General features: G+C 40.4%; 3 protein-coding genes and 2 pseudogenes across 12 annotated transcripts; 3 read left to right on the top strand and 2 right to left on the bottom strand.

Annotated features, from left to right (window-relative positions):
• Positions 1–20,434: 20,434 nt before the first annotated feature.
• ZNF235 (zinc finger protein 235) lies at positions 20,435–48,033 on the top strand. Of its 3 annotated transcripts, none has more exons than XM_057712030.1 (5): positions 20,435–20,543; positions 22,614–22,681; positions 25,848–25,974; positions 26,741–26,836; positions 45,181–48,033. In XM_057712030.1, exons 2-5 carry the CDS (start codon positions 22,667–22,669, stop codon positions 47,145–47,147), a joined length of 2,205 nt encoding a protein of 734 aa, XP_057568013.1. In that variant the 5' UTR covers positions 20,435–20,543; positions 22,614–22,666; the 3' UTR covers positions 47,148–48,033. The 3 variants fall into 3 exon arrangements, with proteins under 3 accessions (XP_057568013.1, XP_057568012.1, XP_057568015.1); XM_057712029.1 differs by lacking the exon at positions 20,435–20,543 and adding an exon at positions 21,067–21,118; XM_057712032.1 differs by lacking the exon at positions 20,435–20,543 and adding an exon at positions 21,084–21,118 and having other exon boundaries at positions 22,521–22,681.
• Positions 36,637–111,686, bottom strand: ZNF233 (zinc finger protein 233). Of its 5 annotated transcripts, none has more exons than XM_057712033.1 (10): positions 109,591–109,628; positions 105,827–106,190; positions 102,539–102,600; positions 99,461–99,587; positions 98,829–98,924; positions 94,175–96,721; positions 92,720–92,807; positions 84,070–84,126; positions 36,948–37,130; positions 36,637–36,829 (listed from the first exon to the last, which is right to left on the bottom strand). In XM_057712033.1, exons 3-6 carry the CDS (start codon positions 102,551–102,553, stop codon positions 94,854–94,856), a joined length of 2,106 nt encoding a protein of 701 aa, XP_057568016.1. In that variant the 5' UTR covers positions 102,554–102,600; positions 105,827–106,190; positions 109,591–109,628; the 3' UTR covers positions 36,637–36,829; positions 36,948–37,130; positions 84,070–84,126; positions 92,720–92,807; positions 94,175–94,853. The 5 variants fall into 5 exon arrangements, with proteins under 5 accessions (XP_057568016.1, XP_057568017.1, XP_057568020.1 ...); XM_057712034.1 differs by lacking the exon at positions 109,591–109,628 and adding an exon at positions 109,532–109,561; XM_057712037.1 differs by lacking the exons at positions 105,827–106,190; positions 109,591–109,628 and adding an exon at positions 111,524–111,686.
• Positions 60,637–61,319, top strand: LOC130838118 (cytochrome c oxidase subunit 2-like; annotated as a pseudogene).
• LOC130838638 (ATP synthase subunit a-like) lies at positions 61,568–62,602 on the top strand (annotated as a pseudogene).
• Positions 111,687–112,924: 1,238 nt separating the features above from the next.
• ZNF227 (zinc finger protein 227) lies at positions 112,925–128,465 on the bottom strand. 4 transcript variants are annotated; one of them, XM_057712022.1, is made up of 8 exons: positions 128,221–128,406; positions 127,771–127,932; positions 126,000–126,168; positions 123,990–124,062; positions 121,966–122,027; positions 120,243–120,369; positions 119,213–119,335; positions 112,925–115,400 (listed from the first exon to the last, which is right to left on the bottom strand). In XM_057712022.1, the coding sequence occupies exons 5-8, from the start codon at positions 122,023–122,025 to the stop codon at positions 113,344–113,346; spliced, it is 2,367 nt and encodes a 788-aa protein (XP_057568005.1). In that variant the 5' UTR covers positions 122,026–122,027; positions 123,990–124,062; positions 126,000–126,168; positions 127,771–127,932; positions 128,221–128,406; the 3' UTR covers positions 112,925–113,343. The 4 variants fall into 4 exon arrangements, with proteins under 4 accessions (XP_057568005.1, XP_057568003.1, XP_057568002.1 ...); XM_057712020.1 differs by lacking the exons at positions 126,000–126,168; positions 128,221–128,406 and adding an exon at positions 128,413–128,465; XM_057712019.1 differs by lacking the exon at positions 126,000–126,168.
• Positions 128,466–140,053: the final 11,588 nt, after the last annotated feature.

Raw genomic sequence — 140,053 nt, 5'->3', positions numbered from 1 at the left:
CTGGGTTACTCAGGTGGACTTCATATTGCTTTTCTTTAATTCTCTTACCTCCGTCCTTTTATGTGAACTCTTGTCTTCAGTTTGCTGACAAAATGGAAGTACACCTGCTTTTTTGTTCACAGCCTAGAGAAGAGAGTTTGTCTCATTTTTAGTGTTATGTAGTCCTAGCTCCCCAAGATGCATAAGGTCTCTGACCTCTCCAGTCTCCACTCAAGACTAAGACTAAACCAAGACAATAAAGAAGAGCCCTGGTCTCCATAAACGGGCTAGGTTTCTCCTGGTGACAAGCAATAGCAGGCTACATTTGGAAAAAGGCAAGAACGTGGACAGAGAATCCTTCTGTGGCACAGGTTTTGCATAGGGATAGCCAAAAGGTAAAGGTGGAGAAAGGACATTGAGGAAAATCCTCCAGCACTCCAGCCCCACCCTAAGCACAAGGTAACATTAGAAAAATTTGAAGCATTGTACTGAAGATAACTATTGGAACAACACAATCCAATTTCAACTTAATTCCTGACCAGACTGATTCAACACCCCACCCTAACATCCTAGCAGGTGTGGCCAGTTCCAGGCAAAAATACTATTTACTTCATTCTCTACTATTTGATACATGGTATCTGGTGTTCAGTAAAAAATTACAAGATTTAAAAAAAAAAAAGTACAATCCTCTGCTAAGAGACAGCAGACCAAAGAATAAAACCACACTTAGAGATGATTATATTTTGGAAATGTGAGAGAATTTTGTATGCCTGGTTGATGTGTTAAATGCTGTCATGAAAAGGGCAGACAATATACATGAACAGTTGGGGGGATTTCAGTGGAAATTAGTAAAGAATCAAATGGGAAATGCTAGGTAAAGAAAATGTATAACAAAGGATGATTTTTGAAGGACTTGTAAATAGGCTAAACACAGCTGAGATGTCAAAGAACTTGAATAAAGGCCAATCAGAATCATCCAAACTGAAACACAAAATGTGTGAAGAAAAAAAGAGTAGAGTATCCAAGAACTGTGGAGAAACTTTTTGTGGTCTAACTTATGTATAATTGGAAACCCAAGGGGGAAAGGAGGGAGAGAATGAGAAGAAAAATATTTGAAGAGACAGTGGCTGCAAATTCTTTAAAAATAATAAAAGACTTCACCCAATCCAAGAACTCAAGAATACATAAACAGAATTTAAAAACAAAACCCCAAAAACTAAGCATGTTATTGCCAAACAGCTGCAAATGAAGAGTGCAGAGGAAATATTGACAGAGAAAAAAGGTCACATTACATAGAAAGAGCAGAGATGAGGAAGAATGGGCTTCTCATCAAAAACCAGGTAAGCCAGAAGACATTGGAGTAATGTCTTTAACATTGTGAAACAAAATACTGTGAATCAAAAATTCCAAGCCCGATGAAAACAATCTTCCAAAACTATGTAAAATAAGGACATTTTCATATGAACAAAAGTTAATAGAATATACTGCCCGCAGATCTGCACTATGAGAAGTATTAAAGGAATTTTCCAAAGGCTGGAAGGATACCATACCAGAAACAGACTTGGATCTAATAAAGAAGTTTTAAAATGGTTAAAAAGGAAGTAAAATATAAAATAATTTTTCTTATTTCTAATCACTGGAAAATATAACTTACTAAAGCAAAAACAGGAGCAAAGTTTTGTGAGTTTATAGCATATATAAAAGTAAAATGTGTTATAATGATACCACAAAACAGGGCAGAGAAATTGGAAGTAGCTGTGAATGGGCATATTATTAGAAGGTAGACTGAAAAATAATAGATGCATATTATAAGGCCTTGAGCAACCATTTAAAAAAATTTTAAGTGGCATATAACTAATAAGCCAGTAGTAGAGATAAAATGGAATTCTAAAAGATAGTCCAAAAGCACACAGGAAAATTGAACAGATAACACGTGGTACAAATAGGAGACAATTAACATGATGGTAGGTTCAAATCTAGTGATATCAATAATTACATTAAATATAAATGTTGTAAACACACCACTTAAAACAGAGATTTTCAGACTGGATTAAAGAGCAAGACCCAACTATATGCTTCATGTTTTATAAAAGAAACCCTTCTTAAATATAAAGAGATAAGTAGATGAAAAGACTAGGATGGAAAAAGGTATGCCATGCTAAAATTAGATAAAAGAAGGCTGGACTAGCTATATTAATATCAGCAAAGAATCGTACAAGGAATATTATCAAGGATATACCAGGAAGATGTGCAATGCTAAATGTGTAAGCATCTAACAACAGAGCTTCAAGATTCATGAAGCAAAACCTGATAGAAAATCACAAGTATAGTTGGAGACCTCAGTAGTTATCTTAGTATTGATAAAAACAAGATGACAGAACATCAGTAAAGATAGAGAAGACTTGAACCACACTACTACCCAACTTGACTTATTTGCCAGTTAGAGAAGACCTCATCCAACAGTGATCAAATACGCATTCCTTTCAAGTGTGTTTGGAATATTCACCGAGGTAAGTCATATTCTGGGCCATAAAACAAGCCACACCGAGTTTAAAAGAAGTTAAACTATACAGTGTTCTCTAACCCAAAAGGGATTGAACTGTATTGAGCAAGTGATACCTGTTGCCTCCCACCAGGAGCAGAAGTCCCAGAGTGTCCACCCACTGCATGGTTTCTAGGCGTTGAGGTCCCCATGAATATTAGGAACACCTTTGTGCCTATAAATTTGACAATTTAAGCAAAATGTACAAGTTCCTTGAAAGATACAAATTACCCATGCATCCACAAGAAGTAGACAAGCTGAATAGCCCTGCATCTCCTAAAGAAGTTGAATTTACAGATTAAAAACCTTCCAACAAAGACAATTTAGGGACAGATGGTTTTACTGGCAAATTCTAGCCAAACATATAAGGAAAAAAAATGGTTCTAATTCTACCAAGAAAGCTTCAAAAGAAAAAATAGAAGTGAAACTTTTCTGAGTTATTTTACAAAGCTAGCATTACCCTGATAACAAAATCCAACAGTAACATTATAAGAACAGACAACTGGTGACTAATATTCTTCATGAACAAAGTCATAAAAAGTCCTCAATGAAAAATTATCATATCATATTCAGCAATTTATAAACAGCAAATGCATCATGAAAATGGTGCAGTTCTGGAAATGCAGATTGTTTCAATATATGAAAATCAAACTGCCTAATTCACTGTATCTACAGAAAAAAAGAAGTAGATGCAGGCAAAGTGTTTGACAAATTTGCACATCCCTTTATGACTTAAAAAACAAAACCCCCTAGGAATCAAAGGGAACCTTCCTTAAGCTGATAAAGGATGTTGACAAAATACTGCTAACATCATTTTTAATGGTGAAAGATTGAATGCTTTCACCCAAAGTTTGGAAACAAGTCAAAGATTTCTACTTTCATTACTATGTCAACATCATACAGGAGCTTAATAGCCAGTGCACTCAAGTGAGAAAAAGCAAAGATATACAGATAGGAAAGGAAGAAATAAAACTCTATTTGCAGGAGACAAGATTATGTAGAAAAGTCCAAAGAATCAACAGGAAAGATAGTAGAAATGGTGAGTTTAGCAAAGTCATAGGAACAAGGTCAATATACAAAATCACTGTCAGTCTTGAGCATTGAAACTGAGATTAAGAAAAATGCAGTACCAGTTCAGTAGCCCCAAATATATAATTTGTATGTGTGTTGGTAGGAGAGGTGGGGGTGAGTGTGTGTGATCTCTATGCTGCATGCTACAAAATACTGATGAAAGATTTAAAAGACAGAGATGTGACCTGTTCCATGGAATGGAAGACTCAATATTGTTAAGCCATTTATCCTAAATTGATCTATAAATGCAACATAGTCCCACTTAATATCCCAGCAGGAGTTATTACAGAAATTGACAAGCTATTTCTAAAATCTATGCAAAAAGCAATGAAATAAGAATAGCTTTAATGGGAGGGGGCGGGGGGTGAAGGAAACTGAGACGAAGCGAGAGAGTAGCACAGACATATATATACTACCAACTGTAAAATAGATAGTCAGTGGGAAGTTGTTGTATAACAAAGGGAGTCCAACTCGAGGATGGAAGATGCCTTAGAGGACTGGGGCGGGGGGGGGGACTCGAGGGGGGGAGTCAAGGAAGGGAGGGAATACAGGAATATGTGTATAAAAACAGTTGATTGAACCTGGTGTACCCCCCCCCAAAAAAAAAAACAGATGATTGAACTTGGTGTACCCCCCCCCCAAAAAAAAGAATAGCTTTAAAAATATAAAAAAGGAAGAACAATGTTGGAAGACTGATACTATCTGATCTCAAGACTTACATAAATTTACCATAAATCAAGACAATGTGTCACTGGTAAAAGGATAAACACACAGAACAGTAGAACATAATAGAGTCCAGAAATAGACCCACATGTGTGGTCAATTGTTTTTTGAAAAACGTGCCAAGGCAATTCAATGAGAGAAATAGTATTTCATTAAAGTGTGCAGGAACAATTAAATGTCAATGTGCAAAAGAATGAGTCTCAACCTATACATCACACCATATAAAAAATTAACTCAGGAACCTCCTACGTGGTACAGTGGTTAAGAATCTGCCTGCCAATGCAGGGAACATGGGTTCAATCCCTACCCCAGGAAGATACCACATGCTGCGGAGCAACTAAGCCCGTGCACCACAATGAAGAGTAACCCCCGCTCTCGGCAAATAGAGAAAGCCTGTGTGCAGAAACAAAGACCCAACACAGCCAATAAAAAATAAATTTATTTAAAAAAATTAACTCAAAATGGATCTTAGTTCTTGAAGTTCTTGAAGAAAACATGGGACAGTTTTCTTTGTCACCTTGAGTAGGCAAGGAGTTTTTATGTATGATCCATAAAAGAAAATTTGATAAATTGGACTTAATCAAAATTTAAATCCTCTGCTTTTTCTGCCTTTTTTTTTTCTGTCTGCACTGTGCAGCATGTGGGATCTTAATTCCCTGACCAGGGATCAAATCCAGATCCCCTGCAGTGGAAGCATGAAGTCTTAACCACTGGACCACCAGGGAAGTCCCATCTGCCACATCCTTTTAAGGGCTGCATACATAGTGTTCTACTATGTTTATGTATTATTACTGATGAATGTTTGTTACTCTTTAAAAAAAAAAAGCTTAGACAACCTGAGTATCAAATTTTTTGGTGGAGATTTTTGAAAGCCAAGATTTAAGCATTCAGCTAATTTAAAGCTTCTCCTCAGGCTACAGGACTAACAGAGCAATAGTAGAGTTCTAGAAAATGAAAGGAGGGAAAGACACCATTGCTTGTTAACAGGAATTTTCCCTAAGATGTCTAAAAAAAACACAATTCTGTAGCCTCCTGTCATGGCATTTAGGAAATTAAGAAAAGGGAAAGAACATGACCCAAAGGCTTCCCTGGTTGCGCAGTGGTTAAGAATCCGCCTGCCAATGCAGGGGACACGGGTTCGATTTCTGCTCCAGGAAGAGCCCACATGCCGCGGAGCAACTAAACCTGTGCACCACGACTACTGAGCCTGCACTCTAGAGTCTGTGAGCCACAACTATTGAGCCCACGTGTGACAGCTACTGACACCCGCATGCCTGGAGCCTCAGCTCAGCTCTGCAGCAAGAGAAGCCACTGCAATGAGAAGCCCGCACAGCACAGTGAAGAGTAGGCCCTGCTCACCGCAACTAGAAAAAGCCTGTGCACAGCAATGAAGACCCAACGCAGCCAATAAATAAATAAATAAATAAATAAATAATTAAATAAATAACATGACCCAAAATCCTCAGTAGCAAGTGAGAGTTATGTAAGAGTCCAGGATAGGGGCATGAGGTAGCTGGAAGGTGAGAAAAGAGGAAAGGGAAACTGGGGAAGAAGGATGTGTGAAGAAATTATACAGGTGAGAGAGGCCAAATAGGCCCAGCTAGTTAAATGTTATCATACCTGTGTAGATCCTACCTAACTAACCTGGGTGAGGCAGGCAACAGTGATGTCATGGGATTTTCCTTTTCCCTCAAGTATGCTTTTCTTCAAAAATAGGATATGTTACCAAGTTCCAGGTAACTTGGGATTTGCTTTATTTTTCCTAAATATAGTGTTCCTATTCTCATGAAGTGGACACATCCTGATTGCAGAAGTGAAAAACAAACAAACAAACAATCAGGCTGAGGGAGTTAATCTCTCTGATGTCTGCTTTATTTCACAAAAGTAGCAGAATTTGAACTAATTGGGCTCTGATTACTTTTTGAGTTTTTGCTGTAAAATTTTCCCACACTCAAAGAGTAGTAAAGTGGACTCCATTCAGATTCCACAAGAATAAGTATTTTTGCCACATTTGCTTAATTTATCCTTCTTTTCCTTTCTTCCTTTATTTTCTTTCTTTAGCTTTTCTTTATTTTTTTCTGAGGTCAAGTCCCTTTTTCCAGCTCCATGCTCTCTGAAATCCTTCTCCTTTTCTAGTGGGGATGGGGTAGATGCTGCCTCTTTGCTGACTTTCACCCAGTGCATGTGCAGGGTGTGGAGATAGTCAACAGGGCTCCATCTCACAGTCTCCAAAATTCCTGGTAGGAAAGGGATGGTGGCCCCCCTATTGCTGCAGGGCAGGACTGAACAAGGCTCCACCCACAGTCTGCAGGACAGTAGGGCTGAGTAAAGAGGAGAAGAAGTACAGCTTTTTGTAGTATTACCTGAAGGAGAATGGACTTAGTCAAAAGGATTCTGTGCACACTGACACACACCAGGGAACTCACCTTCAGATTGTTCCTCAAGTCCTGATGTCCCTAGCCAGTCTGAATCTTCTTTCCACCTTTCAGAATTTAATTAGTCTTCCTATGGTTTTTGTGTAGGGGTTTTACTTGTAAACAGCAGGAGGAATAGGGTATAATATGCTTAGTCCATCTTGTTCAGAAACAGAAATCCACCGCTCTCCTTTTTAAACTTTATGAGATGGATATGTCTCTTATCGGTTTTCAGCATTTATTCTTTTCCAGTGTGTGTATTTAATAATTTATATTTCCCTTGAAGTATGGCTTTGGTTGCATCTAATAAGTGTTGATATGTGTTTTTATTACCTCCAACTTCAAATATATTCCAGATTCCACTGAGCCCATCCACTGAGCTTTCATGGATCAAGAATTCATGGTTAAGATTGATTTTTTTTTCTTTTTTTTATTTTTATTTTTTTTTTGGGGGGGTACACCAGGTTCAATCATCTGTTTTTATATACATATCCCCGTATTCCCTCCCTTCCTTGACTCCCCCCCCTCGAGTCCCCCCCCACCCTCCCTGCCCCAGTCCTCTAAGGCATCTTCCATCCTCGAGTTGGACTCCCTTTGTTATACAACAACTTCCCACTGACTATTTTACAGTTGGTAGTATATATATGTCTGTGCTACTCTCTCACTTCGTCTCAGTTTCCCCTTCACCCCCCGCCCCCTCCCATACCTCGAGTTCTCCAGTCCATTCTCTGTATCTGCATCCTTATTCTTGTCACTGAGTTCATCAGTACCATTTTTAGATTCCATATATGTGAGTTAGCATACAATATTTGTCCTTCTCTTTCTGACTTACTTCACTCTGTATGACAGATTGTAGTTCTATCCACCTCATTACATATAGCTCCATCTCATCCCTTTTTATAGCTGAGTAATATTCCATTGTATATATATGCCACATCTTCTGTATCCATTCATTTGTTGATGGGCATTTCGGTTGCTTCCATGTCCTGGCTATTGTAAATAGTGCTGCAATAAACATTATGGTACAAGTTTCTTTTGGGATTATGGTTTTCTTTGGGTATATGCCCAGGAGTGGGATTACTGGATCATATGGTAGTTCTATTTGTAGTTTTTTAAGGAAGATTGATTTTCTTAATTTACAGACATGCTACAATTGTCTTGTAAGGATTTCATTACTGATTTCTAGCTTTATTGCATCTTATCCAGAGAATATATATTATTAAAGTGTTTTGAAATCTTCTAGTTATGCTCTGTGGTCCAGCATATGGTCAAATTTTGTAAACATTCTATATGTACCTGAATAGATGTGTGTTCTACATATAATTAGATCAAATTTCCTAATAGTGTCAGTTTTTCCATATACTTACTATTTTGTTTTACTGTTTTCCTGTGTGTGTTTGTGTTCTATTAGGTAATCAGAGAGTATTTCTCCTTTTAGTTTTGCCAGTTTAAAAAATATATTTGAGGATATTTATTACATGTGTTATGTTCTTGGATAATTTAATCTTTTATCACTATGATGTATCCTTTGTAGTTCCAGCACAGTTTTTTTAATATAAATTTATTTATTTGTTTATTTGTTTATTTATTTATTTATTTATTGGCTGCATTGGATCTTTGTTGCTGCATGCGAGCTTTCTCTAGTTGCGGTGAGCAGGGGCTACTCTTCATTGTGGTGCATGGGCTTCTCATTGCGGTGGCTTCTCTTGTTGCAGAGCAGGGGCTCTAGGCTCACGGGCCTCGGTAGTTGTGGCACATGGACTCAATAGTTGTGGCTCACAGGCTCTAGAGCGCAGGTTCAGTAGTTGTGGTGCTTCGGCTTAGTTGCTCCATGTCATGTGGTATCTTCCTGCACCAGGGCTCGAATTCATGTCCCCTGCATTGGCAGGCAGATTCTTAACCACTGCGCCACCAGGGAAGTCCCCCAGCATAGTTTTTTGGTGTTAATTTACTTTGTCCAGTATTTAAGTTGTAGGGTTTTTTTTGCTTTTTTTTGGTTTTTTTATTTTTGTTTTTTGTTTGTTTGCATGCAGGATCTTAGTTCCCTGACCAGGGATCAAACCTCAGCTCCCTGCAGTGGAAGCATGGAATCTTAACCACTGGACCACCAGGGAAATCCCTATGTTGTAGTTTTTAATGTAGTGATCATCTGTAGCCAAGGATGATAAAGTCTTTATTCCACAGAAAATGTCATTTTCTTCTGACAGTTAGCTGTGAGGCCCTCAGCAATCCAGGATTTCCTTAATACACTCTCAGGGGATAGAGATGACTCAAAGTTGAGCTGAAAGTCTACTTCCCTTTTCACTGTTACTCTCAGTGTGCCTTGCTTTGGAGTCCTCCTGTAAACAATTGAGGAAGAAGTTAAATGACAGATCCAGGAAGCTGTCAGACAGATCCAGTATATGGGACTCCTACATGACAACTGTTATAATTTCTTCAGTAGGTCACGGAGATGCAGGAGAGTCATGAGACAACAATCATGCAATGAATGGACATGTTTTGATACTGATTCAAAACAACCAAGTGTAAAAGACTTTTGAAAGAATTTGGAACTTCAAATAAGGATCGAATAAATTAATATTGAGGTATTTTTAATTTTGTTCAGTGTGATAATGGTGTTTATGCAAATAAATGTCCTTATGTTTTTGAGAAGTATATGAAAATATTTTGGGGAGAAATTACAAGATATCATGGATTTGTACTTAATTATTTCAGTAATAAAAAAGGAAGAAGAAAGTTAGATGAAGCATGTAGGGGAACAGGTCAATAATGTTTAATCTGCAAGATGAGTTTATGCACATTTAACTTTTTTCTCTAGTGGTGTTTTTTTACAGTTTTCATAATAGAATATTTCTTATCTGAGAGAAAAGTAGACAGGACAACCTTTCTGGGTTTTGGGTTTTGTGTTTTTTGTTTGTTTATTTGTTTTGGCTTGGTTTGGTTTTGGCTTTGGTGGTGGTAGTTTTTGTTGTTCTACAGTTTTCTGGATTTGAGCCCATATGTTATGGGATAAATCATGGCCTCTGATTTCAACTGGCTTGTGGAATATAAGGCATGTTATTCATTTATTGGATTTACTGTGTAAAGAGCAGGTTGGTAGTAGGTAATGTAATATCTGAAGATAAACTTTAAAAAAGAAACATTCTGAAAATTTTGTATAGGATTTGCCCCTTTCAGTAGTGCAATGTTAACTCCAGTTCCCTGCCAGTGCAGCTTTCATTCACTTTTAAAGTGAGAAATTAAAACCAAGGAAACGCTGGAAGTTTTTAAAGTTCTGCCTTATGACCTGATGAATATTTGCCTTTTTGTGATTTCTTGGTACTTCGGAATCAACAGCCCACCCCAGCTGGCACTGTTTAGAGATCCAGATGCATCCAGGTACACATGGAACAAGGAAGGCAATCCAGTCAAGGTAAGACTGAGATCTTGTGTTCCTTAAATTTGTTGTCCAGTGCAGTTCAGGCCAATCCTCTTTCAAGATCTCCATTTTTAACCCACACATTCCTCCCCCTCTATGATGATTTTTATTTTCTTTCCATATTTTAAGCTTTACTTTTCTCTCCTATTCAGGATATTTCCTTGACAATCACTTATTTGTATAGTTACATGAGAAAGGGGGGAAAGTGAGAAAAAGGAAAGGGAAAATTGGGCTCAGCCAGCGGCACAGAATTTATCCCAACTGAACCCAATTATTCATAACACCAAAGGGCTGCATGGCAGGAAGCACCACCATGCGGCCACTCTGGAAACTAGCCTAGAAGATCCATAAGATCTAGAAGAAACTTCTGGCCAGGCAAGCATGTCAGTGGCACTCAGTCCACTAGAGCTCTGGTTTTCTTTTGGAGACACTTGGGCTCCAGAACAACACGTCTGTAGAGCATTTTGCCCTCCAGGACTCTGGGAAGTTTAATCCAGCTACTCAGTGTAGCAATCCACATTTCCACCCAGGAAGTCAGGGCTGTAGTCATTGTTGCCCTAGGGCACTGTAGGAAGTGTTGTCTAGGCGCTCCCCGTGACCGCAAGCACTTTTGCCCCAGGTAGGCAGGACCGTGGACAGCGCTCTCCCTCGGCATTCTGGGAAACACGGCTCAGGAGCTCTGAGTACTCTCAGGCACTTCCGCCCCGAGGGGTGGGGCTGTGGATGCTGTCCTCCTCGGGCATTCTGGGAAGTGTAGTCCAGGGACTCCGTGAAGTCCCAGGCACTTCCGTTCCCAAATGGCTGTAATGGGGAATTCTGGGAAATGTTGATCTAGGGCTCCAGGTGGTTGCAGACACTTCCGGCCCAGATGGGCGAGGCTGTGACCGTCTTTTCTCTTGTAGTAATTGTCAGTCTTTCATCACGCGAAACTTCCTTGGGAACTTCCTCGAGTTGCTCTGGAAGCAATAACGACCCGGTTGTGGGTTTAAGGGGGAAAGCGCATGTTTGAGGTGTAAGGAGCACAGTTTTAGTTCACTTAGGCGGAGTGGTCTCGAGTTTGGGGAGATTCTCCTTTCCTGGGGTTGGGCGCGGACCGGGTTGCAGTCTTTCCCGCGCTCAGCTCCCCCAACTCGGCTTCCCCACCTATCAGCCACTTTCTGGCAGTGTAACATTGGACAAGTTATTTAATCTCGCTATGCCTCTGTTCGCTCATCTGTAAAATGAGTTGATAGCAGTACCTTCCTCGTAGCGTTGGAATGCCCTCTGTAGTTCATTTGGGCAATGGTGTTATTTCACAGCCTCCTTTCCTTCCCCAGCCGTGACTTTACAAGAAGGACTTGCACCAAAGTGGAGGCAGTAAGTGACTCCTTGGCTCCTGGCCCAGGGCCCCACCTAAGTTGGACTCGGCATTCTTCTTCTGTAAAGATATTCACATAAATCGGAGAAAAGGCAGATTGTGTATTTATTTGGTTGTGAGCGATGCCAGCAATTAAGCCTTAGTTGTTAAGTTCCAGTCTAAGAGCTTTATACAAATTACATTTAGAGTGGCCCAATGAAAAGCGTATTTACTGTTTAGGAATAGTAATACTTATTTTTTTAAATTCCTTTAAAAATTTTATTAACCTATTTTTTAAAATAAACCTATAGCAGAACTAGCTTTTATGAGAAGACTGTATTTCCAAATACAAATTTAATGAGAAGAGTAGCAATGTTTTACATTTTTCCAAATCTCTTTAATTCTTGACTTTTTATAAGAAAAATAGCTAAGAAAAAGAAAAAGTAGCTGCATTTTCATATCTTCTTCTGTGTTATCTGTTGTGAGATATTGTTTTGGTTGAAGTAATGAAGAAAATCCAGCCTCCCACAGTTATAGTTAGGAAAGAAAGGATTACTTTAATATACTTTACAGATAATATTCTCCTTTGATACTGCACCCAGGAGCCACAAGTGATCGTGTCTTAAGGTTATTGCAGTGTAGAATCTGAAACCATATCAGAGTACTTTTTGTACTCCATTACATTAAAACCCTTTGGTCTGTCTTGTATTTTGTGTACTTTGAGTCTTTTATCCACTAATGGTTTTATGAAATTATGCATCGCTCATTTGGAAAATACTAATGGTGGAGTTTTGCAGATCTTTCAAACACTGACATATCTGGTTTTACAATATTTAAAAGAAATCACATTCATCAGTACCATCACCCATCTCATCAGAAAAATCCTATCTCTAAAGACCTTAAGTGTTCAAGCACTGGGAACCTGTCAAACTCTCAGTGATACAAATTTTCCAAAATTCTCATACTTTGCTGCCAGTAATTTTCTTTGAAGTGACAGGCTTGTTTTGCTTATTTCCAGAAGTTCTGCCAAATACCTAGATCTGAGCAACCGTAGTTTGTCAGTTCTTTCAAGGAAGGGATGTTCTCTAGAAAGAAATGCCTAGTAACTCCAAGAATGGCCACAACTGCCTTTTCTAAGACAACCATTGTATCAGCAGTAACTAAGCGTAAATTTTATCACAAGGACATATACTCAAGGATTGAGATGCAATAAAATTAATAACTTTTACTCTTTCATCAAGAACTTTAAGTGAAACTATCACCATTTTTACTGTGACTGAAAAGCAATAAAGAATACAGCAACTGCCTACATTTTTGGTATCACTGCTTTGATTTATGCCAAGGTGCTAGTGATTTTCAACATTCTTTTGCACCACTGTTGTGATTAAAGGCATAGCAAAAAAGACAACCAGTGCCTTGGTATTATTATGGAAATAGTTTTGACCTTATGGACTCTCCAGAGGGGTCTCAACTTGTGTATTCCTCACATGACCCTGTTATTGTACAGATGAGGGAACAGAGGCACAGAGAGGTTCCTTGAACAGTGGCTTATGTTGAGGGTCACGCAGCCAGGAAATGGCAGAGCCAGGGATAAGTCTCAGCAGCCTGGTTCCATTTCCTGGGCTCTTGGGCCAGCATATTCTGCTTTCATTAGGATGTAAAGTAGGCTTAGAAGTTTATGAGGATGAGGCCAAAACCAGGATAAAACATCTTGAAGCAGAGGACATTTAAACTGAGAATAATTAAAGTCTAAAAGCTAGATGAGGGAATTCCCTGGCCATCCAGTGGTTAGGACACCATGCTTTCACTGCTGAGGGCCTGTGTTCAATCCCTGCTTGGGGAACTAAGATCCCACAAGCTGCAAGGTGCGGTCAAAAAAAAAAATGTCAGATGAGCTGGGAAGGGGGTCATAGTAAAAGTGGAACAGCCTATGCAGAGGCCTGGAGGTTTTTGTGGGAAAGCAGTTGGTATACTAGGGCCAGAGATGTAGTGTGGTGAGAGGGAGAGAAAAGGTCTGACCTGCACAGTTTCTGTGAATTGTGTGTTTATTCTAAAGGTGCGGGGAAGCCAGAGAGGTATGTCATACAAGAGCGTAACTACATTTCCATCTTAGTCAGAACCCTGATGACAAGGAGAGTTAGTTGATGGGGGATAAATATTCTGAGCACTTTAGGCTCAGGCTCTGGATCCAGATCTGCTAGTTTTGTTTTTGTTTTTTGGTTTTGGTTTTTAATTTATTTATTTTTATTTATTGGCTGCGTTTGGTCTTCTTTGCTGCATGCGGGCTTTCTGTAGTTGTGGAGAGCGGGAGCTACTCTTTGTTGTGGTGCACTGGCTTCTCATGGCTGTGGCTTCTCTTGTGCGGAGCATGGGCTCTGGGCACACAGGCTTCAGTAGTTGTAGCACACAGGCTTAGTTGCTCCAGGGTATGTGAGATCTTCCCAGACCAGGGATCAAACCCGTGTTCCCCACATTGGCAGGCAGACTCTTAACCACTACGACACTAGGGAAGTCCAGACCTGCCAGTTTTGAAACTGAGCTCTAATACTTACTCAGTGACCTTGGGCAAGTTACTTAATCTCTCTGTGCCTCAGGGTCAAGGATGTAAAATACAGACAATATCATTACGTACTTCATGAGGTTATTGTGTGGGTTAAAAGATGTGTAAGTGGTAGAGTGTGGCGAAAACTAAATATATGTAAGACATTTTATTTTGTCATATCGAGCGTGACAAAAGTAAGAAGTTATGGGAAGGAGTATGTGGAATACATTTGAAACTTTGATGCTATCTTACCTTTGAGCAAACATAAATATTCTATGTGAAGGCTTCTTTTATTTTTTTAATTGAACTATAGTTGATTTACAATGTTGTGTTAGTTTCTGCTGTGCAGCAAAGTGATTCAGTTATACATACATATGCATATACTTTCTCATTCTTTTCCATTATGGTTGATCACAGGATATTGAATATAGTTCCCTGTGCTATACAGTAGGACTTTGTTGTTTATCCATCCTATATATAATAGTTTGCATCTGCTAATCCCAAACTCCCAATCCATCCCCCCCCTTGCCAGCAACTACAAGTCTGTTTGTGAGTGTTTCTGTTTCATAGATAAGTTCATGTGTGTCATATTTTAGATTCCACATATAAGTGGTATAATATGGTAATTGTCTTTCTCTGTCTGACTTCACTTAGTATAATAATCTCTAAGTCCATCCATGTTGCTGCAAATGGCATTATTTCATTTTTTTATGGCCAAGTAATATTCCATTGTATATATGTACCACATTTTCTTTATCCAGTCATCTTTTTTTAATATAAATTTATTTATTTATTTATTTATTGTATTGGCTGTGTTGGGTCTTCATTGCTGCACACGGGCTTTCTCTAGTTGCGGCGAGCGGGAACTACTCTTCATTGTGGTGTGTGGGCTTCTCATTGCAGTGGCCTCTCTTGTAGAGCATGGGCTCTAGGCACGTGGGCTTCAGTAGTTGCGGCACATGGGCTCAATAGTTGTGGCACACGGACTTAGTTGCTCCGTGGCATGTGGTATCTTCCTGGGGCAGGGATCAAACCCATGTCCCCTGCATTGGCAGGCGGATTCTTACCCACTGTGCCACCTAGGAAGTCCTCCATTCATCTTTTGGTGGATATTTAGGTTGTTTCCATGTCTTGGCTCTTGAAGACTACTTAAAAAATATCTGCTTGGAAATTCCCTGGTGATCCAGGGGTTAGGACTCCGCGCTTTCACTGCCGGGGGGCAGGGTTCAATCCCTGGTTGGGGAACTAAGATCCCACAAGCTGCACAGCATGGCCAAGAAAAAAAAATATCTCCTTAACATGATGTCTTTATCCTTTGAATTCAGAAAGTTTTGGCACAGGGAGGGGCATATAAGAATTACCTCTATTTTTTTTTAAAAAGAAGTTAATCTGGTAGATCTAAAATCAAGTCTGCATTTCTACTCTGGGTATCTGCCTCCAGGGGCACTTACAAATCATGAAGTTTCTCTTTCTTCTTAGAGATTGCTACACTGGTATCTATAATGGAGAGAAGAGGAAGGTGGAAATCAGGAGGCCTGGGTGCTGGGCTCAGCTCCCTTCCTGGCTGGCTGGGAGCCCTCGGGCAGTTCCCTTACTCCTAGTGAGGCAGGTTGTGTGGGGGCTGGGAGCAAGGCCTCAGGCCACAAATCATGTGGGGCTCATCACCTAGTGCGGTGGTTCTCAGCCCTGACTGCATCCTGAAATCACCTGGGAAGCTTTCCAAAATTACAGATGCCTTGACAGATTTTAATTTAGTTTTAGCAGGGCCTAAGCATTTTTTAAGCTCCCCTGCAATGTTAACTTGCTGCCAGGGTTAAGTGCTACTGTCTTGGAAGTTAAGGATCTGCATGAAAATCCTGGCTTTTCTGTTGGCTACTGGGTTATCAAAAGCAAGCTACTTAATTCTTTCTGTGCCTTAATTTCCTTATTGTCCCTATCTCTATCTTACTGCTGTGAAGATTAAATCAGATATAACATGTAAAGCACTTAAATTAGTGCCTTGATATGCAAAAGTGCTCAATAGATGTCAGCTGCTGTAATTATTACTGGCAGAATTTTATGAATGCCTTTATGGGATGGAGACCCCCAGGAGTCAGTTGGGCATGGGGAGGATCTCTTATTTTGCACTGAATGGTAAATATGGCCATCCAATGTAATATAACCTATTTATTTATTTACTTACCTGGCTGCTCCGGATCTTAGTTGCAGCACGCGGTATCTTTAGTTGCAGCATGCGTGCGGAGTCTAGTTCCCTGACCAGGGATCGAACCTGGGCCTCCTGCATTGGGAGCATGCAGTCTTAACCACTGGACCACCAGAGAAGTCCCTAAAATAACCAATTTTATATTGATGGGCTGACATTTGAGCGGGGACCTAAAGGAAGGGAGGAGTCATCTATGGGAGGGTTCCAGGGACATTATAAGTCCATTTCTAGGGTTGGCTTTCAGAGTTTGCACCATGCCCTGTTCTTTTCATTCTCCCAGGCTGTGTCTCCGTTGTAAAAGATTAGCTTCCAGTTTTTCACTCCCCACCCGCCCACCCCCAGAATTTATGGAGCTCTGAATTACCGCTAGGTTTTAAAACCATGTGTGTTTACCCCTTCAGCTTTCTTGCCCCTTCATTCTCATGGAAGAAACATCCTAGCAAGAGCTGAAGGACCACTTTGCTTTTACAGTGCATTCCAGGCAGTGGGTGATAAGGTATTTTCTCCCAAACTTGCAAGTCATCCCAACTATTCCAAGGCCTCACAGCCCCTTAGACATTAAGGTAACTTTCCAATATGCTGTTCTAAGACAAAAATGACTTTAAACTCTGTCTGAAAACATCCCCTGCTAATCCATCTGTGAACATTTTGTTAAATATTTCAAGCAGGGCCCTGATGTCCAGATATGTAGGTTGTGCGGTGTGGCCCTGATTCTGAAACATTCCAATGGACAGTTATATAGAGCCTGTTCATTAAGCCCTGCCACGGCAACAGAAGAGACAACTTTTTTTGTTGAAGTATAGTTGATTTACAATGTTATGTTAACTACTGCTGCACAGTAGTACGTATATAGACATTCTTTTTTAAAGTATTTTTTCCATTATGGTTTATCGTAGGATGTTGAATATAGTTCTCTGTGCTATACAGTAGGACCTTGTTTATCCATTCTGTATATAAAAGCTTACATCTGCTAACCCCAAACTCCCACTCCATCCCTCTCCCAAACCCTTCCCCCTTGGCAACCACCAGTCTCTTCCAGAAGAGACAACTTTTGACCATTTTTACAAGGGAGGGAAGTGAGGTTCTCGAAACAATTCCTCTGAAGTCATGTAACACTGAATTGAAAAACTAATCTCAAACGTTTAGATAAATTTCAAAACTTAGGAATCATAGTAAAGATAAACATTTTAGAAAACAAATTTTTAAACGTAAAACTATTTTGGAGGTTATCAAGAGTTCACAATAGTTATTAGACAACTCGTAGTCAGTATCAATCTAGAAAAACAAGATTAGGTGTCCAGAAATCTAGGTTGTGCAGTTATTTCCAGACATGTTTTAAATATCTGGATTTAAACACTTCTATTTTTTTTAGATTTATTATTTATTTATTTATTTTTGGCTGCGTTGGGTCTTTGTTGCTGCATGCAGGCTTTCTCTAGGTGTGGCGAGTGGGGGCTACTCTTCGTTGTGGTGCTTGGGCTTCTCATTGCAGTGGCTTCTCTTGTTGCGGAGCACAGGCTCTAGGCACGTGGGCTTCAGTAGTTGTGGCCTGCGGGCTCTAGAGCGCAGGCTCAGTAGTTGTAGCACATGGCTTAGTTGTTCCGCAGCATGTGGGATCTTCCTGGACCAGGGATGGAACCCGTGTCCCTTGCACTGGCAGGCAGATTTTTAACCACTGCTCCACCAGGGAAGTCCAAGATTTCCAGTTTTAAATATTGAATATTTAGGATCTAAAACAGAAGCCCAGATATGCTAAAGTATTGATTATATTATTGGTTTTCCTTAAAATTTCCACTTCATGCAACTACATAATTTATTATCTAAGATTCTACACTGACTTTAGTGAAACAGTAGAAAAAAAACAACAGGTTATTGGTATGTATCATACCTGAAACCTCTCTCCATCTAAAACTGACACTATACATAACACTTAATTCTCCCTTGTAACTTAATCTTTTCTATAGCACAAACCCTTCTAAGCTCTCCCTCAAAATATTCTCCATGAAGGAGCACAACCTCTAAACACATGGCATTTCCATCTGCTTTTCTCATAGTAATTCTATTACCATAAGGAGTGAATTCTTTTGCCAAAACGTGTGAAGTTTCAATCTTCACTGAGATGGGCTCTAGAGAGCAGGCTCCGTAGTTGTTGCGCACGACTTAGTTGCTCCACTGTATGTGGGATCTTCCCAGACCAGGGATTGAATGTGTGTCCCCTGCATTGGCAGGCGGATTCTTAACTACTCCACCACCAGGGAAGTCCCAAGATTTTCACTTTAATCTTAGAATTCCAGAATTCTGCCAAGGTGGGAATTTTTTTTTTCTTTTCTCCTCAATCCAGGCATGACCTTTGCTAGCCTTATCAGTCTGCAGGTTGTTTCTTTCTTCAGATCAAGAAAATGTTCGTTCATTATCTAGTTAATTTTCTCTCCTCTGTTGTTTTCTTCTTCAATTTTTGGAATTCCTTTTACTCACATGATAGATTTCCGGGATATGTCTTTCAAATAGCCTCTCTTCCCATCATGATTTCCAACTGATTGTATTTCTACGCTGTATTTCGAGAAATTTCTTTCACTTCCTCTTCGAGATTACTATCTTTGCCCTCATCATTGGGAATCCTCCCCTTAAATTCATCTACTGAGATTTTTAATTGGTACATTGGGGCTGTGGACGTCCGTGCTCATGCACTTATGCACACGGACATGCTGACCTTCAGTTTCCTTAAATAATCCTATTATCATTTTTTAAAAATCCAAGTTTCATCACTCTCCTTTTGCAGCTCAGTTTCTGCAGGTGTGTATTATTTGTTCCAGCTGGCCTTCTCTCTTGGTTATTGGGATGTCCTAGGTGGCAGCAGACATCTAGGTACTAGAAAATAGAATTATATCAATCCCCATGAGTGTGGTGACCCTATTTTCCAGTTGTCTATAATAGTCCTGAATTATATCTGTTGCCTTAGCTTAATTAGAAACTAAACCCACTTTCACTTTCAAAAATGTCTCAATATAGGGAATTCCCTGGCAGCCCAGTGTTTAGGACTGAGCACGTTCACTGCTGGTAACTAAGATCCCACAAGTTGCATGGCCAAAATAATAAAATAAAATAAAATAAAGTCACTATTTTTCATGTATTTACTATTTTTTCTTCCTATTCAAAGGTGTTTTGCCCAGGATTTGTATTGGCTTCAGATGTTTCCAGTTCTACCTATGAAGTGATCTTTTTGTCAAAAGAGATGAACTTAAATCTAATCAGGCCTTTAGATTTAAATTTTACTTGATAGGAAACAGGCTAGAAGAAGAAATTATTTAATGATATGAAAAACAAACAATGGGAGTGAAACTGAGCAGGATCCTGTGGGGCCCTCCTGGGCACAAATGCCTTTCTGTCGTCCCCGTCTCCTCCCAGCCCCCCCCCCCCCAATACACTTTTGTCAAGTTTTGAAAATTTTCATAATAAAAAGCTACAAAATATATTCCCTGCCTAGGAGAAAAACCATGGTTTCCTGGCTCACTTGTCTTATTCACTCACCAGACACTTTATCTCAGGAGCAGAATAGAAATATGTACTGAAGCCAAATGAATTAGAAAACAATTCAGGGTTTTATATATGCACACATCACAATATTTTCTTAAATTTCCTGCAGTGGAGCTGCTTTCGTTTGCCATAACAACCACTATAATTTTTTAAAATGAAGTTCAAGATATTTATCTTTTACAGCCTAATCAATCTGTGCCTAGACTTTTTGTAAATTCTTAGCATATTGGAATGAACTGCTCATTCCACAAAACCCTATCAAGAGCCCTTAGGTGCCTCGCTGAATAAAGGAAACAAAGGAGTGAAAACACTTTATTCCAACCTCTCCCCTTCCCCACCCCCACCCCGCCCCAAGACAGGCACCTTGGAATCTGAAGACGGAGACTTCCTATCCACCTTCCTTCCCTCCCACAATTTACTGTGTACATCAACATAACTAGTCAGTTTTATTAGCCTGCCTTTACTATTCCGGAAGATTCCTGCCCAAGCGAATTGCTTGATTGTTCACTAAAGAACTTCCACAAGCGTTTCCATCTCTTTAAAGGAAAGCATCAACAACTTCCACCTGTAGGTTCCTCGCCGACAAAAATCCTTGCTCTTCCCACCAATCCTGGACTGCATCATCAAGAACGTCATGCAATCCCATCCGTCTTTTGCATCGAAAGACCCCGCCTTAAACCAAACTTTCCAATTGTCAGTGAATTCCAACCGCGCCTTCCTGGCTCCGCTGGCGCTGTCAAGGTGCGGAAGCTCTGTGGAGGTCGTGTTCTCCCTTACCTCGGTAAGCAATAAACTACGTTTTTGTCTCATTAGCAAGTTTTATTGCTGATATTTGGGGAGCCGGCATTCGGAATACGTTTGAAATCCAGTGTTCCTTAAGTTCTATGTAGGCAGCTCAGTTTTTACGTTTCCCACTTTTTAACCTACCTTTTTGCCCCCGCTAAAAATGTTGGGTTTTAAGTTATTTTCGTAGTGCAAGCCTCGCTTTTCTCTCTCATACGGCCGCATTTTTTAAAAATTCGAAATTATTGTTGCCCCCAAAACTGTCCGTTCACATTATTTTCTCATGAAATTTAAGAAATGAGTAAAACGGAAAGGAATCTTGATAGTTCCAGCAACAGTGACTTTAAATCCGAACCCGCTCTACAGTCAAAACCCAAGACAGCTGGTGGGAAGCGCGGTCCTGCGAACTTCATTCTGGGAAATGTAGTTCTTGGAATGGGGGGCGGAATGCGTGAAATCTGAGGCGCTTCCGCCTGGGGATTCTGGGAAGTGTAGTCCGGGAGCTGTGTGTAGCCCGAGGCACTTCCGCTCCGGGAAGGCGAGGTCGGGGCCGAGATTACTCCCAGGGAGGAGGTGAGTTAACCCAGCGTCCCTGCGATCCCACCGAGCCTTCTCGGCCTCTGCGTGGGGCCACCCGGTCCTCGCTCCTGGGGCAGGGAAGCCGCGGCGAGCAGCTGAGGGAGGGAGGGAGGGGGCGGCGGCGGTGTGCATCCCCTCGACGGACCTTCCCGCGTCTGGGGCGGGCTCGCGTCCTGCATTGAGTTTGAGGGTCTCCCGCGCTCTCTGCTCCGCCAGCCCTCCTCCCGGATTTACCGACCAGCTCTGTCTCTCTTGCGGTAAATTATTGAGCGGGTTGCTTAATCTCTCCCTGCCTCAGTTTCCTCGAGTTAGTTCCTTCCCACTGTGTTCTTTTGAGGATTAAGTGAGATTGTACTTGAAAAGCTTAAAAACAGTGCCTAGTGCATGGTAAAATGTTGGGTGTTACCATAGATTCCATTATAATACTCAGGCGCCCGGGATGGGGTCGGAGCTCCAGCTGCAGCCCCACTGTCCCTTCCCCGATCACTGACGTGGGTTTGTTCCTGGATTCCTGGACTCTTTCTGGACACTTGTTGAGGAAGGAGAGTCATCTTCAGCTGGATCCTGGGAAAAGTCCTCTGTGGTCTATCCCAGACAGAGAAATGATCGTGATCACGGCTTTGCACACAAGTTCCTGCGGTGTACCGAAGTCTTAACTAAAAACGTTCAGTGTTGTGTAACACCTCCGTGTTGTTAATTTAAATGTAACACGATTTCTTAGTCTCAGGTTTTTATTAGTCGTTGATTACCTCCATGGATATGCCTTCAGCTTCGTTGAACGCCTCCAGTTTAATAACAGGTGCAAGTAGTCACACCTATTAAGGGGGCAAAAAATTCCGTGGCAATTTAACATTCATTAACAACAGCACAAATCATCTGTGAGACCACCAGTCAGAATTACGCTTTTTTCTGAGCGTCACGGTAACTCAAAGAGACAGAGCCATCATCTCTGAATTCTGTTTCCTAAGATTCATTTCCTGTAAAGCAAATTCGCAAAGGCAGTTTTATAAATCTTAAGAGCATCTCGTTGTCTGAAGCTGCAGGAAATAGGAAACACCGGCATTATTATACCCATTTACAGGTAGACAGGATCGAGGCACAGAGAGATTAATGACTTGCTCAAGATTTATGCAGCTCGGAAGTAGAAAGTGATCAGTAGAAATACCAGAATTTGAACCTAGGTATTTTGGCCCCATTAAGTAGTTGGTACTGACTGTCTGCCTCTCATTTCCTCTGATAGCCAGCCTCAAGAATACTCTGGGAGCTACAACAGGCCCTTGGGTTGGGGCGCTTTACAGATTGTTCATGAACTAAGGCAGCTGGCCAGGGAGGCCCAGGGGAAGCTGGAATCCAGCCCCTGTTCTCACTGGGTTATGTTGTCACTGCATTTGCCTAGAGAAAGAGGCCTCTCTTCCTGATCACATGAAGTACCCTGTGGACTAGCACTGTTCCCGGCATCTCTCATGATGGCTTTCTTTCCCTTCCCCAGTTTTGCCTTCCCGGAACTCAACCTTTTCCCCAGAAGGAAGAGGGGAAAAAAAAATGACCAAATTCCAGGTAAGTCGGGTTTGCTTTTCTTTTTCTGTTTCTTAAAATCACATCTTGTTTCACAAACACTGGACACGTTTCTCTCCTGCTCAGGAAGGGTAAAGAGAATCAAAGGCACCTGAGAAATTGTTGTATGGTGGCCCCTTGCTTTTTGTTTATTTCCAAATAATGGTGTGGAAATTAATATTTTTAAAAATAAAAAACAGTTCCCACATTTTAAACATGTTTACAAATCAGCAGTTTTTATTTTCTCACATTCCTTTTTATTTGCGTTTACATATGTTAATTTGTAAGCAGTTTCAGCACCATTTTAGATTTTTAAAATTTAATCGTATAGCTCCTACAACTTAAATGGTCACATCATTTTCCTTAATTTACGTACTGTTTTTTTTTCTGTTGTCCAGATTTATGTGGTTTATGAGTTTTACCATTTTAAGATGTTTGCAGTGACAGTTTTCCTGCATGTAACCTTTCTTCCCAAACAGGAATTCTGAGAGCTCTGCCGTTTTCTTCTTAATATTTTAGGAACTCAGTTGTTTTCTCATGGAGGCTCAAGTTTTGTGGCTAGAACGTCTAAAGTATGGTTTGGTGCAACAGGCCAACTGATAACTGACCTCAGAAAATAATTTTAGTTGTTTTCAAACAGGAAAAACTAGATTCTTTCATTCCAAGTTAAGCTATGTATGTTTTACAGTTAAGTATCTGTTTTATTCATTGCCACGTTAGTATATTTTAAAGGGATACACACCGAGTTTGAAAAGTCTAGTAGCAGCAGGGACTTGCCAGGCAATTATTCCATGTAGCAGCTGTGTAAGGATATAGATGGTCTTATCTGCATTTTAACAGAAACAGATTCATGAACTTTCAGATACCTATTAAAATCCACTCAGTCCCCAGCTGACACTAAAGTTTCCATTGCCCGAGCCAGGACTTCCAGGTGTCCAACAAGGATAAGTGAAAAGACCCAGAGGTAGAGACTGCTCCATTCGGGGCCCTGAGGCCATGTCGTGTGTATGCCTGGCATGGCCAGGGGCAGGAGGACTCCAAAAATAACACTGCCCCTCATCTTGTTCCTTTTCTTAGTGCCTGTCTCTTCTTTGCCAGATGTGTCAACTAGTTGTTTAATATATAGACACTCAGGACTCCAGTCAAAACAAATGCAGAGATGAGCTGTCTCATGAGAAATAATTTTTTTTGGCCACACAGGATCTTAGTTCCCCTACCAGGGATCGAACCCAGGGCCCTGGCAGTGGACGCACCGAGTCCTAACCACTAGACTGCCAGGGAATTCCCTAGAGAAATCATTTTAATTGTCATAAAGGAAAATAGCATATGCTGAGGCATGAGACACAGGAAACAGGAGTGGGAGGTGAGGGTGGGACTTTGTACGTGCTAGAAAAAGCTTAATATTCTTCATAGGAATTGTGAGCAAGGGAAATGAACAGGCAATAAGGGGGGCGGGGTGGACATCGAGAGATGTTTCGATGAAGTTAAATGAAGAGAAATTTTTAAAAAGGACTGTTTGTTTTTTTTTTTTTCCTTCCCTCCCCAAAAAGGACTGTTTTTAATCACTTACCAAATTACCCAAGATCTAAGAAGTAAGATAGTGTCCAGTTTGGGCCAGAGTATGAAGAATCAGGAACACTTTTGATCTGTGACAGGAAGAGTTAATTGCAAAAATTGCCATTTTACTGGCAAAGGTGTATGGTTTTTTTTTTTTTAATTTATTTTATTGGCTGTGTTGGGTCTTCGTTGCTGCACACGGGCTTTCTCTAGTTGTGGCGAGCGGGGGCTACTCTTCCTTGTGGTGCGCAGGCTTCTCACTGCGGTGGCCTCTCTTGTTGCAGAGCACAGGCTCCAGGCGCATGGGCTTTAGTAGTTGTGGCACATGGGCTCAACAGTTGTGGCTCATGGGCTCTAGAGCACAGGCTCAATAGTTGTGGCGCACAGGCTTAGTTGCTCCGCGGCATGTGGTATCTTCCTGTGGCAGGGATCGAACCCGTGTCCCTTGCATTGGCAGGCAGATTCTTACCCACTGCGCCACCTAGGAAGTCCAAGGTGTATGTTTTTTTGACAGTGTACTTGCCACTTTCTTGGAACTTACCTTAAGGAAATAACCAGACAGGTTGGCTGAGATGTATGTGAAAATGTGTTTTTGTAGCTTTATTGACTAAATTACGGAATTGTTGTTTATTTGGAATAGTTAAGTGTATATCTTCTCACTTTTATGAAATACCATGCAGCCATGAATAACGATAATAGTAGTAATAGTGATGGCTGATGCTTGCTGAGTGTTGAACATGTGTCAGGGACTTCCCTGGTGGTCCGGTGGTTAAGACTCTGTGCTTCCACTGCAGGGGCCACGGGTTCCATCCCTGGTCAGAGAACTAAGATCCTGCATGCTGTGCAGAATGGCCAAAAAAATAAATAAGTAATGAATAAATAGAACATGTGTCAGATGCTATCCTACATCCTTCGCGTATTCTCGTTTAATCCCATCAAGGACCCTGTGATGGTGGACCCTTGTGCAGACGGGGAAATTGAAACATTGAGAAGTTACATGACTTGTCCAAGGTCATAAAGCTAGAAGTGGACAGAGCCTTAGTGTGCGAACTGAGGCAGGCAGTCTCCGAAGCCTGTGCTCTTAACCTTGACACTTAATGCTGCCGCAGTTGACACGTACAGTGTGTTCCTGAGACAGAATGAACTGCAAACTTGCCCCACGGAGGTACTGAAGGCTGGTTAGATTGGCAAGCACTGACAAAATAGTGGTACTGCCCAGTGAGAGTAGGAGATAGGCATTATTATTGTAAATACTTCGGGGAGTAAATTAACTCAACATTTCTTACAAAATTTGGCACTTTCAGTCAAATTGTAAAATGTGTGTATCCCTTGATTTAACAGTGATAGTTCTAGAGACACAGCTATATAAAGGGCACCACGGTGCATGTATATAAAGTTTTAAAATGTTTTCATTCCTTCCTCCACCATCCCCCGCCACCCTGGCATCTTTGGTGTGATTGTGGAAGGGGAAGAGGAGACAGCCTCCTAAAGAGTGGTTCAGGTTGCTTAGAATCTAGAACAGCTTCCCATGTGTCTCCTCCACCTTCTCAGCGCTGCCTTTCTCCCGGGGGGCTTGGGTGAAGATTGAGGCTAAATGTGTTTGGTGTCGTAGGAGGCAGTGACCTTCAAGGACGTGGCCGTGGTCTTCACAGAGGAGGAACTGGGGCTGCTGGACTCCACCCAGAGGAAGCTGTACCGAGACGTGATGCTGGAGAACTTCCGGAACCTGCTCTCAGTGGGTGAGGACAGGCGCCCTGTGACTTGGCATCATCCCCATGGTCAGGGTTTCCCAACCTCGGGAAACCTTTTGGGGCCGGATGGTTTCTTTGTCGTGGGGACTCTCCTGTGCATCTTAGGATGTTGGGTAGCATCCGTGGCCTCCGCCTCCTTAGAGACCAGAATTTTCCAGTCCCTTTGGAGCAAAGAGACAAGATGTTTCTAGCCTCTGTTCCAAGGCAAACGTTTGTCTTTTGTAAATGAACTATAAGTGAACAGTTGAGCCTGACTGCACCTGGCTCCTTATTTCATATTATATCTTTTTTTTTAATCCTGAATTCCTAATTTATCCCTCTCTCCCCTACTTTCATGTTATATCTTTATTTTTTTAATTTTTGCTGGAGTGTAGTTGCTTTACATATTATATCTTATTTAAATTGGTGGGTCACGATTCATTGGTGGGTCATGAAATTAATTTAGTTCAGTTGTAATAATGTAGAACAAAGTAGCAATGTCAGAGCTCCTTAGCAAGGATGGTACACATGGTAGAGATAACTGCAGCATTTGCAGTAAAGATAGACTCTGCAAAGGATGTGATGACACAGGTCATTTAGTCTTTTCAGTAATTTACATGAGGGAGTCATGTGTTTCCAATGAGACTAAATGTATTTCTCATGATGGGTCTGATTAAAAATGTTCAGTACACTTCGGGGGAGGGATGGAGCCTTACATTCATGGGATTGGAACCAAAATTGTTCAGTACTTTTTCTCTCTCTAATGTTTTCTCAGGGCACCAGTCCTCCAAGCCAGATATGATATCCCAGTTGGAGAGGGAGGAAAAGCTTTGGATGACGGAGCTCCAGACCCAGAGGGATGGGCATTCAGGTGAGAACTGTGCAGCCAGAGCCCTGTCACCCTGCCTCTGTTCTGGATAATCTGTCTCTTCTCCACACAGCAGGCAAAGAGGCCCTTTGAAAACCTCAGTCACATCACACTCCTCTACTTCAGGTCCTCCACCAGCTCCCCGTTTCACTCAGAATAAAAGTCCAATGTATTTAAGGCACCCGGGAGGCCCTGTAGTGGTGCCTGTTCACCCAGCCTTACCGTTCTGCGTTTTTCTCCAGTCATTTCCTGTCCCTTGTCCTCTGCCAGCTTCATTTGTTCCTCAAATATGAGGATTATGCTTCTGCATGAGGACCTGGTCCTCTTTTCTCTGGCTGGAAGGCTGCTACCACACTAACCCCAGCCCCTCTCTCTTATTCATTCATGGCTCTGCTCAGAAGTTCATCTCACCCACGACCTTCTCTGACCACTCCTTTTAAAATACCATCTTCACTCCGTCACCTTCATTTGTGTCTAAGTACTACACCTCCAGACTTATTAGCATGTATTTATTTTTTAATTGTGGAAAAATATATGTAACATGAAACTTATCATTTTAACCATCTTTAAGTGTACAGTACAGTGGGGTTAAGTACGTTCACATTGTTGTGCAACCATCACCACTGTTCATCTCCAGAACTTTTTCACCTTCCTAAACGGAAACTGTCCCTATTAAACAAGTCCTGGTTCCCCTCTACCCCCAGGCCCTACTAACCGCTGTTCTACCTTCTGTCTCTATGACTCACACAATATTTGTCCTTTTGTGTCTGGCTTATCTCACTTAGCATAGTATCTTCGAGATTTGTCCATGTTGTAACGTATGTCAGAATTTCCTCTTCTAAGGCTGAATAATACCACATTGTGTGTATATAGCACGTTTTCTTCATCTGTCGATGGACATTTGGGTTGTTTACACCTTTGGTTATTGTGAATAATGCTTCTGTGAACATGGGTGTACAGATATCTGTTTAAGTCTCTGCTTTGCATTCTTTTGTGTATATACTCAGGGTAGGATCATGTGGTAATTCTTTTTAATTTTTTGAGGCACTGCCATACTTTTTTCCATGGTAGCTGCAGCATTTTACATTCCCACCAGGAAGGCAGAAGGGTTCCAATTCGTAGCATCCTCGCTAATGCTTGTTATTTTTTGTTTTTTTTATAGTAGCCATCCGAATGGGTGTCAGGTGGTATCCTATTGTTTTTCGTGTGTTTTTTTTTTTTATTTGTTTATGGACTACATGAAGGATATACATGATTTTTTTTTTGGCTGCTTCGGGTCTTTGTTGCTGCATGCAGGCTTATTCTAGCTGCGGTGAGCCGGGGCTACTCTTTGTTGCAGTGCACTGGCTTCTCATTGCAGTGGCTTCTCGTTGCAGAGCACAAGCTCTAGGTTCATGGGCTTCAGTAGTTGCAGCACACAGACTCAGTAGGTGTGGCTTGAGGGCCCTAGAGCACAGGCTCAGTAGTTGTGGCCCAGGGGTTAGTTGCTCCATGGCATGTGGGATCTTCCTGGGCCAGGGATCGAACCTGTGTCCCCTGCATTGGCAGGCGGATTCTTAACCACTGTGTCACCAGGGATGTCCAGTATCCCACTGTTTTTGATTTGCATTTTTCTAATGGTTAGTGATGTTTAGCATCTTTTCATGTGCTTGGCCATGTGTTTATATTCTTTGGAGAAATGTCTATACAAGTCTTTTGCTCGTTTTTGAATCAGGGTGTTTGTTTTTGTTGTTTTTAGGAGTTCTTTGTGTATTTTGAATATTAATCCCTTATCAGAAGTATGATTTACAAGTATTTTCTCTGATTCTGTGTCTGGCCTTTTTACTTTGTCAAGAGGGTCTTTTGATGCACAAAAGTTTTTAATTTTCATGAAGTGAAATTTGTCTTTGTTGTTGTTGCCTGTGCCTTTAGTGTCATTTCTAAGAAATCATTGCCAAATCCAGTGTCGTGCAGCTTTTACTGTGTTTTCTTCCAGGAGTTTTATAGTTTTAGGTCTTATATTTAGGTCTTCGATGCATCTTGAATTGATTTTTGTATATGGTATAAGGAAGGGTCCAACTTCATTCTTTTGCGTGTGAATATCCAGCTTTCCCAGAACCATTTGTTGAAAAAACAGTCCTTTCACCATTGAATGGTCTTGGCCCCCTTGTCCAGAATCATTTGACTTTCTATTCAGTGGTTTATTTCTGGGCTCTCTGGTCAGTTCCCTTGGTCTATGTGTATGTCTGTCTCGATGCCAGTACCACACTGTTTTGATTAGCTTTATAGTAAGTTTTAAAATCAGGGTGTGAGTCCATCAACCTTTTTCTAATTTTGTAAGATTGTTTTGGCTATTTGGGTTCCCTTGGGATTCCATGTGATGTTTAGGATGAGTTTTCCTATTTCTGTGTTGAGATTTTGACAGGGATTGCGTTGAATCTGTAGATCCCTTTAGGTAGCATTGACAAAGCGATATTAAATCTCCCCATCCGTGAATATGAGATGTCACTCCATTTTTTAAAGTCTTTCATTTCTTTTACCAGTGTTTTGTAGCTTTCAGTGTACAAGCCTTTTACCTCCTTGGTTCATTCCTAAGTATTTTATTCTTTCTGATGCTATTGTAAATGGAATTGTTTTATTTCATTTTCAAATTGTTCATTGTGTACAGAAATGCAACTAATTTTTGTTTTTTTAAATTGAAGTATAGTTGATTTACATTGTGTTAATTACTGCTGTAGAGCAACGTGATTCAGTTATACATACATATATACATTTTCATATTCTTTTCCATTATGGTTTATCATAGAATATTGAATATATTTCCCTGTGCTCTACAGGAGGACCTTGTTGTTTATCCAATCTGTATATAATAGTTTTCTGCTAACCTCAGCTCCCACCATATCCCTTCCCCATCCCCGCCCCTCAGCAACCACCAGTCTGTTCTCTATGTCTGTGATTGTTTCAACTTCATAGATAGGTTCATTTGTGTCACATTTATATTCCACAAGTAAGTGATATCACATGGTATTTGTCTTTCTCTTTCTGCCTTTGCTTAGTGTGATAATCTCTAGTTGCATCCATGTTGCTGCAAATGGCATTATTTCATTCTTTTTTATGGCTGATTAGTATTCCATTGTGTCCACATCTTTATCCATTCATCCATTGATGGACATTTAGGTTGTTTCCATGTTTTGGCTGTTGTGACTAGTGCTGCTATAAACATTGGCGTGCATGTATCTTTTTGAATTATAGTTTTTTCCAGATGTATGCCCGGGAGTGAGATTGCTGGATCGTATGGCAACTCTATTTTTAGTTTTCTGAGGAACCGCCTTACTGTTTTCCACAGTGACTAGAAATGCAACTAATTTTTGTATGTTGACATTTTATCTTGCTACTTTGATTCACTTATTGGTTTTAACAATTTTGTGTGGAATCCATATTCCCAGCCAGGCAGTCATCTTCTCCCTCATTCATCTTTTTTTTTTTTATTTACATAATACACATCTTTATAACTTCACATTAATTCCAGAGGAGGGGTAGCAATGCCAGATTGCTCATCCAGGGACTTGTCACCATCATCAGGATTCTTTTACCCTCCATAGGTCAGCTTTGGTCCTCAGACTTGTCTCCTTGAGGCACAAGAGGGCTGCACCTGCTCCAACCATCACATCCTCACCAGCTGCATCCAGATGCAGAGAAGAAAGGTTTCCATCTAATGTCTCTTTTTAAGATTAAAGAAACCTATTCCCAGAACATCCTCTCAGGGTTTGTGGGCCAGAACCATAGCCCAAGCCCTTTCCTGACAACACTTGGCAAAGGGGATTGATTGCCCTGATTGTTTTTTGTTTTTTGTTTTTTTTTAATATTTATTTTTTTGGCTGCGCTGGGTCTTCATTGCTGCACGTGGACTTTCTCTAATTGGGGCAAGCAGGGGCTACTCTTCCTTGCAGTATGCAGGCTTCTCAGTGTGGTGGTTTTCTTGTGGAGCACTGGCCCTAGGCACTCAGGCTTCAGTAGTTGTGGTGTATGGGCTTAGTGGCTCCACGGCATGTGGGATCTTCCTGGACCAGGGATTTAACCTGTGTCCCTTGCACTGGCAGGCGGATTCTAAACCATGGCACTACCAGGGAAGTCCCTGCCCACATTGTTTAAGGCACAGCTTAGGGCCAAATCCATCCATCACCTGCTTGTGTAGATGGCCACACCTGTTCACTTACGTATTGCCTATGGCTGTTCCCATCCTACATCAGAGATCACATGCCTAAAATATTTACTAGATGGTCCTTTATAGAAAATGTTTTCTGCCCCCTGGTTTATTATTTTTTTTATTGGAGTATAATTGCTTTATAGTGCTGTTAGTTTCCCTCACACAATGAAGTGAATCAGCTATGTGTATACCTATATCCCCTACCTCGTGGACCTCGCTCCCATCTCCCACCATCCCACCCGTCTAGGTTGTCACAGAGCACCGAGCTGAGCTTTCTGTGCAGGTTCCCGCTAGCTGTCTGTTCTCCACAGGGCATATATGTCAATCCCAATCTCCTAATTTGTCCCACCCTCCCCTTCCCCTCCTCCACGTCCACATGTTCATTCTCTACATTTATGTCTCTATTCCTGCCCTGCAAATAGGTTCATCTGTACCATTTTTCTAGATTCCACATATATGTGTTAATATACGATATCTATTTTTCTCTTTCTGACTTATTTCACTCTGTATGACAGACTCTAGGTCCGTCCACATCTCTATAAATGACCCAGTTTCATTCCTGGAGTAATATTCCATTGTATATTTTTACCACATCTTCTTTATCCATTCAGCTGTCGATGGACGTTTAGGTTATTTCCATGTGCTGGCTATTGTACATAGTGCTGCAGTGAACGTTGGGGTACATGTGTCCTTTTGAATTATGGTTTTCTCAGGGTATATGCCCAATAGTGGGATTGCTGGGTCATATGGCAATTCTGTTTTTAGTTTTTTAAGGAACTTCCATACTGTTCTCCATAGTGGCTATATCAATTTACATTCCTACCAGTAGTGCGAAAGGGTTCCCTTTTCTCCACACCCTCTCCAGCATTTATTCTTTGTAGATTTTTTGGTGATGGCCATTCTGACTGGTGTGAGGTGATAACTCATTGTATTTTGATTTGCATTTCTCTAATTAGTGATGTTGAGCATCTTTTCATGTGCCTCTTGGCCATCTGTACGTCATCTTTGGTGAAATGTCTACTTAGGTCTTCTCCCATTTTTTAATTGGGTTGTTTTTGATATTGAGCTCCGTGAGCTGTTTGTATATTTTGGAGATCCATCCTTTGTTGCTTTGTTTGCAAATATTTTCTCCCATTCTGAGGGTTGTCTTCTCATCTTATGGTTTCCTTTGCTGTACAAAAGCCTTTAAGTTTAATTAGGTCGCATTTATTTGTTTTTATTTCCATTACTCTAGGAGGTGGGTCATAAAGGATCTTGCTGTGGTTTATGTGAAAGAGTGCTTTTCCTATGTTTTCCTCTAAGAGTTTTATAGTGTCCAGTCTTGCATTTAGGTCTTTAATACATTTTGAGTTTATTTTTGTGTATGGTGTTAGGTAGTGTTCTAATCTCATTCTTTTACATATAGCTGTCCAGTTTTCTCAGCACCACTTACTGAAGAGGCTGTCTTTCTCCATTGTAAGTTCTTGCCTCCTTTGTCATAAATTAGGTGACATATGTGCATGGGTTTTTCTCTGGGCTTTCTATCCTGTACCACTGATCTATATTTCTGTTTTTGTGCCAGTACCATACTGTCTTGATCACTGTAGCCTTGTAGTATAGCCTGAAGTCGGGAAGCCTGATTCCACCAACTCCATCTTCCCTTCTCAAGATTGCTTTGGCTATTTGGGGTCTTTTGCGTTTCCATACAAATCGTAACATTTCTTGTTCTAGTTCTGTGAAAAATGCCATCAGTAATTTGATAGGGATTGCATTGAATCTGTCAGTTGCTTTCGGTATTATAGTCATTTTCACAGTGTTGATTCTTCCAATCCAAGAATATGGTATGTTCCTCCATCTGTTTGTGTCGTCTTTGATTTCTTTCATTAGTGTCTTATAGTTTTCTGAGTTACAGGTCTTTTCCCTCCTTGGTTAGGTTTGTTCCTAGGTATTTTATTCTTTTTGTTGCAATGGTGAATGGGATTGTTTCTTTAATTTCTCTTTCTGATCTTTTATTGTTAGTGTATAGAAATGCAAGAGATTTCTGTGTGTTAATTTTGTATCCTACAGCTTTACCAAATTCATTGATTAGCTCAAGTAGTTTTCTGGTGGCATCTTTAGGATTTTCTATGTATAATATGTCATCTGGGAACAGTGACAGTTTTACTTCTTTTCCAATTTGGACTCCTTTTATTTCGTTTTCTTCTCTGATTGCTGTGGCAAGGACTTCCAAAACTATGTTGAATAGTAGCGGCGAGAGTGGACATCCTTGTCTTGTTCCTGATCTTAGAGGGAATGCTTTCAGTTTTTCACCATTGAGAATGATGTTTGCTGTGGGTTTGTCATATATGGCCTTTATTATGTTGAGGTGGGTTCCCTCTTTGCTCACCTTCTGGAGAGTTTTTATCATAAATGGGTGTTGAATTTTGTCAAAAGCTTTTTCTGCATCTATTGAGATGATCATGTGGTTTTTATCCTTCAGTTTGTTAATATGGTGTATCACATTGATTGATTTGCGTATACTGAAGAATCGTTGCATTCCAAGGATAAACCCCACTTGATCATGGTGTATGATCCTTTTAATGTGTTGTTGGATTCTGTTGGCTAGTATTTTGTTGAGGATTTTTGCCTCTATGTTCATCAGTGATATTGGTCTGTAATTTTCTTTTTTTGTGACATCTTTGGTTTTGGTATCAGGGTGATGGTGACCTTGTAGAACAAATTTGGGGGTGTTCCTCCCTCTGCAGTTTTTTGGAAGTGTTTGAGGATGGGTGTTAGCTCTTCTCTAAATGTTTGATAGAATTCACCTGTGAATCTATCAGGTCCTGGACTTTTGTTTGTTGGAAGATTTTAAATTACAGTTTCAATTTCATTACTTGTGATAGGTCTGTTTATATTTTCTAATTCTTCCTGGTTCAGTCTTGGAAAATTGTACCTTTCCAAGAATTTGTCCATTTCTTCAAGGTTGTCCATTTTATTGGCATATAGTTGTTTGTAGTCTCTTGTGATCCTTTTTATTTCTGTGGTGTCAGTTGTGATTTCTCCTTTTTCATTTCTAATTTTATTGATTTGCATCCTCTCCCTTTTTTTCTTGATGAGTCTGGTTAAAGGTTTATCAATTTTGTTTATCTTCTCAAAGAACCAACTTTTAGTTTTATTGGTCTTCGCTGTAGTTTTCGTTTCTATTTCACGTATTTCTGCTTTGATCTTTATGATTTCTTTCCTTGTACTGACTTTGGGTTTTCTTTGTTCTTCTTTCTCTAGTTGCTTTAGGTGTAAGGTTTGATTGAGATTTTTCTTCCCCCATTCATCTTATCCTCTCTGCCCCTCTCTCCTGATACTTAAACAATCACATGACCTAGGTGACGTTTTCTGGTAGACATTTCAAATGTGACATTTATAGAAGTCACAGATGTAGCTGTGTAGACAAGGAGAATCTGTGTAGGAAAAGAGAAACTACTGAAATGAACCTTTTGCAATTCTGAGTAAGTTTATAATTTTTTTAATTTGGTATTACTCTTTTTAAAAAATATATATTTTTTGGCTGCATTGGGTCTTCATTGCTGCGCATGGGCTTTCTCTGGTTGGCGTGAGCAGGGGCTACTCTTGGCAGCAGTGTGCGGGCTTCTCATTGTGGAGCACAGGCTCTAGGCACATGGGCTTCAGTAGTTGTGGCACACAGGCTTAGCTGCTCCACAGCATGTGGGATCTTCCCAGACCAGGGGTTGAACCTGTGTCCCCTGCATTGGCAGGTGGATTCTTAACCACAGTGCCACCAGGGAAATCCCAATTTGGTATTACTCTTACCTAATTTATCATAAGTATTATAAGAAGCACCTTGGGAACTGCCTGGCTGTCCAGTGGTTAGGACTTTGCACTTTCACTGCTGAGGGCCCGGGTTCAGGTTCAGTCCCTGGTCAGGGAACTAGGATCCTGCAAACCACATGGTGTGGCCAAAAAAAGAAGCACCTTATGCATTTGATCCTTACAATAGTCCTGACCACCTGGGCGATTATCTGTTTTTCATGGGGTGAAACTTATGCCATAGAAAACGTCACATAGCTTGTAAGTATATGACTCAGCATTTAAAGCCTGTTTGCTCTTAGTAGAGGTGCTGATTTAAACCTGTTAACATTTTTGTGGACTCCTGAACTGCCAACTTGCCATTTTCCTGCAAGTGTGGAATCTACTACAGAAGAGAAAGAATTTCAAAAACATATAAAACATAGAAAGTTGATACTAAAATTGTGTGTGGGCTTCATTAAGATAATCATATACTAAAGCACCAACCTGGGGGCATACATAATAAAAAATGATTTAATGGGATCCCATCTGTAATCCCACAGTTGAGCTCAGTTTTAGTACTCACCATCACGTCCTTGATTGAAAATTGAACTGATGATTTATACAGTTAATTCTCTGCTTCTGCGCCCTCCTCACATATCCTCTGCATGATCTGATTTTTCTCCTTTCCATGGCTTTAAACGTTTTATTTTGGATTTTTTTTTCCTTTTTTTTTGATGGTGGGAGAGTGTGCCGTAGAGCATGCAGTTTTTTAGTTTCCTGACCCGGGATCGAACCTGTGCCCCTTGCAGTAGAAGCAGTGTCCTAACCACTGGACTGCCAGGGAAGTCCCAAATTTGGAAATATTAAAATACAAAAGTAATGAAAATATAACATAGTCTGTATATTCATACTGTCTCAACAGGCGTCAGCATTCTGCCATTCCCGTTTTATTTATCCTCCCACTTCTGTTTCTTCTGGAGTATGTCATATCACCATCGATACATCCATGTCTGTCCACAGCCAAGAACTCACCTCATGCCTATTCTGTGATCAGTATGGACACGTCTATTTTTACTTTGGGTTATATCTAACATGGCGTTGTTTATTTTGCTGTCAGATTGTTTCTGCTTTAACTTTTGGGAGCTCTTTCAGGTTGGCTCCTGTACCCCTGTGACCCACCGCATCCTTTTGTTTTTGGAGCATTTCCTTTCCTTCTGACTCTGCAAGGTGTCTGTGTCCCCCCCAACCCCAGATACTGTGTAGTTTTCTTGCCCAGCCTTAGAATCAGCCATTTGCCCAAGGACTCTTGGTTCCTTTTAGTGGAGAATGGTATAAGATTTGTACTCTAGTCAAAATGCTTTTTAATCAAAGTTATCGAGAAACAACTTACATACAGTAAGATCTACCCTTTTTGAAAATATATAATTTGAGAGTTACAGATGTGGTGCATTGATAGTGTAGACAGTTCCCATAAAATCCTCCCCTGGTTCCCCCATTACCCATTGTTAACACCGTACATAACCACAGTAAACTTGTCAAAACTACACATTTCATGTTGGTACAGTACTTTTTAAAATCTTATCGGCCCTATCAGGCAATTCTTTTGAAATTTTTAAATTTTATTGAAGTATAGTTGATTTACAATGTTGTGTTAGTTTCTGCTGTACAGCAAAGTGATTCAGTTATACATATATATACATCCTTTTTCATATTCTTTTCCATTGTGGTTTATCACAGGATATTGAATATAGTTCCCTGTGCTGCACAGTAGGACCTTGTTTATCCAGCCTATATATAATAGTTTGCAAACAGTTCTTGAAAAGAGCAGCATTCTACCTAGTAACTAGAAGGGCACCCCAAGGAGTTGTACAAAATGGGAGGTTTTTTATAGGCAGAAGGAGGGGTGGGGCAAGAAGGTTGTTAGCAAAAGAAAAGGAATAATTGTTTCAGGCCAGGTCATCTTTTTAGGGAGGCAGGGGTCTTCTTATGCAGGTTACCTCACTGGTGCTGATTTGAGATTTCAGATTGTCTGTTTCACGGTCACCTTCCTGAGAGGGATTGAAAATGCAATTATATCTTGGTTTGCTTTCGTGGGGGCAAATGACCCCATTTGGGGCTTTGTCATTTCTTAACATTTCCCCCCTTTTCATCAAAGTCTCAACTTACCTGAGAGATGTGATCAAAATGTAAGGCGTTAGCGCCACTCTCAGCTACTGCTCCGTGATTCTGCAGCTTTGTTGATCCCTGTTACATGCTCAGGTCGTGATTCCAGGTACATAACCCTAAGTCAGTCACTCTTCTTTTCTGATGTTCTCATCGTAGGGAAATCATTTGCTTGGCAGTCAGCAGCTGTGAACACACATTTAAAGCTTTTGAGGGAATCCCACAAGCCAGGGGGATTTTTTTTTTTTTTTAATAACTACATGAAGGATAATTCCCTGTGTTTAGGTATGGTTGGAACCATGGTCCCCAAGACCCAAACCAGTCAAAATTGAGTAAGTCAAAGAAACCCCATTGCAAGAGTCTTTTTTTTTTTTTTAATTTAATTTTATTGGACTATGGTTGGTTCACAATGTTATTAGTTTCAGGTGTACAGCAAAGTGATTCTGTTATACATATATTCATTCTTTCAGACTCTTTACCCATATAGCTTATTACAGAATAATGAGTAGAGTTCCCTGTGCTATACAATAGGTCGTTGTTGGTTATCTATTTTATATATAGTAGTGTGTGTGTGTTAATCTCAAGCTCCTAATTTGTCCCTCTTCCCCCCATGTTTCCCTTGTGGCAACCATAGGTTTGTTTTCGAGATCTGTGAGTCTGTTTCTGTTTTGTAAATAAGTTTATTGTACTATTTCTTTTTATTAATTTATGTAGTTATTTTATTGGCTGTGTTGGGTCTTCGTTGCTGCACACGGGCTTTCTCTAGTTGCGGCAAGCGGGGGCTACTCTTTGTTGTGGTGTGCGGGCTTCTCATTGCAGTGGCCTCCGTTGTTGCAGAGCATAGGCTCTAGGCGCGTGGGCTTCAGTAGTTGCGGCCCATGGGCTCAATAGTTGTGGCACATGGGCTTAGTTGCTCCACAGCATGTGGTATCTTCCTGGGGCAGGGATCAAACCTGTGTCCCCTGCATTGGCAGGTGGATTCTTACCCACTGCACCACCTAGGAAGTCCTATTTGTATTATTTCTTAAAATTAGATTCCACATATAAGTGATATTTGTCTTTCTTTGACTTACTTCACATAGTATGATAATCTCTGGGTCCATCCATGTTGCTGCAAATGGCATTATTTTGGTTTTTTTAATGGCTGAGTAATATTCCATTGTGTATATGTACCATATTTTCTTTTTCCATTCATCTGTCAATGGACATTTAGGTTGCTTCCATATCTTGGTTATTGTAAATAGTGCTTCAGTGAACACTGGGGTGCATGTATCTTTTCAAATTATGGTTTTCTCCAGATATATGCCCAGGAGTGGGATTGCTAGATCATATGGTAGTTCTACTTCTAGCTTTTAAAGGAACCTCCATACTGTTCTCTATACTGGTTGTACCAATTTACATATCCCACCAACAGTGTAGGAAAATTCCCTTTTCCCTAACCCTCTCTAGCATTTATTCTTTGTAGACTTTTTAATGATGGCCATTCTGATTGGTGTGGGGTGATACCTCATTGTAGTTTTGATTTGCATTTCCCTGATAATTAGTGATGTTGAGCAGCTTTTCATGTGCCTCTTGGCCATCGGTATGTCTTCTTTGGAGAAATGTCTATTTAGATCTTCTGCCCATTTTTTTAATTTGGTTGTTTGTTTTTTTGATATTGAGCTGTTTGAACTGTTCGTATATTTTGGAGATTAATCCCTTATTGGTCACTTCGTTTGCAAATATTTTCTCCCATTCTGTGGGTTGTCTTTTTGTTTTGGTTTGGTTTTCTTTGCTGTGCAGAAGCTTTTAAGCTTAATTAGGTCCGATTTGCTTATTTTTGTTTCTATTTTCATTACTCTAGGAGGTGGACTCAAAAAAGTATTGCTGCGATTCATGTCATACCTATGTTTTCCTCTCAGTTTTATAGTGTCCAGCCTTACATTTAGGTCTTTGATCCATTTCAAGTTTATTTTTGTGTATGGTGTTAGCAGCTGTTCTAATTTCATTCTTTTACATGTAGCTGGTTTTCTCAGCACCACTTATTGAAACAACTTTTTATTATTTTTTTTATTTTGGCTGCATTGGGTCTTTGTTGCTATGCACAGGCTTTCTCTAGTTGTGGCAAGTGGGGGTTACTCTTCGTTGTGGTGCTTGGGCTTCTCATTGCAGTGGCTTCTCTTGTTGCAGAGCATGGGCTCTAGGCATCCAAGTTCTAGGACGCAGGCTCAGTAGTTGTGGCGCACGGGCTTAGTTGCTCTGCAGCATGTGGGATCTTCCCAGACCAGGGATTGAACCCGTTTCCTCTATGTTAGCAGGCAGATTCTTTTTTTTTTTTTTTTTTTTTTACAAATATTTGAGTGCCTATTTTCATTAGGCTGTATTTAATTTAATTTATTTATTTATTTTTGGCACACGGGCTTAGTTGCTCCGCGGCATGTGGGATCTTCCTGAAGCTGGGATCGAACCCGTGACCTCTGCATTGGCAGGCGGACTCGCAACCACTGCGCCACCTAGGAAGCCCAGCAGGCAGATTCTTAACCAGTGCACCACTAGGGAAGTCGTCGTCGTCCCCGCCCCCCCCCCCCCAGCACCACTTGTTCAACAGACTGTCTTTTCTCCATTGTATGAGGATGAGTCAAAAATTATCCTCACTCTGGTTATATTAAAACTTCTATAAATTCTTTGGCCAGGGTGTGGATAATTTTTGACTCACCCTTGTATGTGTTTGTCTCCTTTGTCATAGATTCCTTAACCACAGGTATGTGGGTTTATTGCTGGGCTTTCTATCCAGTTCCATTGATCTGTATTTCTGTTTTTGCACCTCTACCATACTGTCTTGATTACTGGAGCTTTGTAGTGGAATCTGAAGTCAGGTAGCCTGATTCCTTCAGTCTGTTTTTCTTTCTCGGGGTTGCTTTGGCTATTAGGGGTCTTTTGTGTTTCCATACAGATTTTTAAATTTTTTGTTTTAGTTCTGTGAACATGGTTTATCTCTCCATCTGTTTGTGTTATCTTCCATTTCTTTCAAAAGTGTCTTACAGTTTTCAGAGTCCAGGTCTTTTCCCTCCTTGGTTAGGTTTATTCCTAGGTATTTTATTCTTTTTGATGTGATGGTAAATGGGATTGTTTCCTTAATTTCTCTTTCTGATACTTCATTGTTAGTTTATAGGAATGGAAGAGATTTCTGTGTATTAATTTTGTATCCTGCAACTTTACTGAATTCATTGATGAGTTCTAATAGTTTTCTGGTAACATCTTTAGGATTTTCTATGTATAGAATCAAAAGAATCATCTTCTTAAACCAGGTGGCCTCCTCAGTGAACTTCTGTACCTGAGTTTCAGCTTCCACAGAAGTATCAGCCCAGACACCTCCTCGCTTACCTAAAAGATAATCAAGGGCTATCCTGTTATTGGGAACAGTCTTGGCCAGAAGGTCCACATATTTCTACTGGGCAGCTAATGTCTTAGCTATGGAATCTGCAGTCTCTTCAAGCGTTAAGGAGAGGTTTCTGATGACAGTCTCCTTTATACCTACTCCTAGTCAGGGAAGTAGGGCCCTACCAAAGGAAGCGAACCCTGAATCAGGAAAAGCCTCCTGGTAGGTCCTTTCTAGAACAGGTAGGGGCACAGTTAGGTAACCAAGAGGCATTGCCCAGCTGTGTACCAGTCATCTAGGCATTCATAGGCCCAAGGAGAAGCATGACCACCACAGGCAAAGCTAAGTCCTGTCAGAGCACAAACTATTTCCACAGAGATGGTACTGTTAAAGGATTCACTTGTAAGAATTGTTACCTGTGCCTGTTCAAGCCAAGGGTCAGTTAACTTTTAGTTCAGGTTAGGAGAAAATCTAAATTCCAGAGCTTGCTCCCCTTTAGCAGTCACCTGGGGGATGCAGACGAGGGCATAATCTCTCCAGGCCAATGCCAGGGTAAAGGAAAGAAAGGGTTTCATGTTTAGTGGAAATCTCTCTCTGGCATCTTGGTTAGAAGCAGTCTACCTTGGTTGTCAGCTACTTCTCACCCCTGTCACTTTGATTTTGAGGTCCCCAGCATCTGTACGGGACCAAGTGTCAGGTGGGGTGTCCTTTTAGCTGCGGGGTTTACATCCAGGGTTCAATACTGTCTGGTTTCCCTGCAGTGCCAGTGGGCAGGAGCAGTTGCTGAGATCCCTTCTGATGGGGCTCGAGGGCTGTCTTCCTGATCCCAAATCAGAAGGGCGGGAGAAAATTGCAAGTATTAGGTTGGTGAGTCAGAGCCAGATATTTGAGGAAACGAGAAAAATTCAGGATTCAGTCTAGTTTACAGATATGTAACAAAACCTCCAAGATGATTAGCAGGACTAAAATCTAATATCTGCAAAAGTGGAGACATAATTTTTTTCTATACAATTACTCCCTCTCCCCCCTTTTTTAAACCAAAGATAGCAGTAAAACTCATTTGTTTGTATTAAACTTGGCCTGATTACTTATCTAAGTATTGCAAGAAAGATGATCATATAAACTTTAAGACTGCTCTCCTGGAACCTTATAAGCAAGGTACCAGCTCAGTTTTTCCAAGCAGTTCCTTAAAGCTGTGTGGTCATATCTGAGTCTACACACATCTCAACTATGGCATTTCAGTCAAAGCCTGGGTAATACAGCCAGTGTTTCTAACTACGTCCTGTCACAAGGAGAACAGATTGTTATTGAACTTATGTGAGCAGATATACTGTCAAGAAAATAAGGATACTCACTGAGACTGTTTTGAACTTTAGAAAGATCAGGTAGGGAGAAAAAGTACATGTTTCATCTTTGCTTACAAAGGTGTATTTTACCAGATGGCTGTAAGTCATAGATAACTTAAGAGAAAAGGTCTCCTTAAATCTGGAAAACGAAAACATCAGAGCCTCCTCCCCACTTTATGTCGTCCCACATAATTAACACTTGTTCTGCTTGAATCTGTTTTTTCTGTCTGTTCTGTTGACCTTCCCTGATGATTGAGGCCGACAGGCTGTGATCATTCCAAGAAGTTCACAAGGTTTTCGTGCGATTTGCCCAGTGAAGCTGGTGCCTCAATCACTTTAGATTGTAGAAGGTGTACCCCAAGCAGGAAATACCTTAACAGTTTCTTTGCCACCGTGAGGGCATTGGTCTTACTAATTTCCGGTATACAACATAATGAATCGACATTTTGCATATGTGGTAAAAAGCTCACCACAGTGAGTCTAGTTAACATCCATTGCCACATAGTTATTTTTTTCCTTGTGATGAGAACTTTTAAGGTCACTCTCGTAGCAATTTTCAAATATGCAGTACAGTATTGTTAAGTACGGAGAGCTTTGACTTTAGAAAAAACAGTTTTTCTTAACGGTACTGTGGTGGGTGAAGGAACGCAAAGACCAAAAATGGGGTTTGCCAGGGAGCTGGGAAGAACCAAGTGGCCATATCTCGAGTTTCCGAGAGCCCCAAATGTTAGTTGAACTTACAGCCATTGTTTACCCATCTCAACTTATCTGATTCAGGAGCAGACTGTTACCTAGATGACAAGGACATTAGGGTGGCAGAAGTCTGGCATTGAGGGGTCATTCTTTGCAGACGCAGAATGCACTTCATCCACACGCCCCACAGTCTGTAGATTTCTGCTGCTGCTCTTTGCATGAAAGTCAGTGAGGGGACTTCCCTGATACCCCAGTTCAGTCCTTTTGGTGTGAGCCTCAGTTTTGGTCACAGACAACATTTTATGCCAGGAGATATTCCACAGTTTCTGAAACACATAGCAGCAGCCCTCAGAAATGGCAAGACTGCACTCAGGATGGTTCTCCAGGTGCCCTGCCTTTGTTTCTTTTTCTCCCTGAATGTGCTGGGAAGTTCCACTTGGGATCTTGTTACTGCCGCCAGTCTGATAAAAAAACAAGAGGGGAAGCGTGTCTGTTGATGCCTGGGGTTGAGTTCCCACTGTTGGTTGTTTAGCCTGAGGCGACCCAGCACTGGAGCCCTGAAGGCTGTTGGGTGGGGCCAGCTATTGGTATCAACATAGTGACCTCCAGGAGAGCTCACACTGAGGAATATTCCCTGGGAGCACCCCCCACCCAGCGTCCTTGCCCCCGCAGTGGATCACAGCTGACCCCTTCCTCCTCAGGAGACCCTCCAAGACCCGCAGGTAGATCTGGCCCAGGCCCCTGTGGAGTCACTGCTTTACCCTGGGTCCCCGTGCACATGAGACCTTGGGTGCACCCTCCAAGAGTGCAGTCTCTGTTCCCCCCAGTCCTGTGGCGCTGCTGAAATCCAGCCCCACGGGCCTTCAAAGCCTAATGCTCTGGAGGCTCCTCTTCCTGATGCGAGACCCTCAGGCTGAGGAGCCTGACGCCAGGATCAGAACTTGCACTCCTGTGGGAGAACCTCTGCCATATAATTAGTTTCCAGTCTGTGAGTCACCACCCAGTGGGTATGGATTTGGTTATATCACAGAAACGCCCCTCCTACCACCTCATTGTGCCTTTTTCTTTGTACACAGAATATCTTTTTGTGATAGGTTCCAGTCTTTTTTGTCAATGGTTGTGGAGCAGTAATTGTAATTTTTGGTGTTTTCGTGAGAGGAGGTGAGCTCAAGTCCTTCTCCTCCTCTATCCTGTTAATATGATAAAGAGCATTGATGATTTCACGTGTTAAAACCACCTTGCATTCCGGGGCTTAATCCCACTTACTCATTACGTAGTCGTAGTCATAGTGAAGTGTTCTGGTCCTTTTGTGAGAATGTTTTTATTTCTGATTTCAACTCATGAACTACTTACATTTTTTGCTTTTCAGATTGTAAAAGATTTGTATGTTTCAGAGAATTAGTATATTTTATCTAAGTTGCTGAACATATCCCCTTATTCTAATGCCTCTAAGATCTTTAGTAATATCCCATCTTTTATGCCTGATGTTGGTAATTTTTGTCTTTTCTGTTTTTTTTTTCTTGATTCAGTTTTTGCTTTCCTTGATTCCCCCCCCTTGTTTGTTTAATTGCTTTTCACAATTTCTTTCCTTCTTAATTTCCTCTTCTTATCACTTCTTGAGGTGGAACCTTAGGTTATTGATTTTAGACCTTTCTTGCTTTCTAATAGAAATATTTAAAGCTATAAATAATGAGTGCTGTTTAACTGCATGCCAGAAATTGTGATACTGTTTTCTTTCATTTCAAAATATTTTCTAATTTCCCATGTGATTTTCTTATAGGAGTTTTCTGGGTATTGGTTTCGAATTTAATTCTACTGTGGTCTTTAACTTTCCAGTCTTGTAAAGCTTGTTTTATAGCCCTGGATGTGGTTTATCCTGATGGATGTTGCATGTGTACTTGAAAAAAAAATGTACATTCTGCAGTTGGGTGCAGTGACCTGTAAGTTTCGTTTTGGTTATGGTGGTTCAGATCTTGTGTGGCTTTACTGATTTTTTTTTAATGGTCTAATAAGTATGTTAAAAACCTTCAAGTCTGTAGATTTGTCCATTTCTCATTTTCCCTCTATTTCTGTTTCATGTATTTTGGAGCCTTTATTAGACACAGACACATTTGTAATCATTACACCTGCTAACCCTTCTGTCATGAGATGTCTTTGTATCACATAGTGTTCTATTTTGTAAAGCCTTTTGTCTGATATTCATTTAGCCAGTCCAGCTTTCTTAGGCTCTGCATGATATATTTGTATGATGTGTCTCTTCCTACCCTTTTTCTTTGAATTACTTATACTTATATATTTTCCTTGTTGACAGCATGTAGTTGAATCTTTTTATATTCCCTGCCACTCTCTGCCTTTCGATTTTAGGGGAGTCTGCTTCCACATAATATACTTACTGAAACAGGCATATTTGCAGTCACTTTTGGTGGCGGGGGGAGGGTGGGCTCACCTATTTTGTGCATCTCTTTATCCTTTTCTGCATGCTTTTGTGTAGATCAAATACGTTCTGGTGTCACACTTCCATTTCTCTGTTGGCTTTTAGCTGCTGCTTTTCAGTCCAGGCCCTTGGTCTTTCCTGTGTCTGCATCTGCCAAGATATGGGCAGACATTCTGGATTGATTCCAAATATCACACCTTGCTAAATTCAGCTTTTCCTTGATTGGATGTTCTCTTGGTTGCTGTAGACCTTTGTTTCTCAGAACTCTTAGGAAGTCATTTTCACTAGCCTCTGGTTGCTCATTTAATGTTGCCACGCGGGGAGCAAGGGGCTCGGCGTGTCCTGGTCCACCATCTGCGGGAGGTCACTCTCTCCGTCCTTAATTCTTTACTGTTTTCCTTTCAGGAGGCAGGAATCACAGTGAGATGGAGGCTCTTTGTGAAACGGGAATAAGGTGCCTTGCACTGGGAGAGCTTTCGTGCTGGCAAATCAAGAGACGTGTTGTGAGCAAGTTAACCACAAGTCAGGGCTCCACGATAGACATTCAAGGAAAGAATTCTCAGTCCCCCAAACAACATAATCCCCCTGCAAGAGTGCCAGTGCAGGTGCCTATGGAAGACAGCTGTTTAATGACTCTGATAGAGGATCATTCTAATGTTACTGAAAATCAAGAATTTCCATCTGGGAGAGCTCAGAATTCCTGGAGTAAACTCTATCTGAACGGGACACAGAATTATCAGAGGAGTTGTAAGCTGACTCCAATGAATAACAAGTTCTGTATGTTTGCTCCGTGTGCTGACATTTTCAGTTGTATCTCCCCCCACCACAATGATGACACAATGCACAAAAGAGAGAAAGCTCACAGCAACAGAGAGTGTGGTAAAGATCTCTTAAAGGCATCACCTCTTGCCCCGCGAAGTATCCAAAGTGGACCAAAAACCTACCAGTGTAATGAACATGAGAAAGGATTCAGTGACCACACCAGCCTTGAACTTCATCAGCAGGTACACTTGGGCACGAAGTCCCCTCCATACAGGACACATGAGAAGGACAGCGGTTATAGCTCAGCTAGTCTCCTTCAACAGAATGTCCTCCCAGGGAAGAAACGCTACTGGTGTCACGAGTGCGGGAAGGGCTTCAGTCAGAGCTCAAACCTGCAAACTCACCAGAGAGTCCACACCGGGGAGAAGCCCTATTCATGCCACGAGTGTGGGAAGAGCTTTAATCAGACCTCACATCTGTATGCCCATTTGCCCATTCATACCGGAGAGAAGCCCTACAGATGTGAGAGCTGCGGGAAGGGCTTCAGTCGTAGCACAGACCTCAATATCCACTGCAGAGTCCACACGGGGGAGAAACCGTATAAGTGTGAGGTGTGCGGGAAGGGCTTCACTCAGAGATCCCACCTTCAGGCCCACGAAAGAATCCACACTGGAGAGAAACCATATAAGTGTGCAGATTGTGGGAAACGCTTCAGCTGTAGCTCAAATCTTCACACCCATCAGAGAGTCCACACTGAGGAGAAGCCTTACAGATGTGGGGAGTGTGGCAAGTGCTTCAGCCTGAGCTTTAACCTTCACAGTCACCAGCGTGTGCACACAGGAGAGAAGCCCTACAAATGTGAGGAGTGTGGGAAGGGTTTTAGTTCTGCCTCAAGCTTCCAGAGCCACCAGAGGGTTCACACAGGAGAGAAGCCATTTCGATGCAACGTGTGTGGGAAGGGCTTCAGTCAGAGTTCCTATTTCCAAGCCCATCAGCGAGTCCACACTGGAGAAAAACCCTACAAGTGTGAGGTGTGTGGGAAGCGCTTCAACTGGAGCCTGAATCTTCACAACCACCAGAGGGTCCACACGGGAGAGAAACCCTATAAATGTGAGGAGTGTGGGAAGGGCTTCAGTCAGGCCTCGAATCTTCAAGCTCATCAGAGTGTCCACACCGGGGAAAAGCCATTCAAATGTGATGCATGTCAGAAGCGATTCAGTCAGGCCTCCCATCTTCAAGCCCATCAGAGAGTCCACACCGGAGAGAAACCGTATAAATGTGATACGTGTGGTAAGGCCTTCAGCCAGAGGTCGAATCTTCAAGTCCATCAGATAATTCACACTGGAGAGAAACCGTTCAAATGCGAGGAGTGTGGGAAAGAGTTCAGCTGGAGTGCCGGGCTCAGTGCTCATCAGAGGGTCCACACAGGAGAGAAACCCTACACGTGTCAGCAGTGCGGTAAGGGCTTCAGCCAGGCCTCACATTTCCACACCCATCAGAGGGTCCACACTGGGGAGAGGCCTTACATATGTGATATATGTTGTAAGGGCTTCAGCCAGAGGTCACATCTCGTTTACCATCAGAGGGTCCACACTGGAGGGAACCTGTAGAGGTGGGAGGTGTGGAGTGGCCTCCTGTGAGAGTCCACGTCTCCATCTTCATTGGAAAATCCATGCTGGTAGTGGTGGGATGTTCCTGCAGAATTTGGAAACTTCAAGTAATCTTCATGGGAAAGAAGTTCTATAAAATGCTGTGTTTTTAAAGACTCAGTTGGGAGGTGAACTCTACAAACATCAGGTTTCACAGAGGAGAGAAAATGTATTCTATAAATATGGTCAGTGGTTATTCCAGAGCTCTCAATGCCCCGATTCTCAGGATGCAGCACGAGAAGAATCACTGGCATCTACCTGGGAGAGAAGGCTTATACATGAAGGTTATGGGCAGGACTTTAACAAAAGTATAATGATGGACAAGCAATTGATGTCAACTGCGTGTACCGTCCACATAGGGAGGGCTGCTGCTCACCGCTGTCTCTACCGTGTAGAACCGTGCTTGGTTCCTGATAGGTGCCTGGCAATTACTGAACCAAGGGGAGAAAATCCCTCTAACTAGGACCAATGTTTGAAAATTCTAGTCAGTTTCCTGTCCTAAATTCATAACATACTCAAGAGGAATCCTGCAAAGTCGCCTTAATAAGATTGTACTTCAGTTAATATTTCCTGAAATCATAGAATCATGTAACACCGCCATCCACAATAGTACAGATCTGGACAAGGCTTGTGAGTGGCTGCCAGCCTCCATCCAACTTCAGTTACATGTACAGAATCACCCACTGTGTGCAGTGTAATATTTAGTATCATTAGTTTGTATTTTATAGACTGAAAGACTTTATTAATCTGATAACATACTGCAATTTATATGATTGGAAGTGTTGAACCCTAATTCATTAAGGTAGGGTTTTGCTGTAACTCTGAAAGTGTTAAAAGTAGTTTCTAGTGACAGAAATTTTCTTAGTAAACTTGAATTGTTAGTAAATGGTTTCTTTGCATTATTTCCATTCAGGCTCAGGTCACGTTGCCTTTTCTATGGGTGGTCCTTCATCCAGACCTCTTTAGGCAGGGGCTTTGGCAGAAACTAAAGATGTTAATTTTGTCACATTCCATCCCCATTGTTCCCCCATAAAAATGGGGTGGAGTAGACAAAAAACCTGTTGTATTTTGATTGACATTTCATTAAGTTATTAGTTCAGATTAATTGCCACATACACAGCATTCTGTGTTCAGCACCTCTTAGTAGGAGTGAACATTTGGTGGTCAACATGTATCAAAATACTCTGACCTGGCAAATCTTAGCATTAGAGGTTTTGCGTAGGAGATGAGAGCAGCAGTAAGGAAGATTATACACAAAGATGTCTATACTGAATTTTTTTTTTAATTTAAAATTAAAAATTTTTAAATCCCTGGTGATCCAGTGGTTAGATGCTGCTTCCACGGCAGGGGGCACGGGTTTGGTCCCTGGTCAGGGAGCTAGGATCCCCCATGCCGCGCAGCGTGGCCAAAGATAAAGGAAATAAGTATCAACAAAATATTTGCATAAATGTATTGCAACCTATAGCCATGAAAAACCTGATATAGATGTATGGTGACAGGAAAAGAACTGTCATTTATGAGAACACTAGGTTAGAGCTTTCCTGGTATAATCCAAGTAATAAAGGGATGTGTACCTAAGGATGTGGTTATGTGCATAGCAATAACAGGTGGAAAGATATTAATACGCTACCTGGTTTGCTCTGGCAGAGAGGGTTGGGATGATTTTTACCTTTTTGAAAAATTATTTACAGTGGCCATTATCCGTTTTACCGAAGCAGTAAAACTAGGACAATAAAATTACTGAATGAAAATCCCTTACAGATTAAATCTTAACTGCTTTATCTCATGGGCTGTACACCTGTGTTCTGGATGTACATAAAAGGATGTTCACTGTTGCTTTATTGGTAATAGCACATGTTGCATTCATCAGTTGGATTCGACAAAAACAACTTGTGGCTTAGCCATTCAGTGCATTCATACTGTGCAGAATCAAATGAGAAAAGGTAAGTTCAGAGTTACTGACATTGGTAAATACCCAGAATATGCTGAGGAGTGGGCAGAGACATAGAATTTTGTATGAAATAGGTTTTCTATAATGCCCTCCCTTTAAAGGTAACCAGGTCATATCCATACATATATCACATATGTATGTCATGATCTAGATATATCACAGATACCTAAGAGCATTATAGTAAATTTTTAATTTTTTGAAATGCTTTTAGAGTGTTTTACCTCATTTTAAACACTGAGAAGATGTCAGAAAAATAGAATTTCTGTATATCCTTTGGGTGTTTCATGTGATTACAAGCAGACCTGTTTATCTGGTACCTGAACTGAGAACCCAGACAGCCTTGGCCTGTCTTTACAGATCTGTGTGGCCTCCAGCATGAACACTTCATAGTAACTGGACACTACATGGTGGCTCAAAGTCTGCCAAGAAAAGCCAGCAGAAGTGCTGTGGCCTTTGCTAATCTAACCTTGGAAGTAACAGTCAATCTGCCAATCAGTCTGTTGAGACAGTTGCAAAAGCCTATCCAGTAAGAAGGGGAGGGGATGTGGACCCCACTTGATGAGAAAAGTGTCAAAGAATTTGCATGAAAGAATTTGCAATGTATTTTAAGACTATCATATTGCTATAATATTTTCTAATCTACAGTTTATTCAAATTATACAGCTGTCCCTATATTTGTAGCTTTTTTTTTTTTTTTCCTATTTCAGGATCTACTCTTAAGGTGTGTTTCTTTAGTCTCTAAATCTGTTCCATTGCCTTTCTTTGTCTTCCATGAAACCATAATTTTGAGGAACACAGGCTGTTTATTTGTAGGATGTCCCTAAATGGGGGGTTTGACTCCTCGTGATTAGATTCAAGTTAACTGTTTGCGGCATGAGTGTTCCATGATGATGCATAATTCTCAGGGCATTAGAGCAGGAAACAGGATGTATTTGTTTCACTGGTGATGGTGACTTTGATCACTTGGATACACCAATAACTACTAGATTTCTCCACTGTAAAGTTGCTGTTTGCCTTTTAAGTTAATAACTAATTTGTGGGGAAATCTTTGGGACTATGTAATAACTACCTCTTTATAACCTTCACCTACTAGGCTCAGTGTTCTTGGATATTCTTCTCTGAATCCGTTATTACCGTGATGATGGCAGAAGGATGACTTTCTTACTCCATCATCCCTCATATTTAGCAATTGGCTTTCCACTGTATGAAGAGCTTTTCCTTCTCCCCCATGTCTATCAGCATAAACCCTTGTTTTCTGGTACAATAAGATATTGGGTTTATCTTGTATATTGTCTGCTGCAGCCACAGATTCTGTAGAGCCCTGAATCCTTTGAGTGGGGAAACCACTTATTGTTCTCATTGTTACTGGGATAGTAGTCCTTCATGTATAAGTGTGTGTAAAATACTGATACCTTCCATTTCAAGTAAGTATTTCTTTCGAGTCTTTCCCTAGTCCATACATCTTTCCCTAATAGTCAGAAATAGGCTTCCAGCTGTCAGTCTGTTTACTCATTTGTTCAGTCCTTCAATACACAGCAAGTAGCTTTAGAGTTGCTAAACAGTATCACTGTAGAACATACCTGGTTGCGTTCAGGAATTTTTTTACAGCTCTTTTTCTCTTTAGATCAAATATATAGAGATGAAGTACTCTGTTTAGAAGTTACTTAACCTAGTTCTTTTTATCCCCATTCAACCCAATTATGCGATTCATTTGAAATAAAGCTAGATTCTTTTTTATATTCTTTCAGGTTCCCACCCCTCTCATCTTTTGATTTACAAACATTGGGAAGTGGATTAAATTAAGGTGACACTAGAATTCCACCAGTACCCTAACAGATTTCATTTGTGTTGATTTCCTTAGATGTTTAAAGTGTTCTATTTACCTCCTTGGAAATACACAGTAAGTGCTTTTCACTGTTCCACATTCTTCGTGAAATTAATCTTTAATGACTTATATTCCTTTGAGCAGATAGACTACAGGAATGGAGAGATTATAATGCATGGTGGAAACTGGGTGGATTTACAAAAGCTGGGTGGCTCATAAAAGGATATTTGTTTCATTTTTGTATTCTTCTTTATATTTGAAATATGCCAGGAATTTTTAAAACTAATGTGTGTGTGTATAGATATATAATAAAAGGGGGAAAAAAGAGCTAGTGAGTATAGACATTTAGAATCAAAGTTTACAGCAGAGCCCTGTAGTTGATGTGGTTGCTTTGAGACTTGGACAGTTTACTAATATACTAGATATGTATTTATAAATATAAATATATTTTAATATATATTATTAATATGTATTTATATGTTATTCATACTAGATATATATTTCTGCCTACAAATGAGGCATTCTTAATAAATACTCTGAAATTTCAATGAAGAAAGTTATTCCCCCCCCCCCCCCCCCGCCCCAAGGACTCTTTTTCTCTTTCAAACGGTCTCCTGTGCTCTCTCTCACAGTCCTTGTCCCACCAAGGCTTGGACATGGGGTAGGTGTCTTTCTTGTTCATTTCCCCTTCCCAGCCATTATCTCCCTCTTCTCCCTAAATTCCAGCCCCCGCCCTCTCCAGCATTAATTTTCATGTCATCAAACTACCCACCATTCCTTCTCCATACAGTCACCTACCAATCTTTTCACCAACCAATCTGTTCATTCCTCCTTATTTCTTGAAGATTTTATCTCCAGAACCAGTTTCACTCCTCTAGTCACACTACTTGAAGATTAATATACCCACTTTCAAAACCCTGGCCTCTCAGCTCCTTGACCCTTATGCTTCCAATGGTCTCGTCTTCCAAACTACCTCAGCCCCTGCCTCCAGTGGTAACATCTCGCTACCAGTCACCTGAAACCCCTCTATAATCTCAAATTCAACATTCCACTCTGTAATCACCAACTCTTATTTTTCCAGCTTATTCCCTCTTTGTTCTCACTTTAATAACTCTGAACACACAACGACCTAAAATCCATTGCTCCTACTGCCTTTTCACTCTCCTTTACCTCTTCATTTCCTCTTTGCCAGTCAAGGTATTTGCTCCTACGTCTGGAAAGGAAAGTAGGCTTCTTTTTGTGTCCCATTGTCCAGAGCTATCTCATGTCAACCTCTAACAGCAAGAAATAGTAAAACAGTGTTTTTTTTTTCCTTATTGAAGACACTAGCAAAAGTTAAGAATTTGGGTTAGGAATATATGCTGGATGAAGCTGTCTATAGTGTGTGGTCCAGATAGCCTGCGACTTAAATGTAGTTTAGCATAGTAGCTCCAGTTTTTCTCTTCTATTGGGTTGGCCAAAAAGTTCATTCAGGTTTTTCCGTAAGATGTAACGAACTTTTTGTCCAACCCAATACTTAAAGAACACTGCAGTTCTGGTGAGAATAGGGCTATTATAGTAATAATGCCAACACTCTTGGGATTTTTAAAAAATAATTCAGATTTTGGAGATTGATCAATTACTGGAACAAGTTATCTGAGAAACATTTCATGAGCTGTCATGGTGTAATTGGGAAACACTGCTTTAGCGGTACGTTGCTTATTGGGATTGACACATACGTAAACAAGTAACCATATATGAAGAATGATAAGAATAAGAGAAGTATTTTAAATGTGCCAACCAAGTAAGTTCCTATTGCACCAAAACTCCAACAGATAGCAAGTATTAATTCTACACCAAATATTTTTTAAAGTTTTTTTAATTTAAAAGCTATCCAAAAGCAATGACAAGTGAACGGAAGTGGGCAGATCCTGGAGACAAGTCAACACTTAGAAGAAGGAAATGACAGGGTCAGTTTTCTGCTTTTTATGGCTTTTACCCTGAGAGCAAGTCCCAGTCAAGTCTGTTTAGGGCTGCTAAAATTTTGGATTGTATCTTGGACAGTGCCATATGGAAAACCACAAAAGAGTTCAAGACCTATACAACTGCTGCTGGAAAGTGAGGTGTGTAGGATAGCCTGGAAAGAAGCAAGCCAGAGAGGGAAAGCCCCAAATTCTGTATATAAGCATTTCCCGAAAGTCTGGCTGATTCTTCAACTATATAAGGCAGAGAGGAGACTTAAAGTTACCAAGCCAATACCAAGAGAACTGAATTTCTCTCACCCATAGGAAAGAAAGAATTTTCAGTTTGAGTCCAGCTAAATTAAGTGCCTAATAAAAATACTTTAAAAAAAAAAGAAAGAAAAGAAAAATCAATACTCTTTGGAGGGACATAATGGAATCCAGTTTCTTCAGTATATTTTCAACAATGTCCAGGATATAATCCAAATTTACTAGACAGATGAAATAAACAGAAAACATGACCAATTCAAGAGAAACGAGATCAATGGATATCAGCCCTGAGATGATGTAGATGTTGCAATTAGATAATGGTTTTTTAAAGCTATTATAACTATGCTTAAAATGTAAAGGAATATATACTCACTGTGAAGGAAAAGATAAGAAATCTCAGCTGAGAAATTGGAACTATCAAAAAAGAATAAAAGTTCTAGAACTAAAAAATAAAACCTAAGTTAACAAATTTACTAGATCACTGTCATAGAAATGAAAATGACAGAAGTGTTTCAGTGCACTTGAAAATAACTTGGATGAAATGGGCCTATTCTTTGAAAGACACAATCAAGAAGAAAATAGATAATCTAAATAGGCCTGTATCAAAGAAATTGAACCAGTGAGTAATAACCTTACAAAAAAGTGCACCAGGCCCAGAGAGTTTGATTGGTGAAGTTACCAAACATTTAAGGAAAAAATTATAGAAAATTGGTATTATTTCTACCAGAAAATAGAAGCCGAGGGAATATTCTACAAAGCCAGTATTACCCAATATCAAAACCAGATAAAGATGTTAGAAAAAAAGAAACCTATAGATACCTCTCTCATGGACAAAGATGTAAAAATCCTCAACAAAATATTAGTAAGTCAAATCCAACAATGTATGAAAAGAATTTATACCACAATCAAGTGGGATTTGTTTCAGGTATACAAGGCTGGTTTAATATTTGAATATTAAAGTAATCCATCACACCAACAGGCTAAATAAGAAAAATCACACGATCATATAGATAGATGCAGAAAAAGCATTCGACAAAATCTAACACCCATTTGTAACAAAAACTCAGTAAACTAGGAATAGAATTTTCCGAACTTCAGAGACAACATTTACCAAAAATCCTACAGCAACATAATACTTAATGGTGGGAAGCTGGATGCTTTTCCCCAAAGATCAGAGATAAGGTAAGAACATTCACTTACCTCATTCCTATTCAGTGTTGTACTGGAAGTCCTAACTAATGTAATAAAATAAGGAAAGTTTGGGAAGAAATGGAACTTTGTTCATAGATGATGTAATAGTCTATGTAGAAAATACCAAAAAATTGACAAGAAAATAATAACTCCTTGAGGTAAAAGTGATTATAGCTAGGTACAGAATATGCAAAATTCAAATGCTTTTCCAAATACCAGCAATGAACAACTGGAATTTGAATAAAAAACAAAATACCATTTACATTAGCTCCAAAAATGAGAAACAGGTGTAAATCTAACAAAATATATACATGATTCATATAAGGAAAACTAAACCCTTGATGAAAGAAATATCTAAATAAAAGGAGAGATGTTCCATGTTCATGGACAGGAAGACTAAATATTGTCAAGATATCAGTTCTCCTAATTAGATCTATAGACATAATGCAGTCCCCACCAAAATCCCAGCATGTTATTTTGTGAATGTTGACACATGGATTCTAAATTTTATATGAAGAGGCAAAAGATCCAGAATAGCCAACAAAAGAGGAATGTCAAAGGGCCTGACTGTATATAAAGGTATAGACTTACTGTAAAGGTACAGTGATCAAGATGGTGTGGTACTGGCAAAAGAATATACAAATAGATCAGTGGAACAGAATAGAGAGCCCAGAATTAGACACCCTCACAAATACTAGCCAACTGATCTTCGACAAAGGACAAAGAGTCTTTTCAACAAATGACACTGGAACAACTGGGCAACCACATGCAAAAACAAATTAAAAAAAAAAATGTAGACACAGTCCTTACACCCTTCACAAAAATGTAATCAAAATAGGTCACACACTTAAATGTAAAATTCAGAACTGTAAGACTTCTAGAAGATAAGAGAAAATCTAGATGACCTTGGGATTGGCAATGAGTTTGTAGATACAGCACCAAAAGAAGATACAGCACTTACCATACGTCCATGAAAGAAAAAAATTAATGTTAGAATTCTATAAAATTAAAAACTTACATTCTGCAGAAGACACTATTAAAAGACAAACCACAGATTCAGAAAATGCTTGCAAAACACATATCTAATAAAGGATTTGTGTCCAAAATATACAAGGAACTCTTAAAAGCCAACAAGAACAAACAAACCAAATTAAAAATGGGCAAAAGATCTGAATAGACACTTCATCAAAGAAGATATACAAATGGAAAATAAGCATATGAAAATATGTTCTACATCATGTCATCAGGGAATTGCAAATTAAATGAGACACTACTACACATCTATCAGAATGGCTATTAAAAAAACGACAACAGGGACTTCCCTGGTGGTCCAGTGGCTAAGACTCCATGCTCCCAATGCAGGGGGCTTGGGTTCGATCCCTGGTCAGGGAACTAGGTTCCACATGCTACAACTAAGACCCAGCACAGCCAAATAAAAAAATAAAATATATATATATATATATATTTTTTTTTACATAAAACAAAAACTGACAACACCAAATGCTGTTAAGAATGTGGAGACAGCAGCAATGATTTTTTCATTTCTGGTGGCAAAGCAAAATGGTACAGCCATTTTGAAAAACACTTTGACAGTTTCTTATGAAGCTAAACATAGTCTTTCCATATGTCCAGCAATCATGCTTTTAGGAACCTACCCAATTGTGTTGAAAATTTGTGTATACTCAAAACCTGCACAAATGTTTATAGCAAGTTTAATCATAATTGCCAAAAACTGGAAGCAATTAAGATGTTCCTTCAATAAACAAATGGGTATACAATCTATGTTATACACATACAAGAGAATATCTGATGAGAAAAGAAATGAGCTATCAGGCCACCAAAAGACATGAAGAAACCTTAAATGTATCTTGCTAACTAAGAAAGAAGCCAGTCTGAAAAGGCTACATACTGTATGGTTCCAACTATATGACATTCTGGAAAAGGCAAAACTATAGAGACCATAAAAAGGTCAGGGATTTGAGGCAAGCAGGAGATGATGAATAAGAGGAACACAGGGCTTCCCTGGTGGCGCAGTGGTTGCTAATCTGCCTGCCAGTGCAGGGGACACAGGTTCGATCCCTGCTCCAGGAAGATCCCACGTGCCACAGAGCGACTAAGCCCGTGTGCCACAACTATTGAGCCCATGTGCCACAGCTACTGAAGCCCACATGCCTAAAGCCCGTGCTCCGTAACAAGAGAAGCCACTGCAATGAGGAGCCCACGCACCGCAACAAAGAGCAGCCCCTGCTCGACGCAACTAGAGAAAGCCCATGTGCAGCAACGAAGACCGGAACACAGCCAATAGATAGATAAATAATAAACAACAACAACAAAAGAGGAACACACAATGGTTTTAGGGCGATGACACTATTCTGTGTGATCCTGTAATACAGGGAGATATATGACATTATGCATTTGTCAAAACTCACAGACCTATACAATGGAAAGAGTGAATGGTCCTGTAAACTATAGACTTTAGTTAATAATGTGTCAATATTGGTTCATCAGTTGCAACAAGTGTACCACACTGATGCAAGATGTTAATAAGGGAAATGGGTGAGGAGAAGGGAGGACAGGGAGAGAGGGTAGATGGGGACTCTCTGCTATCTGCTTTTTTTTTTGTAAACACAAAACTTCTCTTTAAAAAAACCCACAAATTTTACTAATTAAAAATACAATAACTTGGACTTCCTAGGTGGCACAGTGGTTAAGAATCCGCCTGCCAATGCAGGGGACATGGGTTTGATCCCTACTCCAGGAACATCCCACAAGCCACAGAGCAACTAAGCCGTGTGCCACAACTACTGAGCCTGCACTTGAGAGCCTGTGAGCCACAACAGTTGAGCCCGTGTGCTGCAACCACTGAAGCCCACATGCCTAGAGCCCGTGCTATGCAACAAGAGAAGCCACCACAGTGAGGAGCCCATGCACCACAATGAAGAGTAGCCCCCAGCTCACTGCAACTAGAGAAAGCCTGTGTGTGGCAACAAAGACCCAATGCAGCCAATAAATAAGTAAATAAATTAATTTTTTTAAAAAAGCAGTCTTTAAAAAAATACAAAAAAAATACAATAACTGAATTAAGTTAGCTAGATTACTAAAATAGCAGAATGGAAAAAAAAAATTGTCAGTGGCCTTGAAGATAGCTTAGTAGAAATTATCAAATCTGAAGAACACAGAGGAAAAAAATCACAGAAAAATTGGGAAGAACCTCTGAAATCTGAAGGATAATAAAAAGGTATAATGTGTATCTACATTCCAAGAAGGAGGGGTAGGGGGAGTGAGGCAGAAAAAATTTGAAAAAATAAAGACCAAAATTTTGCCCAATTTGGTGAAAGACAACTTTATAGATTCAAGAAGCTCAGTGTAAAATGAACTTATCTATGAAAGAGAAACAGACGAAGGACAAACTTGCGGTTGTCAAGGGCAAAGGGGATGGGGGAAGGATGGACTGGGAGTTTGGGATTAAAATATGCAAACTCATATATAGAATAAACAACAAGGTCCTACTGTAGAGCACAGGGAACTATATTCAATATCCTATGATAAACCCTAATGGAAAACAGTATGAAAAAGAACATATGTATATGTGTAACTGAATCACTTGCTATACAGCAGAAATTAACGCAACACTGTAAATCAACTATACTTCAGTAAACTTTAAAAAAGAAGCTCCGTGTGCCCCAGATAGGAAAAACAGACCTATATACATTGTAGTCAAACTGATGAGAACCAAGGATGAAAGTCAAATCATGAAAGCAGCTAAAGAAAAATGACATTGCAGCGGGAAACAATGATTCAAATGATAGCTGACACTTGAAAAAAAAAAAAAAAGCTGCATCAGAAAAAAAATCTAGGGCAGAAAAAAGAGGAGCAATATCTTTAAACAGCTGCAAGAAAAAAAAAAATCAAACCAATCCTATCTTCAAAGAAAAAGAATAAAAAAAAGATATCGTCAAATAAAGGCAAACAGAGAATTCACTGCCAGCAGAACTGCACCATAATAAACGCTCAAGGAGTTTTTCAGGATGATCAGAAATGACACTGGAAACATGGATCTCCAGGAAGTAAGGGAGGAGGACAGAAATGGTAAATATGTAGATACTATATTTTTTCTTCTCTTACTAATATACATATGACTGATGATGCAAAATATATAACGTATGTTGATGCAATACGTATAGAAATACATTATTCGCTTTACATAAAATGATACAATATTAACTCTGTGAAAAGTTATGAAGAACACTGTAATCACTAAAACAACTGTTAAACGATGCAGCGGTACAGCCAAAAAGCCACCAGATAAATAAAATGGAATGCTTAAAGATAACTTAATTAGTCCAAAAGAGAGCAGGAAAGGAAAAACAGAGGAACAAAAACCAAGAGGGAAAAACATAAATAGTAAAATAGTAGCCCTAAATATAACCACATAAATAATTATATTAAATCTTAACTACCCAAAGGCAAGGATGAATGGATTAAAAACTAACTATATGCTCTCTCTGAGAAATGTACCTTAAACATCAAGAGCCAGATGGGTTGAAAGTACACAGATGCAAGAGTCCATATGACTTTAAGCATAAGAAGGCTGGAGCAGTTATATTAATATTAAAGTAGATTTCTTTACAAAGGCTCCTACAGAGCTAAAACAGGAAATTTTTCAATGATAAAAAGGTTAATACATCAGTAACATAATTTTTAAATGTTTATGGGACAAATCACAAAGTTTTAAAATACATGAAGCAAAACTTATAAAACTAAAGGGAAAAAATAAGAAAATCCACCAGAGGTAAAGATTTTAACCTCTCTCCCAGAAACTGTTAGTACAACTAGACGAAATCAGTGAAGACATATGTTAACAACATCAACTACCTTGATCTAATTGATATTTATAAAACCCTTCACCCAAGGATAGCAGGACACTACTGACTGTTAACGGAGAGTTTAACAGAATAATTTGGTTACAGAAAAAGGAACCTATATTAATCTGGGCATGAATTAACTTAGTCACTACATAAAAAGACCCAAGCTATATTCCTTCGGTACATATGTAATAACTTGCAGTTTAATCACATTTCTTTCTTTTAAACCATTTTGACAGTGTATCTTGACTAGAGTGTGTGAACAACAACTGAGTGGTTTTGGGGACTTCCCTGGTGGTCCAATGGTTAGGATTCTGTACTCCCACTGCAGGGGACACGGGTTCGATTCCTGGTTGGGGAACTAAGATCCCTCATGCTGTCTGGCGTGGCCAAAAACAAAAAAACAAACAAAAAACCTGATTTCTTTGATAATAAATCGCAAAAGTTTCACAAGGGGTGGGGTGGATAAAGAGGAAGTGGAACAGCAAAAAAAAAGAAGGATCCAACTTCAGACAATATGCAATTGTACTGTAAAAGGTTAATAATGTTCTTTTCGCAAGAAGAAGGAAGAAAGTTTAGATGTAGAAAAAATCTGGACTTAGACCCAAAGGACATATTCCTATGGTTGGGTATAATTAGTAAATCTCCTGCATCAATAGAAGGAGCGAAAAGAAGACCAAGGCTAAAGGCATTATTGTTTTGTTTTGTTTTGTTTTTTAAAGCGGCAGTCACTCAGATCAGCCAGGAGAGGGGGCTGGTTGGTCATTTTTGTTGTATAATCATGTTGAAACATGACTGCCGCATGGTCTTGTTTTTGCCTTGATGTATCATGGTAACAAAGTGGCCTTGTCCGATGTTGATTTTCACAGCACTTTCAATAGGAGCTGTATGGGCTATTATTGCAAGAGGCTTCGTACACAGATTCCCACTGTTCTCAGGATATACACTCAATTCAACATGGGCAAAAATCCATTTTGTAATTATGTTTATAGGCGTTAATATAACCTTCTTCCTACAACATTTCTTAGGTCTATCTGGAATACCTCAGCGGTATTCCAACCACCCGGATGCCTACACAACGTGAAACACTAGCTCATCAGTAGGCTCATTTATGTCGTTAACAGCAGTAATATTAATAATCTTTATTGTCTGAGAGGCATTCGCATCAAAATGGGAGGTCTTAACAGTAGAGCTAACTACTACAAACTTAGAATGATTAAATAATGTCCTTCACCACATCATACATTCGAAGAGCCCACTTACATTAACCTAAAAAAACTAAGAAAGGAAGGAACTGAACCCTATTCTACTGGTTTCAAGCCAACATCATAACCATTATGTCTTTCTCTATGAATGAGATATTAGTAAAAATTTATATAACTTTGTCAAAGTTGAGTTACAGGTGAAAATGTTATATATCTCCATAGCATATCCCTTCCATATCCCAGGATTTCAAGATGCAGCATCACCCGTTATAGAAGAATTATTACACTTTCATGATCATCCTACACTAATAATTGTCTTTTTAATCAGCTCCCTAGTCCTCTATACCACACATTAATACTGACTGCTAAGCTAACACACACTAGCACAATAGATGCACAAGAAGTAGCAACCATCTGAACAATCCTACGAGCCATCATCCTGATTCTAATTCCCCTGCCATCATTAGGAATCCTTTATATGATGCATGAAATTAATAACCCCTCCCTCACTGTAAAAACTACAGGACACCAGTGGTACTGAAGCTATGACTACATGGACTGTAAGGATCTAAATTTTGATTCCTATATAATCCCAACATCAGACCTACAATCTGGAGAATTACAATTATTGGAAGTAGACAACTGAGTTGTATTACCTATAGAAATAACAATCTGAATATTAATCTCAGGAGATATGTTGCACTCATGAGCCGTGCCTTCCCTAGGCCTAAAAACAGATGCAATCCCAGGACGCTTAAATCAGACAACTCTAACATCAACACGACCAGCTCTATGTTATGGACAATGTTCAGAAATTTGTGGGTCAAATCATAGCTTTATGCTTATTCTCCTTGAACTAGCACGATTAAAATATTTTGAAAAATAATCCGCATTAATACTATAAATTCATTAAGAAGCTAAGTAGTATTAACCTTTTAAGTTAAAGATTGGGAATTTAAATTCTCCTTAATGATATGCCACAATTAGACACATTAACATGATTTATTACTATTCTATCTATATTTCTAACCCTGTTTATTACATTTCAACTAAAAATCTCAAAGCACACTTATTATTCAAACCCAGAATCAGTGTCTGCTAAGGCACAAAAACAATATACCCCCGAGAAACAAAATGAACGAAAATCTATTTGCCTCTTTCATTACCCCAACAATAATAGGCCTCCCTGCAGTCATCTTTAAGTTAATTAATTTTTTATTTATTAGCTGTGTTGTGTCCTCATTGCTGCGCACCGGCTTTTTCTAGTTGCAGCGAGCAAGGGCTACTCTTTATTGTGGTGTGCGAGCTTCTTATTGCAGTAGCTTCTCTTGTGGAACACAGGCTCTAGGCACGCAGGCTTCAGTAGTTGTGGCACACAGCCTCAGTAGTTGTGGCACACGGGCTTAGTTGCTCTGAGGCATATGGAATCTTCCCCGGATCAGGGCTCGAACCCATGTCCCCTGCATTGGCAGGTGGATTCTCAACCACTGCACTACCAGGGAAGCCCCCCATAGTCACCTTAATTATTATATTCCCAAGTATTTTATTTCCAACATCAAATTGACTAATCAATAATTGCATGGTTTCTGTTCAACTGTGACTAGTCCAACTCACATCAAATAATAAACATTCATAACTACAAAGGACAAACTTGAGCATTAATACTAATATCACTCATTTTATTTATTGGATCAACAAACCTAGGATTATTACCGCACTCGTTTCCACCCACAACTCTCAATAAACCTAGGAATGGTGATTCCTTTATGAGCGGGGGGCCATAATTACAGGCTTTCGTGATAAGACAAAAGCATCCCTCACTCGCTTTTCACTTCAAGGAACACCCACTCCCCTAATCCCTGTACTAGTAATTATCGAGACTATTAGCTTGTTTATTCAACAGCATTAGCCGTACGACTAACAGCCAATGTGACAACAGGACACTTACTAACTCAACTAATTGGAGGAGCAGCTCTAGCACTGATAAAGGCCATAGCAGTGCCGACGCTTATCACATCTGTCATCCTCATCTTACTTACTATTCTCGAATTTGCCGTTGCTATAATCCAAGCTGATGTATGTACTCTCCCAGTAAGCCTTTACCTACACGATAATACATGATGACCCACCGAACCCATGCATACCACACAGTAGACCCCAGTCCCTGACCCCTTACAGGAGCCCTTTCAGCCCTTCTAATGACATCAGGTCTAATCACATGATTTCATTTCAAACTCAATAATACTATGGCCATTACGTCTATTGACTAATACTCTAACAATATACCCGACAAGATATCATCGGAGAAAGCAGTTTCCAAGGCCACCACACACCAACTGTTCAAAAAGGGCTTCAACACAGAATAGTCTTATTTATTATTTCAGAAGTTCTCTTTTTTTACCGGCTTCTTTTGAGCCTTTTATCACTCAAGCCTCATCCCCTACACTTGAACTATGCAGATGCTGACCACCAACAGGCATCAGTCCCTTATACCCATTAGAAGTACCACTCCTCAATACTTCTGTACTGCTAGCCTCTGGTATATCTATTACTTGAGCCCAGCACAGCCTCAAAGAAGGCAACTGTAAACACATACTCCAAGCCCTTTTTATTACCACTGCCCTAGGTGTATATTTTACACTCTTACAAGCCTCAGAATATGATGAAACATCTTTTACAATTTCTGACCGGGTATATGGACCAACTTTCTTTTTTTTCTTTAAGAACTTTTTTTTTTAATGTATGAGTCTTTTTAACAAATATGATCTCAGTTTATCTTTGAGAACTTTTATTGAGATATAGTTGACATACAATAAACTGCATATATTTAAAGTGTACAATTTGATATTTTTTTCTTATTAGTAATGTATATATGCCAATCCCAATCTTCCAATTCATTCCCCCCACGCTGATTGACTTTCTTTATAGCCACAGGATGCCACAGACTACATGTAGTTATCAGATCTACTTTCCTTATTGTTTGTTTCTTATGTCAATTAAAATATCACTTTAGGGACTGCCCTGGTGGTGCAGTGGTTAAGAATCCGCCTGCCAGTGCAGGGGACACGAGTTTGATCCCTGGCCTGGGAAGATCCCACACGCTGTGGAGCAACTAAGCCCATACACCACAACTACTGAGCCCACATGCTGCAACTATTGAAACCCACACGCCTAGAGCCTGTGCTCCACGAGAAGCCACTGCAATGAGAAGCCCACGTACCACAACAAAGAGTAGCCCCCACTTGTCACAACTAGAGAAAGCCTGCACACAGCATTGAAGACCCAAAGCAGCCAATAAAAAATTAATTAATTAATTTTAAAAAATCACTTTACATCCAACCACCACTTCAGCTTTGAAGCCGCTGCTTGGTATTGACATTTTGTAGCTGTAGTATGACTATTCCTTTACATTCTATTTATAGGTGAGACTCATAATTCTTTTAGTATAACACGAAAAATCAGTTTCAGTATAACATGAAAAAGAATAAATCTAATATTAACACTGTTAACAAACATAACATTAGCCTCATTACTTGTCTTTATCGCTTTCTGACTCCCCCAGTTAAACATCTATACAGAAAAAGCAAGTCCCTATGAGTGCGGATTTGACCCTATAGGGTCAGCTTGCTTGCCTTTTTCTATGAAATTCTTAGTAGCTATTACGTTTCTTCTCTTCGACCTAGAAATTGCCCTCTTACTGCCCCTCCCCCTGAGCAACCCAAACAAATAATCTAAAAACTATACTCACCATAGCCCTAATCTCACTGTTAAGAAACAGCCTAGCTTATGAATGAACCCAAAAGGATTAGAATGAACAGAATATGGTATTTAGTTTAAAATGAAACAAATGATTTCGACCCATTAGATTATGATTCAACTCGTAATTACCAACTGCCTTTATTATATATAAATGTCATTATAGCATTGACAGTATCTCTTATAGGACTGCTAATATACCGATCTCACCTAATACCATCGCTATTAGGCCTAGAAGGCATAATATCATCGCTATTTAGCATGGCGACCCTAAGGATCCTAAATAAACACTTCGCCCCGGCCAGCAGAAGACCAGTCGTCCTATTAGCGTCTGCAGCTGGTGAGGCTGCACTCATTATCCCTGCTAGTGATAGTATCAAACACGTATGGCACTGACTACATACACAATCTTAACCTTCTCCGATGCTAAAATCCACCATCCCTGGGACTTCCTTTAAGTATTTCTTTAAGGTAGATTATGTTCTTGTAAATGGTATATTGTAAAAAAGTATAAAAGCAAAATGAAGGGCTATAGCTAATAAGTCAATAATGGAGATAAAAGGGAATCATAAAAATAAGCCAACAGAAGGCAGGAAAAAAGGAATGAAGGACACATGAAATATAAAGTAGACAGGAAGGGACTTCCCTGGTGGCGCAGTGGTTAAGAATCTACCTGCCAATGCAGGGGACATGGGTTCGATCCCTGGTCCGGGAAGATCCCACACGCCACAGAGCAACTACACCCGTGCGCCACAACCACTGAGCCCATATGCCACAACTAGTGAAGCCCGTGTGCCTAGAGCCCGTGCTCTGCAACAAGAGAAGACACCGCAATGAAGAGCAGCCCTGCTTGCCGCAACTAGAGAAAGCCCGTGTGCAGCAACGAAGACCCAACGCAGCCAAAAATAAAATTTTAAAAATAAATAAAATCCACCGTCCCTACAATCATACTAATACCCCGACCTGACTATCAAAAAGCAGCATATTTGAATTAATGCTACAACACACAGCCTATTAATTAGCCTCACGAACCTATTCCTTCTTAATCAAATTAATGACAACAGCCTCAATTTTTCACTAGGGTTCTTCAATTCTTTATCAACACTGCTATTGATTTTAACAATATGACTTCTGCCATTAATCTTAATAGTCTGTCAATCTCACCCATTCAAAGAATCACTGACCTGAAAAAAATTTTATATCACCGTGCTAATTATATGACAAATTTTTAAATTATAACCTTTACTGCTGAATTATCCTGTTCTACATTCTATTTGAAGCCACACGAGTTCCAACACTCACTGTCATCACCTGACGAGGTAATCAGAAAGCCTTGATGCAGGGCTCCATTTTTTTATTCTACACATTAGTTGGATCTCTCCCACTTCTAGTGGCACTAGTATATATCCAAAATATCATAGGCTCCCTGAATTTTTAAAAAATTTTTATTTGTTTTGGCTGCTTTGGGTCTTCATTGCTGTGCACAGGCTTTCTCTAGTTGTGACAAGTGGGGGCTACTCTTTGTTGCAGTGTGTGGGCTTCTCATTGTGGTGGCTTCTCTTGTTGTGGAGCATGGGCTCTAGGCATGCACAGGCTTCAGTAGTTGTGGTGCATGGGCTCAGTAGTTGTGAGGCACTGGTTTAGTTGTCCTGCGGCATGTGGGATCTTCCTGGACTAGGGATGGAATCTGTGTCCCCTGCATTGGCAGGTGGATTCTCAACCACTGCTCCACCAAGGAAGTCCCCCTAAATCTCTTACTGCTCCAGTACTGAGCTCAAGCAATACGAAACTCTTGATCCAACATTTTGATATGATCAGCACATGCATAATAGCTTTTATGGTAAAAACACCCCTCTACCTAAATGCCCATCAACAGATGAATGGATGAAGATGTGGCATATATATACACTGGAATATTACTCAGCCATAAAAAGGAATGAAATTGAATTATTTGTAGTGAGGTGGATGGACCTAGAGTCTGTCATACAGAGTGAAGGAAGCCAGAAAGAGAAAAACAAATACCATATGCTAACTCATATATATGGAATCTAAAAAAAATGGTACTGATGAAACCAGTGACAGGGCAAAAATAAAGATACAGATGGACACAGGATGGGGGCAAAGGGGAAGCTGGGACGAAGTGAGAGAGTAGCATTGACATATATACACTACCAACTGTAAAATAAAGAGCTAGCGGGAATAGCTATATGACCTCCCTGCATAACACAGGGAGATCAACTCTATGATGGGTGATGACTTAGAGGGCTTGGATAGGGAGGGTGGGAGGGAGTCGCGGGAGGGATGGGATATGGGGATATATGTATAAATACAGTTGATTCACTCTGTTGTACAGCAAAAACTGGCACAACAGCATAAAGCAATTATATTCCAATAAAGAGCTTAAAAAAAAATACCCCTCTACGGCCTTCACCTTTGATTACCTAAAGCACATGTAGAGGCTCCCATTGCAGGTTCAATAGTCGTTGCAGCTGTGTTACTAAAACTTGGGGGTTACGGCATAGTACGTATCACAGCTATACTAAACCCACTAACAGAATTTATAGCATATCAAGAGAAAAAGAAAATGTATACAGAAAAGTGAGAGATGAGAAATACAGTAAATATTCATCCTCTTCTTTAAAAAACTTAAAAAATCAAAAAAAGAATTTATAGCATATCCTTTTCTCATGCTCTCCTTATGAGGAATAATCATAACAAGTTCCATCTGTCTACATCAGACAGACCTAAAATCACTCATTGCATACTCTTCTGTCAGTCACGTGGCACTTGTTATTGTAGCCATTCTTACCCAAACACCTTCAAGTTATACAGGGGCTACCACTTCAATAATCGCCCACAGCCTCACATCATCTATATTATTCTGCTTAGCAAACTCAAACTACGAGTGAGTTCACAGCCGAGCAATAATTTTAGCCCGAGGTTTACAAACTTTCCTCCTGCTAATAGCCACCTGATGACTACCGGCAAGCCTAACAAACCCGGCTCTACCCCCAACCATCAATCTAATTGGAAAATTATTTGTAGTTATAGCATCCCTCTTGTGATCAAATGTCACTAGTGTTTTAATAGGAACTAACATTATAATTACCGCCTTGTATTCCCTATACATACTAATCATAACAGTGCGGTAAATACACACACCATATTAATAATATCACACCCTCTTTTACATGAGAAAATACCCTCATGGCCCTCCACATCTTACCCCTCTTACCCTCAAATCATCATAGGACCCCAATATTATAAATATAGTTTTAAAAAAAACAAGATTGAGAATCTAGTAATAGAAGATTAAAACTTATTTACTGAGAAAGTATGCAAGAACTGCTAATTCATGCCCCCGTGTCTAACAGCATGGCTTTCTCAAGCTTTTAAAGGATCGTAGTTATCCGTTGGTCTTAGGAACCAAAAAACTGGTGCAACTCCAAATAAAAGTAATAAACCTATTTTCCTCTTTTGCACTAGTTACACTATTCATATTAACAATACCAATTACAATAACAAGCACCAGTATTCACAAAAGTGACAAATACTCGTCATATGTAAAGAATACCGTCTCGGGCAATTCCCTGGTGGTGCAGTGCTTAAGAATCCGCCTGCCAATGCAAGGGACACGGGTTCAAGCCCTGGTCTGGGAAGATCGCACATGCCTCAGAGCAACTAAGCCCGTGTACCACAATTACTGACCCGCGCAATAGAGCCCACAAGCCACAACTACTGAGCCCATGTGCTGCAACTACTGAAGCCAGATGCCTAGCGCCCGTGCTCCACAACAAGAGAAGCCACCGCAATAAGAAGCCCACACACCGCAATGAAGAGCAGCCCCTGCTCGCTGCAACTAGAGAAAGCCCATGTACAGCAATTAAGTCCCAAAACAGCAAAAAAAAAAAAAAAAAAAAAAGACTCAGCCCATCAGGCCCCTCCTCCTCAGGCCAGATGCTCTACATCCTAAGAGCATCTTCAACAACTAGACACAAGAAAAGTGTGCCCACCCCTGGGAAGACCACCCAGGCAAATAGCGTTATGGCAAGGATTTTGTTATTTGTGTTTACATAATATCTTAAATTTTGCCTCTAGGCCCACAAAGCCTAAAATGTTTACTATCTGATCCTTTTCAAAAAAGCTTTCCAATATTGCTCTCAGGAAGAAAAAACACTTTATCATATCATTTCAATTGACACAGAAAAGGCATTTGACAAAATAAAACATCCAGTAATGAGAAAAGCTCTCCGCAAACTAAGGAAAGAAGGGAAATTCCTCAACTAGATAAAAGGCAGCTAGCAAAAACCAGCAGGTGACATCATACTTAATAAAGACTGAATCCTTTCCCCATGTGACTGGGAACAAAACAAGGATGTCCACTCTCACCACTTCTATTCAAAACTGTACTGGGAGTCTTAGCCAGTGCACCAAAGCAAGACAAAAAAGGTATACAGATTGGAAAGGAAGAAATAATTATCTACCCAAGAAAATTCTAAGGATTCTACAAATACCTAGAATTTTAAGTAGTTTATCAAGGCCATTCAATATAAAGCCAATACCCCCCCACACACAATCATATTTCATTATCCTGCCAATGTACAATTTTAATACCCTAGCAATGTATAGTATTTCCATGCCCTAGCAATATACAAAATTTAAAAACAATGCCATTTACAATCTCTCCAAAGAATGAAATGCTTAGGTATAAATCTAACAACACATAGAGAATTTGTGTGCCAACATTACAAAGTATTGATACAACAAAACCAAAGAACAGCTAAATAATAGAAGAGATATACAGTGTTCATGAATTAGAATACTCAACACAGTAAATGTCAATTATCCCCAAATTGATTTACAGATTTAATGCAATATTAGTCAAAGTTCTAGCAGCATTTTTGTAGATATAGACTAGTTCATTCTAAAATTTATATAGAAAAGCAAAGGAACTTACACAGACCAAAATTTTATTTTAAAAGAAGAATTGGAAGAATCATACTACCTGATGTTGAGAGATACTCTAAAGCTACAGTAATCAAGAATATGGTGATAGTGAAGGCACAGACACAGACTATTGGCAAATAGAAAATCCAGAAATGTATGCATGTAAATATGGCAAATTGACTTTGACAAAGATGCAAAAGGAAGGACATTCTTTCAACAAATGGTATTTGAACAACTGACCCTCTGTGTGCAAAATGAAATCAGCCTTAACCTAAACATACACCTTATGCAAAAATTAGCAATTATTTATAGATCTGACTACAAAATGCAAAACTATAAAAATTTAGACAGAAGAGGATATATATGTATAACTGATTCATTTTGCTGTACACCTGAAACTAACAACACTGTAAATCAACTCTACTCCAATAAAAAAACTTTTTTAAGATGAAGAAAAAAATATAGAAAGAAAACTTGAGGTTAAGCAAAGAGTTCTTAGACTGGACACCAAAAGTGCAATCCACACAAAAACACATTAATAAACTGGACCTTATCAAATTTTAAAACTTATGTAAAATGTTAAGAGAATGAAAGAGATGAGCTATAGACAGGAAGAAAATATTTGCAAACCACATATTCAAAAAAAATCTTCTCACCATAATAAAGAACTTTAAAACTCAACAGTAAAACAACCCAACTGAAAATTGGCAAAAGACATCAATGTACACTTCCCCAAAGCAGATATAATGATGACAAGTAGCACATGAAAATACATACATCATTAGCAATTAAGGACATTACAAATTAAACCACAATCAGACTCCACTACACACCTATTAGAATGCCTTAAATAAAAAATAGGAACAATATCAAGTTGTCATGAGGTCCCAGAGCAACTAGAACTCTCATATATTGCTGGGGAGAGAGGGGGAGATGCAAAAGGGTACAGACACTTTGGTGGAAAACAATTTGAAAATTTATAACATTAAAAATACTCTTGAGTACTCTTCTCAGCAGTCTTCCCTAGAGAAATGAAAACTTATGCTCATACTAAAACCTGTACGTGAATGTTTATACCAGCATTATTCGTAATTGTCAATAAATGGAAATAACCCAAATGCCCTTCAATGGGTGAATGGATAAACAAACTGCAGTACATCCACACGATGGAATACCACTCAGCGACAAAAAGGAACCAACCAGTCACATAACATAAGGTACTATATGATTTCATTTATATGGCATTCCCTAAAAAACAATACCATAGTGATAGAGAGCATATCATTGGTTTTAAGGGGTTATTAATGTGGTGAGGAGTGGCTATAAAGAGACAGCATAAGGATGTTTTTTGGTGTGAAGGAACCATTTTGTATCCTCAGTACGATAATGGTTACACAAATCTATACATGTGTTAAAATTCACAGAATTAAACACCAAAATTAAAAAGGTCATTTTTATTGTATGATCATTTTAAGTAAACTTTGAAGAAATGAATTGACTGTTTGAAGCACAAATATTTTTTGAAATTACATATGTAGGGTAAAATGTATAATGATAGCACAAAGGACAGAAGGGAGAAACTATAAGTGTACAGTTGTAATGATCTGGCATTGTGCTTTAAGCAATATAGTATTCCTTTAAGGTAGATTATGTTGTAAATTGTATATTATAAAAAAGTATAAAAGCAAAATGAAAGGCTATAGCTAATAAGTCAATAATGGAGACAAAATGAAATCAAAAAAATACTCAAGCCAACAGAAAGCAGGAAAAAAGGAATGAAGAACACATGAAATATAAAGTAGGTAGGAAGGGACTTCCCTGGTGGCACAGTGGTTAAGAATCCGCCTGCCAATGCAGGGGACATGGATTCAATCCCTGGTCCGGGAAGATCCCACATGCCACAGAGCAACTATGCCCATGTGTCACAACTACTGAGCCCACACACCACAACTATTGAAGCCCATGCACCTAGAGCTCATGCTCTGCAACAAGAGAAGTCACCACAATGAGAAGCCTGTGCACCACAACAAAGAGTAGCCCCAGCTTGCCACAACTGGGGAAAGCACATAGAGAAAGTATGCACAGAGCGTGAAGACCCAACACAGCCAAAAATGAATAAATCTTAAAAAAAAAAAAAGTATGTAGGAAGATGATAGATTGAAATCTAAACATGTCAATAGTCACATTAAGTGGAAAAGGTCTAAACACCAAATTAAAAGGCAAAGATTCTAATATTGTATCTAAAAAAGCAAGTCCCAACTATATGGTGTATACAGAAACCTATTTAAAATATAAAGATTCAGATAGGAAAAATAAAAGAGCAGAAAGAGCTATGTCATGCAAATGCTAGTTCAAAAAAGCTAGCGTGTCTGTATTATTATCAGAGAGAGTAAACTTTAGAACAAGAAATATTAACAGGTATAAAGGCATTCCAAAATGATAAAGGGGTAACTTTATCAAGAAGACATGACAATTGCATATGTGTATACATCTAATAACGGTGCTTCAAAATACATGAAGCAATAAAGACTTAAACATAATAAGAAACGACACCATAAAACTCCTAAAAGAGATCACAAGCAAAACATTCTCTGACATAAATCATACCAACGTTTTCTCAGGTTAGTCATCCAAGGCAATAGAAATAAAAACAAAAATAAACAAATGGGACCTAACCAAACTTACAGGCTTTTGCACAGCAAAGGAAACCATTAAAAAAAACAAAAACAACAAAAAGCCTACAGAATGAGAGAAAATATTTGCAAATGATGCTACTAACAAGGGCTTACTCTCCAAAATATACAAACAGCTCATGACTCAACAAAAAAACAACAAAAGATAAGAAATTAAGGAAACAATCTGATCTACCATTGCAAGAAAAAGAATACAATAACTAGGAATAAACCTACCTAAGGAGGCAAGAGACCTGTATGCAGAAAACTATAAAACACTGATGAAAGAAATCAAAGATGACAAAACAGATGGAGAGATATACAATGCTCCAAAGCAATCTACAGATTCATGCAATTCCTCTCAAATTACCAATGGCATTCTTCACAGAATTAGAACAAAAAATTTTACAGTTGGTATGGAAACACAAAAGACCCAGAATAGCCAAAACAATCTTGAAAAAGAAAAACGAAGCTGGAGGAATCAAGCCCCTGACTTCAGACTATACTACAAAGCTACAGTAATCAAGACAGTGTGGTACTGGCACAAAAACAGTGATATAGGTCAATGGAATAGGATAGAAAGCCCAGAGATAAACCCACACATCTATGGTCACCTAATTTATAACAAAGGAGGCAAGACTATAAAATGGAGAAAAAACAGCCTCTTCAATAAATGGTGCTGGGAAAACTGGACAACTACATGTAAAAGAATGAAATTAGGAAACTACCTAACACCATACACAAAATAAACTAAAAATGGATTAAAGACCTAAATGTAAGATCAGACACTATAAAACTCGTAGAGGAAAACAGGGAAAAAACACTCTGACATAAATCACAGGAAGATCTTTTATGACCCACCTCTTAGAGTAATGAAAATAAAAACAAAAATAAGCAAATGGGAATTAAAGGCTTTTGCACAGCAAAGGAAACCATAAACAAGACAAAAAGACACCCACAGAATGGGAGGAAACATTTGCAAATGAAGCAACAGACAAAGGATTAATCTCCAAAATATACAAACACCTCATGCAGCTCAATATCGTAAACAAATGACCCAATCGAAAAATAGGCAGAAGACCTCAACAGACATTTCACTGAAGAAGACAGATGGCCAAGAGGCACATGAAAAGATGTTCAACATCACTAATTATTAGAGAAATGCAAATCTAAACTACAATGAGGTATCACCTCACACCGGTCAGAATGGCCATCATCAAAAAATCTACAAACAATAAATGCTAGAGAGGGTGTGGAAAAAAGGCAACCCTCTTACAATGTTAGGCAGGAATGTAAATTGATACAGCCACTATGGAGAACAGCATGGAAGTTCCTTTAAAAACTGAAAATAGAACTAACACATGACCCAGCAATCCCACTATTGGGCATATACCCTGAGAAAACCATAATTCAAAAAGACACACATACCCCAATGTTCACTGCAGCACTATTTACAACAGCCAGGACATGGAAACAACCTAAATGTCCACTGACAGATGAATGGATAAAGAAGATGTGGTACATATATATGATTGAATAATAGCCACAAAAAGAAATGAAACTGGGCCATTTGTAGAGATGTGGATGGACCTAGAGTCTGTCATGCAGAATGAAGTAAGTCAGAAAGAGAAAAATATCGTATATTAACGCACACATGTGGAATCTAGAAAAATGGTACAGATGAACTTATTTGCAGGGAACAGACATGTGGACACAGGAGGGGAAGGGGAGAGAGGGATAAATTGAGAGATTAGGTTTGACATAAATACACTACCATGTGTAAAATAGATAGCTAATGGGAACCTGCTGTACAGCACACGGAGCTCAGCTCGGTGCTCTGTGATGACCTAGATAGGTGGGATGGGGGGGGGGGGGGGGAGGGAGGTCCAAGAGGGAGGGGATATATGTATACATATAAATGATTCATTTCATCGTACAGCAGAAACTAAGACCACATTGTAAAGCAATTACATTTCAATTTTTTAAAAAAAGTCTACAAATAATAAATGCTGGAGAGGGTGTGGAGAAAAGGGAACCCTCCTACACTGTTGGTGGGAACACTAATTGGTGCAGCCACTGTGGAAAACAGTATGGAGGTTCCTCAGAAAACTAAAAATAGAATTACCTATGATCCAGCAATCCCACTCCTGGGCATATACCCAGACAAAACTCTAATTCAAAAAGATACATGCACCTCTGGACTTCCCTGGTGGTGCAGTGGTTAAGAATCCACTTGCCAATGCAGGGGACACAGGTTTGAGCCCTGGTCCAGGAAGACCTCACATGCTGTGGAGCAACTAAGTCCATGTGCCACAACTACTGAGCCTGTGCTCTAGAGCCTGTGAACCACAGCTATTGAGCCCTCAAGCCACAACTACTGAAGCTCAGGGGCCTAGAGCCCATGCCCTGCAACAAGAGAAGCCCCCACAATGAGAAGCCCATGCACCTCAATGAAGAGTAGCCCCCACTCGCCACAACTAGAGAAAACCCGTGCAGCAACAAAGACCCAATGCAACCAATAAATAAATAAATATACATGCACCCCTGTGTTCATAGCAGCACTATTCACAATAGCCAAAACATGGAAACAACCTAAATGTCCATCAACAGATGAATGGATAAGGAAGATGTGGTACATATATACAATGGAATACCACTCAGCCATAAAAAAGAACAAAATAATGCCATTTGGAGCAACACAGATGGACCTAGTGATTATCATATTAAGTGAAGTAAGTCAGAAAGAGAAAAATACCATATGATATCACTTATATGTGGAATCTAAAATATGGCACAAATGAACCTATCTACAAACCAGAAACAGACTCACAGACATAGAGATCAGACTTGTGGTTGCCAAGGGGGAAGGATGGAGGAAGAGGGATGGACTACGAATTTGGGGTTGGTAGATGCAAACTATTACATTATTACCAAGGTCCTACTATATAGCACAGGGAACTATATCCAATCTCCTGGTTTTATGGGATAGACCATAATGGAAAAGAATATTTAAAAAGAATGTATATCTATATATGTAAAATTGGGTCACTTTGCTGTACAGCAGAGTTTGGCACAACATTGTAAATCAACTATACTTCAATAAAAATTTATAAATAAAAAACAAAATACATGAAGCAAAAGATGATAGAAATTGAAGAAGATACTGACACAGCCACAATTAGAGTTGGAGACCTCCACTTTCTTTTCTCTGTAAACAACAGAACAAGTAGAAAGACAATTTGTAGAAGACCTGAAGAACATTAATCAACTTGGCATTTGTAGATCGCTCCACCCACCAGCAGCAGAATACAAATTCCTTTTAGATATACTGCAACTTTCAAAAGAGTTGAAATCATAAATAAGAGATGGGACAAAAAAGAAATCACAAGGATGAATTAAAGCACAGTATATCAAAAGTAATTTATGCAACTAAAGTGGTGCTTAGGAAGAATTTGTAACAACAGATGTTAAACTGGAATAGAAAAAAAGATCTCAAATCAATGATCTAAGCTTTCTTGTCCAGAAACTACAAAAAGAAGAGCCAGTTAAACACAAATTAAGCAACCAGAAGGAAATAAAGCAGAAATCAGTGAAACAAAAACTTGCTTCTTTGACAACATCAAGAAAATCAAATCTCTAGCCAGTCTAATTAGCAAGAAAAGACAATACAAAAACTACTAACATCAGGAATGAAAGTGGACATCACTACAGATATTAAAGCCATTAAAAAGTAAAATATTATTAACACTTTTGTACTAATAAAACCTAGATGAGAGACTTCCCTGGTGGCGCAGTGGTTAAGAATCTGCCTGCCAATGCAGGGGACACAGGTTTGATCCCTGGTCCAGGAAGATCCCCCATGCCAAGGAGCAACTAAGCCTGTGCGCCACAACTATTGACCTGTGCTCTAGGGCCCGTGAGCCACAACTGCTGAGCCCGTGTGCTGCAACTACTCAAGCCCGTGCGCCTAGAGCCGGTGCTCCACAAAGAGAAGCCCACGCACCACAATTAGAGAAAGCCCGCTTGCAGCAATGAAGACCCAATGCAGCCAATAAATAAATAAATTTATTTTAAAAAAATCCTAGATGAAATGGAAAATTCTCTTGGAAGATATAAACTATCTATAGCAAACTGAAGAAGAAATAGAAGAATGGAATAACTATTTTTAAAACTCAGTCTTTAAATTCCTTCCCACTGAAAACAATTAAGACAGAAACTCAAGTCTCAGATTGCTTCACTGGTGAATTCTATCAAAGGTTTTTTTTTGGCAGGGGGGCACGCAGCATGGCTTGTGGGATCTCAGTTCCTCCATGAGGGACTGAATCTGGGCGCCACGGCAGTGAAAGCTCTGAATCCTAACCACTAGACCACCAGGGAACTCCTTCAAAGGGTTAAATTAATACTAATTCTATGCAAATCTTTTGGAGAATTGAAGAGGAGGAAATTATTTTCTACTTATTTTATGAAGCCAGCATTTCTTTGATATCCAAACCAGGCAAAGATATTACAAAGAAAGCAAACTATAGATTGATTTACCTCATGAATATACATGAAAACTCATATCAAAACATTAGGAAATCACATCCAGCAATACTTACAAAGGGTAAATTCATGACCAAGTGGAGATTGTTCAGGGAATGTGATGTTGCTTTGACATTTGACAATGTATCAGTATAATTCACCATGTTAATAAGAGACTAAAAATACGACCACTAAAAATACAGCCATTTCAATAGCTACAGAGAAAGTATTTGACAAAATTTAACACCCATTCATGGACTTCCCTGGTGGCACAGTGGTTAAGAATCCGCCTGCCAATGCAGGGCACACAGGTTCGATCCCTGGTCTGGAAAGATTCCCCATGCCACAGAGCAACAAAGCCCATGCGCCGCAACTACTGAGCCTGCACTCTAGAGCACGTAAGGCACAACTACTGAGCCTGAGTGCCACAACTACTGAAGACCACGTGTCTAGAGCCTGTGTTCCACAACAAGAGAAGCCACCACACTGAGAAGCCTGTGCACCGCAACGAAGAGTAGCCCCTGCTCACCACAGCTAGAGAAAGCAACAAAGACTCAATGCAGCCAAAAATAAATTTTAAAAGTATCTAGACAATAATATCTTGGTGTATTTCTTGGAGGTCAGCTGTGTTCTTGGAGGATATGGACTGATAGTTTGGTAAGCTGTGTTCTTGGAGGATATGGACTGATAGTTCGGTAAAGCATATGCAAAGATTTGTGATGTCTGTGTGTAAATGATGGGCAAGTTTGTGTGCAACCTATTTCTGCTGCAAATAGGTTTTAAACCATATGGCCTGATGTGGGTGTATGTTGGTAACACTTTATTGACGGGGGGATTTTTTTGCAGAAACTAATGCCTGTGGCTGTGCATAATATGTCTCCGGTCAAAATGTGTTAATAGAGTGTTAGGTCATTTGCCAATTGAAATATCCAGCATTAGCCTGTAGGCAGGTCCTCTAATTTGACCAATTACTGTGGTCCCTTGACCTCCAGGGTAAAGCATTTGCTGGTGGTAGGCAAGCTGGCAAGGTCTTTGGATCATAGGGCTTGTATCAGCAAAACGTGATGGCGTGCAGGCCTCAGCATTTGTCATGTGTGGCTGAAACAGTGGCTTCCTTGGAGGGTTTGAGTCTCTTGACTGCAAACCAATGAAAGCACCTAAACCCCTGGTACCAGACCAACAGTCAACAGTATGGTACAGCTGCACTTGAGAGGCTTTGTTGTATGATGTTGAGCTTCCTTAGCCCATGATACTACCAAGGAGGGGTTGTCTGGCTTCATCACCATGGGATGTGGTGTTGTTATGGGTGGAATTGTGCCTGCCCCCTCCCGACAAATTTATATGTTGAAGTTCCAACATCCAGTACCTCAGAACGTGACCCTCTTGGGAGAGAAGGCCTTTAAAGAGGTGATTAAGTTAAAATCAGGTCTTTGGGGGTCTTAATACAATATGACTGGTATCCTTATAAGGGGAGGAAATTTAGACACACAAAGAGACACCAGGTATGCATCACACAAAGTAAAGGCCACGTGAGGACACAGCAAGAAGGTGCCACCTGTAAGGGAGGGAGAGACGTCCCAGAAGAAAACAGACCTGCTGATGCCTCGATCTTGGACTTCAAGGATCTGGAAGTGTGGTAAGATAAATCTCTGTTGTTTAAGTCATCCAGCCTGTGGCATTTCATGACAACCACCATAAATAAATAGTATCAAATGAATTATGTCCAAATGTGATTTTTTTCGATGTACAAAGTGGAGTTTTCTATCTCCTTTTTTTTTTTTGCTAGTCCACCCTGTGTGTGGGGACGGCCCTAGAACACTAATTTAATTTCCTGAAGAGGATCAGAGGGAAAACACAAAGTATCAACCCCTTATAACCTGAACATTTAACAAACCTTTAGGTGGTGGAAATGGGTCCCAGGAGAGTTTCCAGCCATTATTGGCTGGGGATAAGATAAAACATTTGTAAAGACAAGGGCAGATATTATTAAAGGGGGTGATCTTATTAAAGGGCCTCATATGTCTTTACATACATGGAGGTCAGATATAACCCACTTTTTTTGATGGGGGCGTACCCCACGATATGTAGGATCTTAGTGCCTGGGCCAAGGATCAAACCCGTGTCCGCTACAGTGGAAGCGTGGAGTCTTAACCACTGGACTGCCAGGGAAGTCCCCATAACCCACTTTAAATATAGGAAAGGGCAGTGGGATAGGTTTTTAATGTTGGGGCCAAGGAGCCTTGAATTAAGATAAAGTAAGGTCTGAGACAAGACAGAGACCCATTTATGAACCCATTTGCTGAGGTGGAATTTGAAAAGGAGTTGTTTGAGGTGACCTTTCTGTCTCTTAATTAAACGGGCCATCTGGGACCCAGCAGGGACACGAGAGTTCCACTGAATGCCTTTTCCAAGAGCTGGCAATGTGTATTTTGGAAAGTGAAATGCATGTGTTGGTTACAATCAGTAATTTCTATAATTCTGAAGATAAGGAGTGTCCTGGCAAGGCCTTGTATTGTGGCTTTAGTGTATGTAGAAACACATGATTCAATTTATATCTTGAGGACCTGTAAGGCAAGAGATTCTGGGTCCTTTGTCCTAGAGCAGACAATTTTCAGGCAGTGGTCCAGTAGTTTGATAACTGTGAAGATGGGACCATCTGTTGGCCAGGGCATCCAGTGCTGAGAAGACTGCCTGAAGTTTGACCAAGTGTGTTGATGCTTGGGTCCCATCCTTCATCAGGGACTTCCTGGCTAAGGGATGGAAGTAGCAGCACTCCCCTGAGCTCCATCACATGGGTGGTGGCCGCGCCCTCACGTACTCCATCATCTCCCACTGCTGTTCACTCAATTCGTCCCAAGGCAGCCAAGGGATCTGGGGGAGGGGTGACCTCCTCCAGCATCATAGCATCTGGCAGGGGATGGAGGATAGAGTAGGTCTCCCCCTCCTGTAGGTGGAATATGACAGAAGACTATGGTTTGTATCCTATGTAATACAGTAACAGAACTTAAAGGAGGCTAGACCTATGTAAATGGAGAGATGTCATTTTTCTTGGATAAGACATTTTCACAATCTGTCAGTTCTCCCCAGATTGATCTACAGCTGTGACACAGTCACCATCAAAATGCCCTCAGGCTTTCCTGTAGATATTGACAAGTTGATTCTACAATTTATATAGAAAAATTGGGACTTCCCTGGTGGTCCAGTGGTAAAGTCTCTGCCCCCTTCCACTGCAGGGGGCACCAGTTTGATCCTTGTTCAGGGAATTAAGATCCCACATGCCTCGGGGTGCAGGCCCTCTTCTCAGAAAGGGAAAAAAAAAGCCATTGATTTTTGATTCGTAAACACAGAAGCCCAAGCTATGTACAGGGCAATAGTGGGTGGCCCATTCATAGAAAAGACCACATCATTTAAAAATAAATAAATGAAATATATATGGAAAAAATCATAGAATTTAGAACACCTCTAATTTTGAAAAACAAAAGTAGAAGACACTAAATTTTATGACTTTAAAGCTATGGCAATCAAGACAGGTTGATATTAGGATGGAAACAGACATACAGCTCAATAGAACAGAGTAGAAAATCCATAACTAGTACCACACATACAGTCAGTTAATTTTTGACAAAAGTACCAATGTAATTCAATGGAGAAAGAGTTGGTTTTCAACAAATGTTACTAGAATAATTGAACAACCTTATGTTAAAATATATGAGCCTCGATCCTTTATACCATATTTACCAGTTTACTCAAAATGTATCATAGGCCTACACGTAAAACTGGAGCTATAAAACTTATGGAAGAAAACCTTTATGAACATGGGTGAGTTAAACATTTCTTCTGTTGGACACAGAAAGGATTGAAAGCAACTTGATAAGCTTGATAAATTCAATTAAAAACTTCTAAAGACACTATTACAGAGTTTAAAAGTTAAGCTACATTGTGAGAGAAAATATTTAAGACAAATCTGATGACAGACTTGCACCCAGAATATACAAGGAACTTTTGCAATTCAATGAAAAGATGACAGTCCAAAATTTTTTAAATGGATTTTAAATTTTTCTTGGTGCTCCTGTCAACCAAAAAATAATGCAGGAATCTGCAAATAAGTAAAGAATTTATTTGGGGTCTTAACTGCAAAGCAGGAGACACGGATTCAGGTAACCATGAGTGTTCCAAAGAAGAGAAAGAGTCATGGGCTTATAAAGACAAAAAGCTGCTGGGTGACTTGCAGCAACATGGATGGAACTAGAGATTATCATATTAAGTGACGGAAGTCAGAGAAACACAAATACCATATATCATTTATATGTGGAATCTAACATATGACACAAATGAACGTATCTGCAAAATAGAAACAGACTCACAGACACAGAGAACAGACTTGTGGTCCCAGGAGGAGGGGGAGTGGGGGAGGGATGGAATGGGAGTTTGGGGTTAGCAGATGCAAGCTATTATATATAGGATGGATAAATAACAAGGTCCTACTGTAGAGCACAGGGAACTATATTCAATATCCTGTGATAAACCACAATGGAAAAGAATATGAAAATTATATATGTATGTATAACTGAATCACTTTGCTCTACAGCAGAAAGTAACAACATTGTAAATCAACTATACTTCAAAACAAAAAGAGAAAATTGCTGGGTGAGAATTGTGATTGACTCTGATGTGAGTCAGAAAATATCTGTCCCTAGGAATCATGAGGTTTTTTTAGGGTAAGGGTCAGATAACTAGATAGGCATGAATTTCTGGCAGAGGTTTTTAGATATCTTATCAGATGAAAAGGTCAGATTTCATCCAGGCTGAGACTTGCTTATGAGTTATGTCACTTCCTCAGTGGCCTCTCGGCTCTATTCTAGAGAGCAAGCTCTTAGCAATACCAACTCCATTTTAATTTTCCTTTCACACATCAAAAGACACAAATAGGCTGAAAGTGAAAGGATGGGAAAAGACATTGTGCAAACAATAACCAACGAGAGCTGTGTGTTCATACTAATATCAGAAAACAGTGACTTTAAGACAAAAATTGTTACCAGACACAGACAAGGACATTTTATGACGATAAAAGGGTCAATCCAACACATTTTCCAACTTTACTGTTTGAAAACCGCAGTAAAATAAAAAGAGATCCAAGAGACATAGAAAATGACAACAACAAAACCAAAGACACATCACATCCAACTACAAGAGCAAAAACCCAGAAAAGTCAAATCTAGTTTATGATGAATAATACATCAGAACAGTGGTTAGTCTGGTGATATAGGAGCGGAGGGTGAGGGAAAAGCCTGGAAAGGGGCATTACGAACTCTGGGATAATTCTTAACCCTGTTAGGGGTTCCAATTAATTGCACACATATTCAGGTTTTAGAACTCAATGAATAGTTCACTTAAGATATGTGCATTTTGATGGAGGTCAATCTTACCTCAAAAGAAAAAAGACCCACACACAAATACTAAACTCTTGTTAATGATACAAATACTGAAATATTTGGGAGGAAATATCAACTTACTTTGAAATGCATCAACATAAGATGTTTGAAAGTTAGAAGACTCACACTTTCTGATTTCAAAACTTACTTCAACAGCAGTGAAGATAATGTGGTACTGGCATAAGGATGGATATATAGATCAATGGGATAGAATTCAGAGTCCAGAAATAAAACCTTATGTCTGTGGTCAACCTGGTGTGCCACATTCGTTCAATGGGGAAAGAAAAATCTTTTCAACAAAATAGTGCTGTACAACTGGATAGCCACATGTAAAAGAATGAAACTGGACACTTACTTCTGCCTTTATACAAAATTAGCTCAAAACTGACCCAAGATCAAAATGTGAGTTAAAGCTAAAAATATTTCCAGAGAAAACAAGGGCGAATATGTATGACCTCTGATTTGAGAAAGGCTTCTTAGAACATGAGAAACAACCAAAAAAGTATACACTGAATTTCATCAAAATTGAACATTTTTGTGCAAAGGACATTATGAAGAAAGTGAAAAGACAACCTACAGAATGGGAGAAAATATTTGCAAATCATGTATCTGATAAGGGGCTAGTATCTAGAACACATGGCATATTCTTACAACTCAATAATACGAAGTCAAATAACCCAGTTTTAAAACGAACAGATCAGTTGTTAGGAAATGGCACATCAAAACCACAAATACCGCTTCACACCCACTAGGATAGCTAGAATGATAAAAAAAAAAATTTTTTTTTAATAACAAGTGTTGGCTAAGTTGTGGAGAAATTGGAAACATCATACATTGCTGGTAGGACTGTAAAATGGTGCAACCACTTTGGAAAACAGTCTGGCAGTTTCTCAAACACTGAAACATAGAGTTACTAGATGACCCAGCAATTCTGCTTCTAAGCAAGAGAAATATCCAACACAAATGAAAACATATTCACGCAAAAACTTGCATACAGAGGTTTACCGCAGCACTATACATAGCAGCCCGAAGGTGGAAACAATCCAAAGTGATGACTAGATAAACAAAAATGTGCTACATCCATAAATGGAATATTTATTCAGTCATAAAAAGGGATGGGGTAGGGCTTCCTAGGTGGCACAGTGGTTAAGAATCCGCCTGCCAATGCAGGGGATATGGGTTCGATCCCTGCTCCAGGAAGATCCCACATGCCGCGGAGCAAGTAATCCTGTGCGCCACAACTATTGAGCCTGTGCTTTCGAGCCCGTGAGCCACAACTACTGAGCCCATGTGCTGCAACTACTGGAGCCCATGCGCCTAGAGCCCATGCTCTGCAACAAGAGAAGCCAGGGCAATGAGGAGCCCCTGCTCACCGCAACTAGAGAAAGCCCGCATGCAGCAATGAAGACCCAACACAGCCAATAAATAAATAAATTTTTTAAAAAAGGGGGGATGGGGTAGTGATACATGCCACACATGGATAAACCTTGAGAACATCACACCAAGTCAAAAAGACCAGCCATCAAAAGACTACATATTATATGAGTCTATTTTTATGATGGGTGGAGCGGGTGTAGCAGCTAAAGGGTACAGGGTTGCTTTCAAGGTGATAAAAATGTCCTAAGATTAACTGTGGTGATAGTTGCACATATCTGCGAATATATTAAAAACTACAGATTTTTACACTTTAAGTGGGTGTACTGTACAGTATGTAAATTATATCTCAATTAAGCGGTTATAGGAGGTAGGTAAAGAAAGCTCTATTCGAAATCTTTTTTTCTATTGCAAATATAGTTATGAATGCCTATTTTAAAAAGCATTGAAAACAACTGGTTTGAGGGAGGGATAAACTGGGAGTATGGGCCTAACAGATGCACACTACCATATATAAGATAGAGAAACAACAAGGATTTACTGTACAGCACAGGAAACTATATTCAAATACTTGCAATAAACTATAATGAAAAAGAATTGAAAAAATACGGATACACACATGTGTAACTGAGTCATTTTGCTGTACATTAAAAACACAATATCATAAATCAACTATACTTCAATAACAAAATTCACGTCCGAAAACAACTGGTTTGTAAGGCAACTAGTAAATGTAGAAATTTTTAAATTCACTTCTGTACTATTTGGGAAACAAAAATGAGAACAAACAAAAACTATAAATGAAATTGCATCATAAAAGTCAAATGCCAAGTACATCACAAATACTAAATATTTGGTATTGTCCTTCACCCTCCAACAAATCAGAAAAGACGCGGCCACTCATTGCAAAACAAGATATGAAAACGCAGCTCACCTGGAACTTGGTTGTTTTCTCCTTTCTCTCAGGAAGGGCAGTCACGAGAAGACAGAGCTGGAGAAAGGAAATGAAGTCATGAGAGAAAGGCAGAAATCCCCTAGCCTGTTTGACATCTTTGTGAAAATCACAGGAAGTGCCCCGTCTACTGAGCAGACACAGCCCCACACGCCTTGGTGAGCAGAGGGTGGGCTGGGGTCCAGCTGCCTCTGGTTCACCTTGGACAAGCGCCATCAGTGCCCACAGCTGGTCCTCAGAGGGCCCAGGCCAGCCGTTCCATCTCAGGAAATGAACGTAGGGGAGGCAACAGAATGTATTTTGGCACTGGGGCCAAAATGCCCACGTTCAGGGGACTTCCCTGGTGGTCCAGTGGTTAAGACTTCACCTCCCAACACAGGGGGCGGGGGTGTGTTCGATCCCTGGTTGGGGAGCTAAGATCCCACATGCCTCGTGGCCAAAAACCCAAAACATAAAACAGAAGCAATATTTGTAACAAATTCAATAAAGACTTTAAAAACGGTCCACATCTTCAAAAACAAAAAAGAGACAAAAAACAAACAACAAAGAAAACAAAAAAACCCCCAAAATGCATGAGTTCAAATCACAGCCATGCTACTCACTGGTTAGCTAACTCTGGTTTACGTTAATCTGTCATCTGCAAGTTGAGGATGCCAACAGAGCCCACCTCTCAGGGCAGTTGTGAGGATTAACGTGTGGGCAGGTGAGAAGCTGTTCTAACTCTACTCGGGGACCCCCTTTCCTGGTAGCTGCACAGAAGCAGACGCTGCTCTGCATGGTAAAGCCATCTTTGCCAATGTGCCTGTCAGACACCGGAACATCAGACTGTAATCTTTGAAGAGTGTGAAATTCTGGCTGGCAGCTTTACTTATTTGTTGCTTAGTAATTTTTTTGACGTTCATATTTGTTTCATAAAAAGGAATCATTGCAGGACTTCCCTGGAGGTCCACTGGTTAGGACTCTGAGCTTTCACTGAAAGAATCACTGCTGGTGAGTTTTCTCCCTGAAGCCAGAAGAGGCTCAATGACACATGTCTCTCTTATGTTCATAGACAAATGAACCTCTGACATGTCTTCATGTGTCGTGTTAAAACAAAAAACATTTCACGTCTCTGTTTCATTTAATGGTACTTGAGTAGTGACAACAAAACCCAACACGTAATCGTTTTAGGGATTTTGTGAGCTTATCCATGCGAGGCTCAGGGCCTGGCATGTTAGCTAAATTCTCAGCTAACGAGGATCAGGATGACTGTTGCTCCCATTTAATAGATAGGAAGGCTGAGGTTCAGTAAGAATAAGCTACCCGGGTCACAGAGCTGACAAGTGGCAGTGGCTGGGCCTGAATCCAACTCAAGAGCCCGTGCTCTTCACCTTGTCACCAGGCTGCTCTAAAGACAAACACAGACAAAAAAGAAGGAGTCTGGTGGAATCAGGAAAGAACAGCCAAGGAGTGGATTCATTTCCTATGGCTGCTGCGGAAAATCAGCACAAACTTAGTTTCAAACAACACAAATACATTCTCTTACAGTTCTGGAGGTCCGAAGTCCAAAGTGAGCAGGGCTAAAATCAAGCTGTGGGCAAGGCTGATTCCTTCTGGGGGCTCCAGGGAAGGACCTGTTTCTCGCCGCTTCCAGCTTCAAAGGCTGCTCGTAGCCCCGTCCGCCATCTTCAAAGCCAGCTGCACGGAATCTTCTCTCCGACAGCCTGCCTTCCTTTTATAAGACCCGTGTGATTACATCGGGCCCACCTGGATCATCCGAGCTCCTCTCCCCATCTCAAGACCTTAATTACATCTGCAAAGTCCCTCTTGCCGACCTGGATCATCCGAGCTCCTCTCCCCATCTCAAGACCTTAATTACATCTGCAAAGTCCCTCTTGCCGACCTGGATCATCCGAGCTCCTCTCCCCATCTCAAGACCTTAATTACATCTGCAAAGTCCCTCTTGCCGTATAAGGGAACGGTTCTGGGGATCAGGACATGGGCATCTTTGGCGGGGGGGGCACTACTCAGCCAACCACAAGGAGTAAAGGACAGACACACAGAAGAGGGAGAAAGCTCCTGCTGACACAGGATCAGCTTGCCAGATAGTATAACAGGGAGGAGCGTGGTTTCTGGAGCCACTTCTGGGAGGTTTTAACCCTGACTTGCTACCTCTGTGCCTCATCTGTATCAATGGAAGATAACTGTAACCTCCTCAGAGGTCATCAGGAGGCATAACACCGTGAATGGACATAAAACACAGAACCGTGTCATGCACACAGTGAGCATTTGAGACACGTTCCCTATTATCATTAATGTCTCTCCTTACTTGGAGAAGCACCCTCTCGCAACTCTTAGCTTCCTCTCTCTGCCTCCACGATCACCAGAAGCCTTCTGCCCAGGAACTGGGAGTTGCACAGAGATCTGACAATTCTGGGTGTTTAGTAGGAAAAACTCACAGGACCAAATAACGGTCTGGTGTGATGGGCTCAGTTTTGTCTGTGACATCCAGCAGGGTCCCTTTTCTAGACCTGACTTTCCTGAGTCCCCAAGTCCTCTCACTCTTTTGTGTGGGCATTGTTTCCACTTGGAAGATCCTCTTTCCCTTCATTTTTCTTGAGAACTTTCATGTGCTCTTAAAAAGCCTACTCAGCTGTTGCTTCCAGGAAGCCCTCCATCACCCTCCAGGGATATTTTATTTAATTTATTTTTTAATTAATTTTTTTTTTTTGGTCTTGCCTCGCGGCATGCAGGATCTTAGTTCCCCAGCCAGAGATCCAACCCACTTACCACGCCCCCTGCAGTGGAAGCACAGAGTCTTAACCACTGGACTGCCAGGGAAGTCCAATCCAGCGATATTTTATTAATTAACCTCCTGTGTTGCCTGAGAGGTGATCAATTCTTACTCAGCTTCATATCGCCAGTCCCTCAAATAAAAGAAGGGTGGAATCCACAATGAATGGAGTGAATGAACCCACAAGTGGACAGGGGAGGAATGGCCTGGGTGAGAGTTGAGGTTCCCAGGCCAGAGCATTTGGAGAACCGCAGTTTCATTTTCTTGTTTTCTTACCGTATCTACTGTTCTCAAGCATCTAGAGGACATCCGTGAGATGTCTTTGAAGACAATAAACATTTTTCGTTGAAGCCCTGATTTGGCCACCAGCTCCTCCCCGACCAAGTTCCTGCCAACCCTTCTTACCCCGCCTTAGAAAAGAAAAGCCCTTTTCTGTTTAAATTTGAGACACTTGCAGATTTCTGTGTTCTCCCTACACCAGGTCTTTTTGAATGAAGTCTCTCCTTATCCAAGTCCAGATGTTTTGATTTGACAGGCAGGGCTCACAAGTGAGGAATGCTATCAGAGTGTGGAGAAGCAGCTTAGTTTCAGATGGTCTCATCAGGCAATAAGCCTTTCCTGTGGGCGTTTCCATGTGACCCAGAGGGTCCAGCAGCTTCCATGATATATTTTTCACTTTCTTTTTTTAAAAACATAGATATATTTGACATACAACACTGTATAGACTTACAGTGCACAACAGATTGATTTCATACATTTACATTGCAAAATGATTGCCATTGTGGTGTTAGTTAATACCTCTATCACATCATAATTATCACTTCCTCTAGTGGTGGGAACAATGTTTATGATACAGTTTTGTTGTCTGTAACCACTATACTGTGTATTAGGTCTCTAAGACTTATTTATCTACTAGTTGTATATACCCTTGAATGACATTTCTCATTTCCCCAGCCCCCAGCTCCTGGTAACCACAATTTTACTCTGCTTTTACAATTTGGGTTATTTTTTTTTCAATTCTGAATTTTTATTTTTTTAAGGTAGGGGGTCAAAGTCTTATTTAAATTTATCTAAAAACTATTTAAAGAGCTGTCTAATCAATTCTTTTTTCCATTTTCTTTTTTAAAATTAAATTTAATTAAAACAGTTTTTGAGGTATAGTTGAGTTACAATATTACATTAGTTTCAGGTGTACAACAGTGATTCAAAATTTTTATAGTCGTACTCCATTTATACCTATTATAAAATATTGGCTATATTCCCTGTGCTGTACAATATATCCTTGTGGCATATTCATTTTATACGTAGTCATTTGTACCTTTCAATCCCCTACCCCTATTTTGCCCCTCCCCACTTCCCTCTCCCTACTGGTAACCACTAGTTTGTTCTCTGTATCTGTGAGTCTGTTTCTTTTTTGTTATATTAACTAGTGTGTTTTATTTGTTAGAGTCCACATATATGTGATAACATACAGTATTTGTCTTTCTCTGACTTATCTCGCTTAAGCATAACGTCCTCCAAGTCCATCCATGTTCTCCCAAATGGCAGAATTTCCACTGACAGACACTTAGGTTGTTTTCATATCTTGGTTACTGTGAATAATGCTGCAATGAACATGGAAGTACATATGTCTCTTCAGTAATCTGTTTTCATTTTCTTTGGATCTATGCCCAGAAGTTTTGTCACAGTTTAGGGTCCCCCTGGAGCGGTGTGCTAAGTCTGCCACAGTTGCATGGTCTGAGCCAGTTTTTTGAGTGAAGCAATTCCAACCGATTTCAATTCAGCACAGCATGTGCTGGGGCTGAAACACTCAGGCAGTCCCAGGTTTCAGCTCAGAGGCAGGTCCAGGCAGCTAGCATCTGTGATTTCAGGATTACCCGAAAAGCCAGCTGCTCTTCTTTGGCAGCAGCAAAGCCGAGACTCAGGATGGCCAGACAGCTATGTTCTGAGTTCAAGCAAGGCTTTCCCAAACCCTTTCCTCTTCGTCATTTTGAGAGTCCAAAATGACCCTGTAGAAAATATGCACACCAGGCTGGAGAAGCATCAGCCTCTCAGGCTCAGACATCTGATTTCCCAAGAGCCTAGCAGTAACGGAAAACAGCTTCTGAAAACTTCCAAAGTGTATCTCCATCTGGAGACTGTCTTTCTTTTCATGTTGTCTCCTTTTTCCCCTAGAGGTTCCAATAGGCAAGACTCATAGCAAAAAAGCAGCAGTTATGGAGACTTATTCTGTTCCTAAAACTCAGGGATTAAATTTCAACCTGCCCACCAACAGCAGAAAGCCAGAGTGTTGTGGCCCCTGACATTTATTCTTTGCAGCTTTCCCTGTCTGAGATGGTCCCTCTTTGTGAAGTTGTAAGCACAGAACATTTTAAGTCAATTTTACTCACACATCTAGGTGCAATAGCCACAAAAGACAAAGCCGTGCTTTGAAAAGTCCCCCCTTCCTCCCTCCCATGACCAATAAATTCAGCCCTTACAAGGTCAACATTACGGCTTGGGGGTGTGACAACTTTGTGAAGTTATCAGGGAAGCTTAGCATTTCCTTCCTAGGCCCTCTTTTTTTCTTTGGTTTATCTAAAGTTTTGTTCCTTGGGGTGAAGTCTGGAGAAAACCAGTCAGACACAGTTAATTCCCCGGCAACAACTGTGGCAACACGTGTGAAGTGTGTTTAGCAGGAAAGCCCACAGACACACAGCGCCCAAGATTTCCACTGCCAGCTGGTCACAGAGGCACGCTCTACCGAGCACGAATCCAAATTCCCGGTGCCCAGAAGGAAAGCAGGTGTTCAGCATCAGCCGCATTAACTGCACAAACAGTCAAGGAACAGTGAATCCCCATCATCAGTTGGGGAATGGTGAGGGAACCCTACCCAAATCCAAGTTCCCAGACGTCTTTCATGACCTTGGTAACAGGCCTTTCTGCAGACAGTGGTCTCAGACCTGCTGTTAACTCTTTTCGGCATAAGAGTTCTTAGGTGCGAGGCTCACCTTGTTGGGCCAGAAAGTAAGGGGGTGGTTAAAGATGATGGGGACAAATCAAAAGGACACAGAAGCCAGCCTAAAGGGTTCCCATGGCCAAATCTGGGTTCATTTGAGGATCAAAATAAATGACACACATTGACTAGATTAGAAATCCAGGAGTCTAGACACAAATCTGCACTCTGTTGTTCACTAAGACTTGAGGTGCAAATGAAGCCCCTACAACCCTGTGCTATAGTGTCAGCTGGTGACATGGCACTGCCACTTCTTTTTATGGCTGGGTCTGGTAAGGCTCCTGGTTAAAAGAGAAGACAGGTACAGCATAGCTCAGAAGCCCCTTCCCCAGATATTTCTTGGTTATAGTTGGCCTTTGAGAAGCCACTCACATGAGACTTAAGCACAGGAAGAAAAGGCATTTTATTCCCCAGAGGCAGTTGTAGGAGGAGGCACGGGCAGGCATGAGCTTCCGAGCATCCAATTGAGCTTCTTAAGAATCATCCAGGGAGGGGCTCCCTTGGTGGTGCAGTGGTTAAGAATCCACCTGCCAATGCAGGGGACACGGATTCGATCTCAGGAAGATCCCACATGCCGCAGACTAACTAAGCCCGTGCGCCCCAACTACTGAGCCTGTGCTCTAGAGCCCGCAAGCCACAACTATTAAGCCCGAGTGCCACAGCTACTGAAGCCCACATGCCTAGAGCCCGTGCTCTGCAACAAGAGAAGCCACAGCAATGAGAAGCCCTCACACCACAACGAAGAGTAGTGCCCGCTCGCCACAACTAGAGAAAGCCCACGCGCAGCAACGAAGACCCAACACAGCCAAAAATAAATAAATAAATTTATTTAAAAAAAAAGATATGAGTTTCTTAAGAAGTCCTTAATATCCTTTTCACATGCATGGAGCTTCTCTCCCATGTGGGTTCTGAGATGGACATGCAGATCTGAATTCCAAATAAGCCCGTACTCCACTCACTACATTCATGGCTTTTTCATTCTTATCACATTCCTGATTTTACAGGAGTCATCTCCTGAGAGAACTCTCAGATGAGTGCGAAAACAGCTATATGCAAAATCCTTTCCACACACATAGCACTTGTAGTGCTTCTCCTCCTTATGGACTCTAGTGAATAGGAAGGTATCTGCTCTCTCTGAAGCTCTTTCCACCCCTATTCACACTAAGTCCTCCTGCCTGAGTGCAACCTAAGTGGACTTGAGGAAGATCAGTTAAACTGAACTTGAAGAAACACTTTCCACGCTCACTGCATTTTAAGATTTCTCTCCAATGTGCGCCCTCTAGTGGACACAATGGGAGTTCTGATCAAATACCTCTCCACATTCCTCACTTGTTTAGAATTTCTCTCCTATAGTCCTGAAATACAAATGAGTGACCTAAAGCCACATCTCTTACCATGCACACTACATCTGTAAAACTATTATTCCTGTGTGAACTTAATGATGGCTGTAAGAGATAAGTCCCTTCTAAAGCTTTTACCACATTTGCTGTATTTATACTGTTTCCTCCCTGAGAGAACAAATTGATGTCTGGGAATACATGAGCTGATCAAAATCATAGCAACTATGTTCTCTGATCATAACAGAATCAAGCTAGAAATTAAACTAAAAAACAAAACAGAAAAATCTCCAAACATTTGGAAATGGAATGAAGATAAAAATACAATATATGAAAATCTAGGGGCGCTGAAAAGAAAATTCACACCACTACATTTTTACATTAATGAAGAATAAAGGTCTCAAAATAATAGTCAAAATCCCACTCAAATAACTAGGAAAAGAGCAAAAGAAGTCAAAAGGAAGCTCTAGAAAGTACAATTAAAAACAAAAATAAAGGAAAAGCAATGAAACCGCTGATCCTTTGAAAAAATCCATTGATAAGCTCGCTTGATAAGCTTCTAGCAAGACTGACAAAGACATTACCAATATCAAGGATAAAATGGGGGATATAATTACAGATGTTGCAGCCAATAAAAACTTAACAAAGGGCTTCTATGAACAACTCTATTCAGGTAAATTCAACAACCTAAAAAAAACAGACCAACTCTATGAAAACCAAACTACCTAAATTCACCCAATATGAAATAATCTCAATAGTCCCATAACTACTGAAGAAATTTAATCCATAATTTTAAAACTTCCAAAAAAAGAAATTTCTAAGCCCAGATAGTTTCACTGGAGAATTCCACTAAACATTTAAAGAATGAGCACGAATTATACACAATCTCTTCCAGAAAATGGAAGCCAATATTATCCTGATACCAAAATTAGAGTACAAAGAAAAGAAAAAGTTTATTTAGTCTGCAAGCATAGTTAAGGGAAAACTTGAAACAATCATACAAATGTGATTGTTAATTATGTTCAGTGTGATAACAGCTTTTTTTTTTTCAAGCAGGAAGTTTATTTTTATTTTTTTTAGAACTTTTATTGAGGTATTGACATACAATAAACTGCATATATTTAAAGTGTACAATTTGATGTTTTTTTCTTATTAGTAATGTATATATGGCAATCCCAATCTTCCAAATGATAACAGCTTTCTGATTTTGTAAAAAAGGTCTATATTTGTTATGCCTATAGGTGTAAAACAATACATCAGGCATTTGCTTTAAATTATTTCAGCATATAGAATAAAAAGGAAAAAAGGATAGATTAAACAAATGTGGCAAAATCTTCATCACTGTTAAATTTGGGTGAGGAATATATGGGAGTCCATCGTGTTTCCTTTTTTGACTATTTTGGACATTTTTCATAATTAAGAATTAAAATCTTGAATTTTTAAAGCCTGAATTTTACGGCTACTTGTGTGAACTAGGGCGACGGTTTTAACCCTTTCTCATGTTACAATGGGAATAACATCACTTACCTCACTGAGGCTTCAACATGGTACGAATGGTGCTCTTGAAGTATTCCTCAACGGATGTTAAGCTCTCTTCATAAGAGTCATATCCCTTCTGAGAATGGACAAGATGTTTAACCAAGAAAGGAAATCTTAACTTCCCTGGAATTTACTGAACTCTCCTCCTTCTGAAACAGGAGAAGGCAAATATGACAGAAGAACCCATAATACTGGATCTGCCTGCCCCTCCCACCCCAGCCACGTGCTGTCAGTGGGGTTGAATGGAGAGCTGAATTCCTACCTCCCCACCTCACTCCCACCACCCACAAAGATGAGGCCTTCCGGGCAGTGTTCTAATTCCCCCACTAGGCTGAACAGGGAGGGAAGAACTTTCAGCAGCAGAGGCAGTAGGAGTTGGCTCTCTGCCACTCTCTTCCCCACCTGTCACACCCCGCACCCCTGCCCCCCGCCACACACACACACACGCACACTGTCAAAAGGGCCCTGAGGAAAGGTGGACTTCCACTCCCACTTGGACCTGTGTACTACACCTGAACAGGTGACTTCCTGCCAAAAAAGATCAGATTGGATCCTAAGTCTTACAACATCATACCCCACATACCCAGGATACAATAAAAAATAAAATCACTCATCATACCAAGAACCAGAACAATCAGAACTTGAATGAGGAAAAACAATCAACAGACATCAACACCAAGACAATTTAGATGTTGGGATTATCTGAAAAGGATTCTGAAGCAATTACATAATCCTCCTTTTTGTCTCAGCTAGTTTGAGTTGGGTTTTCTATTTCTTACAGCTGAGAACATCCTAATGGTTATAAAGAACTGTGAGCTCTAGTAGCCCACACCAGTGTCTGGTGTTGGCCCTGGATTTCTGATGGTACCATGAAACTTGAGATACCACAGAACTTAAGTATCCAGTATGCTGGAAGGTGAGGTCCAGAAGAAAAAAATTGTGGGAACAATAAGGTCTTACTGTATAGCACAGGGAACTCTACTCAACATTCTCTAATAACCTACAATGGAAAAGAATCTGAAACAGATTCATCATTTATATATATACACATATGCATATATATACTTATACATATATATATATGAATCACTTTGCTGTATATTGGAAACTAACACAACATTGTAAATTAACTATACTCCAACAAAACAAAACAACTGTCGGAAACCATCCCCTACCTCCAGTAAATATACACTTGAGTAAATTGTTCAACCAAGCAAACCTGAAAACTACCGAAGCATCTGAGAAGTATGGGGTGGTGTCCAAAATGCCCTGTGCCTTAATAGCTTAGTTCAACATCCAAAACACATGTTATAATATGCTCCCCCCTCTTTTTGTACACCCCTTGTTCATGAAATTTTATGGAATGAAAACCAAGTTTCTCTTTTTTCATTCAGTTTGTTCCTGTCACCAAAGACCCAATAAAAGAAAAACAGTGAAACTTACACTATACACAACCGATGGTACACTGTCCAGAGAAAGTCTTAAATGATAAGACAAAAACTTGAGCCCTTTTCTGCTTGAAAAGTGAACCTGAGGAAGACAGGAGCCAATGGCAAAATCCAACACTCAAATTGCAGATTGTATGATTTTATGTATTTTTATTAAATGATCATTTCCTTGAATTAATTTTTAAAGCTTCTTCCAAGAATCCTTTTTCTAGTACGATTTATTGTGACTAATTGGGACTGAGCTCACTAAAATTTTCAAATGTTTGTCTTATTTATAATAGGTTTTCCTCTCCTTCAAGTGAGACAAATTCCAAGGCACCTGCTCTGTTCGCACTGCTTCCAGGCCACAGTCACACAAGCAGTAAACAGACTTCCTGTTCCCATGGAGTTTACATTCTAGTGTACATGGACTTTGCCATGTCCATCATTGTACTTTTGCTATAGTCCTGACGGTACTTCTCATTTTTAAAGTCTCTCCCCTGTGTAGGTTCTACTGAATGTGAAGGTTCTGACTGAAACCTACTGCATCATCCTTATGGGTTTTCTCTGCTATGCATTCTCTTGAGAACTGTGAGGACACTGGCCACAGTCGCACAACAAACAGGTCTCCTCCAATGGAATTCGGATGACTGTAAAAAATGCGGCTCCCTCTTGAATTCTTAAAATACAACATTTTATAAATAGCCCCTGCTCTGGGGGGTTTCTGATGAAAATGAGAAATCTGAGGTCTGCAGAACATTTTTACCACACTCGTCATGTGTACTGGATTGATCACCTCTATGGACCCTCTGATGAACTTGAAGACATGAACTCTTGCTAAAGCCCTTACCACAGTCAAAACATTTGTACGGCTTCTCTCCTGTATGGACCCTCCGATGGGCTTGAAGATGGGAGGTCTGACTGAAGCTCTTCCCACACATGCCACACTTATATGGTTTCTCTCCCGTGTGGATCCTCTGATGAACGTGAAGGTATGAGTTCCAGATGAAGCCTTTCCCACATTCTTCACACTTGTAGGGTTTCTCCCCTGTATGGACTCTCTGATGGGCTTGAAGATGTGAGCTCCAACTGAAACCCTTCCCACACACATCACACGTGTAGGGTTTCTCTCCGGTGTGGACCCGCTGGTGGTCTTGAAGATGTGAGCTCTGACTGAAGCCTTTCCCACATGTGTCACATCTGTAGGGCTTCTCTCCTGTGTGGACTCTCTGATGGGCCTGAAGATGGGAAATCTGACTGAAGTCCTTCCCACATGTGTCACATTTGTAGGGTTTCTCTCCCGTGTGGACTCTCTGATGGGCCTGAAGATGGGAATTCCGGCTGAAGTTCTTACCACACACATTACATTTGTAGGGTTTCTCGCCGGTGTGGATTCTCTGATGGGCTTGAAGGTTTGAGGCCTTACTGAAGTCCTTCCCACATACCTCACATTTATATGGTTTCTCTCCAGTGTGAACTCTCTGAAGAAGACCAGAGCTCTGACCAAATATCCTGTCACATGCCTTCCATTTGGATGTTTTGTCTCGAGGGTAGGCTGTCTGATAGGCTTGAGGTTGTGACGTCTGATTGAAGCCTTTACCACACAGCTCACATTTCTGGGACTTCTCTCCTGTGTTGTCTACACAGGGACTATTGAGGTGTAAGCTATGACTGCAGCCCTCTGCACACCTGCCACACCTATCCAGATTCTCCCCAGGGTGAATGGGCTCATTAGCAGGAAGGGAGGAGTTCTGATTGATGCTGTCAGCACACATCCGGCATTTGGAAGGTTTCTCCCCTGGGCTGGCTCTCTGATGGGTTTGCAGATGTGAGCTCTGACCTGAGCCCACCCCACACTCATCATTCCCATTGCATTTCCCTACTGTGTGAGCACTGTGATGAATGTGAAACACTGAGCTATAAGTGGTGCCCTTCCCACACTCACTACACCTACAGGGCTTCTCACCTATGTGCAGCTGCTGATGAAGTTCAAGATCAGAGCCAAGGCTGACATCTTTTCCACTCTCATCAGAAGTCTGCTCTCCTGAGCAGATGATGCTATTCTGGGATGTGTTCTTCACGAAGCCTTTTCCACGATCATTGTGGCCACAAGCCTTCTCCCTTTGGTGTACTTCCTGATCACCATGGTGATGAGAGATCCTTCTCGTGACACACTGATCACACTGACACAGTTTTTTTATGTCAGTTTGTTGCCACCTACTCTGATAATTCTGTGACTCTCTCAGATACATTTTCCTCCAGAAATCCCAGGAGGTCTGAATTGGAGACTCCTGATTTTTGATACTGTGGGAACTCTCCTCTTGAAGCTTTCCTACAGAGTTCTCATCTTCAGGAACCTGAGTAGATTCTCCAGCCCACACTTCACAGGAGGAATCACCTAGATTTGGCAACTTCTGGCCTTGTAGATTTAATATTGAGTCCTGAGTTCTGCTTAATTTACTTGTAAACTGTTCCCATATCTGCCAGCACATAAGGCCTTCACGTAAAAGCTGTCTGAATCCTACTTCTTGAAGAGTTTCTATCTCATTTGGGTTCCCGTGTCCTGGATGGATAAAGAGAATTCAGAGATGAAAGTGAGGACAAGTTCAGGTTTAAAAAATATCTCACAGGTCGAGAGTGTTGGGAGATCCTATTCAACCAGTGGAGAGTTCAGCTGGAATCTTAGTTTTTTCACATCTATGGAGACAAAGAGGTGATAAGTAGGCTCCTACCCACTATGTGTTAATGAGACTTATTTACAAGGTTGAGTCAAAAATTATCCACACTCTGCTTACATTAAAACTTCTGTTGGCTGCACTGTCTTATCAGCACTTTCCATTCAAGGCTACTGTCACCCCAGTCACTGCTGTGCAGGTGTGAATGTGTTACATCAGTTCATTCGTAATTGCAGTGCAAGCAAAAATGGATGCCCCACTTGCGATCTGCATAAAGAAGAGCAGCATGCAGTGATTTGTTTTTTGTGGTCTGAGGGTGTGCATGTCTCCACACTTCTGCCCACACTGTCAACACTCTGCAAAAACTTCGTTTTCGGGTGTTAAACCATCCTCCCTATAGTCCTGATCTTGTTCCATTGGACTTTCACCTGTTTGGTCCCCTGAAAGCAGCCCTACGAGGATGAAGATTCACTTCTGATGAAGAAGTGAAGACAGCAGTGCATTCGTGGCTCACAGCTCAGCCTAAAACATTTTTTAATGAGGGAATACGAAAGCTTGTTGACAGATGGGCAAAGTGTATTGAAAAGCAAGGAGATTATGTCAAAAAATGATGTACTTGTCTTTTCTAAAAGTTAATTAAAATAAATTCTATAGCCAGAGTGCGGATAATTTTTGACTCACCCTTGTAAAACTAATATACCAAGACTTATGTATGAGGTCAGAATTAGAAATACAGGGGTACAGAGCAGGGGACATTCTCAGCAAAAGTGAAAAGAAGAGATTTGCAAAGGGAAACATCTCCTTGGTCCTGATAATGAAACCATGAGATGATAACTTTATTTCCTTAATTTAGCCATTAAATGCACATGTTAATACACAGGCTAGATTTGAAAGAATTATTTCAGTTATGTCCTAACACATAATATTCAACCAGTGAACATTACAACTGGGGGAGAAAAAAAACTAGAAAACTTATTCCCTTAACTGACACATCCTATGGAAGTAAAAAATCCTATGATAATTATTGTCACTTATTTTGGCTGAATTTTCTGATAAACTAATATTATCTTCCAGGTTTTGTAGATGTGTATCTGCAAATACCAAACGGTGCTGTGATAGCCAGCATACAAGACAGCCCCCAATGATCCCTGCCTCCTAGTATCCACACCCTATTGAAGTCCCCTCCACAACATATCAGGATTGGTCTACAAAGCGAACAGAATACAGCAGAAGTGATGGTGTGTCATTTCCAAGGTTATGCCTTAAAAGACGTTGTGGTTTCTGCCTTCCAATCCCTTGGGTACAGGTAGCTTGGGGAAACCAGTTGTCATGTTTTGAGGATACTCAGGCAGCCCTAGGGAGAGGCCCACTTGGCAAGAAACTGAGGCCTCCTGCCAACAGCCAGGCAAGAACTGAAGCCTCCTGCCAACAACCCTGTGAGTGAGCCCATCCTTCAGGCCCATCAGGCCTTCAGAGGACTGCAGCTCTAGCAGACTCCTTGAGATCTTATGAGACTGTGAGCCAGAACCACCCTGCTAAGCTGCTCCTAGATTCCTGACTCACAGAAACTGTAATGCCTGTAGCTTTTTTTTTTTTTTTTAGGCTCTTTATTGGAATATAATTGCTTTACATTCTTCTACCAGTTTTTGAGGTACACCAAAGTCCATCAGCTGTATTTATACACATATCCCCATATTCTCTCCCTCCCGTGACTCCCCCCTGCCCTCCCCGTCCTGGGCCTCTAATGCCTATAGCTTCAAGCTGTGAAATTTAAGAGTAATTTGTCATACAGCAACTGATGGCTAATACAAGTATAGTACCACAGAAATTAAAATTAGGTTAGACATTCATCAGATTAACAGTGTTCTGAATTAGTCCTTTTATCACACTGGTGTATTCTGCACTCATGAGCTGTCTGCCGGAGGACTGGACAGTGAGAGCTACTTAGCACCACCCTCTATGAGCTGCCAGGACTCAGACCTGCGTGGTTCTCACCTGAACACCCATCTCCTTGGGATTCTGGCTCCATCACCCAAAGCTTCTCTTCTTTCCCCAACTGTAGTATCGTATCTAATTTGAAGGGTTGATTTCCTGTGAAAAAGAAATGGCACCTATATAAAGTGAATACACTAAAGGCAAAATTTTTAATTCCAATACTACAATCTTCATGTGTCTAAATAACATTTTTCCAAATTCTGATTGTGACCTGGTGTAATAAATACCTCTTATGTTGTGATCCGGTACACAAAGACACAGATGTACATCACTGAATCAAGTGACTGAATGACCCGATCCTAACCATTATCTACTTTTTATCACATCTCCTTTGTTGTCTTTTACTCACAATTTCTGTTGCACTATATGCAGTTCCTGACAAGAAACTATGCTATTTCCATCCTATTTCATTACATGCAATAATGATGCAATTTGCTAATTGACTTTAAAACCCCACCAAGATGTTGCAACTACAATTTGAGAAAATAGACAAGGTGTAGACGAGATGTCCCATGGGAATGAGGAAATTCAAGCCCCCAGATTCAGGGAAGCATTTCAAGAGCCCCTAAGTCTTAAACATTTGAAACCAAGGCACTCCTGAGGGTTGACAGTCACAGGGCCCCCTTCCTCACCCACTGAGAGCAGGTTCCACAAGTTCTCCAGCATCACGTCTTGGTACAGTTTCCTCTGGGCGGAATCCAGCAGCCCCAGCTCCTCCTTGGTGAAGGTCACAGCCACATCCTTGAAGGTCACCACCTCCTACAATATCAAGCACACATAGCCTCAATCTTCAGATCAGTGGCCACTGGGAGAGAGGTGGCACTGAGTGGGTAGAGAGGATGGATGGGAAGTTGTTCTGGATCCTGGGGGCCTTGAGTCTACCTTATGTAGTTTCCTCCTCTTCTCCGTCCCACATGTCAATTCCACATGCTAAATAGTGAAATATATTTATGATAGTTGATTTTTTTTTTTTTTTTGGCTGTGCCTCACAGCATACAGGATGTGGGATCTTAGTTTCTTGACCTGGGACAGAATCCATGCCTCCTGCAGTGGAAGCTCAGAGTCCTAACTAACCACTGGCCGCCAGGGAATTCCCTTACGATGTTGCTCTAAAATCCTCGTCAGATGGATGAACCTTGAAGACATTATGCTCAGTGAAGCCAGCCAGTCACAAAAGGATTATGTGTGTGATTTCACTTATATGAGATACCTAGAGTAATCAAATATACAGAAACTGGAAGTAAAATGATGGCTGCCAGAGACTGAGGGGTGTGGGGGGATAGGCAATTACTGTTTAATGGGTATGAAATTTCACTTTGAGAAGATGAAAAAAGTTTTGGAGATGTGTGGTGGTGATGGTAGCACAACAGTGCGAATGTACTTAAAACCAAGGAATTGTACACTTTAAAATGGTTAAAATTGTAAATTTTATGTTATGTATATTTTACCACAACAAAAAATGTCAATCAAGAGGTGAATGAATAACCAAATTGTAGTATATCCATGCGATGAAATACTGTGCAGCAATAAAAAGGAACAAACTATTGACCTGTGTTCAAAAATATTCTGATAAACACATGAAGCTAGACACAAAAAGAGCACATACTGTATAATTCCATTATTGTGAAGCTCAAGAAAAGATGACTCTAACCTGTAGTGACATAAAGTAAATCAGTTTTTGCCTACAGCCAGTGATGTGGGATTGGGATTAACTGGGGCACCAGGGAACCTTTTTGGTGATGGAAATGGTCTACATCTAGATTGTGGCAGTGGTCACATGGGTATGTATATTTGTCAAAATTGATCAAATACATTTACTATATGTAAATTATATGTAAATTTCACCTCAAAAATGATTTTTTTTTTTTTTGGCCTCGTGGCATGTGGGATCCTAGTTCTCTGACCAGGGATTGAACTCATGTCCCCTGCATTGGAAGGCGAAGTCTTAACCACTGGACCACCAGCGAAGTCCCTCAAAAATGATTTTACAAGACACAAAGAAAAAATAGACAAACCACAGAATGGAAAAAAATTATTCACAGTACGTATATCTAACAAAGGACCTGAACTCAGAAAATATAAAGAACTCCTTAATAATAAAGAGCAGAAGCCAAGTTTTTAAATGGGCTAAATATTTCAACAAACTTTTCATAAAGGATATGCCAATGGCAAAAACTCGTCAAAAAGTTTTCAACATCATGCATCATGAGGGAAATACAAATTACAGTCACGGTGAGATGTCATTTCACTAGAATGGCTAAAATAAAAAAGATCTACAACACCAAAGACAGCAAAGAGGGAAAGCAAACTGAAACTTGCATGCCCCGCTGATGGGCTATCAAATAGTACAAGCACTTTGGAAAACAGTTTATATTCACCTACCCTACAAACCCAGTCATTCCACTTCTAGATGTTTACTCAGAGATATGAAAACACATGTCCTCAAAAAAACCTGTGTAAAATGCTCTTGGGAGTTTTACGCATTAACAATTAAAAGCTGCAAACAACTCAAAGGTCCTTCAAAAGGATAAACAAACTGTGATATAGTCATAAAATGGAATACAATAAAAAAGGAATGAATTACTGACACCTGCAACAGCACAGATGAATCTCAAAAACATGCTCAGTAAAAGAAGCCAGACACTGAGTACATACAGTATGATTTCATCAATTATATTTAATTTGAAAACAAATCTAGTGATATGATGACAGATTAGAACAGTAGATGCTTCTCAGGTAAGAAACTGACTTGAAAGAGACATGAGAGAACTTTTGGGGGTACTGTAAATGTTCTATTTCTTGCTTTGGGCAGTGGGCTAATGCAATTATACAACTTTGAAAATGGGGTATACTACTGTCATTGACCTGACACTTAAGATCTGTGTTACTTAATTTTTGTAAGTAAATTATATTCTGTGTTGTAAAGCCCTATGCAAAAATGTTATGAATCAAAACAAAATTTACTCAGAGGCACAGCAGTCTGTATGCTTCACTGTGGCTTCTGAATGGTTAGATATAAAAAGTAGAAACTCTTCTGAGACAATAAATAAAAGAAAGCTGAACCAGAAAAAACTCGTGATAAAATTAAGTGAAAAAAATGAAACTGAAAATTGGACATATACTGTGATTCTAAGTATAGCTGATTTACAAGCAGTGTAGTAATTGGACTTTTTCAAATTTTCGACATCTATGAATTTATATACTATTATTTGTGAAATGAAGATGATAAAATAAAACAAACCAAAACTAAAAGCAAAATCAAAAAACAGAACCATAAAAAAGCAAGTACCTGGCATATAACGAACACTTGTTTTCTTTCTTTATCTTCCCATGGAAGAGGAAAAAAATGTACCTAATAGAGAACAGACCTGCGGTTGCCAAGGGGGAGGGGGATGTGGGAGGGATAGATTGAGAGTCTTGGATTAGCAGATGCAAACTATTATATATAGGATGGATAAACAACAAGGTCCTACTGTACAGCACAGGGAACTCCATTCAATATCCTGTGATTAAAACCATAATGGAAAAGAATATGAAAAACAACGTGTGTGTCTGTGTAAATGTATGTGTGTGTCTGTGTATATATGAATCACTTTGCTGTACAGCAGAAATTAACACATTGTAAATCAATTATACTTCAACTTTTTAAAAAAGATATATCTAATCTTTGAGAAAAGAGATGTAATTTTAAGAGAGAAAACTCAACTCACCTGGAACTTGGTCATTTTCTCCTGCCCCTTCTGGGGAAGGGTAGAGTCCTGGGAAGACACAACTGGCAAAGGAGAAAGAAGCATGAGACGTGGGTCCAAGCCCATGTGGCTGCTCTGTGTGAATCACCAGCCCCCAGCCAGGGGCCCCTGCAGTGAACAATCTGCTCAAGTCTAAGCAGCAAGGCTCAGAAGAGTCCCTTGGGGGTTCCAGGGGCCAGGGACATCGTTCTCGTCCTGGGTATCTGGGGAAATGAAAGGCAGTGGAATGTACTGGTATGAGAGTGGACTCTGGGGCCAACAGGTCTGGGGTCAATCTTGGTACTGCTACTGTGACCTAATAAACTGGCTTCTGCCCCCAGTTCCTGACACAGGGCTCCTGAAAATCTCGTAGTGTCCTGGATGCTAGGAGCGTCTTTTCTTCTAATGAGGTGACTCTTGGTGGGCTCCTGGATGGGGGCTGGTCAGCGGAAAGACCAAACCGTGATTAGATGCTTGGAATTTTCAGCCACACCCCCGCTCTCCAGAGAGGGGAGAGGGGCTGGAAATGGAATTAATAGTTGATCACGCCTAAGTGAGGAAGTCTCCATAAAATCCTAACAGTATGGGGTTCGCCTTATGGCACATCCTTTATCATAGCCTTTAACAAACTAGCAAATGTTAAGTGTTTCTCTGAGTTCTGTGAGCCACACCAGCAAATGATCAACTCCAAAGGGGAGGAGTCGTGGGAACCTCTGATTTGCAGCCAAGCCAGACAGAAGTTGTGGGTAACCTGGGGGCTTTCTACTTGCAAACGGCATCTGAAGTGGGGAAGGGCGATCTCGTGGGACTGAGCCCTAACCTGTGGCATCTGACGCTATTCCAGGTAGAGAGTGTCAGAATTGAGCTAAATTGTGGGGCGTCCAGCTGGTAAAGTAGAATTGCTCGGCGTGGGGAGAAACCCACCCACATCTGAGGTCAGAAATGTTGTGAATGTGCAGTACTGGGAGAATAAAGAGGAAATACAGGAGGAAGGCTGAGTTGTTCTTACACAGCTGCTAACTCTGCTTAAGTTAATGAACCTCCTTTTGCCTCAAATCTGTCACCTGCAAAACGAGAACAGTGCTTCCTTACAGGATTGGTCAAATGTGTGTGAGTAGAGGGAAACTTAGAACTGATTGCACTGCAGAAAAGCAGGTAATATTATACATCATAATGCTGCCCTAGCAGGGACTTCCCTGGTGGTCCAGTGGTAAAGACTCCGTGCATCAACTGCAGGGGCCACGGGTTCAATCCCTGGTTGGGGAACTAAGATCCCACATGCCGCCCGGTGAAAAAAAAATTTTTTTTAATTAAAAAAAAAAAAGAAAAATATTTGCCCGGGCAAATATCTTTTGCCATCATTTCCAATAAAGGAGTCTTTTATAACATCCAAATTTCAGAGACTGTACAACACTCTGTCCTAAGAAATTCACCTTTATCTGTGACAAGTCCATAGTTCTGATTGGCTATATTACTTAATAATTTCTGGCCCTGTAATGATATTTCACTATCAGCACCTGGTTTTATAAAAGGTATAAACACTTGTGAATTTCCTTCTCACAGCCAGAAAAGTCTTATTGGCATAATCCCCTCTGCCATGTTGACTGCAGTAAAGAAAAACTATTTTAAAACATGACTACTAGTTTGTTTTCGTTTTAAACAAAACCCCGAAAGAATGTCTCAATGAACAATACTGTAGTGGCCATAACAGATCCTAATTTATAAGGGCGCTTTGGGAATTAAGTGAGAAGTCCAATAGCCCTGAATATGCAAGTCCATCCAGACAGAAAGTAAAATAGTGGTTGCCAGGGGCTGGGAGGGCACCAAGTGAGAGGTGACAGCTCAGGAGCATGGGGTTTCTTCTGGGGATAATGAAAATATTCTGAAATTAGCCCGTGGTGATGGTTGTACAATCTTGCAAGTACACTAAAATCCAGTGAGTTGTATACTTTAAAAGGGTGATTCTTACGGTATGTGAATTACATCTCAAGTTAAAAATTGGGGGCAAAAAAAGAGCCTTGGCTCAGTGCCTGGCACATAATACAAGCTCTCAATAAGTAATGGTATGATGATTATTGCTCCCATTTAATGGATAAAGAAGCTGAAGATTCATGAGATTAAGTTACGGCTCATCGCAGAGCTGGTGAGACCTGACTAACCCGAATCCAACTCTGACTCCAGAGCCCGTGCTCTTAATTCAGTCACGGTGTCTCCAATCACAAACACGCAGAAGAGATGGGAGGGGTGTCCTTGGGGAGGAGAGAAAAGAGAATTGGAGGGTATAGACTCTGCTGAAAGTGACCTGCTGAGCGATACGGAGCCAGACCATCAGGATGTTACTGACTCTTTCAACAGCTCTTTGTGTCTATTTCTACATCTATACAATGGGGATAAGGAAAATATCGCGCTCATAGGGTTCACAAGAGGTTTCAGTGAATACAGGCAAATAAGTGTTCAATGTATATAGCACCTCAAGTTTCTGGGTCCTGCTGCTTTAAGCAGAAGTACTCCAGTAGGGATTAGAGTGATGTATCTGCTCCCCAAGGCTTGGAAGACAGATCGTTCATAACACCCATCTCCCTTCCTCTGGCCCTGCTCTGCTCATGGCTTTGCAAGGAGACCTGACAAGTCGCAGGATTTAGTGGGAGAAAGCAAGTGAGGTCTGGGGTACCTGGCTCAGCTCTGCTCACTTCTTACCCTTCAAACCCCAGCCCGAGAAGTCTTTGCTCGCCTGGGGGTCGTTGAGGAGATAAGGAGCGGTTAAGCAACTGTTTTGCCTCTGAGATGATTAACACACCTTTTTATTCTAGAATATAATGAGTGCTCAAAACACATGGAATCAAAGGATGACTGAAGACACTTCCTCGTGCAAGGATTGGACTGGTCCATCTCAGAGGTTCCTCTGAGCTGTAAAATTCTGAGGCTGTTCCTGATTGGAAAGGGGAGAGGATGAACTGTATCTTCCAATTTTTCCCTCTGGGTTTCTTTCTTTATTTTGGGGGGGGACAGGGGGAGCTGCGCCTCGCAGCTTGTAGGATCTTAGTTCCCCGACCAGGGATGGAACCCGTGCCCCCTGCAGGGGAAGCTCGGAGTCTTAACCACTGGACCACCGAGGAAGTCCCTAGGTTTCTTTTTTTATCTGTTTTGCTCAAGCAACACCAAGGTCATCCTTAAAAGTAAAATATTGATAAAAGGGATAATCATGGGCTCTGCACAAGGCAACCCCTATTTATTTACTTATTTATTCATTTAACACAATCAGATACTTACTCAAACGTCATTGTCCTCAGAGTTCTTCATATACTTTAAATCCCCTGCTCCGCCGCTTCCCTTCTTCTCCAGTTGACACTCCTTTTACATTTAGGGTCATCCCTATCTTATTAATACACATTTTAGTTATTCATCTTGCTTATATCAATCCACCTTTTTGCAGTGTAAGCCAAATTGTTTTGGTCTCTTTCTCCAGTGCCTAGAACAGTTCATAGCACGTAGCAGGCACTCAACACAGATTCGTTTTTAAAAAAAGAAAAAAAAGTGAATGACTGAGGGGACTTCCCTGGCGGTCCAGTGCTTAGGACTCTGTGCTTCCACTGCAGGGGGCACGGGTTCGATCCCTGGTCCGGGAACTAAGATCCTGCAAGCCATGAGGTGCAGCCAAAAAAAAAAAAAAAAAAGGTGAATGACTGCATGAATAGTTGATAAAGATACATCCTGTATTATATTAGCTGAGAGCCTCATTACTACTCCTGAAGACCATTCATTTATTCACTCATTCAGGAAATACTTACTGATTGTCTAGCATGTACCAGGCACAATTCTGTATGTTAAAGATACAGCAGTGGATAAAATCCCTGCTCTCATGAAGCTGATATTATAGTAGAGGAGATAGGTAATAAACCAGCCAACAGATAAGTACATAATGTGCTAGGCAGTGAGAGACACTGCTAAGAAAAATACGGCAGGGAAAACGAGGATGGAGAGAGATGGGGAGGTGCTATTTTAAGAAGGATGGTTTCAAGTCTAGTGCTATAGTTCCTGGGTGAGTGACCTTGTGCAGATCAATTATCCTCTTGCGCCTCATTTGTAATAACGTGGGGATAATAACAGGGTTGTTTTGAGGAGTAAATGAGTTAATACATGAAAAGCACTGGAAACTGCCTGACTCATAAATAAACCTTTGCCAGGTTATTGTTATGACCTGGTTATGAATTCAGAAATGGTGCATCAGTCCTGATTTGGTATAAGTAAATTTGTTTTAGGACATGAAAAGTATTATCGATAACTGTATACCAACTTGTGAATACTCTGAAAAGCTGTGGCTTCTGAGTACTGCCAAGAGTGAGTGAGATAAAAAAACAAGTAACAGCTACATGGATGGTTTTTATTGTTTTGTCACTTGATCCATTTTCAGGAATTCAAAAAACCATCTCTCAGAGCTGCAGGCCCTTGCAGCCAGTTACCAACTGAAACACCTATACCCGCCACAAACACTTAACTGAATAACTTCTCTTTGTAAACCTCGTCACAGTGCTGGGCACACTGTAAAGAATATGACACAGTCCCCACAACATAGGACTCGAGATTGACTGGAAACCAAGAACAAATTAAATCCCAAATGAGCACACAAAATCCATCACCTTCTTTAACTGCAACTCTTTCAGGGCCCCTAGCTTTCTCACTAGCCACCATTCTCCTAGTTACCATGTGAGAACTTTGGAACCGATAATGTCCTCTCTCCCTTGACCTCTATGTATTTATGGTAATCTAGTATACATCCTCTTGACTCAAGGTCTGGATTTTGTATTGAAATACTCAAGGAAAAAAAAAAAAGGAGGGTGCATTATGTACGACTGACAAAAGGTATACAACAGTTGAAGGTTGACAAGGGTTGATGACTATGTGAGAATTCATTATATTTTCTGTATGTTTGTGCTCAAAAGGTGCATAATTACAAGTTATCAAGTATAAAAGGACTACAAGTACGATAACATTTTTGAGAAGCATAGGAAACTATGTATACACAAAGAAATAACTAAAGAGAAATATATTAACATGGTTACAGTCATCTCTACATTCTAGATACTTGTTGGCTTCCTTCATCTATTTCTCAGGTTCCCTATGAAGAGCACAAATTCTATAATCAGAATATGAACATAATATCATATAAAATAACAAGAAATTAATTAAATGAGCACAGGCTTCAGGTCCTCAAAGGTCCGAAATTATTACCAAGTGACCCTCCCTCCTTCAGTCATAGGGGTATTTACCATGTTAGGGCTGAAGAAGAGTGTTACCCAACCAACACACAGCAGAGCTAATCCACTGACACCGCGTAGTACAGCATTTATTATTGCAGGACGCCAAGCAAGGAGAACAGGCAGCTCATGTTCAAAAGACCCAAACTCTCTGATGGATTTCAGGGAAGGGTTTTTAAAGACAGTGTGAGGGAGGGGGTCAGAGATGTGTGATCAGCTCGTGCACAATTCTCTGACTGGCTGATGGTAAGCTAATATGGTGCTGTTTCAGGAGTCTCAATCATCAACCTGGTTCCAACCCATCTGGAGTCTAAGTGTTGATGGTCAGTGTGTAGTTAACTTCCTCCACCTGGTGGAGGGTTTAGTATCTGCAAAACAACTCAACGATGTAGCTCAGGATATTATCTCTAGCCCTTAAGGCGGAACTAAAGGTCCTCCTTGACTTTGTCTTATGGCTAAACTATTATTTTTGTCTTGTTTGACTATTTTCCTTTGCTTTTGCATTTTCTCACTTCTCTGAATAAACTTGCTCTTTGGAACTCAGGGAAGGCCTAGCCGACTAAGGCTTTTTTTTTTTTTTTTTTTTTTAATAAATAAGATGAAGGACACGAGGTGGGTAGGGGGGGATCTGTCCCCAGGAAGGCCCCACAGGGTCCAGTTTGGTTTCAAGAGCATGGCTTAAGGTCAAGAACTCAGGCTGCCTGGGTTAAAATTCCCGGGTCTGTCTCTTCTCTGTTGTTTGATTTTGAGAAAATTATTTAAATTCTTCACCTATCAACATTCTCATCTGTAAAATACAGATAATAACCATATCTTTGTTATGAAGATTAAGCTAATTAATGCATATAAAGCCTGTAGAAGAGTATCTAGCATTCAATATGTTAACAATTATTCATCAACACTTCTCCTCCAACCCATTTATTCTAAACATTTGAACATCTGCCCAGTGGGAAAAAACCTACTGAGTGATGGAAATCTGTTGCCCAATTGAGAGCAGAAATAACACCACATGATAAATTCGCTCAGTTGGGGCAACAGTACCAGGAGTCATGCGTCAGTCCCTCCTCTCTGCATCCTCTTTGAGAAATCAGGGTGGGGAAAGGAAAGATATCATAATTGTGTCTCAGGTCCAGGATAAATCACAGCGGACATCCCCAGGCGCCAGCTGTGGGTGAGACCCAGTCCTTCCTTTAAAAAAGATGGAGGCGGGGGGAGTCATTAGGAACCCACGAAAACCCTCTCTTCCCACGGTGGTCAGAAGGGAGCCTGATGGCTCTGCAGCTGGAGCTCAGAACCCACCATGGGCTCAAAGAGGCCTTCAGGGACTGAGCGCTTCTCGGAAAGAAAGAAAAGACTAAGAACGGCTGATCGCCTTTTCGCGGGTGCCAGCGATCGATACTCAGCATTTTTACATCTATTTACTTCACGTAAGTCTCACCACATGCCTATGAGGGAGGTACTACTATTAACTCCACTTTACAGACGAGAAACGGAGAAATTAAATAACTCTACGAAGAGTATATCCCTAAGAGACTGCAGAGCGTGCAGAAGGTGGGGGAGGCGAAGGAAACCGAGCGCCTGAGAGACTCTCAAACCCGGACATCGCGACCCCGGCCCGCCTCCAACTCTGGGACGCGCGAACCGACCCTAATACCCAGGCGACGAAAACCGTCGCCCCTGCCTTCCACGGCTTCCATTCCCCCAAGGGCGAGGACGGCACCTGCAGATTCCACGCCCAGGCAGGCTCGGAAGGGACGCAGGTTCTAGGCACTGACTCACCTCCCAGAAGGTACCGAAGACCGCGGCCTCTCGTTCCTGTAGCGGAAGTGGCTGGACCACACTTCCCAGAATCCTCCAGGGGAACAAGAGCCACAGCCCCACCCCTCGGGAGCGGAAGTGGCTCTGCTGGACTACACTTCCCAGAATCCTCAGCAAAGTAGAGCCAGTTTAGCTGGTTCCGTTCGGTTCAGTTAATTCGCAGGCGCTTTTAGCGCCTGATCTTACTATTTTTCCTTCCTTACTTGTTTTCTGGAGGATTTTAATTACGTTATTAATAAGTGTGACTGAAATGTAAATGTGGCTGTATGGGAAAGAAAGGCGAAGAGAGGCTCTCGGACTTGGTTTATTGCCTTCTTTACTCTACTTGTGCCTGGATGCATCTGGACACCTGACAACGTTTACCTGACAGGAGCTATTCATTCCACGATGCTAAAAACGTAGGAGAAGGAAAAGTAAACTTTGATCAAGCCACACAACAATTAACAAAAATTTCCCATTTTTGCTTGTTTTTAATTGCTCATTTTGAAATCTGGGGTTTTCTGGCAAATAGAAGAAGATGCACTAGCAAGAAGTGAAGGAAATACTGTAATTTGAAAAAGCCTAGAATACAGGCATACCTCAGAGGTATTTGGGGTTAGAGTTCAGACCACTGCAATAAAGCAAATATTGAAATGGAGTCGCATGAGTTGAGTGTGCATTATGTGTTAAAAAATGATGTACGTACCTTAATTTAAAAATAATGCTGTTGGGAAAATGGCACCAGTAGACTTGCTTATGAAGGTTTGTCACAAACCTTCAGTTTGTAAAATTATCATAATACAATCATCATACATAAAATGTTTTTATTTTTCTTCAAGTTGGTCTAAATCAATGAGCTATTATTCAAAAAGTTGGTGTGGAAATGCATATCCTGCTCAACTAACTAACAAATTCAACTCTTTTTTTTCAGTTTTATGGGGTATAATTGACAAAATTGTAATACTTAAAGTATATGTGATCTGGGATTTCCTAGGTGGCACAGTGGTTAAGAATGCAAGGAACATGGGTTTGATCCCTGCTCCAGGAAGATCCCACATGCCGCGGAGCAACTAAGCCCATGCGCTGCAACTATTGAGCCCATGTGCTGCAACTACTGAAGTCCACGCACCTAGAGCCTATGCTCTGCAACAAGAGAAGCCACGGCAATGAGAAGCCCGAGCACCACAATGAAGAGTAGCCCCCGCTCGCCACAACTAGACAAAGCCCATGTGCAGCACTGAAGACCCAACACAGCCAATAAATAAATTTAAAAATTTATTAAAAATAAGTAAAATATATATCATCCGGGGACTTCCCTGGTGACGCGTGGCGAAAAATCTGCCTGTCAATGCAGGGGACATGGGTTTGAGCCCTGGTCTGAGAAGAACCCACAAGCCACAGAGCAACTAAGCCCGTGCACCACAACTACTGAGCCTGTGCTCTAGAGTCCATGTGCCACAACTATTGAAGCCTGCGTGCCTAGAGCCCATGCTCTGCAACAGGAGAAGCCACTGCACTGAGAAGCCCACGCACGGCAACAAAGAGCAGCCCCCACTTGCCGCAACTAGAGAAAGCCCACACACAGCAATGAAGACCCAACGTAGCCAAAAATAAATAATAAATCTTTTAAAAAAGATAAAGTATATGTGATAAATTGAAATATATATACATCGTGAAAGGATTCCCACGATCAAATTAACACATTCATCACTTCACATAGCTACCTCTTTTGGGGGGAGGGGAGTGAGAACCTTTAATATCTACTCTCTTAGCAAATTTCAACTATACAATACTGCATTATCAACTATAGTCACGTTAGATCCTCAGACCTTATTCATCTTAAAGCTGAAAGTCTGTGCCCTTTTTATAACCAACCTCTCCCCAGTCCCCAGACAAGCACCACCATTATACTCACTGTTTCCAATAAGTCTGTCCTTTTTTTCCCCTTAGGTTCCACATATAAGTGATACCATGCAGTATTCGTCTTTCTCTGTCTTATTTCATTCAGCATATGGCCTACAGTTTCATTCATGCTGTCACAAATACTTCTCCATACATATTTCCTGTGTACCAATGGTTAGAATTAGAAGTTTAATTCGATTCAGGTTTATTTTTGTTTAGAAAGAATACTTCATGGGTGCTTCTGTTTGTATCTATTACCCTAACTGGAAGCTGCCAAGATACCCTAAAAGAAAATAAGACAAGAAAATGTTTTCTACCAAATATCAAGACTTGTTGCAAAGCTATGGTAACTGAAGCAGTGTGGTATTGGTAATATTGTAAAAGAGACCAATCAAAAAGAATTGAGAGCTAAGACATCCATCTAATCATATATAGATTACTGATTTTCTTCAAAAGTGGCACTGCAAAGTAGTGGGGAATAAGAAAATTTTTCAGTAACTGGTATAGGAACAACTGGATATTCATATGGTGAATAATCAAGTTGTGTGGGAGGCAATATAGACCTTACTTTGAAGATTTGTTGATATGTTGATTTTAATTCTGTCACCTACCAAAAAATAAAGAAAAAGGAAAGAAAGAGGGAGGGAGGAGGGGCAGAGGGAGAGAAAGAGAGACAACTGATAAAATTTGAATAAGGTCTTAAGGTTAGATGTTATGTATCAATATTCAATTTTCCTGAATGCTATACTTGTGTTGTAGATACATAAGTAAATATCCTTGTTCTTACAATATTACTTAAGCATTTAGATGCAGAGGGTAAGAGGTCTGGAACATACTCATGGTTAAAAAAAAGTGTATGTCAACATGTGTGTGCACATATACACATTCACAGACATTAAGAGAATAATGACTCAAACATGTTAACTGATGAATCTCAGTAAAGGCTACATGAGAGATTCTATATAATTTTTAGAATATTTGGAAATTTTTACATTATTTCAAAACAAGAAGTTTAAAGAAATGTAAAAATTTATGTGAAGCAAAATCCCATCATTTAGAGATAAGTAAAAATACTTACCTTTTTTAAAAAATGAGATCACACAAAAATCCCATGCTTTGCGTTTTTCCAGGTTAATGTATTCTGGACATCTTCCAACATCCATAACAATTTGCACTGGATAAATAAATCATAAAATACTTTGGCACCCCAACTGATTAGTGGCATGTTTGCTATTATAAACAATGATGCAATGAACGTTCCTTTACATACATATGCGGCAGATACATATTTACTTCTGAAGATCAAAGGTTCATCTCTGGGGATCTATTCCTTAATTTTAATCCAATATGAAATAAAGCAATATGAAATATGAAATAAAGCAATCATATTACAAATTCTTAGCTACTGGAAATTTTTAGTAATTTTATTCATTTCACTTTTCATAGTTTTACAGCTTTAGTAAAAATAATGGTCACTGTAAATTAGTACAAAATGGAAGTGGATGGAAAAATAACCCCAAGCCCTCCTTGAACCCCCCCTCCCAAAACTAGCTAGTATATGGCAAGTATTCTTTTCATACATTATCTTTAGGCATATATGCACTTTGAGAGATCATTTATATCAAGTGGATCTTACCAAGAGGGTTACAATCTATTTCTCCCGTTACACTATATGTGCTTCCATGTCACCATTTTAGTGGATCTGCTAGAAAGATTCCACCTGAAGGAATCCCTTTCCACTCTCAATACTTCACAGAGTTTATCACCAGCACAGACTCGCCAAAACCTTGAAGGTATGCATCCTGACTGAAGTCATTAACACATTTCTCATTCTCAACGATTCTTGCCACTGTGGACTTTCTGATGGTACGTCAGCCGTGAACGGTGACTGAAGTCCTTACCACATACATCACACTTGTACGGTTTTTCTCCTGTGTGGACCCTCTGGTGGGCTTGAAGCCGTGAACTCTGACTGAAGCCCTTCCCACACTCCTCACATTTAAATATTTTCTCCCGAGTGTGAACACTCAGATGGACTCTAAGATTGGAGGGGAGACTGAAGGCCTTCCCACACTCCTCACACTTGTGGGGTTTCTCTCCTGTGTGGACCCTCTGGTGATGACGCAGATTCAGGCTCCGCCCGAAGCCTTTCCCACACTCCTCACATTTGTAAGGTTTTTCGCCGGTGTGGCCCCTCTGGTGGTATATAAACTGTGAACTGTATCGAAAGCCCTTTCCACACACGTCGCATTTATAGGGCTTCTCGCCAGTGTGGACCCTCTGATGTGATTGAAGCCCAGAGGACTGGCTGAAGCCCTTCCCACAGACACCACACTTGTAGGGTTTCTCACCAGTGTGAACCCTCTGGTGGACCCGAAAATCTATGGCCTGACTGAAGCTCTTATCACACGCCTCGCATTTGTAGGGTTTCTCTCCTGAGTGGACTCTTTGATGAGCGTGAAGGTTTGATCTCCAACTGAAGCCCTTCCCACACGCCTCACATTTATATGGTTTTTCTCCAGTGTGAATGACTTGGTGAAGTTTAAGATTTGAACTGTAACTGAAGTCCTTACCACACACATCGCATCTGTAGGGCTTCTCCCCAGTGTGGACCCTCTGATGGGTCTGAAGCTTTGACGACTGACTGAAGCCCTTCCCGCACGTCTCGCATTTGAAGCGTTTCTCCCCGGTGTGGACGTTCTGGTGGACCTGAAGATTTGAAGCCTGACTGAAGCCCTTCCCACACTCCTTGCATTTGTAGGGTTTCTCTCCCGTGTGGACGCGGAAATGGATGTGAAGATCTGTGTTACGGGTAAAGCCCTTCCCGCACACCTCACACCTGTACGGTTTCTCTCCAGTGTGGACCCTCCGGTGGCATATCAAAGGCGAATTGTGACTGAACCCCTTGCCGCAGACATCACATTTGTAGGGTTTCTCCCCAGTGTGGACCCTCTGATGTATGTGATAGTGTGCGGCCTGCGTGAAGCCCTTCCCACACTCCTCACACTTATAGGGTTTCTCGCCCCTGTGGACCCTCTGGTGAACGCGAAGGTTAACGCTCCAGCCAAAGCCCTTCCCACACTCTTCACACTTGTATGGTTTCTCTTCGGTGTGCACTCTCTGGTGGCACTGAAAATTTGAACTTTGGCTAAAGCATTTACCGCACTCCTCGCATTTGTAAGGCTTCTCCCCAGTGTGTGTCCTGTAATGGATGATAAGGCCTGTGCTGCTACTGAACCCCTTGCCACAACTGTCACACCTATAGGACCTCTCTCCTGGGTGGTGAGATTGACGAGGATGAAAAGAGTCCTTATGGAAACCATCACTGGATTCCTGATATGTATTGACTTTCCCTCCCGGGTGAATTCTCTGCTGAGTTTGCAGATGGGAGTGTTTCTCTCCCAGCTGAACACCTGGATGAATTGGGAGCACTGGGCTATAACTGAAGCTTCTTCCACACTCTCTACAGGGATGCGATGTCTCTCCTTTGTAGGGTTTCTGTTCTGTGTCAGTTTTAACAGGAACACCCAGAGATGATTTCTTCATGAAGGCTTCACATATACGCAGGTTATTTTTCCCATTCATTTGCTTATCTCTGCTCTGATTCTCTGACTTGCTCAGATACGTATTTCCACAAGAATCCTGGGTTCTCAAAATCAAAAAGTCTTCCAGGTAACTGGAACCATCTCCTTTATGATTCATTATATGGTTCTCATTTTCAGACACCTGAAGAGAATTGCCTTGTAGGAACTGGGAACTCTTCCTCTGAAGACATCCGGTTAAATCACTTGCAACCTGTTTCCAGAATTGCCAGCAGGACAGCTCTTCATATGAAAGGTATTTTAATGCGACTTTTTGAAGAGTCTCCATCTCACCTGGATTCTTTCTGCCTAAAACAAAAAGCAATATTCAGAGGCCAGGACAAGTCAATGTTTTGGTCAGAAACATCTGGATTTCACACTTGGGATAAGGCCTTAATAAGCCAGAGGAAGGGTCATGTCACACCATTTATCCTTTCATTATGTTTTTCCGTGCAAATGGAAGCAAAGAATGGGGTCAACAGACTGTTCTCTAAATGCGACCCATCTAGAACCACAGATCTAACAGTTTAATAGGAGAGCTGTAGGTATGAAATCAGATGGCTGCAGGGCAACAAAGACAACCCACCTTCCAACCTACAGCAACGTCAATTAAAGGCCTACTCACCTTTTCCTTAGCAGGCTTGTGACAAGTGGGCTTCTACCCAATTAGGTTACAAAAGCTCAGACAGTAAGCACAGAACAGTATTTTAGGTCCCAGCAGAAATGATCTTCCAAGGGAAAATTTGGGAAGCAGTTGAGATAATAACATTCATTGTTCTAAATCTGGGAGTAATTCTGGTCTCTGTACAAAGAAGGGGGATAGGGAAAACTAATCTTGGACAGCTGAGAAAGAACTAGGGCGGAGGAAAGAAAGGGAGCAGACTCTTAAAGGCAGCCCTGAAAGGAGGAGAGGGAAAGTTATATTCGGCTTGAAAAGGTTTCATCCAGGAAGCTGCAAAGCTTGTCTTTTCTCTCATTCTCTGTGGGTCTCCCTGCTCAAATGTCACTCAATCGGGTGAGACCTTCCTATCACCCAGTATAAAATAATTCCTCCCCACCCCCACATGCCTTCCATTCTTCCCATCTGCCTTACTCTGATTTATTTTTCCCCATGGCACTTATTATTTGATTTACTACATACTTCCAGATTTTTTTTTCTGCCCTTTTAGATGAACTAGGATGTATCTATTATGAGGAAAACATGCACTTTGTCTTCTTCCTTGCTTTATTCCCACTGTAACAGAATTTTTCAAATTGCTGGCATAAATTAGTGAACTGTGAAATCAATTCCATACAGTGTGACATTAAAAAATTAAAAAAAAAAAAAAAGAAGAAGAAGAAGAAAGACATGAAAAGTGTATCAAAGCAGTAAGGGTGCCACTACATGAAATGCTTGTTTCAGCTGCAGACATACACATAAATATGCACATATGCAAACATGTTAATGTACACAGCAAAAAGGACTTCAGATTTGATTAAATTAAGGATCTTGAGCTGGGGAGATTACCTTGGATTCTCTGGACGAGCCCAAAGCAATCACAAGGGTCTGTATAAAAGGGAGACAGACTGGAACTCTCCCAGACCTCACCCTATGCATCTCCCTTCTGCCAATTCTAATCCGTATCCTTTTTTTTTTTCTGAGTTGTACAGATCATTACTTTTATTGTATTTCTTTGAAAATAAAAGTATTAATAACCATTTACTGAACGCTTAGCATGTGTCAGGCACATTCTAAGTGTCTGCTTGCATTACTTTATTTAATCTCCATGATAATCCTCTGGGGTAGCTCTTGCTTGCGGCCCCATGCTAGAGATGAGGGGACGGGGAATTTGTATCCTTTTTGCTATAATAAAATCGTAATTGTAAGTAGAGTGCTTTCCTGAGTTCTGAGTCATCCTAGCAAATTATCATGGAAACCGCTGAATGTGTAGCCAGTTGGTCAGAAGTGAGGCCCTGGCAACCCTAGCTGGTGTCTGAAGTATTGGTGGGCAGTCTTATGGAGGACTGTGCCCTTAAGCTGTGTACTCTGAGTGTTTGGTATCAGAACTCACTGCAACACGTAACAGGCTTCTCACACCGCTGTGACATCAACCAGTTAATACCACCAGGATGCAAGTTGCAGTGGAAAACTTATTTAGAAATTCTGTAATTTTCTTTCCTAATCAGGACTCTCTTCATCTCCACAGGTATGTCAATGCCTTTTGACTTCTGGAAATATTTGAAATAATTACCATATATGTTATATGATTGTTAGGTATTAGGTATTCAGGAATTCAGTGGGGAGTTGGCCTGTAGGGATGAGGTAGTTTGCATTCATAAGCAGCCAACTTGAAACTGTTACAAGACAACAGATGAACTGTAATGCCTGGCATCTTGGTACTGATAGTTTTTAATAGTTTAATGATACATTTTGATAACTGTGAATAGTTTTTATCTTCTAAGGTTAATAAGTAGGAATTGTTACATATTCAAAGATGTCTAAGAAATCAGAATTACGTTAGACATTCACAGGAAGGCAATGTTCCAATATGATCCATTCATCACACCAGGGCGCTCTAACCCCATAAGCCATCTGTAGGAGTAATAGAGATGTGACGTCCACTTGTCTCCATGATCTGCAGGCTTTGGGATTTCAGGAATCCTACAAAAACAAGACCTTTATTCTGTGCTCCTGTGACCTATACAGAACATTTTAGGTAGCATGGCTGCAAAGTCCTGAAATGTGTGGATGTTGAAGAGGTCAAAAAAACTTTTTGAGAAAGGGTGGCAGAAAATGCTACCAGATTTGTTAAAAGAGAGACTCAGTCTATCACACAAAACTGAAGCGTGACCATACACAGGCTCACAATTCCTGAGGTTCCGTTTACATATAAAAATGAGCCCCAGTGAAACTAATACAACATTGTAAATCAACTATACTTCAATTAAAAAAGAAAAAGAAAAAGAGAATGAGACCCTTTACAGTGATGCAAGTATGTAACATTACTGAATGAATCAAATGTGAAGCGACATGAGAAGGGAGACGGACAAAACGAAGACAGGTCACATCCACCAACCACTCTCAGAACTCCAGGCCTAATCTATCATGTTTGCATATAAGCTTCTCTGCTTCATTCTTCAGGCAGAGGGAGAGTATATACATTTACATTCCCTAGGAATAACTGATTTTTTATATGGGTAGAACTGAGGAATATGCAAATTAAAGAGAAAGGAAAGAAGGGGAGAGAAAGGAAGAGGAGGTCAAAAAGTTAAGTAAACAGTGAGGATCTGAGCCAGGGCAGGAGAACAGAGGGCCTTGAAAGGCTGGGGAGAAAAGTGAAACAGTGGCTGGTGATCTTGAGGATGAGGTACTCTGCACAGATGGGGAAGGCTGGGGTTGCTGGTCGGGAGAAGCTGGGAGGACAGTTTCCTCATTTCTACTCAAAAGAACAGTACTTTTTAAAGTAACATCTTCATTCAACAAGTATGTACTGAGCAGCTACTATGCAGAAGGCCCACCGAAGGCTCTGAGTAGAGACAGCAAATACAACTGCCCAAATTCCTACTTTACTGAGGAGATAGATGATAAACAAGTAAATAAAGACAGGTTAGTAGGTCAGGAGGTGATCAGCGCTTAGACACAAAATAAGGCGGGGTGAGGGCACGGAGAATGGAGAGAGGATGGCCTGTCTGATGAGACAAAATTTGAGCAAAGACCTGAGTGAGTAAGGGAGTGGCTGGGGGCCTCTACACTAAGGCAGAGAGCTAGTTGAAGGCTGGGAAGCGGAGGAGAACACTCCAAGGGGGCCAGGATGGCAGGAATGATCTAACCAAGGGTAAAAGGATGGGCGATCAAAGAGGAACTTGGGGAGGAGGCCAGATCAGGTAGGGCCCTGCAGTTCACTGTAAGGACTCGGAGTGAAATGGGCAGCCTTGGGAGGGTTTCGGGCAGAGGGATGGCATGATCTTACTTGCTTTCTAAAGAACCAGTCTGGCTATCACATGGAGGAGAGGTTACAGGAGTGCAAGGGCAGAAGCATACAGACCAGTGTGGGGGCTGCTGTCACCATCCAGGCAAGAGATGACAGCACGTGGACCAGAGAGGTTGTCAGGGATGTGGAGAGAGGCAGATTAGCTGGTACCTGAAATAACAGCTGCGCAGTTCTCACTGGAATGCCTGTTTCTTTGGGTTTCTCTCTCCATCGTCCAAAGCTTTTCTTCTGTCTCCAACTGGGATACCATATCTGGTTTGAAGGGAAGATGTCCTATGAAAAGGCAGATATATATATATATATATAAGATCTCTGTCCAAATTCTATAACCCGCAAGTGATATTTTAAGAATTTTTAAATCACAAACTGTAATAAGAAATAAATTCAGGAAAATACACTCAATATTTTGTAACAATCTATAAGGGAAAACATCTGAAAAAGAATATATATATATATAAAACTAAATTACTTTGCTGTACACCTAAAACTAGCACAACATTATAAATCAACTATACTTCAATTAAAAAAAAGAAATTTAGGTTGTGACCTAGTTCATGTCTATATATAGATAAAATCAGATTTAGCCAATGTCTGTCTTTATCATATTTTCCACACTCTCACACCACTTACTGCTAACAGTCAGTTTTAGCTACAATGTGAGGGGGTCTTGATAAGGAAGTCTGACAGTTTCTATTCTTGTTCTATTTTATACTATTTCACTGAAAAAAAAAAAAAGAAGAAGAATGTCAGTACAATGAGCTAAGTTGACTCCATGACCCACCAAAGTATAGAAGCTAAGCTGCCCATTTATAGTTCATGTAAAACATGGTTTCTCAGCTGAGGCACTACTGATACTCTGTACTGGCTAATTCTGTGCTGTGGGGGGTTGTCCTGTGCATCGTAGGATGTTTAACAGCATTACTAGATGGCAGTAGCACCCCTCCCTCAGCTGTGACAATCAAAACTGTATCCAGACATTACCAAATGTCCCCAAGGAGGCAAAATCACCCCTGGATGGAATTTTGCCTGAGCAGAGAGGGAACAGAAAAAGCTATGGATTGGAAAAACTTGTGTCTTCAAGGTCAGGGAACCATCTTGAAAGGTCCAAAGCTTTGAACAACTGAAGACCAGAGACTCTCAAGAGGGCTGAGGTTCAGGGTCTGAGAGTGCCCGTCCTCACCCACTGAGACCAAGTTGCGGAAGTTCTCCACCATCACATCCTGGTACAACTTCCTCTGGGCAGAGTCCAGCAGCCCCAGCTCCTCCTCGGTGAAGACCACGGCCACGTCCTTGAAGGTCACTGCCTCCTACAACATCAAACACATCACCTCAACCTTACAACCTCCACTGGAAGAAGGGCAACACCGATTTGGAGGGACTCCAGGCAGTTTTCAGTCCCAACACTTGTGAGTGATGTCACCTCCCTGCTGTCCCACTCTATCTGTGTTTTTAATGTTTGCAAAGTTCACGGGCCTTCAGTGACCCTCCAGGACAGGCACACAGCTCCTGCTCTGTGCTTTCAGGGCATATTCACCTACTGCCGCACGCACAGCTGAGTGAAGGCACCAGCTGAGCTCAAATGCTAAGGGTTTAATTACAGGACCCTGGGCAAATTCCTTTACCTCTATCTTAATTTCCTCTTCTCTATAATGGTATCTAAATCCCAATGTGTTTGAAAGGGTCAGATGAGTGAATATATGTAAAGCACTTACAACAGCACCTGGCACATAACAAGCATTCAATAAATCTGAGCAAGCAGTATCATTATAATGTCTTTCATTCCATTTTGTGCTGCATAGTATAGTATTCCTTAGAACTGATGACTTAGCTTTAATCAATCCAAATAAAGCACAGTTACAAATTTTTACTTATCATCAATACTGCAAAGATCCTTTGACAGAGATCTTAGCAAAGAAGTAGCAACTGCAAAGTCATAGAATAGAATATGCACTTGAAAATTTTTGAAAGCATAATGGCAGACTTCCCTCTCAAAAGGTTTTCCCAATTCACCTTTCGTATGAGAGATTACAAACGTTTCTGCATCTAGACTGGCCAAATAAGACATAATTGCTTAAAAAAAAAAAAAAACTTCAACAACGTAAGTGAAATAAATAGAAAGCTTTTATTAATGTTTGTACACATTTAGTTATTAAATTATTTTCTTCATAAATTTATGTTCCTTTATTGTGACACTCATTTCTTTTTCTTTTTTAATTTAATTAATATTTTTTTGGCTGCATTGGGTCTTCATTGCTGTGCACGGGCTTTCTCTAGTTGCTGTGAGCAATGGCTACTCTTTGTTGTGGTGTGCGGGCTTCTCACTGCAGGGGATTCTCTTGTTGCAGAGCACAGGCTCTAGGGGTGAGGGCTTCTGTAGCTGTGGCACACCGGCTTACTTGCTCCGTGGCATGTGGGATCTTCCTGGACCAGGCTCGAACCCACGTCCTCTACATTGGCAGATGGATACTTAACCACTGCGCCACCAGGGGAGTCCCATTTCTTTTCCTTATATTTCAATTGGGTCTTACTTTATCTTACTAATTTTAAGAAGAATTAGAGATATTAAACCTTTATCTAATGTTTATAAGTGTATCCCATCAATTCAAGTATTGCAAACATATAGCTATGAATGCCTGGGAGAAAGGAATATGAGAAAGTGAAAAGATGTAGTTTGTAAACAGGGTAGTAGAGTAAATTATTTTTGTCTGTTTCAAATTTCCACAATTTTTTCAAAGATTGCTTTGTGAAATAATAAAGATAATAAAATAAAACAAACAGTCTAGCACACAACATGCACTTAAGGTGTGCTGTGTTCACTAACCTCTCTAAGGAAGAGAAAAAAGATGTGTCCAATCTTTGAGAAATAAAATCCCTTAGGAGAGAGAAAGCAATGCCTTACTTACCTGAAACTTGGTCATTTTCTCCCGCTCCTTCTGGGGAAGGTCAGAGTCATGAGAAGGCATACCTGGGAAAGGACAAAGAAGCCATGAGATGCATGCCAAGGTCTGCATGTGGATCTCTGCAGAAATTATACATGAGCACTTGTGCTCCCAGGCAGATGGGCTCACATACAACTTGGTAAGCACACTTTGGTGTAGACTGCAGCTAACAACAGGATTGTCGGCCAGTGGCCACTGGACAGTGAACAACCTGCACAACCAAACGCTGTATCCCTACCATAAAGATTTCTGATCCTAGCATAAACAAAACAAAAAGACAACCTATGGTCTGGGAGAAAATATTTGCAAATGATGTGACTGACAAGCGATTAATTTCCAAAATATACAAACAGCTCATACAACTTAATATCAGAAAAACGAACAACCCAATCAAAAAATGGGCAGAAGACCTAAACAGACATTTCTCCACAGAAGACATACAGATGGCCAACAGGCACACGAAAAGATGTTCAATATCACTAATTATTAGAGAAATGCAAACCTAAACTACAATGAGGTACTACCTCACACTGCTCAGAAGGGCCATCATTAAAAACTCTACAAATGATAAATGATGGAGAGGGTGTGGAGAAAAGGGAACTCTACACTGTTCATGGGAATGTAAATTGGTGCAGCCACTATGGAAAACAGTATGGAGTTTCTTTAAAAAGCTAAATATAGGGCTTCCTAGGTGATGCAGTGGTTAAGATTGAACATGGGTTCGATCCCTGCTCCAAGAAGATCCCACATGCCACAGAGCAACTAAGCCCGTGAGCCACAGCTATTGAGCCTGCGCTTTAGAGCCCGTGAGCCACAACTATTGAGCCCATGTGCTGCAACGACCGAAGCCCACGTGCCTAGAGCCCGTGCTCTGCGACAAGAGAAGCCACGACAATGAGGAGCCTGCGCGCCACAATGAAGAGTAGCCCCCACTCACCGCAACCAAAGAAAGCCCGTGCACAGCAAAAAAAGAGACCCAACAGAGCCAATTTAAAAAAAAAAAAAAAAAAGCTAAATATAGAGTTACCATATGATCTGCAATCTCACTCCTGGACATATATCAGGACAAAACTCTAATTCAAAAAGATATATATTACACCTATGTTCATAGTAGCCCTATTTACAATAGCCAAGACATAGAAGCAACCTAAATGTCCATCGACAGGTGGATGGATAAAGAAATTGTGGTATGTATACACAATGGAATATTACTCCGCCAAAAAAAAAAAAGAATGAAATAATGCCATTTGCAGCAACATGGATGGACCTAGAGATTATCATACTCTAGACAAATATCATATGATATCACTTATATGTGGAGTCTAAAAAAATGATACAAATGAACTTATTTGCAAAACAGAAATGGACTCATAGACATAGAAAACAAACCTATGGTTACCAAAGGGGATAGCGGGTGGGGAAAGTGACGTAGGAGGAGTGGGGAATAAATCTGGAGTTTGGGATTAACATATAGATACTACTATATATAAAATAAACAAACAACAAGGACCTACTTTACAGCAGAGGGAACCATACTCAATATTTTGTAATAGCCTATAATGGAAAAGAATCTCAAAAAGAATATATATATGTAAAACTGAATCACTCTGCTGTATACTTGAAAGTAATGCAATTGTAAATTAACTACACTTCTATCTAAAAAGAAAAGAAGACTAGGGAATTCTCTGGCACTGTAGTGGTTAGGACTCAGCGTTTTCACTGCCACGGCCCAGGTTCAACCCCTAGTGGGGGGGGGGACTAAGATCCCACAAGCCATGCACTGCAGCCAAAATAAATAAATAATTAAAAATAAAAAAATTTTTTTAAAAAGAATAATAATGAAAATAAAGTCTAAAAAGAAAAAAGAAAAGATTTCTGATCCTGCACATGGCAGGAAGTGAGAAAATGAGAGGCAATGTAACAATGTGTGGGTTTAAAAAAAGCAACCAAAAAGCTAGTTTAAAAAAAAAAAAAAAAATCATACCCACCTCATACAGTTGTTCCAAGGATTCAGTGAGTAGATGGAAAGTTCCAAAAACCAGGAGTCCCTTTTTCTTGTAGCTGCAAAAAAGCAGATGATCCTCTACATCATAAACTGTATTTGTTGTATAAATAAATAAATAAATAAAATAAACTGTATTTGCAAATGTCTTTTCTAACAAAAACAACAAAAGAGATCTGAAAGGCATCTGGACTTCATATATGATTGCTCTCTTATGAAAGTCACCTTTGTTTTCTGAAAGCCCTGATTCTGACTTAAAATTTCTCCTTACTTAAGAATTTGTCACCTAGCTCACGTATTAATTTTCTAAAAAGTATCATTTCGGGTCGATTTATTTCGCTGAAGCCAGAAAAGGCTTATTGGGAAAACCTTTTCATCCTTTGTTCATGGAGATAAAGAAAAACAAAAAGAAAAGAGAATGAGGCAAAATAAAAATCAAGAATCATGGAAGGTGAGACAGGGAGGGCGGGAAGGAGTCGCGGGAGGGAGGGGATATGGGGATGTATGTATAAATACAGCTGATTCACTTTGCTGTGCAGCAGAAACTGACAACCGTGTAAAGCTATTATACTCCAATAAAGACCTAAAAAAAAAAAAGCTGATCTGGGAAAGAAAAAAATAAAAGAAACATGGACAAAAGGTTGAAAGGCTCTAATATGTGTCAAATAGGAGTGTGAGAAGAAGGGAATGGAAGCAACTGCAGAGAGGTCTTACTGCAAGAGATAACTGCTGCATTCACATATAGAGACTCTGAACAGTATAAATAAAAATACGTATACTCCTAAACAAATGACAGTGACACTCAGGAATGCAAAGGATAAATACATAACTAAAAACAACAAAAATCCTTAAAGCTCCCAGGAAGAAAATATAATTTACCTAATAAAAATGACAATTAGATTGACAGAAACTGGGATGCAGAATGGAGATCTAAAATAAATGAATACTAATTCTAAAATAGAAAAAAAAATCACGACGATTTCTATGCTCAACTAAACAGCTATTTATATGAGAGAGGAAGAAAAACATTTTAGCTGAAAAACAAAAAGAAGAAAATTTACAACTAAATGAACCCTGAAAGAAGCGATGGTAAGAAAACATGTAAATATGTTGGAAATATTTTTGTTAAAAGAAAAAACAAAAAACTAGAATGATATGACAAATTTTGAGGGTGGTTATAATAAAAAGTAGACCTATTGTTTGTAGATTTCTTGATGACGGCCATTCTGACTGGTGTGAGGTGATACCTCATTGTAGTTTTGATTTGCATTTCTCTGATAATTAGTGATGCTGAGCATCTTTTCATGTGCTTCTTGGCCACCTGTATGTCTTTCTTTGGTGAAACATCTACTTAGGTCTTCCACCCATGTTTTAATTGGGTTGTTTGTTTTTTTGATATTGAGCTCCTAGATGGGTAGGATTGGTGGGGGGTGTGGGTCCACGAGGGAGGGGATACATGTATACATATAGTTGATTCACTTTATTGTACAGCAGAAACTAACACAACATTGTAAAGCAATTATACTCTAATTTTAAAAATGAAAATAAATAAAAAGTAGACCTATAATCTAGCCTACAGTTGGAAAAAAGAAAAAGAAAAAGTGGTACGGGGAGCCATCATCAAATTTCAAGTGTATTTTTATTTAGTTTCTATATTTTTCAGAATGAGAATACATGCTGATTAACTTTAGTATTTGTTGAGACAGATATCGTTTTTAAAAGTTAAAATACAAGACTACATAATTTCCAAATCAGTTGAGGGTAAATAAAAAGGGATAAACTGAACTGAAGACAATAAAGGAGAATAAAAGAAAGAAATGTAAAGCATGGTGATTTAAAAATAAGTATATATTTTAAGAATACTTTATGTAAATCAACGAAGTTAGAACACACCCTCACACCATACACAAAAATAAACTCAAAATGGCTTAAACACTTAAATATAAGACAAGACAAGGACTTCCCTGGTGGCACAGTGGTTAAGAATTCCGCCTACCAATGCAGGGGACATTGGTTTGAGCACTGGTCCAGGAAGATCCCACATGCCACAGAGCAACTAAGCCGATGTACCACAACTGCGGAGCCTGCGCCCTAGAGCCTGAAAGTCGCAACTACTGAGCCCTCGTGCCGCAACTGCTGAAGTCCGAGTGCCTGGAGCCCATGCTCTGTAACAAGAAAAGCCACCACAATGAGAAGCCCACGCACCACAACAAAAAGCAGCCCCCACTCTCCACAACTAGAGAAAGCCTGCGCATAGCAACGAAGACCCAATGCAGCCAAAATAACAAACAAACAAACAAACAAACACCATAAAACTCCTAAAAGAGAATGCAGGCAAAACATTCTCTGACATAAACCGTACCAAAGTTTTCCTTGGTCAGTCTCTCAAGGCAATACAAATAAAAGAAAAAATAAACAAATGAGACCTAATCAAGCTCATAAACTTTTGCACAGCAAAGGAAACCATAAATAAAATGAAAAGAATCTATGGACTGGGAGAAAATATTTGCAAATGATGTGATTGATAAGGGCTTAATTTCCAAAATATACAAACAGCTCATACAATTCAATAACAAAAAAACAAACAACCCAAACAAAAAATGGGCAGAAGATCCAAACAGACTTTTCTCCAAAGAAGATATACAGATGGCCAATAGGCACGTGAAAAGATGCTCATCATTGCTAATTATTAGAGAAATGCAAATCAAAACTACAATGAGGTACCACTTCACATCAGTCAGAATGGTCATGATTAAAAAGTTTACAAGTAATAAATTCTGCAGAGGGTGTGGAGAAAAGGGAACCCTCTTACATTTTTGGTGGGAATGTAAGTTGGTGCACATACTATGGAAAACAGTATGGAGGTTCCTCCGAAGACTAAAAGTAGAGTCGCCATATGATCCAGCAATCCCACTCCTGGGCATATATTCAGACAAAACTATAATTCGAAAAGATACATGCACCCCAATATTTATAGCAGCACTATTTACAATAGCCAAGACATGGAAGCAACATAAATGTCCATTGACAGATGAATGGATAAAGAAGATGTGATGTGTATATATATATATACATATATATAAAAAGATATTACTCAGCTATTAAAGAGAATGAAATAATGCCATTTGCAGCAATATAGATGAACCTAAAGATTATCATACTAATTAAAATCAGAAAGAGAAAGACAAATACCATATGACATCAGTTATATGTGGAATCTAAAATAGGACATATATGAACATATCTACAAAACATAAACAGATTCACAGACATAGAGAACAACTTGTGGTTGCCGAGGGGGCTGGGGGAAGGAAATATTGGGAGTTTTGGATTAACAGACGCAAATTTATACATAGGATCGGTAAACAACAAGGTCCTCCTGTACAGCACAGGGAACTATATTCAATATCCTGTGATAAACATAATGGAAAAGAAAATGAAGAATATAACTGAGTCACTTTGCTGTACAGCAGAAATTAACACAACATCGTAAGTCAAATATGCTTCAATAAAAATTTTTAAAAATATTTTAAAACAATACTTTAAAGTAAATTAAGCATTTTATATTTTTGAAATTTATTTATTTTAAAAAAACATATGTATGTGTGGTAGAAATACACACGTACATATTAACAAGCAATTAAACATTCTCAAGTGTATTCACCAGGTAAGCGAACATTTTCCTAGTGGTAACTTACTAAGTGAAGAAAACCTGATTAACTGAAAACAGATGACGGACCAAGAAAGACCCTTTCAGTAGTATGTACCTGGGGTTATGCTGTGAGGAGCCAAGAAGTCCTTCCTTCTTCCCCTTTCCGAACTCAGGACTGGCGAAGAATAGGATGCGGTGGAACAGCACGACTGTATTCGTCTCCCGGAAAAACTGCAGCGGACATTCCCAGGCTCTAGCGTGGGTGAATCGATGCTTCCTAAAAAACGAGATCGGGAAAGACTCGGTAAGAGCTGTCTTCTGACGGATGACAGAGGGCCATGGCATCCCTCCTCGCTCTCCCTTCACTGGGGCGTCCAGTTAAAAGAACTCTCGTGACAAAATTAACTGCATCAGTAGCAAGAACCAACCCGTTACGTGCCACCAGCGTTCAAAACTGTTGACACTTGATTCTAATCACAACCCTACCCAGCAGTGACCATCTCTCTTGCTATCTTACAGAGGAGAAAGTAGGGCGCACGGATAATCAACTCGCCACATATTGTACCGATAGAAGTAGCAGCGCTGCTTGGTAAGCGGGGGAGGAGAGCCGAGGGATTCCGCACTTCCGCCCTCCGCCTCTCAGCCTCCGCCGCCGGCCGCGACTTCTCCATCCTAAGACAGTCGGCTAGGTAAAGACTAGTCCCACGCTCAGGCCGAAAAGGCTCGGAAGGGTCGTGAGGGTGCAGAGTGGACTCACCTCCCGGGTCGAAAAAAATGGTGGCTTCCTCGCTTTCCCGGAGCGGAAGTGCCTCTAACTACACAGCGCTGGGGAACTACGCTTCCCAGAAGCCCAGAAACGCGCCGCAGCTCCTTGTTTCCGGATAGAGTTCAGGGAATACACTTCCCAGAACCCCTAAAGGAGCAAAGGCCACGTCCGCCCCCTTGGAGCTTTAAAACAAAACAACCCCAAACTCTTGGGCGTTCTCGGCCAACGACTTCCAGTATCCCCTTCATGCCATCCCATCACTCTGCCAACCTGAGGCAGTTTTCTGACGCCCGTGGAGTGTAGCTTTATCTCACTGGTAAACAAAACATGGTAACAAGTATTTGAAGTCAGAATCTTAAAAGAAGGACTGTAAGGGGACTTGTGTGGTGGTCCAGTTGTTAAGACCGTGCTCCCAGTGCAGGGGGCTGGGTGGATCCTTGGTCAGGGAACTAGATCCCACATGCATGACACAACTAAGAGTTTACACGCGCAACTAAGGAGCCCTCGAGCTGCAAGTAAGGAGCCAGTGAGCTTCAATTAAGACCCTGTGCGACCAAAAAAAACCCCAAAAAAACAAACCAAAAAAACCTCTTCTATTCTTATAAGTTGATTATTATTTCCATTACCAGAATGACAGAATTGATGTTTCAAAGAAACAAGACTGGGGAGAAGGGGGTAATACCTGAAATCATCCATATATCCATATAATACCTGAAATTATCCATATATCCATTTTTGAATTTCTCATTTATTGAACATGAATTCCTTCTTCTGTCATACACAGCCATCTCTTATGCAGCACTTAGTGTGTGCCAGGGGCTACTCCAAACTCTTCAGACCCTGGGATCTCACTTCATCTTCACAACTTTTTTTAGGTAAATACTATTATTTTATCTATTTTACTGTTTAGAAGCCAGAGGCAGAGAGAGTTAAGTAATTTGCCTATGTTACTAAATGAGTAAGTGCTAGAGCCAGGTTTCAAAATTTGGCATTTGACAACCAGAGCCTGAGAGGTAAACATTACACTAACCACTTCTTGTATAATGAATATGAACAGTGTCTAACTTCAATTTTTTCCTCCTTCCTGATGCCAGAGAACCACAGCCTAGCATGGAAATTCAATCCCTTTCACCAGCATGTCTGTCCTGTGCCCTTAAGAGAAGGTCCAAATGCTTTAGCAAGTCACACAAACAGGAATCTTCCGTATGCTTGTTTCCCTCTTCAAATCTGCTTTCCTTGCTACGTGTCCAGCCATGATGAATCGCTTGTACTCTTACAAAGTCTTTTTGTATCTGCTTTTCCTTCTTATCATGTCCTGCTGCTCTATTCTCTTCTAGATCATAGTCTTCATTCATAGCTTAAATATTCCCTGCTCCAGGAAGACTTCTTGTGAGTTCTTTTCTTGCAGACTAATACAAAGAGTGTGTGATAAATGAGATCACAGACTTGGAATCAGGCTGCCGAAGTTAAAATACTAATTCTGCCACTTACTCTGTGAACTCTGTCCCATTTTCTTCATTTTCAAAATGGAGATAATATGATTGATATGAGGAACATACACGTAATAAATACCTGTGAAAGCACTGGAAACTCTGCCTGACTCCCGATCACCTATAACAAGTTAGTAAATGTTATTCTCAGATGATAAACACAGGACACACAAATTAGAGATAGTCAGTTTCTAAATAAGTTTTCTTTAGATTATTAAAATATTATCAATAATTAATGTGTATCAGTTTTTGAATGCTGTGAAAAAAAAATTAGTGGATTCTGCAACCAGTGGGTGAGATAAAGGATCACAAAAGTTTATATTGTTCTCCTTTATTGTTCCCTAAGTCCATTTCAGGCATTTTGAATAAAATCTAACTGAGCTGCAGGCCTCTGTTTCAGGATGTTGGGTAGCTGCACCAGGCACAAATACTGAAGAATTTCTCCCTGCCAGTCTGAGGCTGGCTGCTAAGTACACTCTGAAGAATGTGACATTCTCCCTGCAACAAAGTAGCACACAGCCTATTGGAGAAACAGATCAGAAACCAAGATTTAGAAGACTGTTCAAGTAAAACTCCAAAATAAAAAAATCAAATTCATAAGTATTTCCCTCCAAATTTCAATGTTTCTATGTCCCTAAACTTTCTTACCTATATAACTACCATCCTCCAGGCTGCCAGGAATGAAAACACTGAAGTTAACAGTTGCTTTCCTTGGCTCTTCATATATAATCAATTTATGTTAATGGATTTTGAATTCTAGTGACTCCATGTCTGGGGTTTGTTTTTAGTTTAAATTATTCCGGCTCCTCTTCCCCCCAATCTCCCGGAAAGTATTTTGTGTGAGAAGGGAAATGGATACAACAAGACAGTCAAAACATTGGCAAGGGTTGCAGATGAATGATGAGGTGGCGGGCAGGTTTCATTACACTATTTTCTCGGTTATGTATATGTTTGGCCGTTTCCTTAATAAAAATTTAAGGAAGAAATGCCATGCATAGAACAGCTCCAATGCAAAATGCGTTAAAAATGTTAACAGTGGTTATCTCTAAACCTTGAGATTATAGGTAATTTTGTTTCTTTCCTTTTTATAGTTCTGTATTTCCTAATTTCTCTATAATAGGCATACAGTCCTATTATAAGGAGGATATAAACTACAAAGGCCCAAACCACCTTCCAAACCTGATAGAAAAAAAGACTTCCTTAAACCATTCACATGACTATTTCTTATGGTTGGAGAAAAAAAAAAGTACAGCACACAGATTCAGACTTGAGGCTTCAACTCCTTCAGTTCTAATGGTAGTTCTGCTTCTTACTACCTATTTAGTCTTGGGCAAATAAGATAAACTCATTAAGAGTAAATTTTATTAAAAAGTTTTTTTCCTTGTCCAAAGGGTCTGTTTTTCCTGTCCTTTTTCTTAGAGAAATTCCCTAAAAAACCCAGTGCTTTTGGATCCTTTCTCTAAACTTTTAATATGCATGAAAATCTTGTTAGAGGCTAAATAAAGTTCTTACCAAATTTACAAGCCATGAGAGTTTTTAAAAGTTCTGGGGTTTGTCTCTTTAGAATGTAGACATCTTAGAAAATACCAACCCAATATCCCTATCACTGTGGGAGTTTAACCAAGGTGACTTTCTGTGATCTGTAAATCTGCTAGCAAGGGAGATCAGATACATTCTATTATTCCTTCAGAGAAAGTAAATTAACAAACCATCCCCAAGTAAATTTAAGATGAATTTATCAAAGAATTTGCAGCAAATGAAGCAGTCACTTCCTCTTTTAGGAAGACAAGATACCGTTAATCTTGAGAATGTATGTACCAAGTGGTTAAAAATAGAATAGCACGTAATTGCTTGTCTATATAAACAGAGTTAAATTTCTTTCTCTGTAATCTCTTTCCACAAATTATCTACAATACTGTACTCTGGAAATGCTTATTCAGTAATAAGATTGCTTTCTTTTCGACATTGTGTAGAGAGGACTTCATGTGTTGGGCGGATACTTTATTTCCCCCAACACAACCTCCGTTTCCTTAACTATTTAAAAAAAAAAAAAAAAAGCCTAATATCTTTACCTACCTCATAAGGCCGTTGCGGTCATTTAATGAAGTTAATTTGTATAAAATGATAAGGGACTTAACGATTAACGACACTATGTAGTGATGAGGATAATACGGCCAAGACAGAACAAGTAACTCTCGTGTTATACAGCTAGAAAGTGGCAGAGCTGGTTGGCAGGTGACGGGAGCGCCGGGAGACCTTCAAATCAGGAGACAAGCGACCCGGAGAACCCCTCAACACGGAGCTTCACGAACCACTTCAAAACGGAGGCTCAGCGGAGGGGAACGCAAACTTCCCCCAATCCCCCAGTCTACAGCCACCCGCGGCTTCTCTTACTCTCCCCGAGGACGAGGGCCAGGGCCTCACTGGCTCCATGCTCAGGGTTGGGGAGCCCAGGCTTGGAGGGCCCGCGGGGATCGAAGACCCATTTACCCGAGGTGAAGGTGGGCAGCACCCTACCCCTCCTACAGCGAAAGCACCTCCTACTGACTAGTGGGAGCCCGCGGACCACGTCCCAGAATTCCCTAGCACTGCCGACCAGAAGCGGACGTGCTCTGGGCCGCCGGGACCTCGAACTACACTTCCCAGAATGCCCGAGGGAAACAACGGCTACGGCCCCGCCCCTTGAAGTTGAAATACTTCCGAGTACCCTTGAGCTTCTAGGTAGATTTCTAGAACGCCAGCGCGGAGCCTGGCGAAGTTGTACCGTTTGCGACCGTTACTGTCTTTTTTGGTGGCTCCTACCCATTCTATTATTGAAAGCTGAGCATCACTTTAGCTGCGTTCAAGGGGCTTGAGAAAAGGTCGGGGTAGGCAGGAGAGGAGTCCGTAGTAAAACCTTAAAGAGATGCCCTATAGGAATAAGGATAAAAGGATGATGGACCGACTTCGGTGGAGACTGAAACCGAACTCCACATTACCTCAATTACTTGAAATCGGATTCGAGTGAACCTTTTTTGTTACAATCTTCAAGCACCTAACGGAAACAAATGAAAATTCTCTCTAGGGAAGACAGCATCATCGTAGTTTTCAAATTATTTCTATTAATTTAAAAATATATTAGTATTAGACAAAATAGTCCTTGAAGAAAAAAGCATTATAAGATATACAAAGAAACAATAAGTTTCAAATTGTCAAGAATAACAGCTTCACATAATATAAAGCAAACTTGAAGAGGTAAAATTGACAGAACCACAAGGAGAAAAGCAAAATTCTCAATTAGAATGGGAGTTTTCAGTACATTCTTAGGAAGAAATGTAGAACTTTAAAAGCATATACTAAAACAGAAGAGAAGCTGAATATGAAAATTAAAACATCCCTCTCGGGAATTTAATAAACAAATGAAAAATACAGTAAGTATGTGGAAGGAAAATAAGAGGTTCATGAAATAGAAAACAAACAAAATAACTGGATTTTTTAAAAAGAACCAAAAGACCATTCTGTGAGTAAAACAAATTGACAAAGTCCAATAATAGTGACCAAGAAAAAAAGACAAGGTATTATTACCAATTTCAGAAGTTAAAAGGGAGCATCATTAAAGATTTTAAGAGAACATTTTGAGGACTATTATAATGATAAATTTGAAAATATATGTGAAATGGTTATAAATTCCTAGAAAAATAATATTTAAAACTAAAATAAAATTACACAAAAATTACACATAATACCTAGAGATAAAATGTTGAAATTTTTACCTCCAAGAATGAAAATCAGGGGCATTCCCTGGCAGTCCAGTGGGTAATACTCCCTACTTCCACTTCAGCGAGCCAGGTTCCAACCCTGGATGGGGAACTAACATCCTGCAAGCTGCAACATACGGATGGTAACACCCTTGGCTACAAATTCCTGAGGCACTCACCTGTGCTCCGAATTACTCACACACAGCCCCACAGACATTTCCCCACTGGCCAATGTTGTGGCTGGGCCAACCTTTATTGTTCTTATGATCATAAGACACACTTCAGCAAAAAGCTGTTAGGGAACTTTGAAAAACAAGATTTATTACTCACAGATCCTCTCTACTTTCTACCTTGCTGTGTGGCCTTCGGGCATGCAGAAGTCAGATCTTATACCATGTTCCCTGTTAATAGTTCCACTTCAGTAGCTGGATATGCCTGGATTCTCAGAATTCCTACTAGGTAGAGAGAGCTTGGCCCTGGGCCCCGGCCTTTATTAGGGTTCAGGGATAGGGTGTGTGGGGTTTCACATGGGTTCACTCATTATTGGCTATTTTGAAGCATAAGAGAATCAGGGTGTGGGAGAGTGGAGGCAGGCTCACTCAAGTGGTCAGTTATCTAGGTTGCCAGGAGTTTCTAAAAGGGGAAATTCATGGGTGTGGGTGGCCTAGTTCCTTATCTGGTTGCTTTGCTAGGAGCTGTGTCAATACAGCTGGCAATACGTTTATTCAAAACAGATGTCTTTTCATAAATTGTAGCAATGTTGTCTTAGGTCATTCTCCCAAGGCAACAGAAATAAAAGCAAAAATAAACAAATGGGACTTAAACTTATAAGCTTTCACACAGCAGAGGAAAAAATAAAATGAAAACACAACCTATGGACTGGAAGATGTCTGCGAACAATGCAACCTGAAAAAGGGCTTAATTTCAAAAATAGACAACTCATACAAATCAATAACAAAAAAAAACAACCCAATCAAAACATGGGCAGATCTAAATAGACATTTCTTCAAATAAGACATACAGATGGCCAATAGGCACAGGAAAAGATGCTCAACAACGCTAATTATCAGAAAAATGCAAATCAAAACTACAATGAGGTATCTATCACTTCACGCCAGTCAGAATGGCCATCATCAAAATGTCTACAAAAAATAAATTCTGGAGAGGGTGTGGAGAAAAGGGTACTCTCCTACACTCTTGGTGGGAATGTAAATTGGTACAACCACTACAAGGAACAGTATGGAGGCTCTTTTAAAAAAACAAACAAAAAACTAAAAACAGAGTTACCATATGATCCAGCAGTGCCACTTTTGGGCATATATCTGGAGAAAACGCTAGTTCAAAAAAATACATGCACCCCAACGTTCATAGCACTATTTACAATAGCCAAGACATGGAAGCAACCTAAATGTCCATTGACAGATAAATGGATAAAGCAGGTGTGTGTGTGTGTGTGTGTGTGTGTGTGTGTGTGTGTGTGTGTGTAGAGAGAGAGGGAATGGAATACTACTCAGCCATTAAAAAGAATGAAATAATGGCATTGCAGCAACATAGATGGACCTAGAGATTATCATATTAAGTGAAGTAAGTAAAAAAAGAGAAAGACAAATATCACATGAGATCATTTACATGTGGAAACTAAAAAAATTATACAAATGAACTTACTTATAAAATACAGACTCACAGACATAGAAAACAAACTTATGGGCACCAAAGGTGAAAGAGGGGATAGATAAATTAGGAGTTTGTGATTAGCAGATACAAACTACTATATATAAAAGATCTGAACCACAAGGTCCTACTGTATAGCAGGGGGAATGACATTCAAAATCTTGTAATAAACTATAATGGAAAAGAATATGAAAAAGAATATATACATACACATATAACTGAATAACCTTGCTGTACACCAGAAACTATCACAACATTGTATATCAACTACACTTTAATTTAAAAAAAAAAAAAGAAAAGAAAAAAATGGATGTCTTTTTAAATAGATGCCTCAGCAACCAAAAGCTCAAGGTCAGGCACTTACACTACAGGGTTCAATTATCAGTCAGGGTCCAGTCAGGAGAGCCATGTCACTATGATTTTAGAGATAAGAGATTTTTTCAATAGGAATTAGACCTTACACAAATGTGGGAGGAGAAATCAGAGCTTGTAAGAATTCTGAGAATCCAGGCATATCCAACTACTGAAGTGGAGCTGTTACCTGGACACATGGCATAAGATCAGTGAATTCTGTGAACACAAGCTCAGTTGCCACAATTCATTTGTTGTAAAATAACTCCCCTGGTCTCAAGCAATGATGGATGGAATACAATGACAGAGAATAAAACATTCTATAAGGTCCACAGATGGTGCTTTTAGCAGAAGCACTGGAACAGGAAAGGCAATTCCACATCTAGAGCAACTGTATTTTCCAGTGAAAAGAAAGTGCTGTCCCTTCCACGATAGGAGCTGTCTCATGTAATTGAATTCCCAGTCCCCTGTGGAGAACAGCAACCAATTCTTCCTCCTCATTCAACTGATCACACAGAACTCCTCAGAGGTCACAGGTATGGGGTGAGAGATGGAAGTCACTGGAGCAGGAACTGGAGCTATGGGAATCTGAACCACTTGCTCATGCAACTCACTTGTGACTTTTGTTTGAGCCCAGAATCATACGTATCACTTCCACTTGATGACGAAGTGCTGCTGGTATGCCCAAATTTATGACTTCATTGCATAACTTTCTGGCCATGTAGTTAGTTTTAACTAGGGACCAAAGAAGCCAGAAGCTGCTTTCACAGAAGGAGTAATGTCATATTCAGAAAATGACATAACTTTGCTCCCAAATCCTAACTGTTTCTGTTGTGATCTCCATGCAGCATCCCTATCTGTCACAGACACTACCAACATTACCAGGTACACACAATACATACATCGTTGGGGATCATAAAATTATTTTGGTAAAGAACCATGTAGTAAATGCTTTAAGCTTTGCAGACCACTCAATCTCGGTCACAACTACTGATTTTAGCACGAGAGTACCCGTAGACAATATATGAGCGGTCATGGTTGTTTCAATAAAATTTTACTCACAGAATCAAGTGGCAGCCCGACTTGACCCATGGTCTGTAGTTTGCCAATCCTTGGACTAAACTGTGAAAGAAGATTGGAAAGTGATGTAGCCCTGAGCTGGGGCAATAAAAATGTATTGATAGCCCTATCAGATGAAACTGAACTTCAATGGATGATATTTGCTAACAGGTATAGAGGGGGGGAAAAGTACATGTCAGTTCAATAGCTGCCTATGAGGTACCAGATATGTTCCCTAGCAATAAAGCCACACCTGGAGCTGCAAATAGCATCAACTCCTAATTAAGTTTATACTAATCCCACGTCATTTTTCAAGATTCACCTGGTCTTCTGCACAGGTCAAATGAGTGAACTGAATGGGAACAAGACAGCAATCATGACCCCTGCAGCTTTCAGGATACTGCTAGTGGCACTCAAGTCTTCAATCCTTCCAAGAATACAACGTTGCTTTTGGTTTTCTGTTTGGGTACATACAAGGCAGTTACAGTGTTCACTTGTCCTTTCTTATCAAAATAGCCTTTGTACCATGGCATACAGAATCAAAGTGAGCATTCTGCCAGTTATTGGTTATTTCTATTGCAACTCTGCATTCTACAACTTGGGAAATAAGCATAAAATGAGTTCAGGGATCCATTCAGACTACCTCATGCGGATGGACTCAAGCAAAAATATCCATTATTTGTCATTTATAATCCCCTGTACTAACTGGTAGACCACAATACCATTTTGGAGTCCAGGGGTTAATGTCAGCTCTACCTATGTGATTTCTCCATACTCTGGTTTCCACTTACTTAATGTACAACCTCCATAAAATATGGCTGGAAGTCACTCTGAAGAAGTCTAGGGATGATTTATGGTGTACAGTTTTGGTAGTATACCAGGGTATATCCTGCCCTTCATTCAAGATGCTCTGGAAATGGGAACTGACTCATGTAATGGAACTGGCTGAGGGACCACAACTCTCAGGTTAAGGTCAGACTTACGTTCATCAGACCTAGAGTTTTTCTACTGATTCAAATCAAATAGAGTATTAGGGTTTCCACTTATTTCCACACCAGAGATACCGTATGAGCAAACACAAAAATCTCTGTGTATGAAACCATTCTAGGGACTTCCCTGGCGGTCCAGTGGTTAAGACTGTGCACTCCCAATGCAGGGAGCCTAGGTTTGATCGCTGGTCAGGGAACTAGATCTCATATGCTGCAACTAAGAGTTCACGTACCATAACTAAGGAGCCAGCAAGTCACAACTAAAAGGAGCCCACATGCTGCAACTAGGACCCAAAGCAACCAAATAAGTAATAAATAAATATTAAATTAAAAAAATTCTAATGATCCCTTTGGTTTTGCTGTTCATTATGAAAAACACACTCACTTTATCTCTACCAATGAAGTGCCTCTACTTGACCAGTGATGCCCCATTATCCCATCAGCCTCACTGAATTTAGGGAGCCTATTTTGATGTCATAATTTCCCTCTCTCATTCCTGGCCTGCAAAGAAGAGTAACTACAGAGCATTCCAAGACTACTAATGCTCCCCTCACCAATGAGTTTCTTAAATCTTTGGCAAAGGAAGTGTCCTCTGAGCTCTCCCAGGGCACACAGGCAGTTTGGTGAGCAGATCTTACCTGATAAATCCACTCCAGCAGGCTGGCATTCCTATGCCTTTGTATACCTTCTACAGCAGTGGTTCTCAGTTGGGGACAATTTTGGTCCCCCCCCCCAGGAAACATGTGGCAGTGTCTTGAGACTTTTTTCTTTAAGCAGCCACGCTAAGAATGAGTCCCATGTGGTTGTTGCACAAGGAGGCACTGAGACATTTTTTGTTGTTACAACTAGGGTGGCAGGAAAGAGGATGTCACTGGCTCATCTTATACTGCACAGGACAGCTCCCAACAACAAAGAGCTATCCAATTCAAAACATCAATCATGCCAAGGTCAAGAAATTCTGCTACAACATACTTAGAAAGTTCTGGCATTTTGACTTTCAAATAAGCTAACTTTGGTCCAGGTTTCAGTCATTTGACTGAGCAAACTGTTGAAGGCATTCCCAGGTACTCAAGCTAACACAGTGAGTCTAGAATAGATGTTGAATGCACTCGAATCAATAAATCCAGCCTAATCCAACATTACGTTACTTCCACCTGATTCAATACTCACAAAATCCACAATCACATATATTTGTCAGGTTTCTATTGATATAAATTATAAAAATCCTTATTTTAGCAGGTATAGTATCTCCTCGTAGTCATACTTTCTACCTGGTCATATTTTATTCCTGCTGCCCTCCCCATGGCCTGTAAGGACTCTAGTCTGATTACTAGGTCTAGAAAAATGAGAGGCGGGGAAGGTTAAGTATTGAGGCTCTACAGTCCTCTGCAAAGAAACTATCTCAGACAAGAGGAAGACTTCCTTCTAATAGCAAAGGAGACAACTAAATATAGAGGTCACGGGCCTCAGCTTTGTTGGAATCTGCCCATGTATTTCCACCTCAATTTTTCAGGATTCTGTTCCTTCCCATTGATGCCCTGTGACATATGAGAAGCTACAAGGCTGTGAATCAATGTGCTATCATCCAGCCAATGAGTGAATTTGACTGTGGATCCCCTTAAAAAAAAAAAGAAATGCTGATTATATAAGTTCCCCAAAGTGTTACTAAGTAGGCACGCTCAGAGCTAAGACAGAAAATTTCCAGGGGTCAAAAATAGATTCTGAGCTTACCGTAACAAGTCGGGGTTGAAACTGAAGGCTCTATGAAGGCCAATAGAACTGGATACAAAGCTAAATGTTTAGTCTTTAGTGCAGATGGGAGTCAAGGTTAGAGGAGCTATACACATTGCTAGTGAGTAGTGAACTACTCAACACGATGAATGGAAGAACAGCTCTTTCATTGGCTGTGAAGAAAGAAACAGGCAGTCCTTATTTGCTACCACCATTTTTGAACCAACCTAAAGAGCAAGGTCAAACAGAAGGGCAGATATGAGACTCAAAAAGGAAACCTTTCTGGGACTTCCCTGGTGGTCCAGTGGTTCAGAATCCATGCTTCCACTGCATGGGCGTGGGTTCAATCCCTGGTCGAGTGGTGTGGCCAAAAAAAAAAAAAAAAAAAAAAAACCTTGCTGGAATTTTGACTGAACTAAATCTAAGTCCTGCTCTACTTGTGGTCTTCCAGTTACGGAAACAAATCTTTTGGGCTTAACACAGAGGTCAACAGACTTTTTTCTGTAAAGTACCAGAAAGTAAATATTTTAGGTTTTGCTGGCCACAGTGCTTATCATGACCACTAAACTGTCAGCACAAGGTGAAAGCAGCCAAAGATGATATA

Source organism: Hippopotamus amphibius, chromosome 16, assembly GCF_030028045.1.
Source record: "Hippopotamus amphibius kiboko isolate mHipAmp2 chromosome 16, mHipAmp2.hap2, whole genome shotgun sequence".
Lineage (NCBI taxonomy): Eukaryota > Metazoa > Chordata > Mammalia > Artiodactyla > Hippopotamidae > Hippopotamus > Hippopotamus amphibius.
The sequence above is the reverse complement of the archived record's forward strand: the minus strand, read 5'-3'. Positions and strand labels throughout refer to the sequence as shown.

Coding starts and splice junctions, on each gene's coding strand:
- ZNF235 (XM_057712030.1), top strand. Junction 25,975..26,740: donor CCGGAACCTGCTCTCAGTGG/GTGAGGACAGGC, acceptor ATGTTTTCTCAG/GGCACCAGTCCTCCAAGCCA. Junction 26,837..45,180: donor CCAGAGGGATGGGCATTCAG/GTGAGAACTGTG, acceptor TTTTCCTTTCAG/GAGGCAGGAATCACAGTGAG.
- ZNF233 (XM_057712037.1), bottom strand. Junction 98,925..99,460: donor GTGGAACCTGCTCTCAGTGG/GTGAGGAAGGGG, acceptor TCTTTTTCACAG/GAAATCAACCCTTCAAATTA. Junction 96,722..98,828: donor CCAAGGAGATGGGTGTTCAG/GTGAGAACCACG, acceptor TTATCCATCCAG/GACACGGGAACCCAAATGAG.
- ZNF227 (XM_057712020.1), bottom strand. CDS start 122,025: ATGCCTTCTCATGACTCTGACCTTCCCCAGAAGGAGCGGGAGAAAATG. Junction 119,336..120,242: donor CCGCAACTTGGTCTCAGTGG/GTGAGGACGGGC, acceptor GCCTTTTCATAG/GACATCTTCCCTTCAAACCA. Junction 115,401..119,212: donor CTGCGCAGCTGTTATTTCAG/GTACCAGCTAAT, acceptor TTTTTGTTTTAG/GCAGAAAGAATCCAGGTGAG.